The sequence below is a fragment of the Pongo abelii genome, chromosome 7 (genome assembly GCF_028885655.2).
Source record: "Pongo abelii isolate AG06213 chromosome 7, NHGRI_mPonAbe1-v2.0_pri, whole genome shotgun sequence".
In the NCBI taxonomy this organism is placed as follows: Eukaryota; Metazoa; Chordata; class Mammalia; order Primates; family Hominidae; genus Pongo; species Pongo abelii.
In genome coordinates, this window is record NC_071992.2 from 36,666,849 (window position 1) to 36,811,027 (window position 144,179).

Consider the following 144,179-nt stretch of genomic DNA (forward strand, 5'->3'; position numbering starts at 1 on the left):
CTTTAGGCAGTGATGTAGGTACACAGCTTTTTTTGTTGTTGTTGTTGTTTGTTTGTTTCTAATTCCTTAGGCCCCAATGCAGAGTATCTGAGGAATTACTAGCAGTGAATACATTTCTCACAAGGCAGAGAAGGGAAAGAGATAAGCAGCTCCTAAAACCCTGCTGCTTACCCAAACCTGTGATTTCGAGATCTGGTTCATCTATTTATCCACTCGATGGGTGGCATTTTATGATAACGCAACGATGAGAAAAATATTTTGCCTTTCTATTATCAGATGCTGCAGATTGATGCCAATCTCAGAAACACAGAAATCAATTGCAATGGGAAGCAGGATCATGTTAAGCAAAGATTTGTCCCTTAGGAAAAGAAGCCCCATTGATTTCAGGAGATGTTAAAAACCTTTTAAGACTTGAACAAATAGTAAATAATCTATATTAATTTAGATAAAAGGAAATATTTGATTTTAAATTTGATTTCAAGGAATGACACCTAATTTAGGAGTTTTATTCCATCATAATGTCATTCCTTAAACTTGGCCTTGAAAAGAAGAAAGCTGGCAATTTTAATCTCCTGCTTGTATTCCACTTTTTGAAGTTTTAGCATTTTATTTTCTAAGTTCAATTACTTAACATGTTAAAAAGAGAAGAGAAGGTGAATATCATTATTTTAATTTTTTATATTTGGATACTATATTTCTTTTAAAAATGGGAGTTGGTGGGGAAGGTTGGAATGGGGTGAGGGATAAGAAACTACATACTGGGTACAGTGCACACTCCTCAGGTGACAGGTACAACAAAATCTCAGAAATCACCACTAAAAAACTTACCCATGTAACCAAACACCACTTGTACCCCAAAATCTATTGAAATAAAAATTAGAAATTAAAAAAATCAACCAAAGGACTTAAGTGCAGACCCTGAATCTAAGAAATTGTAAAAACAAAGAAAAAAGAACCAGAAGAGAAGAGTTCATTCACATCACTGAATAGATATCGCCAGGATGTGATTTGGTCGCAGTTATAATAATTCTGGAAGAGTGGACATTTTGTGAGCTTAAAGGGCTTGAAGAATGCCCAATGAGGAAATCATTTTACTCAATTACATTTAAAAAAAATAACCATAGTCAGTAAATGTGTCTATAGACATAAGAGAGCACGAGACCAGCCTGGCCAACATGGTGAAACCCTGTGTCTACTAAAAATACAGAATTAGCCGGGCATGGTGGCACATGCCTGTAATCCCAGCTAGTTGGGAGGCTGAGGCAGGAGAATTGCTTGAACCCAGGAGGCGGAGGTTGCAGTGAGCCGAGATCACACCACTGCACTCCAGCCTGGGTGACAGAGCGAGATTCCATCTCAAAAAAAAAAAAAAAAAAAATTATTCTCCTTCACCTCAAAATATTCTCACATGTGCACTTCCATATACACATATAGATGCTTTATTTATTTATTTATTTATTTTTTGGGATAGAGTTTTGATATTTAGCTCAGGCTAGAGTGCAGTGTCACGATCTCTGCTCACTGCAGCCTCCGTCTCCTCGGTTCAAGCGATTCTCCTGCCTCAGCCTCCCAAGTAGCTGGGATTACAGGTGCCCACCACCACGCCTGGCTAATTTTTTGTATTTTTAATAGAGATGGGATTTTGGCATGTTAGCCAGGCTGGTCTCGAACTTCTGATCTCAGGTGATCCACCCACTCAGGCCTCCCAAAGTGCTGGATTACAGGTGTGAGCCACCATGCCCGGCCCATATATGCATTTTGTGCTCCACAAAAGTCTGCTTTCTCTCCTTCAACAGGGAACTGGCCCTGGGGATGAGTCAGGTAGGATGAGAATCAGAGACAGTGAGGATACAGCACTGCTAATCAACATGACTTTTGCTTGGTTTCCATCTTTAGTATGGCAGCAGACACCAAGTAGGAACCCAGACTAAATATGAGGGGTGTGGGCTATTGGTAATTAGTTCCATTATTTTCATGTAAAGAAAATAGGCCTGACACATATAGGCCTAAGTCCCAAATAAACCTTCTCAAAATTTTGATAACGATTTTGACTGCCTAGAAATTATATGTATTTTTTAGGAAAATAACTTTGAACTCTTAGAATAAATGTATTGAATGCTTTTTCATCATAACCTGAGCTAGCTGTAGAGTGAGCATATAGTTAAGATTGGTTTCTAGGAAATAGACTAGCAGTTTAACTGCAGCCTAGGCTGCCTGGAGTAGCCAACAAAAAACTACCTGTGTGAATGTTTTCCACTCTACGGCTGTCACAGCGGACTCAGGATACTGCTAATACTGAGCAGCAGCAAGCTTTTAGCTTCCCCTTTCCAGTTTATGTTCAGGGTCAACACGTAAGTGTTGTAACCTCTACCTGTAGCTGTAGGTTAACATATATTACAGCAATATGCACATGGTCCTAACTGAGGCTGCTAGCATTTTGGGCCCTTGTTTCTAAGCCACAAGGACCCCAGTAAAAAAATATGAATTTTTGTAGTTTATATTTTCAGTACATTGCTAATAGAAAAAAACTCCACCTTATAATATGTTCTAAAATTAAATATATATATACATATATATATATGCCTTGAAGCATTTCTATGATTAAATAGAAAAGTGTAGATTGGGTATGCATGGTAAAATGGTAAAGTTTGAAGGTTAGAACAAAGGCCACTTATCAAATATCAACAAAGCACATTAAATTATTCTGTGGGAAATGAGCTGAGTTTCCAGAATAAGAGAGAGAAAACAGTCCATTAAGTTCTTAATACAAGTCCTTAAATTGGTGTAATTGAATTCTCACTGACTACAAGAATGATATTTCTATCAGCCTGTGCAATAAGAATAGTAAACGAGAAAGCAGGGATGTTTTTCCTTTGGTGTAAATAACAGTAGATGACATGAGAATTTATAAGCCATTCTTAATCAGCTAAATGAACCTACTTTATGGTCAAATACGGCTGTACAAATACAATTCTGGGCTTTGAGTGGTAAAATTATTGTTCCAATTCAATTGATAATGGGAAAAGCTATTACTGTGGAACATTAGCCAACTAGTTGAAAACTGCATTGCTTATCTTATGAGATTTTTGCAGTAGAAATCACAATAGTTAAAAGGAAGTAGAATTTTCCAGGGAAGATAGAGCTTTGAAAGAAAACAAAAAGAAGGAAGCAAAGAAAAAGTCAACAAATTATAATTAGATAAATACTAGCTCAAGAGTGAAGACACCTATATTTTCCCCAGATTTTGTTAACTCTAGTTGGGATTCCCTTCTCATCTTTAAAAAATTTGAAATTACGCCACGTGATCTCTAAAATTTCTCCCAGCAGGTGAAAACACTTACACCTTATTAATAGATATGAAATAAATTTCACATAAACGTTACCATCTCAAATTCCTTCTGGAAAACCTCCACGATATTTTATTAATTCTTCTGTTTGTTTTTTCTTTAGGTTTTTGTTTATCTTATGATTTGTTATTATTTTGTGTGTAAAGAAAGTCATGCATTCCTAATGGTATATTTAAAGACAAGTTTGAAAAGGAAATCCAAATTGTGAATAGAACAAGGGGAACTGGAGGAACATAAGACACTGAATAAACACTTATGCTAAAGGCTGTTGCTACTATTATATTATTGTTGAAAGCCATATTGCATCGACAGCATTGTTAAATATCATACATATTGCTTCAGGTTATATAATTAGAATAGGCTCAAAGTAAAAAAAAAATAGTTTAGGGTATAGGAAGAAATTTAAAAAAAGAAAAAAAGGAGGAGGAGGAGAAAGATAAGAAAAGAAAAGGAAAGAAGAGGCAAAGAAGTGAGCTACTTGTTACAAATTCCGGTGAGCACCCTGTGTACCAACAACAATATGAACTGTGTCTCCAGCATTTTGCAATGAGGAGGCCCTAGACCAAAATCTCTCTTTTCAGAGCCACTATTAACTCCTAATAGAACTCAGAGAATCACTTCCTTTGTGGTCTCCTCACCGTTCCACCTAACTCTCTCCTTCCTTCATCCATTCTCCAAGAGGAATTTAGAATTTTCCTAAAATAAAAGTATGATCTAGTTGTTCTTTTGCTTAAAGCCCTTAGCAGACTTTCCATTGTACTTGGAATAAAATCCCAAGATCTCACTCTGTTGCCCAAGGCCCTGTATGATCTAAATCATGCCTGTTTCTTTAGTCTCATCTTGTTCCATTTTCCCTGGCTCAACAGATTCTAGACATATTGGCCTTAAAGTTTTCAAACACAACCAGACTTTGCCCTAGTCAGGGACACAGTGTTCTGTTGGTCTGCAATGCTCCCACTTACTTCCCCATTTTCTACCAGCATCCAGCCTTTGATCTCTATTTCTACATTACTTTCTCACAAACGTTTCTCCCCACCTCCCCTCTCTGCCCTATATCCTGTATGGCATACTAAATTAATTATCCTACTATGCATGTTGATTTTTTCCACATCGGTTTTCTCAATTTATACTTATTTGTGGCATTGGTTGTTTCATTCTTTTTTCACTCACTAGCAAATAAACTTTATATCTATTTCAGCCAGCTATTAATCCTATTAATTCAGAGGAGTGTCTAACACATAGGCACTCAGCTTATTTGTTGAATAAATTAATGAGAACTATCCTCAAGTTACAGGGAAAGTGAAATTTGGAATTGTTCAGATTTTCTTATTAGGTCTGAAACATCTATTAGAACTCTGCAGAAGAGAAGACTGGGGAATGGATGGTGTGACATAAAACTTTTGTGTAATAACAGGGTTGCAGGAGGATTGCCCCATAAGGGATTAACCTATTGAATTCACAGAATACAGAAAGGGTTTCTCTGATTTTGTGCTTATAAAGTAGTAAACACTATACAATGAATGTGCTTCTGGGTTAGAAAAGAAAGCAGGTCTCCTTGACCCAAAATCAAACAAAATAAAAAACTAAGAAGATGGAGGAAAACGTCAAGAAAAAAAATGATGCTAAACGAAGAGAGCTTAACTAAGTTAAAGCAAGATATTGCAGGAGACAGTACTGAGTGAAGAATGACGAAATAGAAAATGGAATTAGCACATCGGGAACTAAATGTGAGTTGAATTCATATGAATTCATTGAATCGTACATGCCATAATAGTTGGAGTCTTCAAAGAAAGGAAACTCTTCAGAGGAATTCCTTGAAAGGACAGCAGAGTGTAGCAAAAACAAAAAAGCACTAGATTCAGAGGCAGGGCAGCTGCCTCTGTTTTTAGATCTGCCTTTGATTTGACATGTAACTTTGGTAGAGTGTGACATCACATGCTTATAGATAAAATGAGAAAATATAAATGAATCTGAGTTTGAGATTCCATTTCTGGCATTTCTAGCTCGAATACCCAGAACAAAATAAGTAAGTCAAAACAGATTTCAAGACAAAAGCCAGTCTATTCTGGATAAATATGAAGATCTCAGCCAGTAAACTTCAGGGTGAAAAGCAAAGCCCAGACTCGCTTGCTCACCTGTGATGCTCTCTACTTATTGACGTATCACATCACTACTCTGACGAATCAAATGTGTGAAGCCTGATGAAACGTTTGTGGTGCTAATAAAAATCTGTGTGTTCAAATACATTTCTAGCTTTCCAGAGGGCTATATTATTTTTATTATTGCTGTTAAGAATTTCTATGGAGTCTGACTTAGCGGCTGGCTGAGGATGGCTTTTATTACCCATCACAGCGATTCCAGGATGCAGCCTGAGGTGGTTATCTATATTTTACATTTTACTAGGGTGCCTTGCTTTGCCAAAATTAATACTGCTATTTTCAAATGAATGGAGGTTGTGCCAGAGGGATGGGATTATTGGACCTCTGCAGTGACTTTGAGTTGGTAAGAAGATCACGTCTTGAATTTTCACCTTTCTTTCAATTCATACTGCTTAGCTCACAACCATAACATCCTCTGCCCAGATTATTTTAACAGTCTTCTAACTGTTCTTCTAGCCTTTAGTTTGTTCTCCCACCAAATCCAGCCAGCCATTTTCTACCCCCAGTATATGTTGTTAATGATGTACTTGTATCCCTCTCTTGCTTAAGAATCCTTGAGGATGAAATCCAAATTCTTTTGCATGACATGGACAGACCTTCACAATCAGGCCAGTCTCCTTTTCAGCCACTTCCCAACAAACCAGATTATTCTTTTCTCTCCCATGTGCCATTTTATATCTCTTCACCTTTGCTCATGTGTTTTGTTTATCCTGATTCATGTTTCTGTCTTGTAAACTCTGACTTATCTTTCAAGCTCCAACTCAGCCATACCTTCCTCTCTATAACCTTCCCTGATATTATATATCTCATTGCCCCCATACCAGAATGAGTTGTTTTGTTTTCTGTGCTCCCAAAACACTCTATATATGCTTCTCTGACAGTTTTTTAGCATTTTATGTGGTTTACTGTAATTGAAAGTGTGTTTCTAGAAGGCATATATGTTTGAACCCCTGGAATAGTATATAGTGTCATACAAGCAAGCATGTAACTGATGGTGATTGAGTTACTCTGAACCTAACTGAATTAAATTGAACTTAAAAGTAAGACATAGTCACTACTTCCGAGTATAAAAGATTGGGAGACCTTTTAAAGTCTGAAGTATGATGGCAATGTGCCCTTTTGAGTTTGTGGAGGAATGGAGTTTATGCCTTTTCTCCAGAGCAGATATTCTCTCTTCAGAAGCCAACTTGGTGGCCAACAGCAGAAGAGCTGCTTCCTCTTCAAAGTGGACATAATCTGGATCCACCAGAAGAAGCTGGTTGATAAGATGACAAGAAGATCTATGACTAGAGCAAGATGTTTTCTGACACTGTTTTTTTTCCAACATACCACTCAGTAAAAGTCCATGGCTTAGAAAATCCTACAGGTAAAATTATCTGTGTTGGAATTTTTACAACCTGGAAAAAATAAAGGAAATTAACAAAAATAAAGAGCATACAAACACACAAGTATAGACAAGTGAGTATGAGAACCAGTGTCTAATTGCCAACTGTGCTTTACTAAGGACTATCCTTCATTGTGAGAATAAATCCTTTCTGATTTCTTCCTGTTGATTTTTCCTAGTTTAGAAGAAACGATGACAACAATAGTTGTATGTTTATTCTTTGATTGATATGTCTTTGTTCGTTGATTTCTTTTTTTGTTGTTGTTAGTTTGGGTTTCTATTTTTAAGGTTCTTACTTGAACAAATTAAAGTTAAGCAGCACTCTAGTAGAACTTAAAAGGATGTTTGAAATTCAACTGATCCAAAAAAAAAAAAGCCAGTCTGGGAACAAGAAAGTGCCCAAGAACACAAAGTAAAACTGTTGATAGGTACTGGGAGAATCATAGATTGAGAGGCCAGAGGCCAGAGGCCAGAGTTTAAGTCCTGATTCTGTCACTGCTTGAATATGTGAATGCCTGAAAACTACTTTGTGTAACTATGGGAACCCAAGCTTCAGCATTTATAAATGAGGTTAGTGTAGCAGGCCTTTGGTTTTGGAGATCTGTTATGAAGTTTCTGGGTGGCACATAGTTACTGCTAGAGCCACAGAAGGAGAGAGGTGACCATGAGTGGAGAGAGTGTTTCTCCACTGACCTCTCTTCAGAGTGTCTCATTCATATCTTTTACTTACGGAGTTTCCATAAGATTTCTTTGGGGAAAAAAAAAAAACTGTGTTGTTGACATCTCCACATAGATGTCTAATAGATCATCAAAGCCCAAATCAGAGCTTTCAACTTTATCCCCAATCTGCTGCATCCGTAGCCTACTGTGTCTCTGCTGATGCTAACACCATCCATCTAATTGCTCAAACATGAAATCTGACCAGTCATTCTGATTCTTCTCTTTTTCCCACAACCCACATCAAATTTTTCTTTATATCATGTTGGCTATATCTTCAAAATCCATTTGGAATCATACCATGTCTCACCTCCTCCTTGGAGGCTGCCTCCATAGTCCCTAACATAGATTCTATGAATACCCTCCTCTCTCTAATTTTATCTTTAAGCCCAACAGTCTATTATCCACATAGCAGCCAAATACCGACCTGTAAAACTTAAGTCAAATTATGTCATTTCTTTGCTCACAGCTCTCCGGTGGTTACCTCATCTAACTCAGAATAAAAGATAAAGTCAACACTATGAGATAAAAAAATCCTAGAGATGTGTGCTGCAGGTGGGCTGGGGCACTGCCCTGTTGGCCTCTTCTCCCACTTATCTGTCTTCATCATCCAGCTCCTGCTACACTCGCCTCCTGGCTGTTCTTTCAGCAAGCTCCTGCCTTGGGGACTTTCCATGGCCTTGGATGCTGTCCTATGCTCACGATTAAAATAACTAACTTCCCAACCTCTTTAAAGTCTTTGCTAACATTTTTTTGTTAACATTTCATTTTTTCAATGCATCCTGCCTTGGCCACTTTATTTAAAATTCAATCCATCACCTCCTCCAGCTGGTCCTATTCCTCTTATCCTATATCACTTTTTTTCTCTTTACCCATCACTCATTTTAATTTCCTAAATTTTACTTATTGGCTCTTACTTTATTACCGACATATATTTGCTAGAATATAAGCTTCATGATGGAGGGCTTCTCTGCCTACTTTTCCTCATTTTTACATCTTAAATATCTAAAACAATGCTTCCAACTAACCAGATGCTCAATTCATATTTATGAAATGTTAAAAAAATCAAGAAGGAATTTGATAACTTAAAAAAAAAGAAAGACTGCGAGACCATATGATCACCAGGAGTTCTCCTAGCTCCTCTAAAATACTCTTCTTCTAGCAGTCAATAAATGAAATTGATTCTGTGGTCTCCCAGGCATACTATCTTGACTGTGAAGGCTATCTGCTTCTAGGAACATTAATAAGAAAGCAAGTTTTTTCACGTTTTGGTTGGCCAAACTCATACATTGCTCAAACCATCTTGCACACCGCTGGTACTTGATACACTCTCTCAGCTCCCCATGTCCTTGTCAGCATCACTCACAGAGTGATTTTTAAACTCTCCTGGATTTCTCTCTTTCTTATGACTTCTGTGAGGTTCAGACACTGGGAGATATTATTTAGAATTTACACTGCTACCATACTCAGACCAGCTAGCCATCTAGTGACCAAAGAAGAGAGCTGATTCAGCAAACACGATTCTTCATCTAGAAGTTTGTCTCCAGCCTGGGTCTTCTGAAAATGAGTGCAGCTGAGGCTTGAACAAGCTATAATGACTCCAAAGGAAGCTTTGGAGATGGGAAGCTCTCTCACTGACCTGATCCAGAAGGGACCTTTCTTCAAGGGAAATACGTTTTCTGCTTACTTTGCACAGGATATTTCTGTTTTACCTCCTTACATTATTAAATCTGTACGTAGGAAACACCTCTAAGTGCTTTCAGTAAAGACAAATGGTTTGCCAAGGATGCTAAGGAAGCAAGATGTTCAGATATGTGCTCTTCTGTTCCCCCCTCTCATAAATGTGTTCTGCACTCATTTCAACAGTTGACTTTCTTATGTGTGTTCTCCTTTTTGTTTTGCTTAAATGAGCTGTTAGAGATAATTTTCACAATTCCCTTTCTGGGTAAGAAAATGGGTGATATAATTAGAAAAAAAAAAGATGGGTAAAACAATGTAGCTTTTGTGGAAAAAAAATGAAATTATTTTTGTCATTGTTTGCCATTATCTATCTTTTTTGTCTTTTTCTTCCTTTTAATTTTCTAAAAGACTTTAAATTTTTGTTGCATTCTGTTTTTCTCAGAATTTTTGTCACACTATAGAGGAAAAGATTTGGAATAAGAAAAGTGAACTTAAAGTATCTCAAGCTATTTCTTTAATTTATTGAGTGATTATGTCAGTCAACTTAAATCAGTAGTATGTTTCTTATCTTCAAAATATGAGTTTTAAGAATGCTGATTAAACAGTTTTGTGTGAAGATGAAACAAGATAGTATAATGTGCTACATTGCAGATATATGCATATATATGTATGTTAAGTATATATAAAATCAATTGCTTGGCAATGTGATTAATATCTAGGATAAGAAATTCTTCTATTTGTTTTTATTGTTATTGTTCCTCAAATCCTCCCCAACTAGTATGAAGTTTCAAGACTTTAGAATTTTTTTTCTTGTTCAGCAGCCTATTGCCAATGCCCAGGACAGGGCCAGCCCAGTGTAGGGACCTGATACAGGTGAAGAATAAATCAATGAATAAATGGTCTCTTAGGAATTTCTCCTCTTTTTATATTGTCTTGTGAATTTGGTTAGAGGCGGCAGTTTTGGGAAAATCTCAAGAAACTTTCAAGAAATATATGACAATTACTTTATTACCCCTCCAGGAATTTTCTTCCTCTATCATTTCCCTTTTCTTTATTTCTTGATAGATTTCTAAATGTAATTATTCCGCTATCTCCCTAAAAGAGAAATAAAACAGGCTTAGAACTATGTAGAATTGTTTTTCAACACACTAAGTTATGCCATATTAAGTGGCATCTATGCCAGTTTTGTTTTCTTGTATATTTTATTTTTCAGGGCCCAAGATGTGAATGACAGAGAGGCAAAGGTCAAAGGCAGGCAGTAAAGGCTGTAATTATATCAAATGAAAGGCATTTCTTTATGTGGATAGAATGAAAAGCTCTGACATTTTTCTTTTTTAACCTTGGGGAAGTGAGGGGATATTCATCAAATACTGAAAAATGCTCCTGTTCTTTAGACAGTAGTAGAGAGAATTCAGTTGGCTCTTTGAAAAAGTAGTGAAATGACAAAAGCTTGAGATAAATTTCTTGTTAAGACTCAACAGCTGTAGAATATGCATTCTTTTCATCAGCATATGGGACATTCTCCAGGATAGACCATAAATTAGGTCATAAAACAAGTCTTAACAAATTTTAAAACATTGAAATCATATCAAATATCTTTTCTGACCATGATAAATAAAACTAGAAATCAATAACAGAAGGAAAATTAGAAATAGTACAAACACGTGAAAATTAAACAACATGCTCCTGAGCAACAAATGGGTTAATGAAGACTTTTTAAAAGTTTAACAATACCTTGAGACAAATGAAAATGGAAACACAGCATACCAAATCCTATGGGATACAGAAAAAGCAGTCATAAGAGGGAATTTTATAGCAATACCTGCCTACATCAAAAAAACAGAAAGATCTCAAATAAACAACCTAATGTTATAACTCAAGGAATTAATAAACAAGAATGAACTAAACTTAAAATTAACAGGAAAAAAAACACAAATATGAGAACAAAAATAAACAAAATAGATATTTAGAAAAATACAAAAACAACAAAACAAACAGTTGGTTTATTGAGAAGATAAACAAAATTGACACATCTTTAGCTAGACTGAGAAAAAAAAAGAGAACATTCAAATAAATAAAATGTGAGATGAAAAAAGAGACAATACAACCCATACTACAGAAATTCAAAGGATCATCAGAGACTATTATGAGACTATTAGGAACAACTATATGCTTACAAACTGGAAAATCTAGAGAAAATGGATAAATTCCTGGATACATACAACCTACCTAGATTGTACTATGAAGAATGGACACCCTGAACAGACTAATAATAAGTAATGAGATTGAAGTAATAAAAACTCTCCCAATCAAAAAAGCCCAGCACCTGATGGCTTCACTGTTGAATTCTCCAAACAGTTAAAGAACTAACACCAATTGCTCTCAAACTCTGAAAAAATTTAATAAGAAGGAATACTTCCAAACTATTCCTTGAGTCTAGAATTAACCTGATTCCAAAACCTGACAAGAACACAAAACAAAAACTCCAGGCCAATATCTCTGATGGTCATAGATGCAAAAATTCTCAACAAAATACTAGCAAACTGAATTTAGCAATAAACTTAAAAATTATTCATCATGATCAATTATAATTCATCTCAGAGATAAAAGGATGACTCAACGTACACAAATCAATAAACAAGATACATCACATTAACAGAATCAAAAACAATAACCATATAGTCATTTCAACAGAAAAAAAATCATTTGACAAAATATACCATCTCTTCACGATAAAAACTCTCAAAAAAATTAAGTGTAGAAAAAATATACCTTAAAATAATAATGGCATACTAAATGAAGAAAGTTTTTCTTTAAGATCTGGACCAAGACACGGGCATTCACTTTCACCACCCCATTCAATATAGTATTGGAAGTTCTAGCCAGAGCAATAAGCAGTTAGGCAAAAGAAAGAGATAAAGGGCATCCAAATTGGAAATGAGGAAATCAAACTGTCCCTTTCTGTAGATTACATCCTAATATATATGCTACACATATATAATTATATATTTATATCTTAATATATAGTATATATGTGAATATATAATTATATATATCCATATATATAATATAATATATACTCATATATATGTGTCCCGAAGAGTTTACCAAAAAGCTGCTAGAATTAATAAATTCAATAAAGTTATAGGATGCAAAATCAATAAACAAAAACCGGTAGTTTTTAAATACACTAATAGTGAACTACCTGAAAAAGAAACAAGAATGCAATCCTATTTAAAATAGCTACAAAATAAATATATAAGAATAAATATAACCATGGAGATGAGTGATTTTTACATGAAGGTTATAAAACACTGATGAAATAAAGACACAAATATATGGAAAGATATCCTATGTTCATGGATTGAAAGAATAAATATCATTAAAATGTTCATACTACGCAAAGTGATCTACAGATTCAACACAGTTCCTATCAAAATACAAATTACATTCTTCACAGAAACAGAAAACAGTCTTATAATGTGTATGATCATAAAAGATCCTAAATAGCCAAAGCAATCTGAAGCCAAAAGACAAAAGATGGAGGCATCACACTACCTGATATGAAAACATACAACAAATCCATAATAACAAAAACAGCATGGCATTGGCAGAAAAACCGACACAGACTAATGGAGCAGGATAGAAAGCACAGAAATAAATCCACACATCTACAGCCAACTGATTTTCAACAAAGTTGCCAGGAATATGCATTGAAGAAAGGACAGTCTCTTGAATAAATGGCTCTGGGGAAAACAGAAATCCATATGCAGAACAATAAAACTAGACTCTTATATTTCACCATATATAACAATCAACTCAAAATAGATTAAAGACTTAAATGTAAGACCTTAAACTATGAAACTCCCAAAAAAATAGGGAAAATGCTTAATGACATTGGTCTGGGCAAAGATTTTTTGAATAGGACCTCAAAAGCACATGCAACAAAAGCAAAAATAGGCAAATGTAATCACATCAAGCTAAAAAGTTTCTGCACAGCAAAGAAAACAAAACAACAGAGTAAAGAAACAGAATGAGAGAAAATATTTACAAGTAATGCAACTGACAAGGGGTTAATATCTAGAATATAATAGAACTCAAACAACTCAACAGGGGATAAACCAAATAATCCCATTAAAATGTGTACAGTGGACATGAATAAGTGTTTCTCAAAATAAGACATACAAATGGCCAAAAGATACACAAAAATATGCTCAACACCACTAGTCATCAGGGAAGAGCAAATCAAAACACAATAAGATATAACCTTACCCCAATTAGAATGGCTGTAATCAAAAAGACAAAAATGAATGTTGGCAGGAATGTGGAGAAAGGGGAACTCTTATACACTGTTGGTGGGAATGTAAAGTAGTACAGTCATAGAAAACAGTATTAAATTTCTTCAAAAAATTAAAAATGGAACTACCATATGATCCAGCAATTCCACTACTGGGTATATATCCAAAGGGGGGGACAAATCTGTTTGTCAAAGAGATATCTGCACTCCTGTGTTTACTGCAGCACTATTAATAACCAAGAGATGTAATCAACTTAAGTATTCATCAAACAATGGATGGATAAAGAAAATGTTATATATATAATATATGTTATATATATGTTATATATATGTTTTATATATATATATCTCACAATTGAATACTACTCAGCTACAAAATAAAGAAGAAATTCTGTCATTTGTGGCAACATGGATGAACCTGTAAAATGTAACATTAAGCAAAATAAGCTAGGCACAGAAAGACAAACACCACGTGACCTCACTTATATGTAAAATCTAAAACAACATAAAATGTTCTCATAGAAGTGGAGAGTAGAATAGTAGTTTACCAGAGGCAGGAAATGGGGATCCCTAGATAGCTTTGAGGTTGGGGATGGTTGCCAGAGAGATCAAGCATTTATGAGTAGGTTGGAAGTTTTAGATCCACCTTGGATCTAAAACCCCATCTCTATAAAAACTACAAAAATTAGCTAGGAGTGGTGGCACATGTCTGTAGTCCCAGATACTAGGGAGGCTAAGATGGGAGGATCGCTTGACCCCAGGCCGTTGAGGCTATAATCACACACCTACACTCCAGCCCAGGCAGCAGAGTGATCCCTTGTCTCAAAAAGAAAAAAAAAAAAAAAATGTGTAATGGCGTCCAGAGAGCTGCATTTGTGAACACACTGTGGTGTTAAAACTGTAGCACATCCAGATAGGGCATGGAAGCTCTGTGTGCCTCCATAATAAACCAGTAACAGTAAGTAAAGCACTTTGCTATGTTCTGTGATTTGTTGTGGGAATTAACAAACCTGAGAGGGGTCATGGGAACTCAATTTGTAGTCGGCTGGGGAGAAATGTAGGTGTCCTGCGCAACTCATTTGCAGCTAACGCTGCAATGAGGTAGGAAAGTCTTCTGGGATTCGGCGCCTAAGTCGTGGGGTTTGGGCTTACTCCAAATAGTTTCAGAATTGAATTGAATTGTTAGATACCTAGTTGGTGTCAGATTATTGGAAAACTGGTTGTTGAAGTTCGAAAAGACATCACATATTTGGTATGAGGGAGCAAAAACAACAACAACTCTCAACTACCTACTTCATGGACCTGGGCAAACCAAAAAGCTGTCTGAACTTCAGTTTCCTTGACTTTGAAATCTGCATAATACTTGCAAAGTTGCTATAAACACAGAATATATGTATATATAGTTGAGAGGCTGAGGTAGGAGGATCACTTGAGCCTGGAAGGAGGAGGCTGCAGTGACCCACTGCACTCCAGTCTGGGTAACAGAGCAAGACCTTGTCTTAAGAAAAAAAAAGGATGAAAACTTACAGGCTTAGCATCTAAGAAAAAAAGGAAAGGAATGAGGTAATTCTTTTCACTTCAGGACTGCTTTGAACAACAGTAGGTAGATGCATTTGATATGAAATGATTGTTAGTTCCATTGCCAAGTTTGAACACCAAAGAAGTCCTTCCTTCAAAATTAAAATGAAATGACCCTACCTTTTGGTCTCAGGTGGGAGGAAGCAGAAACATTCTTTAGGATATGTTAGTCTATCAGGATGTGAGAGTCTAGACCATTTATCCTTTTCTTGGGATTCTCTAAAAGGGATAGCTTTAATTTGAGAGTGAAAACCTTCACCCCAGTTCATGCTCCACCAGGAAAGAGAGGAAGAATAGTCCCAGAAATATCTCAAACCACCATTCTCAAGGGGAATTTTCAGCCCTTCTCCCAGGTCTCACTTTAGTCTTCAGCTATTCTGAAGTATACTGTGCGTTCTAATGAAGCCCTGGATTTCAGAACCAAACGTGAGCTTGGGTGTACCCTCCATATTCAGGAAATAAACTATGTTAAAAAGCTCCATGCTCCTTACAGATTCAAGGCAGCCACAGTGAGCCTGCTTGAGAATCAGTGACTTGAGAGATCATAACTCCTTATACATGTGGGTGGGTGAAGAGGCTGGTGAGACCATTAGGCTGTTTATCACCAATAACCAAGCTACCCATGGTCCTCCCTTTTCTATATCTAGATGGACACACTAGAGCCATACTCAGAGGATTCTACATGATCTGCCTTCCATCTGACCTGCCATTTTGCCTTTCACATCTTGAGTCATGTTCCCATTGTGAAGGCACAATTACTGAAATTCTGGACAAATTTGGAATCTAAGAAAGGATATGACTCATGCCCTTGTCCCCAGACTGCCCCTTGAGTTGTAGCAATCCCCATAAAGTTCCTTAGCCCCAGCAGAGTGTGGTATGTCATGTAAAAACAAAGTGGCATTTATTTACTTGGTAAATGAGGTTTTATACCCATTTTAGAGGTATTTTGTTCTATAAAAATATTGCCTTTCATAAACTGTGTCTATTAGGCTTTATCCTGAGGCAGCAACAAAATATTGAGGAAAGCAGGGACATGGGCTTTGGCGTCTGCCACATCTGGATTTAAATTATAGCCCTCTAACTTACTGTCTATGTGAGCTTAGTAAATGGACTGAATATCCCTGGTCCTGTTTTCCATGCAGAAAAGTGGGGAAATAACCCCCATATATCATGGAATTTGTTAGAGGCTACCCTGAGAAGAGGTAAATGGAAACCCATAGCTCTATATGTCATATGTGATATACTGTGCTTTTGAAACCATTAGCACAGATGAGGACAGGCTCAGCCCAGGAATGAGTGGATCCTGATAATAACTGGGTCCCGGCATCAGATGATCTCCCATTCTGAATGAGACTGTATTAAGCCGCTCTTGCTTTGCTATAAAGAACTATTTGAGATTGGGTAATTTATAAAGAGGTTTAACAGGCTCACATTTCTGCAGGCTTTATGGGAAGCATGGTATTGGCATCTGCTTGGCTTCTGATGAAGCCCTAGGGAGCTTTTACTCATGGCTGTAGGTGAAGCAGGGCAAGCACATCACATAGCAGAAACAAGAGAGAGTGAGGGGGTGGGGGTGCCATACACTTTTAACAACCAGATCTGGAGAGAACTCACTCACTACCACAAGGACATTGCCAAGGCATGAGGGATCCACCCCTGTGACCCAAACAGCTCCCACCAGGCCCCACCTCCAACACTGGGGATTACATTTCGACATGAGATTTGGGCTAGTATGAATGTCCAAACTATATCAGGACTCTCCAAGTTCCTTTTATGTCCAGAATCAGGAGGAGCAGGGTCTCCTGAGAGAATGACAGAATGACTGGTCATAAGAGCTGTGTGGTGCTCTTCAGAGTGCTCCAGTTCTCCCTCGAGACCGTCTAGTTCAGCTTCCATGGGGACAGCTTTCTAATCAACCTTATATTCCCATCAATTCTTTTACTAAATCACAGTGGCTTAAGTATCCTATTATCTTAATTCCTTTGCCTCTGAAAAAATGACTAATTAACTGCATGAGTAACTCATTTAACAAAATTTAGGCATTAAATAATTTCCTTGGTTCACCATTTTTAAATTACTTACTATGTGACAGTCACTGCACTGGCCTACGAGGATACAAACATGCATAGAACAAAGCCCTCAACCTCAAGAAGCTCAAAATATAATGTAAAGACAAATACATAAAGAACCAATTACAAGAACATGTGAAGGGTACAGTAAGAGAAGTGTTTTCAGGATACAACGGGCTTGGCATAAACATTAGGAAGCAGAGAAAAGATAAAACTGCTAATTATTGACCACCTGTGTAATTTTCATACCACCTTTAACAACAGTGATTATTGAATCCATTTCAGAGATAAGGACACCGAGAGTTAAGGGGCTGGTGACATTTTTAAATTCAGTTGTCTAGCCAACAGCAAGGCTAAGAAAAGCCCCTGTGTCAGTCAAAATTCACTGCTTCAAGATCACTTAGTGCCTGCTTGGCAGAAAGAAGCTCAGAACCATCTGAACTCAGCTAAACCTCATGTGTTTCCTCTGCAGTGACTTCTACATCTGCCACCAGATAATTCCTGAAAAGTCCATTAACATCCATAGGAAGGGGCATTGCATTTTTTTCAAGCACTCCATTATGAGTATTGGTATTATATCATATTTATGCCTTCTCTTGCCAAGTATATTAAATTTGACACATTTACTGTACATTTTTATTCCTTCTCTAGATCTGATTGAAACAGAGGGGTTTTCTCTAATTAGTTTACGTATTAGAATTTATGTACCATTCTGGAACTACCCACAGACCTATTAGTGTTACAGGTAGAGTATAAATGCTAGCCGTTATCATGATAAAACACCAAGAAACACTTAGGCAATGTAAAGTTATAATTTGAAGAGTTTATAGAAGAATCGAAAATAAATCATGAAAAATTCCACTATTAGCAGCCTCTGGGATGGTCTCAGTAACACATAATGCTTTGTATATTTCTACCGTAGCTGTCCTTCTACATAACTATTTCAACAGGCAAAAGCAATTAAAGTTAGTATTTTGGAACTTAGTTCATCTTCTTTGCCATTCGTCCCTCTCATCTTCACACTACATCCAATATGTCATTAGCACACACCACTCAATGCCCTGGCCTTGAGCAAGCCTCAGCAGAGCTGAAGAGAGAGAAAGAATTTCTAGGAGGGAGGGCCACCTACCAACAGAGTGTGAAGGACTTCGCACCAAGACGCAAGGATCCCAGAGACTGCCTGTGCTTTCTGGCATTTGAAGGTGTGTATAGTAGCAACTTGGCCGCAAACACAAGTGTGCATGCTCTAATAAGAGCCATGATCATCAAAGAAGTAGAAAGCTGGCCTCTGGTTAAAGGAGGGGGCTTTATGAGATGCTAAAACAGACTGCTTTCAGCTCTTTATAAATGCTGAAAGCCTCGGCAGGGCCAGATGGAAAGAAATTACTCTTGTGGCTATATCAGGGCTTTTTCTCATGTTTATGGAGTAATATGTTGCACATGCAAACAGAAATAGGCTTCTACAGCAGGAACCTTGTAACGCTGACATGGGTGTTGGAGGAGAGAACTTTTTTTTTTTTTTTTTTTTTTTGTAGGCGGAGTCTCGCTCTGTAGCCCAGGCTGGTGCGCAGTGGCGCGATCTCGGCGCACTGCAAGCTCCGCCTCCCGGGTTCACGCCGTTTTCCTGCCTCAGCCTCCGGAGTAGCTGGGACTACAGGAGCCCGCCACCACGCCGGCTAATTTTTTGTATTTTTAGTAGAGACGGGGTTTTACCGTGTTAGCCAGGATGGTCTCGATATCCAGACCTCGTGATCCGCCCGCCTCGGCTTCCTAAAGTGTTGGGATTACAGGCGTGAGCCACCGCACCGGGCCGGAGGAGAGAGCTATTTTACTTGATTTAACTTAACTGAGCGCCAGAATCTTGACTGTAATAGGTATGTTCTAACAAGCCAAACTAGCTACATATTTAATTCTTAGAGAGAGTGATCTTGTTTTCAATTATTCTCAAGTGATGTCAAGTATACAAATCTTAAATGCGCAGCTTGGTTCGTTTTTCCATATGTATACTGCCACCTTCTTAAAAATATATATTTTCTTAAGCCCCAATATGTCTCTAGCTCCTCTTTCTGGAGGGATTCTTTACTGTATGATTGCATAAAGTTGATCTTTTTTTGATTAATAATCTCACATTCAAAAATGGTATCTAGAAAGAATAATAAAAAATAAATATCCTGATCTTTTAAAAATTTTGTTTGTTTTAAGTCACTCTACAGAGCCTTGTTACCAGGAAACCCATAGCCACTCAATTAGGGTTACAAAGGGAAGCATAGTCTGAATTCGCGTCTGTCGGCCTGTCTTTTTTTTTATTTTTTTTATTATACTTTAAGTTCTAGGGTACATGTGCACAACGTGCAGATTTGTTACATATGTATACATGCGCCATGTTGGTGTGCTGCACCCATTAACTTGTCATTTACATTAGGTATATCTCCTAATTCTTTCCCTCCCCGTCCCGCCACCCCATGACAGGCCCCAGTGTGTGATGTTCCCCTTCATGTGTCCAAGTATTCTCATTGATCAATTCCCACCTATGAGTGAGAACATGTGGTGTTTGGTTTTTTGTCCTGGCGATAATTTGCTAACCTCTGTACCAGTGAGTCAGTTTCTTGAATCAAGGTCTCTCCCAGTGAGTTTGTATGCATTGGCTCGAGATGAATTTCTTAAATTCCAAGCCTTTTTTCAGTTGATTTGAATGAAAGGAGTTAGTTTCTTTAATATAACCCCCAAAATACTGGAAATGGCCATGGAGTGTTGTATCTCTCTCCCCCATAACGTGAATAAGCAGTGTCTTTTCTGTGTTCCCTATGACAGTAACATTCTGTCTGTAGGATCAACATAATCAATGCCTCCTGAGGTGATGAGTGGTATTTTATCCTCTTTTGGCAGGTAGCAGTCTTCTGCATGGACCCTCCATCTTCAGAGTGCTATAAGATTCCATGTGTGATCACATTAAATCCACTCCACCCATCCCACAGCAATAACTTCTAATAATAAGCTGGTTATTTGATGTCAAATACCTTGTGAACTCATGAGGCAAAGACGACTATAACTCATTTAACCGGAGTTTTGTATTTCACCAGGTAACTCACCATACGTTAATTCACACAATTTTCCTGTGAATAAAGTATTCTCGGTAGCTTCATTTAATACATGAGCTGTAGGAGACTTCAGAAAGTTAAGGAATTCTGCCAACACAAGACAGAGCTAGGGTCTGAAGTATTCTAATTCCAAACCCTATTCACATTTCATACATAAATATGCTACTCTATCTCCATCCAGGATAAATTTTGGAGATGTTGAATCTAGCTGGATGAAATCAGTCTGCTATCTTTATTTCTGTTGGTTGTTGGTAGATATGTTGTGCTGTTGTTTGTTTTCATTTACCTGAGGTTAAAAAGCATGGAACAAAGTTTTCAGCGAAACGAGTAAGTTTCAGAGGTTTAAGGAGAAGCAACAATAAATGCAAAAACTCCATGTGACACTGGTCTTTCTGCCCTTGTATTGAAAGTGTCTTACTGAATCACAAAGCTGACATATTAGTCTCTTACTTAGTGCTCCTGTTATCCTCTCGTCTTTCACAGACAAAATTAAAAACTCATAACTAAGCTGAAAGGAGCTTCATGCTCTAACACCTCTCCAGATTCATCTGTCCTCTTAATGCACCCACATACATTCTCTCAAAAACTATACTTTAGTCCACCTGATCTTCTTCATTTTTTTTTTTTTCTGCAGCCCAGAGACAGAGTCTTTCTCTGTCGCCCAGGCAGGAGTGCAGTGGCATGATCTCAGCTCACTGCAACCTCCACCTCCTGAGTTCAAGCAATTCTTCTGCCTCAGCCTCCCGAGTAGCTGGGATTACAGGTGTGTGCCACCACACCCGGCTAATTTTTATATATTTAATAGACATGGGGTTTCACCATGTTGGCCAGGCTGGTCTCGAACTCCTGACCTCGCGATCTGCCCGTCTTGGCCTCCCAAAGTGCTGGGGGGTTACAGGCATGAGCCACTGCACCGGGCCAACCTGATCTTCTTTTACTTCCTCAGACAGTATGTTCTTTCTCGTTTCCAGGCCACTATGCACACACTTTTCTCTACCCTGTTCATTTCCCTCTACTCTTTGCTTAGTAGGCTTTATCACATCTTAGCTTACAAGGCCTTCCTTTGAGAAATTCTCCCTTCTGATTGGTTGTTTTTGGCTTGTCTAATCATTCCTAGCACATACTAGGATCTAAGTAAATTTTTGATAAATAAAAGAAAATTGGCAGGTATAGAATAACATGGGAAAGAGAAGGGCAGATAATAAGTCTGGATTTTTTTTAAAATTATTTTTAGAAAGAAGGAATGCTAAGATTGAAAACTTAGCTGACGTAAAAAAGCTTTTTATAGTTTTCATTCTGCTTTTTCAGCTATTTTCTCCCTCTGAGGACCACCCTCTGAACTCCAATAAATCAATACAGTGTCTCATTTCCTCACTATTCAACAAAGATATGCTATGCATTCCTGGACTTGGCACTGATCTAGAGGTTGGGGATACAGCAGTGAACAAGACAGTGAAATGCACCCCATCATGGAGCTTAGACATGGGGAAAAGGAGAGACAATGACCAAGTGCACAGTTTCAGATAGGGGTAAATGTTATGAAATAAAGCAGTAAGGGTAAGAAAATATGATTGATACGGAGTCACGTGGGTCACTTTTAACAAGGAGATTAAAGAAGGCCCTTCTGAGGAGGGGCCAACTGATCAAAGACTTGAATCATGTAAGAGCATGAGCCATGCAAATATTTGGAAGAAAGCATTCCAGGAATAGGGAACAGCAAAAGCAAAAGCTGTGAGAGAAGAATGAGGTGTATGGGTGCATCAGAGTGCTATGAGAAACAGAGCAATATTATAAATAGATTTTATGTATAATAATATATATAAAACCCATGTATAATAGTGTTCTATTTACATATTGCATGTTCTCTCTCTCTCTCTCTCTCTCTATATATATATATATACAATGGTGCAAGCCAATTCCTTGAAAGAAATCAATTGCTCTATCATTCATATTTAATACACACACACACACGTGTATATATATGTATGTGTGTGTGTGTATATATATATTTTATATATATATATGAAGAGATCATAACCACTATGGGAAAGACTAGTGAAGAGTGAGTATGCAGGGACACGCACACGCATATATGTGTGTGTGTGTATGAAATGTGAATAGATAGAGATTGATTTCTTGTAAGGAATTGGCTTGCACTATTGTACATATATATGGGGGGGAGCGCAATATGTAAATAGAATATTTTACATAGGTTATATATATACATAATTATACATAAAACCTATGTATAATATTGCTCTGTTTCTCATAGCACTCTGATTATTAGTTTATATTTATGTGTGTATATATATATAGAGAGAGAGAGAGAGACTGATTTCTTGCAAAGAATTGGCTTGCACCATTGTACATATATATATATATAGAGAGAGAGAGAGTGCAATATGTAAATAGAATAATATTTTACATAGGTTTTATGTATATATAATTACACATAAAACTTATGTATAATATTGCTCTGTTTCTCATAGCACTCTGATTATTAGTTTATATATATGTGTACATATATGTGTGTATATATATGTGTATATATATGTGTGTATATATGTGTGTATATATGTGTATATATGTGTATATATACATATGTGTATATATGTGTATATATACATGTGTATATATGTGTATATATACATGTGTATATATGTGTATATATACGTGTGTATATATGTGTATATATACGTGTGTATATATGTGTATATATACGTGTGTATATATGTGTATATATACATATGTGTGTATATATGTGTATATATACATATGTGTGTATATATGTGTATATATACATATGTGTGTATATATATGTGTATATGTACATATGTGTGTATATATATATATAGAGAGAGAGAGATTGATTTATTCCAAGGAATTGGCTTGCATTAGGGCCTGGGTAGGTAAGTCTGGAATCTGTAAGGAAGACCATCAGGAAACTCTCTGGTGGGAGCTGACTGCAGTTTACAAGTAGAATTTCCTCTTCTTACAGAAACCTCAGCTCTGCCCTTAAAGCCTTTCATCTGATTGAATGAGGCCCACACAGATTATCAAGGCTAATACCCCTTACTTAAACCCAGATGATTGTAGATGTTAATCACATCTACAAAATACCTTCACAACAACACCTGAAATGTTGTTTGAGTAAATGTGTGAAAACTATAGCCTGGCCAAGTTGTCATACAAAATCACAATAGGATGATGTATACCAGGAAGAACAGTAAAAGGACCTGTAATGTCGGTGAAGCAAGCCAGGAAGAATCATGAGATGAGATAGAAAAGGTATATAGGGGCAAGATTATGCACTGCCTTGAAGGCTATGGTACGGAGTTCATATATTGGGAAAATGTTGGATTTCAAGTAAGAGGTTTCACAGTCTATTAAATGTTAAATTTTTAGGCCAAGAGCAGTGGCTCATGCCTGTAATCCCAGCACTTTGAGAGGCTGAGGCAAAAAGATCACTTGAGGACAGGAGTTCGAGACCAGCCTGGCCAACATGGAGAAATCCCATCTATACTAAAAATGCAAAAATTAGTCAGGTGTGGTGGTGTGTGCCTGTAATCCCAGCTACTCAGAAGGCTGAGGCAGGAGAATCGCATGAACCTGGAAGGTGGAGGTTGCAGTGAGCCAAGATCGCACCACTGCACTCCAGCCTGGGTGACAGAATGAGACTCTGTCTCAAAAAAAAAAAAAAAAAAAAAGATTTTAAAAAGATTGCTGTGGCTGTAATGGGAAAAATAGAAAAATAGCTTCTGACAGACAAAGTACTTAGAAGACTATTGCTTTGGTCTATGGTACAAATGTGGATGGTTTGGATTAGGGTGGTAGAGATGGAGGTAGCAGTATATTATTTCCAGGATATAATTTGAAGGTAGAGACAACAAGATTTACTGACAGATTTGGTGTGCTAACTAAAGAGGAAAAATAAAGAAGCAAGGATGAAGTCCAGATTTTTGGGCCCAAGTAATTAGAATGACGAGATCATAACCAATACAGGAAAGACTAGTGAAGGATGAGTATGCAGGGACATCAGAGGCTGAGTTTTTGATATATTAATTTGAGATGCCTTTTAAGCACCCAGCTAGTGATGTTAAGTCGGTAGTTTGGTATATGAATATGAAGTTTAAGAAGGGTGGTGGTGGGAAGTGAATTTAGGATTATCAGCAAATTCTAAGCCATGAGACCCTCTAAGAATAGAAGCAGAACCTAGCAAAGGAGGCTGCTAAGGAACAAAGAAGGAGAGAGAAGAGTCAGGAGAGTATGTGTCCAGGAAGCTAAGTGGAGAAATGGTCCATGAAGGAATAACAAACTGTACAAACACCAAGACATTAATAGATTTCTAAACTAGCTGACAACTGTTATAACTCAGACTAAAACAGCTCAAAAGTGTGATAGGCCATGAAAAAACTGGGGTAGGCTGAAGACCTTTAGTGGGTATATCCTTCACACCGAAACATCCCTTTCATCACTATGTCCATTGCCTATTACTTTTCCCTAGCTTGTCTCCTCCCAGCCTAAAACCTCTATTATCTCTATTCTTCTTTAAACACTATAAAAATAATAAATAAAATTCAGTTGGGTGCCATGGCACATGCCTGTAATCCCAGCACTTTGAGAGGCCACTGGAGGATTGCTTAAGCCCAGGAGTTTGAGATTAGTTTGGGTAACACAGAAAGATCCCCATCTCTACAAAAAATTTTAAAAATTAGCCAGGTGTGGTGGTGTGTACCTGTAGTCCTAGCTATGGTTGAGGTGGGAGGATCACTTGAGCCCAGGAAATCAAGGCTGCAGTGAGCTATGATTGCATCATTACACTTCAGCCTGATATATAGAGAGATGATAGATAGATAGATAGATAGATAGATACAGAGATAGAGATATCTACAAGCAGAAAATCCCTTTAAGCCCTATCAGGAAATCAGGCATCTACTCAATTTGTTATTAACTCTACCTCTATCTATGATTTTTATGTATGGAAGAGAAAGCTGGGGAAGCCTGAAATCTGGGCAGATTGAGAATGGACCCATTGATGGTGGTAAGGAAGAAGAGTAGAAATGCATGTTGTTACGGGGTGGATAGTGTGAGACACAAGGGAAACTACATAGAAAAGGTGTGTTAAATATACGTAAGCAGCCCACAAACATAAATCAATGTTGTAATTCTACTACAGTGAGCTCTGCAGCAGGTTCTCACCTTCTTGACACAGGGCTACCTAATGATCATATTTACAATGCCTTATGTAGTACTTGGCACACTATGTTCTCAATGGTTTTCAAATAAATTAGTGAAGGCTTTGGCATGGTAAGAAGCACACCATTTGGGAGCTTCAAGGCCTCTTACAGACGATCTGGTACAACTCCTTTCTTTTATAGTTAAGAAAATTGGTCTTAGAGAAATGACATAATTTGTGCAATATCATCTAGTAATATTGAAAGAAGACAAACTTTATAAAATTTGACTACAGAAATGGCTTAGCTATTCAACAACAAGTATTTGTGGAAATTAATTATGACATCTGACACCTGAAAAAATGCCTCTTAAAATTTTGAATTGATTAAAAACAATAAACCAGATTGTATAACCTGACTTTCAGATCCAAGACTGAGGCAGTTTGAATTGAAAGAGGCCCACAGGAAATAGTTTTCTGATAAAAAATAAAGATGGGAAAGGGGATCGATTTCTTAAAACTTTAGATTATTAGAAATGAGAATATGATAGAAAAGCCAAAGAGATAGAGGGAAAGAAAAGGTTTGTTTTTTTTTTTTTTCAGCAGTAGTGATTCAAGACAGTGTGAGCTAAGGCCTTTGTCAAAAGTTCCAAAACATTTTTTCCATGTATATGTATATACCTATTATATCTGTCCCTGAGATATGAGCTATGTGTTGTTATTCAGACTACTAAACTCTTAAACTTCAGGGTCTTCCTCCGGAAAGCTGGAAAAAAATAATGATATCCACTGGTGAAGACTGAATGTGATAATCTAGGCGAAGTACTTTATTTCTGCAGAACTCACTCTAGGTAACATTGTAAACAACAATAAGCAAGAAGTAGCTGGCTTCAGAGGGAAGAATATGGGCATAGACCCTGGCATCCTACAACCTGGGTTCCCATGCTATCTCTGCTTCTCCAAGTAACTGTACATGTGTCATGTTTGGTCTTTGAAGTTGTTTTCCATATGAAATATGGGTATGGTAATGACTAAATCTCAGGTTTTCTGCAGGAATTGATAAAATATATGTAAAAGAAACTAGCATTTAGTTATTCTTTATGTCTGTTGTCTTCTCTGTCACCCCATTTGTGTCCCTCCCTGATCCTCCTAGTCCCCTTTGTCCTGGTGGATCACCTATGCCTTATTCCCAAATGGCCTGCCGCTTAAGAGATCAGTCAAAACCTCTTCAAATATATGGGCTAAAAACATTCTAATATGTTATTTCTCCCCTCAGGTTCTCATTTTAATGGCAATCCTTGAAAACCTAAAAGCCTTAGAAACCAGAAGAAATCAATGTTTAATGTTGGAACTTGAAACATTATGACAAAGGAGAAGGAGCTGAAAGGAATTTTTAGACTTCACTGAGTGCAACCAATTCATATTCTGCATGAGCAAACTTAGAAGGAGAGAGAGAAATGACAGGTGTCACACTACAGCCCCAGGTCGGTAACTCAGGCAGGGATTCAGGTTATCAGACTCATAACAGGATGCTTTGCCTAACGTGCCATTTGTTTTGAGGGAAGACTCAGCAGTAGCTGTCTTACTATCAGCAGCCAAGATTTGCTGTCCTTTCTCCCCAATGCTCATATCCAATAGCAGCTGGATCAGTTCCTGAGCCCAGCACTCTGCTGAGCCTCTCACCCTAGGGAGCAGTATACTAAATTGATATTTAGTACCTAAAAATAGCAAGGACACTGGCAATGCCTTACTAGGAGAATACTCACTAATCAATTACTATCAAACAATTATGCCTTCTTCTGGGACCATCCTGTTGCAAGACGGGATTAATTGGTTTTATTTATTTATTTTTGAGATGGAGTGTTGCTCTGTCACCCAGGCTGAAGTGCAGTGGTGCAATCTCAGCTCACTTCAACATCCCCTTCCTGGGTTCAAGCGATTCTCCTGCCTCAGCCTCCCGAGTAGCTGGGATTACAGGCATATGCCACCACGCCTGGCTAATTTTGTATTTTTAGTAAAGACAGGGTTTCACCATGTTGGCCAGGCTGGTGGCCAACTTCTGACCTCAGATGATCCTCCCGCCTCGGCCTCCCAAAGTGCTGGGATTTACAGGCATGAGCCACCACGCCCGGCCCAGCTTTATTTTTATTTTACCCCATTCTGAAGAAGCAGCCGAGCTTTAAAAGTAAATATTTTAAAAAAGGAAAAAAGAAACGTAACAAGTTGTCTACTATATTTTTTCCCCATCCCAAGTTAGCTCAGAGGTTGGAAAAGACTGTCTTCACTCTAATTATAGGCCTTATGTTAACTTAGAAATTTGGACTTTAGTTTCTAATGGTGAGAGAGAAAATAAAAGATGCCAGGAACCTGCTGGGTTCTGTGGCATGTGTTTGTAATCTCAGATATTTGGGAGGTTCAGGTGGGAGGGTGGAAGGCTGAGGTGGTAGGATGGCTTGAGCTCAAGAGTTACCAGTCTGGGCAACATAGTGACCTCATCTGTACAAAGTAGAAAACATTAGCTGGGCTGTAATCCAGCTGCTCAGAAGGTTGAGCCCAGGAGTTTGAGGCTGCAGTGAAGTATCATTGCTCCACTGCACTTTAGCCAGAGTGACAGAGCAAGATAAAAATTTAAAAAATGCCAAGAACCTAGAAATTACCTGTATTTTGGAGGGCTTATTTAGAAAACTATGGAAATGTATATGGCACATATAACCTACAAAATGATATAATTTTGCCTGAGTTAAACCTCTTCTTTCAAGTCATATAGCTTCCCTTCAACTCTGACCCTCAATTTGTCATCTCTCAGACCTCAATTTTTGTAAAGCTTTAGGTATTTGGCAATATCAGTTTGGTCCTCCTTTAAACAACTAAGAAAGCCATTCTTGGTAACCAATTCTTTTGTAAAGGACCAATTCCAAACAAAGGAAGGGGGAGAGGCAAAAAGATGAGGTAAGATAATGAATTATTTTAAATTATAAAGCCAAGAATGGGAGAGGGGACATAGGAGTGGTATCATAGAAACAGTAAAAGGAAAGTGGGAAGATCATATTTCAAAGACATAAAAAAAGTGTAAAGATGATGAGAGAAACTGTAATAAAATTGTCAAAGGAAGATCAGAGACAAGGCAAGCTAAGCGAGTTAAATAAAAAATAGAATTTGTATAAGAAGGGATTTAAAAGACTTGAAAAAATACAAAGTAAAAGATCTAATAAAGATTATTGGAAAACAAATGAACATGGCAACGACAAGGTTTTGCAAAGAACAATAAATGCATTACAGATTATAAAAGTACTGCGAGAAAAACATCAGAGAGAAACTGCATGGTGAATTAAAAAAAAATCAGAGGAACCAAGAAGAAGAAGACAAAAAGGATAAAAGTGTTGAGGAAGTGACAGATATTAAGACAATACACAGAAGGCATGAGAGCACTACTCACACACTACTTTCTAAAGAAAAAAATCAGAGGAACCAAAAGATGAAGACAAAAAGTATAAAAGTGTTGAGGAAGTGACAGATATTAAGACAATACACAGACGGCATGAGAGCGCTACTCACAGCATAGAAGAGCAAAAAGTGGGTGATGGGTCTAAGGAAAATGTAAACTGCAAATAGGCTGAGATTTGATTTTGTTTTTAAATCTACTGCAAAAGCATTTGATATTGCTTGAATGAGCATCAACAGGATGATAAAAGTATTCTTAAACTGTAATTAAGAGTTATTTATACATAAAAGCAGCTATTGCAATATTAGAAAAGTTATGTCAGGGACCCTTATATCACCATAAATATCCAACGAGATGATTCTGCCTGCATTCACAATTTAGCTATGTTATCAACCTCCCTGAAGAGGAGCAAAAGAAAATGGTTGTGAACTTTTTCTTTACACATATGACATGAGTTTTAGGACATTTGAAAGAACAGGACTGAGTTCTAAGTATATTGCTATCAAAAATATGGTAGTATATTCTCTTCTACACCATCCTTCCTTCAACTCCAAGACCCAAGAAAAATTATGAAGTCTGAAGAATTGTCTGCTCCACAATGCTCAGACATCCCTGTCTCATGTACCATGAGCATTGACACCTGTTTATCCAGGGTCTTTCTCTGGTACCCTTTACTTTGGACAATGCCCACATCAGTGCAGCATATCAGACGTCAAAATGGTAGGCCATTGCTTCCAGACAGAACACGAATTCTCTCTTCAATTAACAGTGGGTGGAGAACTCTCTCGATTCCACCATCTGATGGCCTTCTCATTATATTTTAAGAATCTTCTAAGTTTATAGTATTATGGAATTCTAGATTGGAAAGAGACTGGGAATATCAAATAATCCACACTATTATTTCACAGATGTGGAGAGATCAAGGCCAACAGTGGTGAAGTGACTTTCTTAATCCAAAAGGTGACACTCATATATCAGAACCTCTCCTGGGTGCCCTATGAGAAAAATATATTTTATTTAGATAGATTATACAAAAAAAAAAAATCTCTTAAGACTGTCATAGGAGAGTAAAGGAACTGACATAAAAATTAAGCAGATATAGAATATTTGGCTTATGGAAAAATCAAACATATTTCATTGCACTAAGCGAGTAGCTCCCAAACTTTTTTGATCTTCAGTGCTCACAATGTCTCAATAATTTTTTATAGCATACTTGGGCAAAAATAAAGACCTAACAGTTCAGTTTATTAAAGTAGATCCAAACACCTTAGCAAGTATTTATGTCTTAACAACTTATTAGCACTCCGAAAATATAATACACATAAAATAAAAATATATTCTTATTTCATTCTTATCCCCAAAACTGTAGTCACCTCTTATCCACAGTTACACTTTCTGCAGTTTCAGTTAACACCATCAGCTGTGATCTGAAAACATTACAGTATTTTGAGAGAAAGAGGAGAAAACATTCACATAATTTGCATTACAGTATGTTGTTATAATTGTTCTAACATCATTAGTTACTGTTTCTAATCTCTTACTGTGCCTAACTTATAAATCAAACTTTATTAGAGATACGTATGTATAGGAAAAAACACAGTATGTATATGGTTTTGTACTGTCCATGGTTTCAGGCATCCATCGGGGGTCTTGAAATGTATTTCCTATGGATAAGGGGGCACTAGTCTATTTGGGGTTGGCATGTGAGCACTGTTAGGCACTGCACAACTTCTCAAACCTTAGAGTCAAATTGCATACAGCCATCTTCATTTCCTGTTCCACCCCAATTTTCATCCTATATTTGCTTTTTATCAAACCTGCTACAAACTAACCTTCACAAAGATATGTCATTGAAATGAAGGTGCCATGACATGGTATGGAGTACCTCTGCACAGTGTTTGGGAAATACAGGTCAAAATCTTCGCTTTGATCTTAGAGGAGTATTTCTCTTCCTTAATGGTGACAAAGAGGAAGGGATTAAACCCTAACAACACATCAAAAGTATTTTTCTATTCTATTCTATTATATTATGCCAAAAAACCCTTTGGGGTCTCTATTTCGTAAGTTGCATAAGAATTTCCTAACTAGCCTGCTCAGTTGTCTTTAGAATTGGAGTCAGTCAAGGTCTGGAGCAAAACTTTAAAAATCTCTAACTAGAGTCAAACAATTCAGTGTATATTCAGGATTTGTTTGTTTTCTTTGTTTTGATGAAATTCCAAAGCAGGAGGCAAAAAAGCACATCCTATAAAATAAAGAACAATTTCAGCTGAATTTCTGTTAATGACCTAATAGGTCTTCATAACATAACATTAGTGGAGTAATTTCCCCTCTCATACCTGATTTGATCCTCACAACAATCATATAAAAGGCAAAGGCATCATTAGTATTTCTATTTTACCTACCATGGTTTTATAAAAATGATAGTAAGTAGTCAGTACATTAATTGATAAATCAAAAGGTTTTATTAAGTACTTTGCCTGTATTTGGCAATATGCCAAAAACTGCAGCATTCAAGAGGAGTATAAAACATGCTTTCACCCTTAAAGAAGACCTTGTACTAACTGTTGAAAGATGGTCTATATACATTCAACAATTAATAAGTTTATAGAAAGCAATAGTGACAATAACTTTATAGAACAATTAACGAATGAAACAACCTGGCAGTTGTGCCGTGCTGACAATAGATACAAAGTGAGTTAAACCACAAAGAGACCAATGTGGCTGCAGTGCTCCTGCAGTACTGAGCTTTATGCTCAATACTAAGGTCACCAGTAAAGAATCTCAAGGACACTCCAAGTTCACTTACCTGATTTATGTCTGGAATAACTGGGAGGACTCAAATGAAGGTGAAGAGCATGGTTTTTAATTTCAGTTTTTATATTGCTGCAGTCAACAACAATATAGTGTAGTAGACAAAGTTGCTTGTCACTTTATCAATCTTCATATTGCAATCAAGAAGTTCTAACCCTAAGCAAATAGAAGCAAGTAGATGAATTCTTCCCAGTAATCAACTAAAAATATCTTCAGACTTTATTTAATGTAACTATAATGGGGGCAGGAAAATGGGCAAATATATTGGAATGATGAATAAAAAAGAATCCCGGAATCGTACCTTATTTCAATAAAACTTATTATATCTTAAAGATCAGGGATGAGTAATATAGAACAGACAATAAACAAGTGCAGGGTCACTTTCAGACACAATCTGGGTCAGCTTCCAGGTTGAAAGGAAACAGCACATAACTCAGGTATACTTGAGAGAACACATTTTGGCTCACCACCAAGAGGCTGGACAGTTTAAGGTACAGGTAAAAGGTCTTCACCCCCACAATTAGGTCAACAATACAGTCATGGCAAAAACAACAAACAACAAAAAACAAACAAAAACCCTTCTCAAATACTCTAAGCTGAGCATGTCTGCTTCTTCTTGCCGCTTAAATGTGATATTTTCCACAGTTAGACACTCTGTGCTCCCTTTCCTCCTCTTATTCTACACTGTCTTCCTTGGCCATATCATATATTCCCACATCTTTAGCTACTACCTAAAATTTAGATTCTAAATGAGAAAGATGCCAACTTTGACCTTTAACCCATACATACTCATCTGAATATTTGACATCTCATTTTATTTTTCTCTTTAAACACCCTTCTTTCTTTTCTTCTTTCCTTCTTTCTTTCCTTCCTTCCTTTCTTCTTTCATTTCTTCCTTTTTCCTTTCTTCCTCCTACCTTCTCTCTCTTCCTCTCCTTCTCTCCTTCCTTGCTTCCTTTCCCTCTTATTACCAAGATCTCTCTCTATTCTAGCCTCTTCTTTGCTTTAGACTCACAATTTTCCCCCCTCACTTCCACCATGGCGGTGCTTATTATTATTATTACTATCTTAATTATAAACTATTAAAATATATGTAATATTCATTCATATATTTAATTATAAATGGTTATTTTTGCTAGCAAACAAATATAAACAATAGTAACATTTAGCCACATTGGCTGCATATCTTTTTTACACAAAAATTAAAGTAGCATAGTTTTTATTATTTGATTTTAAATTTGAAGTCTAAAATTTTAATATGATTTGATTATTCCCCTGACAAAAACTTAAAGATAACATCACAAACTCTTTTTTTTTTTGAGACAGAGTCTTGTTCTGTCCCCAGGCTGGAGTGCAGTGGCACAATCTCAGCTCACTGCAACCTCTGCTTCCAGGGTTCAAGCGATTCTCTTGCCTCAGCCTCCCGAGCAGCTGGGACTACAGGCACGTGCCACCACACCCAACTAACTTTTGTATTTTTAGTAGAGATGGGATTTCACCATGTTGGCCAGGATGGTCTTGATCTCTTGACCTCGTGAACCACCTTCCTCAGCCTCCCAAAGTGCTGGGATTACAGCCGTGAGCCACCGCACCCGGCCAACATCATAAACTCTTTCACATAACTTACCACCCTATCGTGATCTTTCTCCCCTCTACTTCCTCCTCTCCAGCCTCACTTTGGCCCACCCCTCAGGTGCCCTGTCCTCCTACCTACCAAACCACTAGCAATGCCTTTGCATGGGCTGCTCCTTTTACTGGAAATATTCTTCCCCACGGTATTCGGCGTACCTTTCAAAACTTAACTGACACCTACATAACAAAACAAGTGGTATAAAACATATACACACCAAATCTTTCTACCTCTAAACCTCATCTATATTTGTTTTAACATATCCTAGAGTAAGCTTGTGTGAAGAGGATGGAGCAGATGCAAAAGGTCATCTGGGGCAATGGATACTAAGAAAAGAAGGTACTTGATCCCATGCACGTATAAAAAAATCAAGCAGGCAAAAAAAACTCACAAAACTCCTGGGACACCCGGGAACCAAGGACAGAGGTCATGGGGCTGAAGGGAGACAACAGCTATAATAATGATCAAGATAGCAATCTCTAAGGTCAGACTTTCAGAATTCATTTCTAACTCCACCACTCTTCTGCCAGATAAGATTAAGCGAGTTATGCATCCTCTGTGCTTTGGTTTCCTCATCTAAAGAGGATACTTCCTGCATATGGTTGTTGTAATGGTTAAATATGATAATCCATATCGAACTGATGGAAAGAAGCTGACACATAGTAAACTTTAAATAAGTATCAGCTAGTATTTTCATTACTCAATACATAGTCAAAGATGAGTAAAACAATGACTTGTTGTGAAACAAGCTAGTCTGATAAAATTCAGATATTAGACCACAAAAAAAGGAGGAAATCACACAGAAACTTTTTGGAGAAATACTGTTTTCAAAATAATATGCTGGAAATAATTTATTATTATAAAATGGTATATGATAGAAAGGGCACCCCATGAATTAATATTTAAAAAAAAAAAAAAAAAAAAAAAGCTAATGCTGGGCGCAGTGCCTCATGCCTGCAATTCCAGCACTTTGGAAGACCAAGGCAGGGGGATTGCTTGAGCAAAGGAGTTCAAGACCAGCCCGGGTGACAAAGTAAGACCTTGTCTCTACAAAAAAGAATATAATTAGCCAGTAATTGAATTGTTTGTAACACAAAGGATGAATTCTTGGAGAGATGGATACCCTGTTCTCCATGATCTGATTATTTCACATCACATGCCTTTATCAAAACATCTCATGTACCCGGTAAGTATTTACACCTACTGTGTACCCACCAAAATTAGAAATTTAAAAATTTTGAAAAAGTTTGCCAGTCCTAGAGGCACAAACCTATAGTCCCAGCTACTCAAGAGGCTGAAACAGGAGGATAGCTTGAGCTCAGGAGTTTGAGGCTGCTGTGAGCTATGATCAAGCCACTGCATTCCAGCCTGACAACAGAGCAAGACCGTGTCTCAAAAAATAAAATAAAATAGAATAAAGTAAAATAAAAGTTAAATTCAACTTTAAAAAAAGAGGTTTTGAAAGACATTTTCTAAAGAAAAAGATAACAGACCTTTAGCTTGGTATTGAAGACATAGTGATAATGAATGAAAGCTATCTGGACAAATTTGTCAACCCCTCTTTAGCTTTAAAACAGGATAAGCTTCAAGATAGACAGACAGACAGATAGATAGATAGATAGATAGATAGATAGATAGATAGATAAGAAACATCGTTAAGGGGAAATTGGAGTCTAAGAGAAGTAAGGAGCTGAGCTCAAAGTACTGAGATCCCTAAAATATGAGCAGGAAACTTTGAAAATGCAACTTTATGATTGGGAGATAATGAAATTGAGATAATGCAATTTCAAGGAGTAGAAAAAGGTAAATTGTTGAAATTATTAAAAGTGAGTTTGATACCCATTCCACTCACTAATGAAAGACTGTTCTGTGAGCATTCAGAGAGGAAACCAGGATTTACTGAGCTATTTGACTGTATCTGTAGAAGAAGACTGTCTAGGACAAGGAAAGAGAGAGAAACACTCCATCCTGGGCCATAAATTCACTTTGGGACACCATCTCTTCAGTGTGATAACCTGGAGGTCATTCAAAATAGACTATCAAAATAGTGGACATGTTCAAAGCAACATTGTAAGAGAAGGACTAGCATAATCAAATTGTTGCTGTTTTGCTATTTTTTGCAGTTTATTATTTTTTAAATGTAAATTTCTGTATAATTTTAAATATTAGAACTAAACATTTATGGGAATCAGTGTTAACTCTTCTTCCCCCTTCTTTGTTAAGTTTTCATTTTATTTTTAATAGCTTCATTCAGATATAATTAACATGCCATACAACTTACCCATGTAAAGTGGATAATTCAATTTTTTTAGTGTACTCACAGTTATATCACCATTAATTCAATAAAATTTAGAACATTTTTATATATCTCTTGTTTTGACAGAGATCTTATTGAATAAGTAGATCAGTATGAGAAGTATTGCCATTTTGACAATATGAAATCTTCTATTTTGACAATATGGAGTCTTTCCATCATGAACATGGAATATTTTCTTTATTTATTTAGATCTTCTTTAATTTCTTTAAAAAATGTTCCGTAGTTTTCAGAGTAAGTTTGCACTTTTTTCATTAAATTTATCCCTAAGCATTTCATTGTATTGTTTTCTCAATTCCATTTCCAGATTGCTCATTGCATATGTATAAATATACAATTGATTTTCACATACTGATTTTGTACACCGCAATCTTGATGAACTTGTTTATTAGTTCTAATATATTTGTGGTGCATTCCTTAAGATTTTTCTGCATACAAGATTATATCATCTGATTTTGGGGAGAAAGCATTCAGTCTTTCACCATTAAGTATAATGTTGTCTATGAGTTTTTCTTAGATGACTTTTATCAGGTTGAGGAAGTTCCCTTTAATTTATAATATGTTGAGTGTTTTGATCATAAAATTGTATTACATATTATTAAATTTATTATTATGTCTATTAAGATGATCATGTCATGTCTCTTCTTTATTCTGTTGTTATAGTGTATTACATTAATTGATTTTTGAATGTTAAATCTACTTTGCATTCCAGGGATAAATCCCACTTTGTCAGGGTGAATAATTGTTTTATATGTTTCTGGAATTAGTTTGACTATATTTCCTTGAGTATTTTTTGTGTTCATATTTATAAACAATGGTGGTCTGTAGCTTTTTTTTTCTTTAGATGTTTGTTTTTCTCTGGTTTTGGTATCAGAGTAATACTGACTTCGTAGAATGAGTTGAGAAGTGTTTGTCCTCTTACATTCTTGGAAAAGTTTGTGAAGAATTGATTTTAATTCTTTAAATGTTCACGAGTGAAGCCGTCTAAGTCCAGAGCTTTTCTTTGTTGGCAGCTTTTGATTACTTGTTCTTAGTCTATCCTACATTCTGTATCATCTATATTCTATATTGTCTACTTCTTCAAAAGTCATTTTGAATAGTTTGTTTATTTTGTGGTACTTGTGTATTTCACCCAAGTCATCTAATTTATTGGCATGCAGTTGTTCAAAATATTGCTTTATTATTCCTTTTATTTGTGTATAGTTTGCGTTAATGTCCCATCTTACATTTATGAATTTATGATTCCATTACTTTTACATTTTTTTATCTCCCCACCTCCCCCTTCTCAAGGTTTGTCCATTTTGTTTGTGTCTTCAAAGAACAAGAGTGTGAATTCACTGATTTTATCTATTTTATTTTTAATATTCTTCACTTCATTTCCACGTTAGTTCTTATTATTTCCTTCTTTTTGCTTGCTGTAGGGTTTGTTTGCTCCTCTTTTTCCAGTGTCTTGAAGTTGAAGGTTGGGTTATTAATTTGAAATCTTTCCTCTTTCTTAGGAAAGGCATGTAGAACTGTAAATTTACCTCTAAGCACCTATTTAGTTGCACTCTACACATTTTGATGTGTTGTGTCTTTATTTTCATTCAGAGTATTTTGATTTCATTTTTGACTTTTTTCTTTGACCCATTGGTTATTTAGGAGTCTGTTGTTTAATTTGCACATATTTGTGAGTTCCCCAAATCTTTTTCTGTTATTGATTTCTAATTTCATTATGTTGTGATTGGAGAACATACTTTGTATTATCACTATTATTTTAAATTTATTGAGCTTTTTCTTTGTTTTCTTCCTTTTCCTTTTCTGAATTTTATTGGGTAGAGTGTTCTAAAGACATCATTAAGTGTAACAAATTTATGTTGTTGTTTTAATCTTCAATTTCCTTGTTGATATTTAGGCCAGTTCTTCGATCCATTAATGAAAGTAATGTATTAAAATCTCTAAATATTATGGTAAATTTCCCCTTTTTCCCTTCACTTTGGTAAGGCATTTTCTTTATGTGTTTTGATTATTTGTTCTTCAATACATGCATGTTTTCAATTGTTATACCTTCCTGATCAATTTATCCTTTTATCCTTATAAAAGTCCCCTTTTTATCTCTAGTGACTTTTTGTTTTAAAGTCTATTTTGATTTATACTACTATAGTCACTATAGCTATCTGTAATTACTTTTTGCATGACAAAATTTTTTCTAAACTTTTACTTTTATCTTTGAATCTAAAGTGTGTCTCTTGTAAATAGTATATAGTTTTTTTAAATCAAATCTGATGAACTGTGCCTTTTAATTGGATTGTTTAATCCATTCACACTTGTTATTTTTTACATAATTTGATTTATACCTGCCATTTTAATTATTGCTTTACATGTCTTTCGTATCTATTTTGTTCCTCTTCCCCCTATTGCTTTCCTTTTCCTTAAGCAAATATTTTCTAATAAGGCACTAAATTTCTTTAGTAATTTGCTCTCTTTTTTTTTTAAGTAGTTTCTTTGTGCCTATTCTACAGCTTCCCACATACATCATAACTTATCAGAACCAGCTTCAGGTTTACACTACCTTATTTCCATTAAGACATATAAATATTATTCCTATATATTTATATTTATTTTTCTTATTTCTGTGGTATTACTGTTACACACATTATATCTAATAATGGTAAAGATCCAACAATATATTGTTATGATTATTACTGTGTATAATTTTATGTCTCAAAGAAGCTGAGAGGAGGAAAGAAAGTAAGAAAAAAAATAAGAATGTTCACATTCTTATTTAAGATTTCTAATTATCTTCATTACTTCTTGTGGATTTTAAAGTTGCCATCTGGAGTCATTTCCTCAGCCTAATACAACTTTACTCCCACCTATTATATCTTCTTTTACTTCTTCAATAATGGTTTCCTTTAGTTATTTAAACGTATTTATAATGGCTACTTTTGTTGTCTTTTTTCTCTTAAATCCAATTTCTGGTCACTCTCATAGGCAGTTTCTGTTGCATGCTGTTTTTTTGTTCTAGTATATGGGTCATGTTTTTATATTTGTGTAGCTCATAATTTTTTGTTTTTGGAAACTGGACTATACATGTATTTTTTGGGGTGTGTGTTTTTTTTTTTTTTTTTTTTTTTGAGGGAGCCTTGCTCTGTTACCCAGGCTGGAGTGCAGTGGTGGATCTCGGCTCACTGCAACCTTCGCCTCCTGGGTTGAAGCAATTCTCCCACCTCAGCCTCCCGAGTAGCTGAGATTACAGGTGCCCACCACCATGGCTGGCTAATTTTTGTATTTTTAATAGAAATGGGGTTTTACCATGTTGGTGAGGCTGTTCTCAAACTCCTGACCTCAAATGATCCACCTGTGATCCACCTGCCTCGGCCTCCCAAAGTGCTAAGACTATAGGAGTGAGCCACCACATCCTGCCTAAAATATATTATTTTGACAACTCTGGGTATTGCCTCTCCCCTGGGGCTTATTATTGTTGTTTGCTTATCTATTTTTTCGTGACTCATTATTTTAGTGACATAGCTTTTCCTTCTCAGTGTTAAGCTTCTGATGATGCTCCTCAGTGAGGTGCAGCTTAGGATAGGTCTCAGAGTTTCCAGATAAAAGTATGTCCCAGTCAAACCTTGCTGTCAACTTTGTGGGACCTTAAACAATGAATCCAGCTGATACGGTTTTGTCAGTGTCCCCACCCAAATCTTATCTTGAATTCTCATGTGTTGTGGGAGGTAATTGAATCATGGGGGCAGATCTTTCCTGTGCTGTTCTCATGATAGTCTCACGAGATCTGATGGTTTTATAAGGTGGAGTTTCCCTGCACAAGTTCTTTTTTAGCCTGCTGCCATCCGTGCAAGATGTGACTTGCTCCTCTTTGCCTTCCGCCATGATTGTGAAGCCTCCCCAGCTATGTGGAGCTGTGAGTCCAGTTAAACCTCTTTCTTTTGTAAATTGCTCAGTTTTGGGTATATCTTTATTGGCAGCATGAAAACAGACTAATACACCAGCCAAACCCACTGCAGTTTCTTACTTGCAGAACCATGAGCTAATACACGGGTTTTGTTTAAGTCCCTTGTGCATTAGTAGTTATTTCTCATCCATTAACAGAAAATGAATGCAATGATTAACCAGTCTTCAGTACTATCCTCCTCTAATCTATTCTCCAAGCTGCTTTTAGAGAATTCTTTCTACAAAATCTGATTGTAATCCTTCCCTGCTTCCCATTAGCTTTAAAAGAAAATTTAAACAGTGTAATGTCCAAGGCCTTACCACAAGTCACCTATGCTAAAATCACATGGTAAAGTTAAGCTCTAATTTACCTCCATGTGATTGCACATAAAATATCTTTATCTTGCCTGCTTCAACTGGCTAACTCTCACTTTTTTCTAAAGACTCAGTTCACTCATGACCTCTTCTAAACTTCATGATACCCATAGCATCCTTTACATATCTATATCATAACACAAAATATTGTGTTCAGATTTTCTATTGTTACTACAATCAGACTAAGAACAGATATTTCTGCTTCTGTGTTTTAATTACTAGTATAGTGGCTGACCTCAATAGATGTTCAATAAGTTTCCATTGAATTTTTAACATATATTAATCAAATATTGTAAAAAATTTAATTGTAGCCTCAATCACCCCTTGAGCCCCAAATATGTTTATCAAACAGCTTACTCAGCAACTCACTTGAGTATGTATCTAAAAACAGCATATTAAGCTTAGTATATCTAGAAAATAACTCTTTATTCTACCCATTCAACACAACAAACCTGCTTCTACAGTGGACTTTTCCATGTCAGTAAATGACAAAAAAGTTTTTTTAGGTGCTTAAGATGAAAACACAGGATTCTGGGCGCAGTGGTTCACGCCTGTAATTCCAGCACTTTGGGAGGCTGAGGCGGGTGGATCATCTGAGGTCAGGAGTTTCAGACTGGCCAACATGGAGAAATCCCGCCTCTACTAAAAATACAAAAATTAGCCGGGCGTGGTGTCACTTGCCTGTAATCCCAGCTACTTGGGAGGTTGAGGCAGGAGAATTGCTTGAACCCAGGAGGTGGAGGTTGTGGTGAGCCGTGATTGTGCCATTGCACTCCAGCCTGGGTGACAGAGCGAGACTCTGTCTCAAAAAAAAAAAAGAAAGGAAGAAAAAGATAAAAAGATAAAAACACAGGGGTGGTTTTAATGCCTTACTTTCTTACATATAAAATATCTATCCTATTTGTAGGATATTAGCGTATTCTATTGTCTGTACCTTCAAAATATATCCTGACCACAGCCATGAAGAGCATCCTCAACCACACCATCCTTATTTCTCACTTGGAAAACAGAAGCAACTACTAACTGGTGTCCCTGCTGGGTATCCTCTATTTGACACTCTATAACCAGAGTATCTTTTAAAAAACATCTGTCAGATCATGTCATTCCACTGCTCAAAACACTCCTATCCCTTTATATGGAGTTTAAAATAAAATCTTAATGCTTTACTCTGGTTAGTTAGTTACTACACAACCTGCTCTTTATCTCTTTACTTCTATGACTTTATCTAGTATCACTTTTCCTTTGTTTACTAAACTCCAGCCACACATGTTCTCTTCATACAGCCTTGGGACTTTCTGTTTCTTCTACCTAAAATACTCCTTTCCAGAACATTGCTTGGTTGTATACTTCTTATTGTTCAGATCTTAGCTTAAATGTCACATTTTCAGGAATACAGTTCCTGACCGCTTAGTCTAAAAGAGCCCTTGAATCACTTACACATCATTCCATTTTATTTTATTTATATCACATAAATAACTGATATATTTTCTTGTTTGTTTATTTATATCCCTCTGACACACATGCACATTACACACACATATGCTGAAATATTTGTTCTATGAAAGCAGACACCTAGGCCATCTGGTTTAATGATGTTCCTATCTTTTAGAAAAAGGGACAAAATAAGCACTTAATGTTTGAATGAAATAATTATTGCCATCAGTGTGGATGCAAGGTCGTTACATATGGGAGCACAGTGCAGAACCTACTCAATCATTCTCAGGAGGCAGCCCCCCAGAAGTAAAGCACACTAAATAAAACCCTTTCTTATAATCATGATTTAACATTCTTAAGAATGCTATAGAGCCATATATAAGGGGTGAGTGGAAAATTTTCATTTCAATTCCTTTTCCGCATATACTCAAGATTACATTATTTATTACCTTGGCAGAAGTCTTGATCACTCTCATATTAGAACCATGGCAAGTTATTATATTTGCAGGAAGGCAGGGTGGGAGATGAGTAGTTGATTTATTCAGGAGTATAATATAATTACACTAATTATTGTCTTATAATAAATTAGTAGCAATCAAGTTTTGTAATGAAGATGTTCAGTCCTTTTAGTCTGGGAACCAGAGGAATGAAATTCATTGAGCAATCTATAAAACAGACATACTCAGTATTTTTTTCTAAAAGCATACCTAGCTGATGTTGGCATAAGAAAAAGCTGATCATGAACACCAGTATGAATCACTCAAATTATACAACGTGAATTTTAACTCTAAAAACAGCCTCTAAACTCTAAAACAAATGAAGTGACTACAGTCATAGATATATAGGTTGCCAAGAAAATGTGTATTCACAGAGAAGGGCTATTTAGTGGATTAGGAGTTCCAGAATCATTGGCATAGGAGTGGAAGATTTCATTAGGGAATATTTTCGTGACAAATGTAAAAAAAATGGAACTTCAGTCATCATTTAGTAATATTGTCTAGAGGAAGACATTAGTGGATCTGGTGTTAGATAATCAGTTCGTGCCTTCGTAGTTTTGTACGAGTCTATTAAATTCGGAAAGCCTTAATATCTCCTATAACACAAAAACAAAACAACTACAAAAATGTTCCTTCCTATCACATATGAAAGGTGGGGGTGCAAATGAAAAAGCATATGATATAATATTGTAAGTTGCAATGCCTTATTAAAGGTGAGCTATGAATTTTAGGTAATAATGATACACAGATTTGCTAGACATTGAGCACCCAAATGCACAGAAATAGTCCAACCCATTTATGACACAGCAGAGATTGCTATGAAAATTCAATAAAAATTACATGGAATAACAGCTATTCTAATATTACATTTGGGCCTGCTAACTTTTACACCCCAGAGACACTGAGGCCCCAAGATCAAAGGCTAGCATGAGTGTCAATAGTTACGTTGAAACAACAGATCACAAGGTTGTAAACCTTCAGACCCCATCTTCAGATCTTGAGAGTACTGTATACCTGAAGAGTTCCTCCCTGCTCCTGAATGGGTCTTTAGCCATAAGGTTATACCTGTACTGTAGCCTTTTCTTTTTTCTCTCTCCATTTTCCCTCCATGTGGCATTTCTGTTACTGCATATAAGTCCCTAGAGGCCTAAGCATCAGTAGTCACAGCTGTCATGAGTGATTTCTATAAAGCATTTCAGGGTGAAAGGTGTTTCATCCACCTACAATGCTATCATTATCAGTCATCTCAGAAAAATCAGAGCTGAGCCTCCTTCCTGTGTGATAGCAGCTGAAAACTGCTGATATCTTCTTGATATGGATTTCTTGATTGTTAACCTAGAATACAATGTATATTGCTTTGATATAAAATGCATGCAGAAAAGCTTCTTATTTGAAGGATTAAAAGTAAAATCTGGTTTTGTTCTCATTTCCTTCTGTTCTATTTGAACAGCAGAAGTACAGACTTATTTTTACTATCCTTCTGCTTAGAGCAATGGGATTTTGATATTAAACAAAAGAAGGGATTTATTTTAAATATCTAGGCCTAAACCAAGCAAGGAACAAGGGCTACTAGTCAGTGACATGAAAATTGGACTTCGTTACATTAGAAGCAACTCTAGATATTTTTTCCCTAATTGATTCAGCAACTGCAGAAAAGTTCATTTACTATAATCAATATTACTTTACATTGTGCCTCAATCAAAAACTACTTTTCCATGGTCAATAGCAATTAGACAAATGGATAGAAATGACAGCATTGATGGTGATGGACTTCAAGATTTATACCTGCCATTCTTTTAAAAAATAACACCAGGGAAACAGCTAATTGCATTATATTGAATTTGGAAACCTTTTAAAAACAACCTAGAAAGGGCTTTGAAAATAAGTCAGAAATATCCTAGGTCAGGAAGCTGAGAAAAAAAATATGTCTAAACCTTTCTCACTGATGTTTTATTAAGTTAATCAAGATCTAACAAATGACAGGAGAAACAAGGAAACAAAACCAAGAAGGACACAAGTGGGATATAAATTGGTACCTTATAGGAATGTTCTAAGAAATGAAACAATTCCACCTGAAAGGCCTTAATAAATAGTAGTCTTTGATTTTCATGAAGAACCATGGTTTGTGTCCAATGGAAGGATAGTAAAGAAAAAAGGCAAACTATAGCAGGAGGCATACTAAGCATAAGTGATAAGAAATGAGTGAGCACCTGTAAAGAACCAAATGACTTGTCTGAATGAACAGAGAAAATGATTTACCTTCTGGTGCAGTGCGTGTTAATCCAGCTACGTGCATGCATCCCACATCTCATATGCTGGCTGCTTTGTGATGGGCATTCTCATTTTTCTCTTTGATTCATTTCAAAACCTATAGTGGATGCTTTAGACCAATATTTCCAGGAGAACAAAATTGCAGTAGTAAAGAGGGAAAGCTCATTAAGCATTGTTAGAATCAAGATGGGGTGAGTTAAACTAAGGACAGTACATGCAGTGGAAGGCAGAGAAGCACTTGCAATGGAGCATGAGGAGTTTCAGCAGAAAGAGATGGAGGCTGGTGTGGAGACTTCACTGCCACAAAAAGAGATCATCAGTGTGGATGCAAGGTCATTACGTATGGGTGTACAATGCACAACCTGCTCAACCATCCACAGGAAACAGCTACCCAGCAGTAAAGCACACTCAATACAACTCTTTCTTACAATCATGATTTAATATTATATCACAGTTTAATTTGATCAAAACAGTATGACAGCAAGACTATGTGACCAAATCTAAATTACATAAACTCAGCAGTTAGTAAAGTGGCAAGGTCCTGGAACAGAGTATGCAGATGAAGTCTGGTGGATAGTATATCCCAAATTACTATAAGACACTAAGTCTTGGGGAATATTAATATTAAAAGAGCATAACTGTATCACAACCAATGTAACTTTCTTATTTTTCTGGGGATTTCTCTCTTCAAACTAGTAGTCCTTCCAAAAAAAAAAAAACCTGGTGGTTAGTACAAAATATAACATATTGTATATATAATATATAATAATATGATAAAGTATATATTAAAATAAAAAATAGTCTGGTAGGTAGTATATCCCTACACCCCGAATTACTACAGGACACTAAGCCTTGGGGAATACTAATATTAAAAGGGCATAATTGTATCACAACCAATTTAACTTTCTTATTTTTCCAGGGATTTCTCTCTTCAAAATAGCAGTCCTTAAAAAAAAAAATAACTGGAAACACCAATCTCATACTTTTGCTTTCTGATTTGTAGAAGTTTTTGGACTGTGTTACAAATGCCTACAAAATACTCACACTTTCTTCTCTCATCTTGCTGAAGCAACCCTTAACTTTCTTTGGCCATACACCTTCTAACATCTATTCTTACCATACCTCTCCATCCATTATCCTCATAGTGCTCAGAAAAATCCTTCGAACATATAATGAATTGGATAATACTATTGTCCTATCTGAACCATTTCAATAACTTTCAGTTATACTTCAATTTGATTCCAGGATCGTACTAATGGGTCTGAAATGGGCTGCAAGATACCTTCCCCCATAGCCTTAGCTCATACTATTCCCCCTAGTTTATGGTTCTCAATGCACTAAGCACTTCTTTACCTGAGGAACTTATCCTCTCAATTTCCCTTTCCTGCCTTTCTGTTAAGAGCTGTCCCTAGTATCTGGGAAGCTATGAGACCATCTTTCTTAGCATATGATTTATGGGTATTTGTCCTGGAAAAGAGCAGAATTAGCCAGAAGCCCTGATAATCTCCCATATTTCTTTTATTTGATGTAAATAGTTATCTATGAGCACTCCACTTTGATTCCTAATAGTGTGGTTCATTGATGAGCTTCTGATGAGATTTTAAGAAGCCCCAAGAGGCAAGAAAGAAGGGAGACAGATGGAAAACAAGCAATTATAAGTGTAGTGATGAGTAGGAAAAATGAGAAAAGATCCGTTTAGAAATAATAAGTTTTAGAAAGCTAAGAAAAGAGATTGTTATCTATAGCAGGAGAAACCTAGGGAAGTAATGAATATAAAATTCCAAAATTAAAGTACCAATGGACCTAAAAAGTCAAAGAGGAATTACTAAACATGATATAAATACACATAGAGAGACAGAGAATGCAAGCAAATGAATGAGAAAGTCCAGTGTGAAATACTCTTAATAATATTTGGCTTATATAAGAATAAGAGAATAAAAAAGCTAATTTTGAATCTTTGTAAAAAGTTGATTCCTAAAATTTTGACCTGTTATAAAATTAGCATTGATTCCAAGTTCTCGTTGGTCCAACACTCAGTCACATGAACATTCTTGTTGTGTCTCAAAGGGACAAAATAGATGTTAGTACTTCAAGCAGGTTTGTTTTCCTTCAATTATGCTATTTACTTTCTGCAATGCAATGACTTTCATCAATGATCTTTTGTTAAAAATAAAATGCTGTATGTACAATACACACACAACTTGTTGAAAACAGGACAGAGCTTTAACTATTTTAACTTCACTCAGGCATCCAGTACAAGTCTGATCTTATGTTAAGCTATATTGTGTTCCTACCTTCTCATCTAAGAGTGACATGGAGATCCAATTTATAAGCATCCAGTTGAATGCAGAGGCATTCATGTCTTGTGAGGACATACACAAGTGTAGTAGGCATGAATGGGTTTGCTGTGCTTGTCACAGTTCACTGGAAGCTAAAGATGAGTCAACAACAAAGAGGACATTTTAAATTATCATTTTGATTTCAATTTACTGCTACACCCACAAGTCTCTCTAAGTAATAGAGCAAATAAATAATCACTCTATAACAGGAAAACCACTCATCCTTTACACAAACCAAGAGGACTGTAGAAATTACCGGGGACTTGAATAAGGCTAAATTGTCAACTAAAAATGATAACAAGCAGTATGAGTATTACGATTCCAAAATTGAGCTTGTAGAATTTTTAATTTTGCTTTATTTTGTTCTTTTCTTCTACTGAGAATTATGAAACAGTGTGATCAGAACAGAGTTCTGATATAGTTTCTGAAACAATTCACTTGGAAAAAAAAAACTAGAATATGAAAAAATTCTCTGAACCAGAATAACCTTTTTTATTCCAGTACTTTCAATTATATTTTATATAATCAGAATATATTGCTAAACATACACATATGGATTTCTGTGGGTGAATGATTATGTGTGTATGTGTTCACCAAAGTTTTGGGATACCTGCTATATAACAGATCTCAAATATTTCATTTACTCTTTACAAAAAAAAAAACAGTTAAATGGGTATTACAATTCCTAATTTAGGGAAGAAGGAAGGGAGATTTAGTTAAAATAACTAGATTCAATGAACACATCTAAAGGGTGATGAAGGTGATATGCAATTTGTACCCAGGAATTTTGGCCCCTGTTATGGGTTAAATTGTGTTTCCCAAAAATAGATGTTGATGTCGTAATCCCCAGTGCCTGAGAATGTGAACTTATACAGAAATAGGTTTGTTGACAGGGCACAGTGGCTCATGCCTATAATCCCAGCTGCTTGGGAGGCTGAGGCAGGAGAATCATTTGAACCTGGGAGGCAGAGGTTGCGGTGAGCTGAGATCGCACCATTGCACTCCAGCCTGGGCAACAAGAGGAAGACTATCTCAAAAAAAAAAAAACAAGAGAAGAAAAGAAATAGATTCATTGCAAATGAGTTAGATTAATTAATTAAGATGAGGTCATACTGGAGTAGGGTGGACCATGAATCCAATATGACTGGTGTCTTTATAAGAAGACAACAAGGGACGCAGAGACAAAGGACAAAACAAGTAGGGAGATTTAAAAAATGTCCATTGTTTTAATCCACTCAGTCTATGATACTTTGTTATTGCAGCTCTAGAAAATGAATATAACCCCCTGAACCAGTGTTCCTTCTCCTGTGGCACACTGCCTCCACTTCTTAGGAATAAAGTGGGACCAAAGAAGTTTGAAGCCATGGAAATGATTTTACTCTAAAGTTTTCTATGACTTCCAAATGCTTGTCTCCTCTCTTCATTCTCCCTTTTTATCTTCCACTTTATTTGTCAGACATGGAGATAAGCACTATGCACACATTATTTTATTTTATTCTAGCAATAGCCAAAGGATAATTACTACAATTATTATCTTTATATTATAAATGAAGAAACTGAGACTTAGAAAGTCAAACTTGCCAAAGGTTGTAAATAAAGTAAGTTATGGAACTGGGATTCAAAGCTGAATCTATCTGATTTCAGAGCCCAAATTCAAGCCATCTTCTCATACTGCATTATTTCAGTCTACTTCAGGCCATGACAGTATACAATTCACTGTTTATACTTTTGAATAAAGGTAAACAAAAGTAAATGGAAGAAACCTCTAAAAAGAATGGCTAAGAAAATTATTTCCTATGGAATCTTCTGGAATAGGATGCAGAAAGAACAAGTATTTGGTGCCAGCTTACACTGTATTAAGTAAAAGGTTAAATTGAATTTGCATATTTTCTTATTTAAGTCTCAAAATATAATTTAGGTCTATTGTGCAGGCAAAGCATTGAGGCTCAAAGAGACAAGCAAAATGACTCAGGATTATATAGAGTCTATGTGAAGGAGGCAAGATTCAAATCTAGTACTTTATGCCTCATACTTTCCAGTTCCCCCTGAAATAGATGAGAAGTTTGTCACTAAAAGCAACTTAGTGCATTGTTTCTTTCTTATCTGCCTCTCATTTCCCATATATATCTCTGTAGTATTTATAATTTTAGGTCTTGCAATGAACTCCTTCACTTTCTGTTTTTTTTTTTTTTCCAGAGATTTCTAAAATACCACTGGTTGCTTTTCACAGATGCCACATTCTGAAGAATTGGGAGGAATGTCCATACGTGTAGGGAAAGATGCCCAGCATACAAGGCAATGGCTATGCATGTTCCGCCAGGCCATAGGTATCAGTATTCCTTTCCAAAAAGCAAATGGAGAGGATCAACAGAACACTATTTATATAAGGAAACAGGATACCCTGGTTCCTACATTTCTATTTTCCCATCTATCAAAGACTATAGAAATGGTTGCTTGGTTAAGTTAGGAATGGAGGAAAGGCTGAGAAGTAGGAGTAAAATGATTCCGTACCCTAACATATCACTGACTGCTGTGAACTGAATTGTGTTCACATAACATTCATATATTAAAGCTCTAACCTCCAATGTGAAGGTACTTGGAGATTAGTCTTTTGACATGTAATTAGCTTTAGATGAGGTTATAAAAGTGGAGCTCTCATGATGAGATTAGTATCTTTATAAGAAGACATACCAGAGAGCTTATTTTCTCTCTGTTTCTCCTCCATGGGAAGACACAAGAAGGCAGCAGTCTTCAAGCCAATAAGAGGAATCTTGCCTCTGGAACTGTGAGAAATAAATTTCTGCTGTTTAAGTCACCAGTCTATGGTATTTTGTTATGATAGCCCAAGAAGACTAAGTCACCACCCAGTAAAAATTTTTGTGGTGATGTTGAAAATATTATATATCTGTGATGTTCAATATTATTATCACTAGCCACATTTGGGTAATGTGGATGAAAAACTGAATTGTTAATTTTATTCAATTGTATTTAATTAAAATTTGTCTAGCTGTATTTGGCTAGTGCTTACCTTATTGGACAGTGCAGCTGTACAACAAAACACAGTCTTCTTGCAATTTGTCCCCCAAAGAAGACTGCAGTATAGCTGCCTGGTCACATCTTTCCCATACATACTCACATCTGCCCCAACAGCCGGTCCTGCAGTGGCTGTGTCCCACTGACAGACCACTGCAGAGCCACCCAGCATGAAAGGTGACCCAACAGCAGCTTCACCTCTCCAGAGAGACAGATTCCTGCCTAGCTGTGCCCATACATGCCAAGCTCGTCCTCAGCATAAGATAACCATAGCACTGTCATCACAAATTCTCACAGTCTAGGCCACTGAGGCAATTGCAGACACTGCTGACACAAAAGATGCTGACAGGGATTACAGCTAAAGAGACTGCACCATGATACTGAGTCTACTCAGAACCAAATTGAATGCACCATAACCAAATAAAACCCCAGAACCCATCTACAGGAAAGCGCCTTCTCATAAAAGCTACTCCATAAAGATCACACCACTGCACTACAGCAGAGCAAAATCCCATTTCTAAATTAAATAAATAAGTAAATTTTTAAAAGGTACTGCATAAAATTCTAAAAAGTTTTTATTCCAACAGATATGCAGATATCAATGTAAGGACACAAGAAATATGAATAATCAAGGAAACATGACACTCTACAAAGAATACAATAAGTCTCCAGTAAAGAACCAAAGAAAAGAACACTAACAAAATGCCTGAAAATAAATTGAAAATAATGATCTTAAGGAAACTCATTGAGATACAAGGAAATACACTCAAATAATTCAGTGAAATTAATAAAACAATTCATGGTCTGAATGAAAATCAACAGTCATAATTATAAAAAAGAATTAAACAGAAACATTGGGGCTAAATAATGCAGTAAATAAAATGAAAAACACAACTGAGTGCTTCAACAATAGACTAGATCAAGCAGAAGAAAAAAGTGTTTAAATTTGAAGACAGGTATTTTTGAAATAACCCACTCAGAATATTAAAAATAAATAAAAGTAATAAAAACTAAAGGATGCCTACAGGACTCATGGGACACCATAAAACAAACAGCTATTTGCATTATAGGAGTTACAGTGGGAGAAGTGAGGGAGAAAGGCACAGAAAACCTATAATAAAATAATAGTTGAAATCCTCCCAAATGTGGGGAGAGATATAATCATCCAGATTCAGAAAGCTCAAATGTCCCCAATTACAATTAACCCAAAAACGTCTGCTCAAAGGCATATTATGCCCAAACTATCAAATTCAAAACAGAGAGAATTCTAAAAGATGAAAGAGAATAGCACCAAGTTACATATAAGGGAATCTCTATTAGACTACCTGCAGACTTCTCAGCAGAAACCTTGCAGGCCAGGAGAGAATAAAATAATATATTCAAATTCCAAAAGAATAAAAACTGTCAACTAAGAATACTACCTTCAACAAAGCTATACTTCAGAAATAGAGAAGAAAAGACTTCCCCAGACAAACAAAATCTGAGGAAATTTATGACCATTAAATCAGCCTTACAAGAACTGCTTAAGGGAGTGCTACGTCTGGAAACAAAAGGACGATAATCACTATCATGAAAATACAATAAAATAGAAAACTTGCCAATTCATAAATCGAACTCAAAATACCCCAGTGATGTAACAGTGTAATGTAAATCTCTCAATCCTTTAGTATGGAAGTTTACAGTCAAAATAGTAAAAAACAGTAAGCTATCATTAGCAGCTAAGGAACACATAATAGATTTTTAAAAAGTAAATTAAGACAACAAAAATATAAATTGTGGAGAGGAGAGAAAATGTCTAGAGTATTTTTATACCACAAAAGTTAAATTGCTCTCAGCTTAAAATAGGTTATTACAACCACAAGACTTTTTATATTACCCTTATGGTAACCACAAGGAAAGAAATTGTAGCAGATATAAGAATAATACAAAGAAAGAAAACAAGGCTCAGCACCACAGAAAACCACCAAACCACAGAATAAGCAACAAACAGAGGAAGAAATAAACAAAGGATCTACAAAATATTCAGAAAAAAAATTAACAAAAAGGAACGAGTAAATCCTTAAGTTCTTTTTTTTAATTAATTAATTAATTTATTTATTATTATTATACTTTAGGTTTTAGGGTACATGTGCGCAATGTGCAGGTTAGTTACATATGTATACATGTGCCATGCTGGTGCGCTGCACCCACTAACTCGTCATCTAACATTAGGTATATCTCCCAATGCTATGCCTCCCCCCTCCCCCCACCCCACAACAGTCCCCAGAGTGTCATGTTCCCCTTCCTGTGTCCAAGTGTTCTCATTGTTCAATTCCCACCTATGAGTGAGAATATGCGGTGTTTGGTTTTTTGTTCTTATGATAGTTTACTGAGAATGATGATTTCCAATTTCATCCATGTCCCTACAAAGGACATGAACTCATCATTTTTTATGGCTGCATAGTATTCCATGATGTATATGTGCCACATTTTCTTAATCCAGTCTATCATTGTTGGACATTTGGGTTGGTTCCAAGTCTTTGCTATTGTGAATAATGCCGCAATAAACATACGTGTGCATGTGTCTTTATAGCAGCATGATTTATAGTCCTTTGGGTATATACCCAGTAATGGGATGGCTGGGTCAAATGGAATTTCTAGTTCTAGATCCCTGAGAAATCGCCACACTGACTTCCACAATGGTTGAACTAGTTTACAGTCCCACCAACAGTGTAAAAGTGATCCTATTTCTCCACATCCTCTCCAGCACCTGTTGTTTCCTGACTTTTGAATGATTGCCATTCTAACTGGTGTGAGATGGTATCTCATTGTGGTTTTGATTTGCATTTCTCTGATGGCCAGTGATGGTGAGCATTTTTTCATGTGTTTCTTGGCTGCATAAATGTCTTCTTTTGAGAAGTGTCTGTTCATGTCCTTCGCCCACTTTTTGATGGAGTTGTTTGCTTTTTTCTTGTAAATTTGTTTGAGTTCATTGTGGATTCTGGATATTAGCCCTTTGTCAGATGAGTAGGTTGCAAAAATTTTCTCCCATTTCGTAGGTTGCCTGTTCACTCTGATGGTAGTTTCTTTCACTGTGCAGAAGCTCTTGAGTTTAATTAGATCCCATTTGTCAATTTTGGCTTTTGTTGCCATTGCTTTTGGTGTTTTAGACATGAAGTCCTTGCCCATGCCTATGTCCTGAATGGTAATGCCTAGGTTTTCTTCTAGGGTTTTTATGGTTTTAAGTCTAATGTTTAAGTCTTTAATCCATCTTGAATTGATTTTCGTATAAGGTGTAAGGAAGGGATCCAGTTTCAGCTTTCTACATATGGCTATCCAGTTTTCCCAGCACCATTTATTAAATAAGGAATCTTTTCCCCATTGCTTGTTTTTCTCAGGTTTGTCAAAGATCAGATAGTTGTAGATACGCGGCATTATTTCTGAGGGCTCTGTTCCGTTCCATTGATCTATATCTCTGTTTTGGTACCAGTACCATGCTGTTTTGGTTACTGTAACCTTGTAGTATAGTTTGAAGTCAGGTAGTGTGATGCCTCCAGCTTTGTTCTTTTGGCTTAGGATTGACTTGGTGATGCGGGCTCTTTTTTGGTTCCATATGAACTTTAAAGTAGTTTTTTCCAATTCTGTTAGTAAAGTCATTGGCAGCTTTATGGGGATGGCACTGAATCTGTAAATTACCTTGGGCAGTATGGCCATTTTCACAATATTGATTCTTCCTACCCATGAGCATGGAATGTTCTTCCATTTGTTTGTATCCTCTCTCACCACTCCTATTCAACATAGTGTTGGAAGTTCTGGCCAGGGCAATTAGGCAGGAGAAGGAAATAAAGGGTATTCAATTAGGAAAAGAGGAAGTCAAATTGTCCCTCTTTGCAGACGACATGATTGTATATCTATAAAACCCCATGGTCTCAGCAAAGTCTCAGGATACAAAATCAATGTACAAAAATCACAAGCATTCTTATACACCAATAAGAGACAAACAGAGAGCCAAATCATGAGTGAACTCCCATTCACAATTGCTTCAAAGAGAATAAAATACCTAGGAATCCAACTTGCAAGGGACGTGAAGGAACTCTTCAAGGAGAACTACAAACCACTGCTCAAGGAAATCCTTAAGTTCTTATCTATCAATAATAACCTTTGATGTAAGTGGATCAAATTCTCAAATAAAAATATATAGTGTAGCTGAATGGATAGAAACAGCAACAAAAAAAAAAAAACAAACAAAAAACAGAAGACCCAACTATATGATGCCTGTAAGAGATTCATCTCACCATTAAAGACAAACAAACTGAATGTGAAGAAATGAAAAAAGACATTTCATACAAATGGAAACCAAAAGAGAAAAAGAGTGGCCACATTTATATCAGGTAAATTAGACTTTAAGTCAAATATTGTATAAAGAGACATAGAAGTCATTATATAATGGTAAAGACATCAATTCAAGAAGAGACTGTAACAATTATAAATAAATGTCCACCCAACACTGAGGCACTCAGCTACTAAAGGAAATATTAATAGACCTAAGGAGAGAGAAGGACAGCAATATCACAAAAGTATGAGACTATACCGCCTAACTTTCAACAATGAACAGGTCATCTAGACAAAAAAAAATAGACAAAGAAATATTAGATATAAATCATGTAATAGACAAAATGAACCTAACAGACGTTTACAGAACATTCAGGACATTTCATCCAACGGTGTCAGAATACTTGTTTTTCTCAACTGCATATGTAACATTCTCCAGGACAGATTGCATGTTATGCCACAAAACAAGTCCTAAATTTAATAAGACAGAGATAATATCAGGTATCTTTTCCAACCACAATGATATTAAACTATATAAATTAACAATAAATAAAACTTTCTAAACTTTATGAATACATAAAAATTAAACAACATGCTTCTGAAAGATCAAGGAGTTAATAATTTTTTAAAAAAATTAAAACTGTTGAGACAAACAAGAATGGAAATACATCATACCAAATCTAAGGGACACAGCAAAAACAATTCTAAATAGAAAATATATAACAATAAATGCCTACATCAAAAAAGAAGATTTCTAATAAATAAGCTAATGATTCAACTCAAGGAACCAGAAAAAGAAGCTCAAACTAAACACAAAATTGGTAGAAGAAAGAAATGCTAAAACTCAGAGTAGAAATAAACAAAATATAGACTAAACAAAATGAAGAGTTGGTTTATTGAAAAGATAAACAATATTAACAAACCTTTACCTAGATTAATTAAGAAAAAATGAAAGAATACTCAAATAAAAACAGTTTAAAAGGAGACATTACAATTGATATCACAGAAATACAATGAATCATAAGAGACAATTATAGACACCTAAATGTCAAATAATTTAATAACATAGAAGAAATAGATAAACTCCTGGATATATACAACCTACCAAGGTTAAATTATAGTGAAACAGAAATCTGAACAGACCAATAATGAGTAAAGAAATTGAATCTAATAAAAAGTCTTTTATCAAAGAAAAGCTCAGGATCTGATGACTTCACTGCTGAACTCTATTAAATATTCAAATAATAATAATATCAATGATCCATAAACTATTCCAAAAAATTGAGGAAGAAGGAATACTTCCAAACTTCTTCATGAGGCTGGCATTACCCTGATTGCAAAACCAGAAAAGGACACACACACACACACACACACACAAAACTAAACAAAACAAAAATTTACAAGCCAGTAGCTCCGATGACCATAGATTCAAAAATTCCCAACAAGACACTAGCAATCCAAAGCCATCAGTACATTAAAAAGATCATTCACTATGATCAACTGGGAGTCATTCCCAGGGATGCAAGGACGATTTATAGAAATTGATAAATGTGATGCACTATATTAGGAAAAAGAAAGATAAAAATTATATGTTCATTTCAATAGATGCAAAAAAGTCCTTTGACAAAATCCAATATCCCTTCATGATAAAAATTATAACAAATTAGGCATAGAAGGTATGTACCTCAACACAGTAAAGGCTATATATGCCAAACTCACAGCCAACATCTTATGAATGGAGAAAAGGTGAACACATTTTCTCTGAGATCAAGAACAGATGAGAATGCCCACTTTTACCACTGCTATTCCACATAGTACTGGAAGTTCTGGCCAGAGAAATTAGCTGAGAGAGAGAGAAAAAAAAAAAAACTCATCCAAATTGGGAAGGGGAAGTCAAATTGTCCCTTTTGCAAATGACATGATTTTATATACAGAAAACACTAAGGATTTCAACAACAATGACAAAACTGTTAGAACTAATAAACAAATTCAGATAAGTTGCAGGATGCAAAATCAACACACATAATTCATTGTATGCCACCAGTGAGCTATCTGAAAAACAAATAAATAATAATAATAATTTCATTTACAATAGCCACAATAAATAAGCTACCTAGAAATAAAGAGGTTAAAGATCTCTACACTGAAAACTATTAAACATTAATGCAAGAAATTTAAAAAGACAGAGAAACATGGCAAGATGTCCCATAGGAATGGATTGAAACAATTAGTATTGTTAAAATAGCCAAAATAATAGTAGTTAAAACTACCCAAAAAGATCTACAGATATAATGCAAGCCCTATCAAAATTCTAAGAACTCTTCACAGAAATAGAAAAAAAAATTCTAAAATTTATATAAAACCACAAAAGACTCTGAGTAGCCAAAGTTATCCTGGGCAAAAAGGAACAAAGCTGGAGACATCAAACTACCTGACTTCAAAATATACTACCAACATATAGTAACCTTGGCATATAAACAGACATGGATCAGTGGAACAGAATAGAGAACCCAGAAGTAAATTCATAGATCTTCAGCAAACTAATTTTCAACAAAGTTTCTAAGAACACAGATTGTAGAAAAGACAGTATTTTCAATAAATGATGCTGGAAAAATTGGGTATCTACATGCAGAAGAATGAGAGTAGACCCCTATCTGTCACCATATAGAAAAACCAACTCCAAATGGAATAAAGACTTAAATGTAGGATGGAAAATTATGACACTACTAGAGGAAAACACAGAGGAAACGTTGCATGACATTGGCTAAGCAAGGATATTTTAAACAAGACCTCAAAAGCACAAAAATAGACAAATGAGATTACATCAAACTAGAAAGTACAACAAATGAAGCTATTAACAGAGAGAAGATAAAAACTACAGAATAAAAGAAAATATTTGCAAATTACATATCTAACAAGATGTTAATATCCAGACTATGTAAGAAACTCAATTAGACAGCAAAAAGACAAGTAACTTGATTTAAAAATGAGCAAAAGACCTTAGTAGACATTTCTCAAAAAAAAGAAAAGAAACATACAAATCACCAACAGGGATGTTTTTAAAATGCTTAACATCACTAATCATCAGGGAAATGCAAATCACATTCACAACGAAGCACCACTTCACTTTAGGTAGAATGGCGATTATCAAAAACACAAAAGAAAATAAATGTTAGTAAGGATGTGGAGAAAAGGGGAGATAGATAGATAGATAGATAGATAGATAGATAGAGATAGAGATATAGACACAAATAGATATAGATATATGAATACTATTCAGCCATAAAAAAAGAATGGAGTCTTGTCATTTGTGACTACATGGATGAACCTGGAGCACATCATGTTAAGTGAAATAAGCTAGGCACAGAAAGACAAACAGTGCTTGATCTCACGCATATGTGGAATTAAAAAAAAAAAAGAAAGAAATAGAATAGAAACAGGCAGTACAAGAGTGTTTACCAGAGACTTGCAAGGGGACATGTTAGGGAGAGGATGGAAAAAGGTTGGTCAATGGGTACCAAGTTACAAGTAGATAGCACAAATAAATTCTGGTGTTCCATTGCACAGTAGGGTGACTATGGTTGACAGTAAACTATTGTATATTACAAAATAGCTAAGAGAGGCTTTTGGATGTTCTCATCACAAAGAAATTATAAACATATGAGGTGATGGATACACTAATGACCCTGAAAGATCATTGTACAACATAGATATGCATTAAAACATCAGATTTTACCCCCTCAATATGTACAATTACAATGTCTCAATTTAAACAATTAAAAACTAAATTTAAAAAGACTAAAGCTAAACAGAATATATGCTAAATTATCTTCTGGAACAGGCTTGGTATCTTAGGTGTAGGCCCAAGGGAAAGAGACTCTAGGACAGAGACGTGTACCCCAAATTATTGAAGGGTGCCCTCAGGACTGATGCCTGACTGGAAATAGGATTAAGCCAAGGGAGAATTTTAACTGAAATGTTGATCCCATTAGATCTCTGGTGCCAAGGTGGCCCTTCAGAAGTGTCCTATCCTGGAGGAATGGGGGCTGGGCCTTTAGACCCCTACCATTCCCCACAATTGACCTGCCATTGATTGAGCTTTGGATCCATTGAAGATCATGATTTAAGCAAGAAAGTTCTCTTCCACAGAGGGCATTGAAAGTGACTCATCTGTGCACGGTCATCTGCACAGCTACTCCCAGCTGTGGGCGGAATGTTTGTCTCAGCCCTGAAGGAGTAATCTGGGCTGTACAGCATAGTATAAACTACACTTGATTTAAAATATTATTTTACTTTATTGCCATAAAAATGTTCTTACCTATCTGTTCATAGTCCCAGTTTTTTGACTCATAAAATAGATGTATCTCCGTAAGGGCATTAATGTATACTGCTAATCCTATATGTAGGTTTACCTCCAAAGCAAGCATTGGCTAGAATAACTTTTTTTAAAAAAAGACTTATTTTCAGGGCTAGGTATTTTAAATTATCAAAGAATATAAGGGACAATCTTTTCAGAAAGATTTGCTGGAAGGTTGAGAGGCCCAAATTTTAGTGTTCTTCCTGTTTGTTCTACTAATGGAATGCTAAAAGTAGCCAAAAAGCAAAGTAAGACTTTCATTTTAAATATCAGGAAATTAAAGCCTAGAAATATAGAGAGAAATGCTTAATATTTTTATTCGTGTGTCTATTCAATGTGTTATTCATTGAATTTCAACTATGTCTCAGATACTGCTAAATACCACGATATAAAAAAAGTAAGGTCTGAGTCTTGCAGTTGAGGGACTGTAGTCTCAAAGAAAAGCCAAGTGAATTATAAAATAATGTAATAACTTCTCTGTATTAGGTTGAATTGTGGTCCCCCAAAGATACGATCACCTATATCTTCAGGATGTGACTTGATTTCGAATAAGAATGTTTGCAGATGTACTTAAGTTCCGGATCTTCATATGAGATCATCTTGGTTTTGGCAGTCCCTAAGTCCAGTGATGAATGTACTTTAAAAAGACAGCATAGGGGACACACAAAGACACAGGGAAGAAGGCCACGTGAAGACAGAGGCAGAGACTGGGGCTATGCTTCCCAATCTAAGGAATGCCAGGAATCCCTGGAAGCAAAAAGGAACAATAAAGTATTCCTGCCTAGAGCCTTCAGAGGGAGCGTGGTCCTACCAACATTGATTTTGGACTTCAGGCCTAAAAAGTGTGAGAACAGAAATGTCCTCTCTCTCCAATTACTAAGTGGTGGTTTGTTGTGGCAGCCCAAGGAACTCCCTACCTGCTGTAACAGAGATAGAAGCAAAATACATGGTGAAACGGAGTAGAACCAAGCTCTCTCTGGGGCAATGTGGTTTTCCAATGGACATGATATTAGACCCAGAACTTTAAAAAAGAGTAAGTATTTTCCAGGTGAAGTTAGTTTAGGGCCAATCTACCATTTCATTCCTGTTGGCAGAGCTTAAGCTGGTCGTGCTGGTGATGTTTGGGAATGATAAGCTCACTATGCAGTTGACCTTTGAACAAAACAGATTTTAACTACAAGTGTCCACTTACACAGATTTTCTTCTACCTCTGCCACTTCTGAAACAGCAAGACCATCCCCTCCCCTTCCTCCTCCTCTTCAGCCGACTCAACCTTCATCACAAAGATGAAGACCTTTATCATGATCCAATTCCAGTTAATAAATAGTAAATATATTTTCTCTAGTTTATGATTTTCTTAATAACATTTTTCTTTCCTCTAGCTTACTTTACTGTAAGAATTTAGTATATAATACATATATAAAATATGTGTCAATTGACTGTTTATGTAATCAGTAAGGTTTCTGGTCAACAGTAGACTATTAGCAGTCAAGTGTTTAGGGAGTCAAAAGTTATACGCAGATTTTTGACAGCACAGGATTGGGGGTTCAGAAACGCTGACCCCCATGTTGTTCAAGGATTAACTATGACTACCTTAAACTATGTAGAGTTTATTTTAAAGATAGATATGTAAATAAGTAAACAAGGATTTCAGCCATATGCATAGATTTCAAGGGAAGCCAGGCAAAGCAAAGCATCCAAGCTAAGAAGGAGCAGAAACAGTAGCAAAACTAAAGTCTCTGAGCTTGGACAAGTCAATCATTTGAATCCTAAACAGCTCTAGAAATCTCTGCAGCAAAGCTTCACAATTTTTATTCTAACTCTTTACTATTAACTCAAATCTACCTCTTTATCTGTCCACTTACTTTTCTGTTAACAATTTGATGATTTCCCTCCAGATTTCCTAACACAAACTCCAGGAAAAGAATCATATTGACTCACCGAGTAATCTGCCAAGCCCTGTCAAAGGCTACGGACCCTCCTATTCCACTTTTCGAAGCCTGTCAAAGATGACAAAGATGACAAACAAGTGGTAAGATTCTAGAAGAGTCTACAGTTGTGAAGGGCCTTACATGTCTATCTGAACAATTTTAATTTTATTCTTTGTATTCAGGTAATTAAAATATTCTTTCGTATGGGGAAACGTCATGATTAACTTTGCTTTTTAGGAAGACACCTGTACAACTAAAAACTAAAATGCAATGAGACTTGTGGTAAAGGTGTTAGTGAGAAGCTTTTCTAGTATTCAAATCAGATAAGGGCTGAGATAGGACTGGAACCCAGTGTTTTTCTGCCATCTACTCCTAAGTAATTTTATGTAGAAAGCTGTCTAAAATATGAAGTGCACGGATCTCTTGAGATTTTCTGCTTTGATCTTTGCTTTTTTATGCAGCTTCATTTAGCACCAATTTATCAGTGGAAAAAGGGATTTGATGACTTCAGGTTCGTGGATGGCGATGTACTATGCTTCCACACCGGAGGGAGGCAAAACCTCAAAACCTTGGCATTTCTATGCATGATTTTAACAGCTTGAGTTACATAAATGCTTTTTGCTGTAGAAAAAGAAAGCCAGGCATCAACCAAAACATCTTCCACAAAATGACTAGGTAATAAAGATTAAGTATAGAGTAAATCCATTTGACTTTAGGTAAAAGACAACCCCAGATATTTATTATTGCTGTCTTTTTTAATGTTTTCCTTTTCTTTCTCTTTCAATTAAGATACAACTTTGAGTTCTAAGCGTTCCAATCATGTCATTATCAAGACACTTTAGAGAGGGGAGGAGGGAGTGTTGGCAAGATTTATACATATACAGTGCATGCAGATAAAATAGGCACAGAGTAGAAAACAAAGGCTCATGTCAACCAGCCATTTTTCATCTTACATTTCAAACTGTCATTTTAAACAAATATAAACATTCCTGAGCAATGAGAAAAAGCAAAGCAGCGCGTTTTTTTTTTTCAGGGGGGGTTCGTTTTTTTGGTTCCACTTTTTATCTTTCAGTGAGTTTCCTAATAACGCCTTTGACAAGTAACGTGCTTTTTCCATTTGCAATAAAACTCACTAAAGAATAGGCGGCTCTCCCTTCCTTTATCAGCTTCCTTTGTTGCTGCTGCACCATGAGACTTTTTTTTTTTTCCCCAAATAAGGCCTCAACCAAGAGGGAGATGTTTTATAATGAGTAATTACACCAAGATCATTTCATTAACCCTTTATTGTCAAATCTGATTTAACCTGCTGAAGAAAAAAGAACATAATTGAAAATATAGGAAATCCATAACAATAAACGACAGAGCTGGAAGAGATATGCTTGCATGGTGTGTGATGGAAAAATGCACCTTCAGGGGCACAGCCTGACCTTTTCAGGAAACCAGCAGTCATAAATGTGTCCTAGAAGCACACTGAGTTTTCAAAGATACCAAAGGAAGAAGAGAACAACATATTACAGTTAAATGCACTTATCCTCCATTTACACTGAGTGTTATGGGCAGTTGGGAAGAGCGTGGGCTCTGTAGTCAGATGGAAAGTCAGGATCTAAATTTCCCATCAGACAAGATACCTAGCCCATGACATATCTTTCTGAGATAATGGAGATTATGTCGGTTCCTAACTCATGGAAGACTGCAAAGAAGAAATGCAACACTGTATTATATAAAGCTCTTAGTATGAGGTCTGCTATATAGTAGATCCCTGAAAAATGTTAGCTGTTCAAGATAAGGTAGACAACAGCATCTTTATACTCTGCATTAAGTGACTGCCCTTGCACTAAAAGAATTTGTCATCTAATATAGAGCATAAAGATTCCAGAGATATTACTGTTTTCTCTGATTAATTTGGTAAGCTGGTTTTAATTCTAGGTCTGTTTGGAAGTGTTCATGTCCTCAATCACTCTTCAATTTGTTGTAATATCACACAATTATTCTTGGCCTCTGTTGTCTATCTAAAGCAGGAATATTTTATTACTATTGTCTGTACCATAAGTAAGAGATGACACCGAGCCCATCTAATTTTAGAATTAAATAACCAAGGAAAGATTAAGCAGTGTAGTATATTGAAAATACCTGTTGATAGTAGTAGTCAGATAAACTCGGATACAGCATCTCATTTGTTTAGCAACCTTAATGTTGGTGCTTTCTCTTTGGGTTACAGTTTCTTCATTTATGAAGTGGGGGTAGTAATATCTACACAATAGTGTTAATGAGAGGATGAAGTATAGAATTTTTTAGAATTTTATTTTGAAATAATATTAGACTTACTAGAGAGTTGTAAAAGTAACACAAAGTTTCTTCATCCAGCTTCTCCTGATGTTAACACCTTCCATAGCCATACTACAATTATCAAAACCAGGAAACTAGCATTGATATCATTCAAATTTAGAGATTGTTAACTAATGTATGTGTATTATACAAATTTCATCAATTTTCTCATTAATATCCTTTTTTCTGGTCCAAGATCCAATTCAGAATTTGGTAGTGCATTTAGTTTTCAAGTCTGTTTAGTGATTTCCAGTCTGTGGTAGTTTCTCAGTCTTTCTTTGTCATTCATGACCTTAACAATTTTGACTTGTATAGTACTAAAAATTTATGTTTTAGACTCTTCTTCCATTTGGACTTGGCTGATTTATTCTCATAATTAGATTGAGATCACACATTTTTGTCAAGAATGCAGCCTAGTGTGTAGCATTGTGATGATTGTGTGATGAGCCCTCCTCAGTACAACAAAACAGCGAGAACATGATGTTATGGCTTGTTATTTGTGATATTAATTTTGATCACTTGATGAAGATGGGCCTGCCAGATTTTATCACTGTTAAGGTGACCATTTTTTCTTTGTAATGAATGTCTTATGGTGAGATATTTTGTGACCATACAAGTGTCCCTTTTCTCATACTTCTGTCCACTAATTTTATTATCCATCCATGATTCCTGCCTGCAATGCTTATGTGCTGACTACCTAATGGTGACTTATTTTTCACTATTCCTGCATGTTAATTGGAATTTTATTAGTAAGGAAGAACTATCTCTTCTTCCCTATCTATTTATTTAATTATTTACTTACATCAGTATGGACTCATGTACATCTATTTTATTATATGGGCTATAATCTCTTTCCATCAGTGTATATTCTTTGCTTGAATCTTCCTAGATTTGACCATTGAGAGTTATGTCAAATTAGACACTGAGTTGTTTGAACATGGTCCCATCATTTTTTGAGTACTTGTTTACTTTCTGTAACCACAAAAATTCCAGGCTCAACTTGTACTTTTTCTGCTCAACTTTGGAATCAGCTGTTTCTCCAAGGAGTCCTAGTGTCTTTATTGGGAAATTGCATTTAGAAATCAAGATCCATATGCTAGGTGAGCTGATGCCTACTAAGATATTATTGCTTCTAGGTGTTTGCAATAAATACTTTTAGGAAATATGTGTATAATACAAACACATACATATGCACATGCACATATACACATGGCTATATATATACATATATACACACACACATATAGACACACACATATGGTTATATGATTTATCTAGCAATGAATTAATTTCATTCATTCATTTTTGAATATGTTCTACAGATCAGAGCTATAACAAAAGTTGTACTCAGCAAAGTATGACTCCTGCCAATCCTTTTATCCCATTTTCATTTACTCATTCTTTTTACCTTAATGTCATCTTCCCCACCTAGGTAACTTATCTCATTAGTCTCTGGTTTATTCTTATATTTATTTTTGCATATGTTATTAGGTATATATATATTTTCTTATATTCCTCTCTCTTAAATGAAAGTAGCATGCCATAGATATTTATACGTTTTGATTTTTTTTCACTTAACAATACATCCAAGAAATTCATCCATCTTACTTAATAAGATATCTTCTTATTCTTTTTTATTGCTGCATAGTTCTCTATTGTATGGCTACACCTTAGTTTATTCAAATGCTCTCCTATTTATGGCATTTGGGTTGTTCTAATATATTGCATTTACAAAGAATGCTGCAGTGAATAACCTTGTCCTTATGTACTTTTGTATTGGTATAAGCATCATAACATTTTTAAAGTGTTGGGTATATAGCAAAAGTAGTCGCTAACCCTTCCAAATTTGTAGAGGGCCTAGGCTCATATCCAGAAGTGTTTGAGGTATCAATGTTAGGAGGAGGTTATTATTGGCTGTACGTGTTTGGTATATAAAGAGGAAGAAAAAGAATTGTCTCTGACTGATAAAGCTTGAAAATCAGGAGATGGTTGAAAGCACCAAGTGTATTGGGAAGAAAGATGTAGACTAAACTTGACCTGACATAAGGGATCTGCAAAGTCAGGCAATCAAGAGGTTTTGGGAGAGGAAAATCAGAGTCAAAAGACAGGGTTTGAGGCCACCAGGAGCAGGATTGTTTTCAGTGCATGGAGAACAAACTGGTATTAAAGATGTAACCAGGGAAGCAAATGACTCTCCTTGCAGAAGGCTTGGCAAGTGTGGCTACTTTTTAAAAATACATAAATTTCTTCAAACTGTTATTAATGAAAATGTAGTAGACAGAGGCTATAGCAAGTAAATGTCAGTTTGTTCTCAGTCTGACATTTCTTGTAAATGCATGTAGGGTTTCCTGACCCACATCCCTCTGTTTGCGAATTCTTTCCTAAGACTATTTTCTAACTTTCATAACTTCAAATCAACATATATTAAAAAGAACAATTTCTAATTGTGTGACTGTTCCTTTTAATTTTATCCTGGTTTGCCTGAAGTCAAAAAGTTATTAAGAGTCTATTAATGTAGCAAAAGAAAACAGAAAATCATTGAAATTATCTTTATGGTATTGTCTTGGTTCATTTTGTGTTTCTGTAAAATAATACCATAGACATTGTTCTTTCATAATCAGCATTAATCTCTGCATGAGGGTGGATCCCTCAGGACCTAAACAACCATTAGGTCCCACCTCCCAACGCTGTTGCACTGGGGATTAAGTTTCCAGTACCTGAACTCTGGAGGACACATTTAAACCACAGCAGGTATCTAAACATTCCATTCACAAAGTGAAAGAGATGTTGTGGTACCAATAAATACATCCATCCTCCTTTTCCAAATTCCAAAATGATTGAGAGAAAGATGGAGACACCAGAGAGATGGAGAACAAAATAGTAGCTTCATTACTACAAAACAGTGCAAATCTGGAGAACGTGATGTGATACCTGTGATATACTGATCTTGTTAATGCTTCATCCCCATGACAGGAAAAACAGGAAACTTGAAGTTCCCTTGCAAGGAACTGTCTATCAGAAAATAGAAGTTTCTTATTGACAAGATCAGGCCAAAAGTGGAGAGCAGGAAGAGCAGAACTAAGCACACTCAAGTACTTCTTCCAAATTCATCAATTGAGAAAGTTCCATCTCTTTCCATTGGGTAGGGGTGATTATAGATAGGAGGAGAGGATAGAGCTCCTCTGCACACATAAATTGACAGAGGGGAAATAATTGTTTTCTTTTCCTTTCTTTTTTTTTTCTTTTTGGTAGAGATGGGGTCTTGCTTTCTTGCTTTCTCATGCAGGCTGGAGTGTAGGGGCACAATCATAGCTCACTGCAGCAAACTCCTGGCCTCAAGTGATGCTCCCACTGCAGCCTCCCAAAGCACTGGGATTACAGGCATGAGCCACTGTACCCAGCCAGGATATAGTTGACTTTTTTTTTTTTTTTGAGATGGAGTTTCGCTTCTGTTGCCCATGCTGGAGTGCAGTGGCGCAATCTCGGCTCACCACAGCCTCCGCCTCGCGGGTTCAAGCGATTCTCCTGGCTCAGCCTCCTGAGTAGCTGTGATTACAGTTATGTGCCACCAAGCTCAGCTAATTTTGTATTTTTAGTAGAGATGGGGTTTCTCCATGTTGGTCAGGCTGGTCTTGAACTCCTGACCTCAGGTGATCTTCCGGCCTCGGCCTCCTAAAGTGCTGGGATTACAGGCGTGAGCCAACACCCATCCTCACCATAAATAAAATAACTCCCAACCTACACATTTCCAAAGATGAGATTGGAGAGCTACTTTAATACTCTGGGTGCACTCATTTCCAAAGGCGTACTTTCACCTTCTGATGTGGCCCTCTGTTAGGGCCCTTGGGTTTATTGTATATATTTTGGTGGATCAGGACATGCTAAGTCCTGACCTCAGAGGCATGCTTGGTGGCAAAATTCTTAGCAAGGGTGCTGTTTAATGAAAATTAAGCACTCCAGACTCCTACCGCTTCCGTCTCTCTTTTTTTTTTTTAATCTGATGCTGCTTTTACATCTTGAATTAATTATTCTTCCAAAGCTCCTTGACTTGTTTGTCTCATGCAGGGAGAGACAGGTAGGAGGGTTAATTAAATATCTTCTTGTCAGACAGCTGATGAAATCTTCAGTGCCACTGGTCTTGGAGTGTGTTATGTATATGTGTGTTTGCATGTGGGTGTTCTTAACTTATTTTTCTGTGAAGAGATTGAAAGTGAGTAATGGTCTCCTTATTTATTTTAATGGCTGGGTGGACTTTGCTTTGAAAAATATCAGACTACAGCAGCACAGTAGCAAAGTGGCAGTAGGGGTCTAACTGGGTGATTTATTGGACAGTGCTCATAAGCAACTAGGGCCATGTCATAGTCAAAACCTCTTTCCTGGGCTTTGCACTACTCGGTATATACCTCAAGACCTATTTCACTGCATCCTTCGTGCTGATAGGGATGGACACAGCCTATTGCCTATAAGGATATAGGAGGTTGTTGGAGAGAATTGTGTTGCTGCAAGAAGAACAAGACTATTATAAGAGCAAATATCTGGGTGAGGAATGGGAGTGAGCGATTGGGATGCTGGCCGGGCTTAAATATCATCTGGGAGAAGAGAGTACCGTTTTTGGTAACAAAGAATAATTTCCAGGCCTTTTGAATATACAGTCACAGCTATCTTTTTTTAATTTTAGACAGTCAGTTTGTTTATATATTCAAAAATAGTGTGTATCTTGTCGTTGAGGAGACAGTAATTGAGAAGAAGAAACATCGGATTTAAGATTCTTTGAGATTATCCGTACTGTTATTTAAGCAACAATCTCCTGTCCAAGGGAAGTAAAGCATGGTTTATTATAGGTAGCCAAGTATTTGATTATATGATATATATAAGCTATGTGCATATGGTCCTTTTACAGAAGAATGTAATTTCTTTTTCTTTTTCTTTTTTTTTTTGAAGGAGAGTCTCACTCTGTCCCCCAGGCTAGAGTACAGTGGCCGGATCTTTGCTCATGTCAACCTCTGCCTCTCAGGTTCAAGCAATTCTCCTTCCTCAACCTCCCAGACAGATGGGATTACAGGTGCCCGCCACCATGCCCAGATAATTTTTTTTTTTTTTGTATTTTAGTAGAGACAGGGTTTCACCATGTTGCCCAAATTATTTTGAACTCCTGAACTCAGGCAATCTGCCTGCCTCGGCCTCCCAAAGTGCTACAATTACAGGTGTGAGCCACCGCGCCCTGCCAACGGGTCGTTTTGTTGTTGTTACTGTGTTTGTTGTTGTTTTGAGACAGAGTCTTACTCTGTCCCTCAGGCTGGCGTGATCTCCACCCACTGCAACCTCTGCCTCTGGGTTCAAGTAATTCTCCCGCCTCAGCCTCCTTAGTAGCTGGGATTACAGGTGCACACCATCACGCCTGGCTAATTTTTGTATTTTTAGTAGAGATGGGGTTTCACCATGTTGGCCAGGCTGGTCTTGAACTCCTGACCTCAGGTGATCCACCCACCTTGGCCTCCCAAAGTGCTGGAATTTCAGGCGTGAGCCACTGTGCCAGGCAATATAATTCCTTAAAATAAGTTATTTATTTACTGCTTCCAAATCTTTAAGAAAAACTGCCTTGAATTTCTTAGTTTGAATGATGGGAAACATTTTTGCCACATGATGAAAGAAATAATAAAATCCTCTGGAGAGCCTTGGCTGCCTCACCTGGTCTCTGTTCCATCATTCTTGGATGGTAACTTGGGATTCATTTTCTATATGTCTTGAAAAATGTTTGCCTATGCTTTAGCCTGAGTGGAATAGTCCCCCCAAATTACATCAAACCCAGATCCTTTGTCAATTAAAGGACCACCTCGATCACAATGCTTTCCTTATTCCTTGTAGGTAGAAGTCGTCTTTCCTTGACCTCTTCTAATCTGTGGCTCAGCTTCACTTATAATACTTCTTGCACATTGTCTTTCATACCTATTTTGGTGCGTTCCCTATTTTCTTTACTACATATCTTTCTTAATATTGGGGTCTATATCTTAAGTGCACTGTCACATAAATGTGAACATTCAACATAGTCTTGTTTTCCTGGAATGCATTTCTAATTGAAGGTAGGGGTAGAGAAAATAAAAAATAAAGAAGCAAATAAAATAATAAGATAAACATATTAACGCTGTAATCATTCTTAAAAGATATAAAACAGTCATGTTGTAGAGAGTGAGCCGGCAGTGGAGGTGGGGTGGATTGTTATGCATGAGGAGGTAGATAGCAGAGGAGTTGAATAATCAGAAGAGGCTTCTGGGATGTTCAAGCTGAGGCCCGAAGGAAAAGAAAGAACTGAAGATGCAAATATCTCTTATTAGAGTGTTTTATGGACAAGCAACAGAGAGCAAGCCTCTTTCTTAGATCGTTATGAACCTGGAAGGCACAGCAAAGAAAAAATGGCTAGTATGTGGGTATGTGCTCTCGGAAACATTAAGGGATGGATAGAAGTTGGGGAAACCATTAGCTAGCGCTAGTGGGCTGTGAAAAAGAGCATCTTAAGCAGACGGGTAATACGGACTAAGTTTCATTGATAAAGACCCTTCTGAACGTTGTGTAGAACAGGATTATAAGCGTGCCAGAATGACAAGAGGAAGACCAGTTATAAGGAGGATGTGTTAGTCCAGGTGAGAGTGAATGAGTCTTGAACCAAGGTGGATTATATCATTTCACCCTGGGGTTGTTGAGAACTAAATATATAGGCAATTAAATGAAACAAAGAGGAAGTCTTCCTGGAATGAACATATGTCTTTATTTTGGCAACCTTTATTTATAAATCAGGAAAATATGGGGCAACATGAATTCTAATCCTTACCTAACCCAAACTCTAACCCTACCACAAGCTAAAGGGATTAGCAGGGGAAATTATACAGAGAAAGGGCTTTATTCTCCTTTGGAAATTTCGATAGAGGTTTGATAAAGTTGTACTTTCAAAAGATGAACCAAAGACTCTAGACTTCCTTCAGAGCAATAAATATAAACCCTGCATCTCAGCTAGTGTTCCTGCAAATAAGAGGCTCATATTCTTCATTTAGATGAAGCAGAACTGAACTGACACATGGGATTCTAAGTGGGCACAGTGTTAAGTAAATTAGGCCAAAATGTATAGGAATCAAGAAAATCTTTGTTTTATTATCCTATAATGTCCTTAATTATATCAGTTGTAGACTCTTAAAACACTCATCTCATCTCAGTACTTCTGTAAAATTGATTCTACTCTGATACCTTGAAATTTTGTGCCACCTTGAAAAATTATTTTCCTGTTTACCTATGAATTTTACCTTCAAAAATGGGGTGATATCATCACAAAAGCACAGACTGGCTCTTATGATATCATTATACACTCAGTGCCAACAAAGTCATTCATACAGCTAGAGTTCAATAAATATTTGGGGTGCTACTAACAAAATTGTTCACCATACCTAAAATGACTATTCTGTGCCTTGACATAGGGACAGATTACCTGATGAATACATGGTTACTAGGTAACCTCTAGTCACACCCCAAGTGGGTAGTTCTTTTTATAGGATTGTAGAAAATGCTTCCTGCTCCTGATTCCGGATCCTTGCTGTTGATCTTATTTACACTGAGGTTTCTTGACAACCCCTGCTCTGTCAAAGGGCAGTGACAGGTTGATATGCTAATAGCTGGTTTCTTCTTGTGCCTGCACTGCTCTTCATTGTAAAGAAGAAAGATGCCATGTCAGTAAAATACATTTTTATATCTTTTGCATTAACCAGTGAGAAAAAGATGAGCCAAGCCACTTAACTGCCTCAAAGCTGTGCTGTTCAGTGACCCTGACTGCTCCTTTAGCCTGGGCTGAATGTGAACAGTGACCTCAAGGTGAAAACTTTCATTCGCTCCTCCTAAATGCCTAACACTTCAATTCCCCTAGGATCTTGAATGTTTTGCTTTGCAAATAGAAATGTCAAAAGGTCCATCTATGAATTTATATTTAGTGACCCAGTGAAAAATTCTGGCTAAGGATTTATTTACTTAGGGAATGGTTCTAAGCTGTGAATCAGCTAGAGGGGTGTGGATATCTGTGTGAAAGATGGCACTGGTTTCCTAAAAGGCCCTGCCCTCTGTCTTCTGTCTCACCTTGCTACACATGCTGGGCAGTACCAAGAGCTGCAGGATAAGCAGCCCGGTGTACTCTGCTTTGGGACAGCGTGATGAGAATCAGCCCAGAGATGGAGATTTTAAAAGATGTTTTATTAATGTGTCCCTTGACAGTTCATTTGCTAAGGGTTTACAAATGCTTTATCAATTATTAATGGTCTTTATACCTAGCTTTAAAAAAATCCTTAAAGTTGGGAAGGATATGGGCATTGAATAATTCACACTCACTGCTACTTCTACTAAACAAATGCCTTTTAACATATAAAGCCAGGATAATCTGGATTAAATTTGTTTATCTCTGGGTTTGTTTCCTTTTCATTCCTCAATGAATGAAGATTGCACCTGGAAAAACAGGACACATCATCTAGTTGTTAAAATTGGAACCTAGGAGCCAGACATTCATGGTTTCAAGCTAATGTTTCTCCTGACCTTGGATAACAGTTGGAAAGTCATTTAATAGGTCTCTCTTCTTGACATTTTCAGATTTCTCAGGCTCTATTCTGCTACTCATATTTAAATGAATTATTGAAGATTAATTTAACCAGCCACCCATTAGTTTGCACTTTTCCCACTCTCCATATATCACTTTTGGCCTGGGTTTTTTCTTGTAAAGATGAAAACTATGACTATCTCTGCATCCTGACTCTCAGTAGATGCGTTTTCTGATTCCTCAATACTTCACACTTAGATTTTGTTGCTTTTAACCAAATGCAGTTTGAAATCAAAGAGCATTTTGCATTCCCTGTATGTGCATGTGCACATGTGTATAAATGTGTGGATGTTTCAAGGTCAAGAAGCACAGTGAATTTGCAGACAGGCCAACTTCAAAATAGAAAGCGGTTAGAGTAGCAAAGCGTTTAGAATGGGCAGCACACAGTGAATCAAGGTGAATCCTGTTGGTCAGAGTCCTTTTCTCTGACTTTCATGATATGGCTCTCAGATAATTAACCTGGCTATAGAGATTGGTCTACACAAGTACAGCTAGAAGGTCCAGTACAATTAGTTTGTTCCTGGAGATTCAATTCTGATGAGAAAACATATCAATCTAAGACAGAAGGCAAGAATTTACAAAATAAAGCATAATGGTAAATTTTATGTGATAACTTTACTGGAGCCAACGTGTTCTCAGATTAAATATTTCTGTGTGTGTCTGCGAGGGTGTTTCTGGATTAGATTAATATTTGAATCAGTGATCTCCATAAGTAGATTGCCTTCCCCAGTGTGAATGGCCATTATTTAATTCATTGAGGCCCCAAATAGAACAAAAGGCAAAAGAAGAAGGAATTACCCTCTTTTGTTTCTTGACTGCCTGTTTTAGATTAGACATTGGTCTTCTTCTGCCCTTGAATTAAGATTTACACCGTCAGCACCCTAGGTTTCTAGGCCTTTGGACTCAAAGTGGAATTACACCACTGGCTTTTCTGGATCTCTAGCTTCCAGATGACATCATGGGATCTTCAGTCTCCAAAATCACACGAGTGTTTTCCTAAAAGAAAACTCTTTCTCTTTATATATATATACATATACCCATATGTGTATAAACACATATACACATACCCATATGTGTATAAATACATATACACATACCCATATGTGTATAAATACATATACACATACCCATATGTGTATAAATACATATACACATACCCATATGTGTATAAATACATATACACATACCCATATGTGTATAAATACATATACACATACCCATATGTGTATAAATACATATACATATACCCATATGTGTATAAATATATATACATATATATTAGATATATATGTCCTATTGATTCTATTTCTCAGAAGAACTCTGACTACATAGGAGTTGTTGCATTTTAGCTATTGGATATTGTGATATAATAGGATGCCAACCTGTAGTTAGGAATACAAAGAATGATGACTCAACACAGTGGGGTAGGGAAATAGAAGGGATTGGTTTAGTATCTGGTAGATACGATGGACTTGGATGGAATTTCTTCCAATGTCCTGAAGGAATCTCTCAAGAAGACAGTTTCAGATATGTATACTTCAGTACCACACCCAAGGCAAGACAGAAGCAGACCTATAGGTTAACTCATAGATCCAGCACAACAGACCTGTGACTTTGGATATGAAATTCTTACACTCAGTACCCACTTCTTTCTATCTCAGCAGCAAAATTGTACTCTTCTCTGATTCACCAGATCAAATTCCTCCTCATATGGTGCCTGGCCTAAAACTGAAATTGATCTATTTGTGTTGAGTCTTGGATTGTCAGTTGTGTCTCCGAGAGGTTTCATCTCTGCCTTCATTTCTCTGCTACCGTGCTAACTTTCTGATAACTCCCTCTCTTCAGAACTTCTTGAGAAACATTTCCCAACGTGCTGTGTGGCTCAAAGACCTGTACAGTCAACATTGACTACTCTTTATTGTAAACTCCAACCTCACATTGCAGGAATAATCAGTAATAAAACAAATGCTAAGGCTCATAAGACATTGATGTTGAGCCTGCTGATGCCAGTTCTGTTCCTGTAGGGTTTATGCTGCGAGACCAAGTCTTTGTTAGCCTAGGTCTCAACAGGAAACTGATCGAACACTCAAATTAGGACATGTTAATAGTGATTCATTCTCAAAGCATTACCTCCATAGATGTGGGGTTAGGGAATCACAAGAGTTTGGTCATCCAGAGTTTGTTCCTCATAAGCTCAAAAGTATGAGGTCAAAAAGGAGTGCATAAAACCAAAGAGGAAAAGAGTGCTGTAGTGTGTTGCTCACCTTGAGAAGAATAGTACTTCTGTGTAAGAACACAGCCACCCTGGGATAGTCACAGGAAGGGAGTTAGAGGACATAGAGAAAGAAGTACCCTGACCTCAATTCTCTTTTTCCTTTGATCTCTAACTGGGATCCCTATTGGATGAATGTAACTGAAAGCTAGAGGATGTGGAAACCCAGTCATGTAGTCCCCATGGGTAGCATCCAACCTTACCACTCTCATCACACCAACTGATGTAACTTCGGTCTGTCTTCCTGCCCAAATCTCATGTTGAATTATAGTCTTCAATGTTGGAGGAAGGGCCTGGTGGGAGGTGACTGGATCATGAGGGTGGAGTTCCCCTTTGCTGTTCTCATGATAGTGAATGAGTTTTCATGAGATCTGATTGTTTAAAAGTGTGTAGCAGCTCCCGCTTTGCTGTCTTTCTTCTGCACCTACCGTGTAAGACGTGGCTGCTTCTCCTTCGCCTTCCACCATAATTGTAAGTTTCCTGAGACCCCCCGAGCCATGCTTCCTATACATCCTGTGGAACTGTGAGCCAATTAAATCTCTCTTCTTCATAAGTTACTCAGTCTCAGGTATTTATTTGTAGCAATGTGAGAATAAACTGATACCAAAAATTGATACTAGAAGTGGAGTGTTGCTATAAAGGTACCTGAAAATTTGGAAGCAACTTTGGAACTGTGTAACAGACTTGCACAGGGTCTGTATCCCATTTCTTTTGGCCAATTTCTCCCATTTGGAATGGGTGTATTTACCCAATGCCTGTACCTCCATTGTATCTTGAAAGTAACTAACTTGTTTTTGATTTTGGTTCATAGGTGGAAGGGACTTGCCTTGTCTCAGATGAGACTTTAGACTGTGGACTTTTGAGTAAATGCTGGAAAGAGTTAAGAATTTGGGGCTGGGCCTGGTTGCTCACACCTGTAATCCCAGCACTTTGGAAGGCCGAGGCAGGTGGATCACCTGAGGTCAGGGGTTTAAGACTAGCCTGACCAGCATGGAGAAACCCCATCTCTACTAAAACAAAATACAAAATTAGCTGGGCCTGGTGGTTCATGCCTGTAATCCCAGCTACTAGGGAGGCTGAGGCAGGAGAATTGCTTGAACCTGGGAGGCGGAGGTTGCAGTGAGCAGAGATCGTGCCATTTCTCACCAGCCTGGGCAACAAGCGTGAAACTCCATCTCAAAAAAAAAACAAAACAAAACAAAAAAAAGAACTGGGGAGACTGTTGAGAAGGGATGATTGTATTTTGTAATGTGAGAAGGACATGAAATTTGGGATGTGCCAGGGGCAGAATGATATGGTTTGGATTTGTGTCCCTACCCAAATCTCATGTTGAATTGTAATTCCCAATGTTGAAGGAGGGGTCTTATGGGAGGTGATGAGATCATGGAGTGAACTACCCTTTTGCTGTCCTCATGATTGTGAGTGAGTTCTCATGAGATCTTGTTGTTTAAAAGTGTGTAGCACCTCCTTCTTTGCTCTCTTCCTTCTGCTCTGGCCATGTAAGACATACCTACTTCCCCTTTGCCTTCCATCATGATTGTAAATTTCCAAGGCCTCCTCACCATGCTTCCTGTACATCCTGTGAAACTGTGAGCCAATTAAACCTCTCCTCTTTATAGATTACTCAGTCTCAGGTGTTTCTTTATATCATTCTGAGTTCAGACTAATACACCAACCCAACAAGATTGTTGAAGTGTGGAGAGTTGATCTGGAGGGCAGAAGAAAGGAAGTCAACAAGGGTCCAAATCTATAGTTGGGACTGATAACTTAATCCTTCATGGATAGAGCTAGAAAACTTAGAGGCAGGGAAGAAAGCAGAAGCTGATATTAGTGACCCTTTACTCTGCACCAAATCATAAGGTGTAGTCAACAGAGTTGCTCAAAACTAAAATCAGTATATTTGATGCTCTGAATCAGGGGTCAGCAAACTATAACCCATGGGCAAAATCCAGCCCAGGCTTATTTTTCTAAATAAAGCCTTACTGCAAAACAGTCGCATCTATTTGTTTACCTTTTGGCTTGTGGCTGTTTTCATAATGCACTACCAGATGACTACAGAGACTGTATGACCAACAAAGCTGAACGTACATGATCTCTTGACGTTACAGAAAAGTTTGCTGACCCGTGCTCTTCAATGATGCACAAAAGTGAATCATGTAAAGTTTCTCAAATTGTATCCAGGGATAGTGGTGCTATGAAAGGGGTGGGTGGTACTTCTGTGATTCATAGACAGTATTTGTTTTATTTTCAAATAAATCCATTACAATGCCAGTCTATACATGTTTGATTCCACACTAGTCCTTCACTTTGCCTTTCTGGGAATTGTTTAAGTAGTGAGTAGGTTTGAAGATGTTATGGTTAAAATAGTATGGTATCCTGGCAGAAGCCTGTAACAATAACAACAAAAGTAATAATTGCAATAATAAGCACATACAACGTTTCCTGTGTGCTAGACTGTAGTCTAAATGCTTTAACACTTTGGGAGGCCAAGATGGGCAGGTTGCTTGAGCCCAGGAGTTCGAGACCAGCCTGGGCAACATGGCAAAACCTCATCTCTACAAAAAAAAAAAATCTGGATGTGATTGTGTACTCCTATGGTTCCAGCTACTCAGGAGGCTGAGGTGAGAGTATCACTTCAACCTGGAAGGTTAAGGCTTCAGTGAGCTGAGATGGCACTATTACACAGAGTGAGACCATGTCTAAAAAAAAATAAGTAAATGATTTAATATAGAGAGTAAACTTCTCAAATCTTAAAATAACTTTATGAGTAGGTACTTTCATTGTCATCATGACTATTTTACAAATGATGGAACAGAGGCACAGAAGACTTATGCCATGGGCCCAAGATCATGAAGTGAATGAGTGACAGCTGAAATTCAAAGCCGGGTAGTCTGGCTCTAGAGTCTCTGTTTGTAACCCCTATACAATACTACTTTAATTTTTGAAGTCTATGGAATGGCTATGAAACACTATGTTCTGATGATAAACATGCTTCAACAAATGCAAGTAGAATAAAGCAAATGAGAATTACTATTTAAAAAGATCTTCATAATAAAATTAGAACCCAAACTATACCAATTACCTAAATTAATGATTGTAAAGATATATCTAGAGTTCACAGTTTTTAATTATAAAAATGAACTACTGATTTTTGGCAACATGGCAAGTCCTGCCTAATAAAGGCTTCTAAGAAGGAAAATTGGGGCTTTAACTTAGAGAAGATGTGTAATATTTTTTGTCATATTCCCTGTATTAATAAAAACATACAGTGGGGTAGAGATGTGTATATATGAACAAATGACTAAACTGGTGATTAACTATATGAAGAGGGATATAGAAACCTCTTCTGGAAATTCACAAGTGTATCCTAAACCAATGCACTGGGCTAGTTCATAACTCAATTTATGCAATATTCCCGACAGTTCTCTTTTGCTCCTAGTCTTATTTAGGTTGAAATAAATGATAGACAAGCATCATTGTCCCAGCAGCATTCTCAAAAATGTCTGTTACAATGTAGTTGCCAAACTTTTCTTTTCAGTATCAGATTTTAATTTGTTCACCTCTTGTCATTGAGAAATCACTTTTGTTTGGAATTTTAAAGCACCTTTTATTCTTTCTCACACAATACAATTAATATGTTTTGTTCTAATGCAAAAGCACAAAATATAACTGTTTTGCTATTCTGAAGTTACTAGCTTAGTAGTGAGAATAAATTATGTAACTTTAAAATGCTTTCAATGGAAAAGAAAATGTTTTCTGGATAAATTGAATCTTCATTTGTTTTTACTTTTGGGTCTTTAACATCCCCATTCCTGTTTCATCAGTGACTTATAAAACAATGCTGGAAACAATTCCCTAAGTAATGTTCCAGGCCCTGTCCTGGCATTCAGAAAGCACTTTATCTAAACCATCTTGGAAAGATCCATTCATTCTTTTATTCTTTCAATAAATATTTATTTAATGCTTAACCATAAACTGACTGCCCTGTTCAGCCCAAGTGACACAAAGATGAAAAGACATTGCCTTTTCTCTTGATGAGCTCACTGTATAGAAGGGAAGACAGATTTTTTTTTTTTAAATAAAATACATTATAGTGAGTATTTGTTGAGATAGCTGGGGAAACTCAAAGAACACAGCAATTTATTTGGTCACAGGGAGTCAGGAGCCCCTTCACCAAGGAATCAACATTTAAAGGGGTCCAAATAAGGCCATTATACAACTTATAATTTTTTGAAAATTATATATTTAAAATAAAGAAATGATTAAAAATTAAATTTTGAATTTTAAAAATCAAAAATATATATCTTAAAAAACATTGACCAAATGAATGATATCCACATCTGTGACATTCACTGGAGAATAGAACTGAAGATTAAAGAGATCCATTTTAGCTAGCCAAGTACTTACAACTTTTTTAAAATTCTAACAACATTTTTGTAAAAGTTGCTAGTTGAAATTAGAGTTTCGCTCCAAATTAGCTTTATATTCTTTCTCTAACATGGACACAGAAAGATGTGGATCGGATCTCAGCTCTATTGTCTATCCCTCTGCCTAATTTATTTATTCCTAGGCTCACGAACTTAGGGTATTACAATCATGTTATTAAAAGTCCTAAAAGCAAGAACCTTTTTCTACTTCTTTTTGAAAAAAATAGCAAGTTTTTGGCTATCGTTGGCACTTTGCTCTTCCAGATAAATTTAACAATCGTAGAATCCAGTTCATAAAAGTCTTTTGGGAATATTTTAGAATTGGTTTGAATATATAGATAAACTTGGGTAGAGTTTATATTATCACAATATTCTTCTCCATAAAATAATATATATTTTGCATTTATTTTGATCTTTTAAAATATCATTAGTACAGTTTTGTTTGTTTGTTTGTTTTTTGAGACGGAGTCTCACTCCTGTTGCCCAAGCTGGAGTGCAATGGCACAATCTCAGCTCACTGCAACCTCTGCCTCCCAGGTTCAAGTGATTCTCCTGCTTCAGCCTCCCAAGTAGCTGGGATTACGGGCACTTGCCAACACGCCTGGCTAATTTTTTTATTTTTAGTAGAGATTAGGTTTCACCATTTTGGTCAGGCTGGGCTTGAACTCCGGACCTCAGGTGATCCACCCGCCTCAGCCTCCCAAATCCCTCTCCTGGGATTACAGGTGTGAGCCACCACTCCCGGCCCTTAGTACAGTTTCATAATTCTCTTCTCTTCCCTACTCTCTGTTCAGAATTTTTAAAGTAATCTCAAGACAGCAGAGATTCTGCAACCACATGTACACACCTGATCTTCCAGAGCCCAGCTTTCTGCAAATGCCTGAATTCAGTTTGATTTTAACGTCTTTGGTTTTCTTCTGAAGCCTTTCCTGATAAATTCTATCTCACTATGATCACTTCCTTGCTCTTTTTCCCTTCATTTTTTTTGCTTGACTCTAGTGTGCATTTGTTATGAGGCCTTTTCACCACTCTTGAGTCATTTCCTGTAACATGTTTTGTCTCTCCCTAAGAGCCTATGCCGGTTTTCCACTTTGTTACTCCTCCACTATACTTAGTAAAGGCCTTGACATTAAATTAGGCTTGTATTCAAAATTATTTATTAAAGGAATAAAAGGCTTCAACAAATGATTCTTTTATACAAAGAATGTCTCATTTTCAGAGTCAGTCCCTCTTCCTGATGGATCATGAGGACAGAAATTTCTCCTCTCCTACTGTTAGTCCCTCCTCCGGGCTTGTCAACATGGCTTTCTTCACACTGAAGAAAAATAATCTATCACTTGGTATCAAACTATTTGCTTTTCAAACTGAATACCTCAGAATAATAAATTATAAAGGAAAGGCCAGGAATAAAAAATGCCACCTGAACACATCCTGTATTTTTTCTCAGTAGAGCCCAAAATGACGGTTGCATTAGAATGAATCATCAGATAATCAACACAAAAGGCCTCATTTAAGTTCATTATTCATAGTGAGAGCCTGGCTTTGAGCCCTGATACACTTCAGAACTTTGGTTTACAAAGATAATAAAAACATTCAAACATATGTCAAACTAACCTGAATGTTCCCGTCTCTGTTTAAATGAAATGATCCCTCCGGAAACCAGCTTCCGCCTCACCAGGGAGTCGCCCCCTCAGGACAAATCCCCTACCGTAAACAACCTATTTTTCTTGGCTGGGCCACCATTTAAGGGGGCTCACTCTGTGCCTCTGATGGAGCAACACTGCTTCTCACTCATATGTTCTTTATTTACCCCTCTATCAAACAAAATATTACACATTATTAAAAATTCCTATCCCACCCTACCTAAGGAGAAAAAGTAGGATTATTTGGCCATGTGTTCATCCAGCAAACACTATTGAAGGTCCAATCTGTCTGCAATAGTGTGCTTAGTGCTGAGGGAGTACGGAGTGAACCAGATCATATCTCTGCCCATAGGCAACTTACACTGAAGATGACATGTAAGAGGAAGGGCAACTTTATACACAGGGATGCTTAAATGGAGGCACAAAAGATGTCACCAATCAGCACAGGGGATGGCTGCCTCCCCTGTTCTTGAACAGACACTCAGAGCAGTTTGTACTTAGAGGGTAAAAGAAAATACCATGGAAGCGAAGCATTGGGAGAGCACGGTCTCTGTAGATAGGAGAACTGTTCTAGTTTCATCCCTGCTACTAACTAGCTCAGTGACTGATGACAAGACCCTGCTGTGCTCAAGAACTCATGTTCTCAAGTTTCCTCATGTAAAATGAGAGGATTTTAGACGATGATTTCTAACTTTATCTCCAGCTTCGATTTTTTATGATTCTGGGAAACTGCATTTTACCATCGACCACTTTAATGATAATGGAACCATTGGATATTGCACTCCTTGCCATTCATTCTATATTACATAAATCAAGGCTAGAAAGAATAGCCTAGCAAATGCAAACTCTAAACCTTGGTAATCATTTAAATTATAATCAGAGTCCAATAACTGAAATGTGAAGGTACAGCATTCATGGACTAGGCAAAAGAACCAAAAATAATATAAAAGGTACAGAACTTGAATACATTTAATTACTTTTTAACAGAAGCATTAATTTCTACATGCATTATATACTTAATATACAATATTTTCCCTGTTCTTTAAAAGATATTTGCTTGGAAAGATGAAAATACCAATGATTACAAATTTCTTCTTGATGCACATCTATATTTTATAAAATATATATTAATTTAGACATAAGACTAAACATTTAAAATTTTTTTTAAATAAGTATTTTAGCGGGGAATGATTTGAGTGGGTCTAATATCAGCCCACTGATAGTGAGTGATGCCTCCAAGTTCCTGGAATCACCATGATCCAAAACAACTAACCAGCAAGCCTCCAGCTATGATTCTCTCTTTATCTAGTCTCTGATGCATGTGGAGTCTCTGCCTTCTGGGTCTGCCATCACCTCACAAGAGTGAGAAGTTCCCAGGCCATTACGCCCAGGGTCCATCCAAGTCAAGGTGGCTGTAGAAACAAAATGTCTCTTCCCTTGCTCCCTGTTTTCCTACAATTCCCATTCCTCCTCTTCCCCATGGTCAACTCCATATTTCTCTGAAACCCTCCCTCATCCTGGCCTCTCTGACTTCCTAAACTTTCTCTCTATGAAATTGCAGCTCATGGACCAACAAATATTTCTCAGTCTTTAATTTCTTTTCTCATTACCTTAACTGACACCTGCTGATCTTCAGAGGGTATTGATTCCTCTAGACTCTCTGAGATGGCGGCAGTTTATTTTCCCAAATCTTATATCTTCAAACTAGAAATTGGTCTAGATTTATCTTTGCTACTTGTTGCTGCTTTCAGATCATCACCCCACCAATATAATCTTAAAAGCCTATCTCTCCAAAGCTCATGATAGTCAGCCATATCCTTCTCTCCTGTCCTCTACAATTATAATTTGCCATGCCTCTGATAACTTCTAATTCATGAACAACTTCAGTACCTGGGATGTGCTTTCTCCCTGCTCCAAACTCTGCTGTCATTTGGAACAGCATTAACATGAATTTCTGAGACTCAATCACAGGGGTCTCGGCTTCTCACCTCATGTCCACAGACATCCTCTGGCATGCCTTGGCTACTTCATTATTTATCATTGCCTCACCTATCAAATTCCAATCTAAGCATCTCACTTCAGCCACAGCCTTTGTGTTATCCAGGTGCTTCATTTGCAACTACTACCACCACCCACCTTGACAAACTTTTTTTTCCTGGATTATCCAAACTCTAAGAGAGACTTCAAGATTCCATCTATAGCTAATCTTCCCTTCATACTCAGTAATAGAACATTTGGATGTTGTTTTGGCACATGGAAGTCTGGAATAAACACCAAAGACGTCAACATCTCTTTCAGCTAGTGGTGACCATGTGACTACGTTGTGCAATTTCAGGAAGTATCATTGGAGAAAGAGTACATGCTCTGCTCACTCCTTCCCCTTTCAAGCTTGTTAAAATTTAGACATAACAACTGGAATTCAGAAACTGTTTTGCTTCATGATGTAAATGTGGAAAAAAGCCACACACAGCAAATGAACTAGATGGAACACTGGAGCACGACCAACATTCAAAGATAGAACATCCCCAAAGTTAGGGAATGTTCAGGGAGATAAAATTTCTCTTTTTCTTAAGCTACTGTTATTGTTATCATCAATTGTTGTGGTTTGGTTTGGCTTTTTTCTTTTTTTTGGTTACTCATAGTTGAACCTTATGACAGCCAATATACCAATTATCCACTCCTCCATGCCTATCTCTTAGTAGCTCATTGATCTTGCTAGTAAGAGACAGACAACACAGAAGATGGCATCCATTGTACATTTATGATTCAATCTCAAATGATCCTTCAATACTACTCAAAAGTCCTACCACATTTCTGTTTACTCACTCTACCACCCACTACCTCTTAGACTATTTCTCCTCAAACTCTCCATTTAGTTTTCTCATCTTCCTATTTTACCAATAAAATATAATCCATTAAACAGCAACTTCTTCATTTTCAAGATACCAAAAAAATAAATCCACGTTCTCTGTCACTCTTCTGTACAAGCCTAACTTCTTCAGTTGATTTCTCAAGAACAATTGCACAATTACTGCTTCTCTATTTTGTAGTTAGCCTCTCAATCTCTAATAGATTTTTTTCCAATGTTTGTGTTGTTGTTGTTTTGGATATGGTAACTGTTGCTGTTGTTTTACTCATTCAAATTTTTCTCCTTTTAAAAAAGAAAACATGCTCACTCAACTTCTCATCTGTGTATCTATTCCTTTTTCGCCCTTCTCCTCTACATATTTCCTTCAGTTTGGTGTAAAGTTTCTCAAAGGAGCTGTCTCTTTATTCTTATGTTCTTTCATTTCTCACCTTTCTTTCACATATCTACACAATAAAAAAAGAATCTAATCTACCATGCCTCTGAATGAGCTCTTACTACTGATACCACAGGCTGTGTCTCACTACAATCAACAGATAGTCTTGAGTCCTCATTTTACTTGACTTCCTGGTAGCACTAGGTGTTAATAACCACTTTGCCCTTTTTGAAGCATTCTTGTCCCTTAGTTTTTCTAAAGTAACAGTATCCTGTTTTTCTTTCTACATTTTTGGCAACTCCTCTTCACTGTCCTTGTTTTTTAAATTCATCTATAAGGCATTAAAAATTGGAGTTGCTCAAGACTCAATCCTAATCTTTCTCTTTTCATTCCATATTTTCTTTCTAGGTGATATTATACAAAATCTTAGATAAATTTACCATCTAAATGCAGGTAGTTCATACAGTTGTACATCTAGCTAAGCTCTCCTTGGATTTCCAGAACACATTTGAGTTGATATATTCAATCACTTGAACCTGGAACATGTTAAATGCTTTATAAGTTTAGCAATTATTTTTATTGTATGTACAGCTGCATGGTTGATGCCTTCTTTTGGATGTATCAGAGGTATCTCAAACTGTATGTTCAAAACAAATCACCTGTATGTTGTCTGCCACCAATATGGTTTTTCTCCAATGTTTCTGTTTCAGTGAGAGCTACCACCTACCATCTAGCTATAAAAGCCAAAAACCTGGTAGTCTTCTTTGATAATTGCTGTTTATTAATTTACCCATAAAAAATATCATGAATCCCTCTATCTCTATATCAATTTTTAATTCCCCCATCTTCTCTTGCCTAAATTATGGCAACAGTGTCCTAACCTTTTACCCCAAAAGCTCTTCTTCTTTTTGCAACTTTGCAGCTGGAGTGACCTTTTGAAAATTAAAATTAATTTGTGTCACTCTTCCTCATATCTTACACAATTAAAAATAGCTCCACGATCTTGGGATACGAGCAAGTGCCTCCTCATGGCCAGGAAGGCTTGTCATTGGCATTGACTTCTCCAGGTTCCTCTTGCCCTTTGCTCTTCTTCACAATCATTCTTACCCATGCCACTGACTTTCTTTTGGTTCATTGTAATTTTCACATTTCATCATAGCATAGACCTTTGCACATGTGATTTTCTCTACCTAGAAAATCTCCACTTCCTTACCTAGGTAATTACTATTTTGTTTAAGAAAGCTTTCTATGTGCTTCCTTTCTAGGACAAAGTCCTTCTATTAGGGCTACCACAGTGCTGGGCACCTTTTACAGCTCTTGACATTATCACAATTTCATGTTTTTGTTTTTGTTTTGAGATGGAGTCTTACTCTGTCACCCAGGCTGGAGTGCAGTGGCACAATCTCGGCTCACTGCAACTTCTGTCTCCTGGGTTCAAGTGATTCTCCTGCCTCAGCCTCCTGAGTAGCTGGGATTACAAGTGTCCACCACCACACCTAGCTCATTTTTGTATTTTTAGTAGAGACGGGATTTCACCATGTTGGCCAGGCTGTCTCAAACTCCTGACCTCAGGTGATTCACCCACCTCAGCCTCCCAAAGTGCTGGGATTACAGGTGTGAGCCACCACGCCTGGCCAATTTCATGTTTTTTAATAAGATAAGTTGATTAACATGTATCTTTCCTAATAGCCAGGAAGCAAGTGGGTTATTCATCTTTGTGCCTAGGTTGGAGCAAAGTTGCTTTGCATCTAGTTCATGTTCAGTAAATATATATTGAAGGGATAAATGCCTAAGTTAATTTATCTCCTATAAAGATCATCAACAAAAATTTCAGCTATCCTCTTTTCTTTCATTTTTATGTTTTCCTCCAGGAAATCTTCTATAACATGCTGAGGCTTTTAGATTTATTTTATTTGCTTTAAAACTAAACTTAAAATTGGATAATATTATTTTACAAAAGGCATAGAAGTATGAAAATATTTGATGGTTCATTACTTGAATTATGTGTATATGGACAGATGCTTTCTCTCTTTTCCTTTACTCTACTTTTTTCTTTTCATTCCCAACATCAAAACCACCTTTTCTTGAAAGAAAAAGTAATTCCCAAGGGAGAGTCAAAGAATATTTGTGTAAGGAGAATGAGAAGGGCCGTGAGGATCCTTGAAATATTGGCACGTAGCCAGATATTTATGAGATTCCGTGGAAAGGATCTTCAGGTACTTAAATGAATGAAGTACACTAACTAGTATTGCTCCTGTCCAGTGCCTTATCCAAGTCTGGTTCCAGAAAGTAGTATAGTACTAAGTAAAGTCTAGCAAAGGAGAGCATAATTCCTAGTTATCTAGCAGTGAATGAACGAAGAATTAGCACTGTTGGGGAGCATTGCAGATGGGAATTCTTATATAAGATTAATTGCCAAATGAGGGGTAAAAAAAATAAGTGCTGATTTTGGATGAGAAACGTTCATTAAGGGCTCAGGGATACCATAAGGCTTTGTGGATGAAAGACACTACTAGATCTGGGCCTTGATGGATAGAGCTTTGTTAGGTCGAGAGAATTAGGAAGAACATTCTAAACAGAAGCAGCAGAGAGAAACACTAGTCTGAAGAAGCACATTTTTAAGCAGCAATTAAGTGGTCAAGTCTGACTTGAAATTTGATAATTTACATAAGAGATAGTTGGAGATCTAAATCTAGAGATTAAGTTGTTGATAAAGAAAATCTATTAAACATTTGACTAAGGATATTTTAGGGATATGAACTTACCCAAAGTTATTGTCAAAAGAATAAAGCAGACAAAGAATGCAAACAGAACAGGGTGATTTCACCACATATTTTTCTAATCTATGTTGATTAAATTGTGAAAGGAAAAAGAAACTCATATTTATTGAGTACCTACTATATACTCGATCACACTAGATATTTTACATACATGCCATTTTACTTTTAAAAAAACTCTTACAAATTATCAGGTATTAACACTATTTTACAAAAAGCAAATAAGTACTTAGATTTAAGTTGTAAAATATTACATATGTAGTAAGTAGTAGACTGAAGATTTAAAACTAGGTGTGTAGGATTATAAAACCTGTATTCTTCTGATTTATGACATTTTGCAATAGAAATGTAAAAAGTGAGGCAGGAAATGTATTATAAAATGTAATATAGAAAAATACGTTAAATGCTGAGTAATCTGAAATGAAAGTAGAGTTGATAGACAATTTTTAAGTGATGTTTTGAGTCTTCAGAGAAAGAGATATTCAAAGAGTTATATCTAATAGTATTGATAGCTTTGGTTATATATCCCTCCAATGTCCAGCTCTTTGATAAGAACTGAATTACCAGCTATTGACTTAGCCCTGTCTTGGGGTAGAGGTCTCTTAAGCTGTCTCTTGACTGGAATCACAATTGGTAGTCCTAAAATTTAACATTGAGCTGGAACTTTTGCTGCTATTGCTCTGATCTTTTGCCTCTAAACTTGTGCTTTGTTTCTAAAACAAGTTTTTGCTTCATGTCCAAGTTCCAGTAACTTGAGTCTTTTCTTATGATGTGAGCCCAACCCCTTGCTCTAATTTCTTATAGGAGTCTCATATTTTCCTAAATCAGTAATTTTACTTCCTTCTCCTTTTGCCCTTTCAGGATCAGATATCCTGCACTAAACCCAGACAAGTAGGCTCTCATCTTGCCATGTGCTGCCAGTCCTTGCTGCCCACCTTACTGTTAGCAGTTTTGTTTTCTTAAGGAAGCTCATCTACTGGATTATTTCCATTAGGGTCTTGTATATTTAACTAGCTCCATCTTAAACAACGTTAAACAAACAAAAACCCTCTCAACTCCACCTCATATATCACTCTTTTTTTTTAACTTTTCTTTGCAGCAAAAAGTTTTTAGACATAATGAAAATTTACAACTCAAATTTTGATATAAAGCAATTGGCACTTTGATCCAGTTCTCTGACCATCCCACAGTCTCAAGAGAGGGTAGGCTAAAGTTCTTTACCTTGGAATGAAGAATAAGAAGGGTGTCTAGGCTGAGGAATGGCATGATTGAATTATGATGGCATGGAGTAGACATTAAATCCCTAGTATTTTTCCAGCACAATTTCAATCACTCTAATATTAGGAGACATCACAATCACTGCAGATGTCATGGGAGCCCAGATGGTCACAGGATCCAGAATCATCCATGTCTATATTTGAACAAGAGTGGACAACTGTTATGTGGTTGCAAACTATAGCCAGAACTTGAATGAATGTGGATCACACAGCTGGGCCCTTAGAACTACCAGCATGATTGCTGCATAGGTCATTTTATTAACCTTGAAATAAAGGCCCTCCACATTTTATATAATTGAAATTTTTGGATGCAGTTCATTGGATTATGGTAGGGTTTCTTGAAACTATGCTCTGTTTCCATTACTCTTTCACCCTCTGTGATCTGGTTTTACTCTCTCTCACTTCACTGAAACTGCTTCTGTTAAGGTCACTGATGATAACCATAGTGCTAAATTGAATGTAAAAATTATTTGTCTTTATTTTACTTGATCTGCATTCAATATACTTGACCACATTCTCTTATTTCTAACACACTCTTCTCTTGGCTTCCATGACAACATGCTCTGTTTTCTTCTTTCCTCTAGGGCCATTCTTTCTTAAGTTTCTTTGATTTCTCAGCCTCTTTCACCTGACCTCTAAATGGTAGAGCCTCCCAGGGTTCCATTCTAAATACTTTTCTATGACTACATGATCTCATTTACTTCTATGAATTTAAATAGCATATCTATGCTAATTATTCTTACATTTATCTTTCTATTACAGAATTCTCTTTTGAGTCTTAAGGTTGTATAACCAGTAGCCAGTTACACTTAATTTTTCTCATGGACACCTCAAGTTTTATTAAAACAAAATTTTATTATAATCAATCTTGTTTTCCCAGTCTTTCCCCTACCTAATCCCAGAAATATCCCCTATTTCTAAATTTTTCATCTCAGCATTCTCAAGGGTGTTAGATCTAGAAACTAAGGGTCAACTTTGATTTTTTTTCTCTCCCTTTGCCCTCTATTTAACACATGTGCATATCCTGTTAATTACATGTGTGTGTAATATTTCAGAATCATCCACGTCCTTTATTTCCAAAATCATCCCCTTAGACCGCCATCATCTCTTATTCGAAATATGTAATATATAACAGACTGGTCTTCCAGTGACTCATTCCCCTCCAATCTTTTCTTCACATGTTAGCAAAAGAGAGCCTCTTAAGAAATAAATAACAATGTCACTCCCCTGCATGAAACCCCTCAGTGGCTTTCCTTTCAACTCAGAAGATAACCCAGTTTCCTGAGCCCTCCCTGCAGGATACCGACTGAGAACTGGGCCACTAGCTTCATTTCTCACTGAATGCTAGCTCCACGGGCCTTCTCTAAAGTCCTCTGACATGCAAGATCTTTGTCATCTCAGAAACTTTGAATTTGTCATTCTTTCTCTATAGGACCATTTTCCTCTCTTCACTTTGCCGTAGGTTTCAGCATAAATGTCAGCTCTTCCAAAAAAAAAGGTTTTGATAATCTTAATTAAAATTGATTTGTTTTTCAGCTGGTCCTGGTGAAGTTAAAAAATAAATAAACAATAAAATTAATTTCTCCAGAGATTTTATATCTCATGCCTTTATGTTTCCTTCTTAACATTAAGCATTATATCTAAGTATTTATATGGCTTATTTATTTTGAAGGCATAGACTAAAACTGCTGTCCATAACTGTGTCCTTAACATTACTACTGTGACTGATACACAGTAGATATTCAATAAATACCTCTTATATCAATGAATTGCAAAAAAGAGCTATTATAGAGGGAAAAAATGTAGGAAGGTATATACTATTAGCAAGAAAGAAGGAGGAGATCCTTTAAACGAGGAAATTTTGATGTATGGTGTTTTCTTTAGAGCATATAAGAAGAATCAGACCTACAGTTAAGAGACAATCTAGAAAACTTAGAAAGTTACAATCACGTTTAAGAGGCTGTGTCTAACATTTTTTCTCCATATAACTAAACAAGAGCAAGGATTATGTAATCTCACTGGTCTGTAGAGTACTTGATCATTACATACCACATCTTTTCTTATTTTTTTCTGGGAGATTCTATGGTGACAATGGTTAGATAAAATGGTTTTAAGTGTTAGGTGTCAGTAGTCGTGTGACTTTACCAAAGTTGTGTAACGTCTTCAACCCTGAAAAAGGTCTCATTTATTGTTTAGGGGCGATAATAGCATCTGTTTCATGGTCATATTGTAAAAAATTAATGAAGTAGTATGTATAAGTATATTTAACACAGTGTCTGGCATGTGTTAAGCACTCAATAAGTGTTACATGTTAGCCACTATTATTCTATTTATAATATAAACCACACTTATGAATTAATCTAGCTTTTCCCTAGGTGACAGTCACAACCTCAGCTAAGGCCTACTCCATCTCAACTCTCTCTTTGTCAAACCACGGGAACATTAAACTGTAGTGTGTGTCAGAGTCATCACATGGGGAGATCGTTTAAAATGAGCATTCTTGGCTGGGCCTGGTGGCTCATTCCTGTAATCCCAGCACTTTGGGAGGTTGAAGTGGGTGGATCACCTGAGGTCAGGAGTTCCAGACCATTCTGACCAATATGGCGAAACCCCATCTCTACTAAAAATAAAAAAAATTAGCCAGGTGTGGTGGTGAGTGCCTGTAATCCCAGCTATTCGGGAGGCTGAGGCAGAAGGATTGCTTGAAACTGGGAGACGGAGGTTGCAGTGAGCCAGGATCGCACCACCTGCACTCCAGCCTGAGAGACAGAGCAAGACTCCATCTCAAAAAAAAAAAAAGTGCATTCATGAGATGCAGCCCAGAGATTCTTTCATAAATTTGGGGTAAGATCCAGAAATAAGTGCTTATACTAAATATTCCAGGCTATTCTTTATGAAGAAGCAGTTCTGGGACCTCATTTGGGGATAAGCTGACATGGAATAGATAGTTCTATTTTCTCCTTTTAGAGGGCTAGTATTGTGGAGTTGAAAAGGTACATTGTTTGCCAGTTGAAGTTGAAAGCCAACAAATAGGGAGGAGATTTGTTAAAGAAAAACTTTAAATGTATGAAAAGAGGACTTGAGAGGGCCATGAGATAGGGAAGTCCACTAGGGAAACTCACTGAACATCTGAGCATTAGAGCTTTCTCAAAACAAACCTTAATACTTTTTTTTCCATTTCAGTTTGTGGTTACGCATTGGTTTTTTTTACTGATATTTGTTTAGTGGGAAATAAGTATTTAATACACCAGTAGCATCACCTTGAACACAAAGAACAATCTCTCAATGTTGAAAGGCAGCCCAAGGGATCCTTAGTTCATTTGTTGAGGCTGAGCATGTTTGTAGGGTTCTTCATCCTAGTGGGAACAGCAGTTACATGAATCATGAATATGCTGTGCTGCAAATGAATTTTGAAAACATGAGAACTGTCTATGTAATTGCACTAGCATTACTATCTATATTTTGCCCTTTCTTTTTCTGTACTATTGGGTAGCTACAGCCAAGTAAATGACAATGGTAAACATAACAATTACATATTAAACATAACATTAACAATGTTAAAAATATCTCATAGTGATATACCAATTTTTAAAAATATAAAACGTAACATTCATTACACAAAAGCATTTAAATCATGCCTTTTGAGGTATGAATCAGTGTATTCTCTCCTCAAATTCATTTACTTCTAATTTATTCACAGACAGACTTTCTTGTATCTTATGTGTTGAATGACTTTTTTTTTCTGAATCGACTTTATTTAACAACAACAACAACAACAACAAAGATCAGATTTGGTAAGCATTTCTCCATGTGTTTAGATGTCAAATACCACACCCTTAATTTGAAAGCAAAGTAAGATAGGAAGCTCTTTGTTCTCCAGCTTTCTTAAGAAAGGAGATATGCCTGTTGATACTTCTTTAGTTGTCTGTGATCACAAAGATGTTTGAAGGTGACACAAACAACCCATCAAATTTTAACCTTCCAATTTTAATATGAATTTCTGCCACCTCTTTTGTGTATGAGAGTAATGAATACTTTCTTTTTAAGTGCAATGGAATATGCGTCTTCAATAAAGATCAAAGTTTCTTTGTTCTATTTACATCAAATCTTCCCTCAATTTTTGCCATTTAGCTGCCAGCGTAATTGCAGATGATATGCTGTGTCTGGATGCCACAGAATCAAAAATGATTAGAAGTAATTGCTGGCTATCCTAACTTTCCTTGCTATATAAAGTTGCCAATAAACTGACCAGAGGGCACTCAGGTGAAGTTACCTCAGGAAAGTAGGTATCCCCTTATTGCCTACATCAACTACAGTAGGATTCAAGTCTCTCAAATACATATCCTCAAATTATCTTCCTTGCTTCCTCACTACTGATGTTTCCTATGGACCTGATGACTCAAAATGAATCAGCCTAACCTGTCCTAGAAGGTACTGAGTCACTGAGTCTACGGAGGTACATCTAACCAAGGCTATAATAAAGTAATTGCTTATTTGATGAATAGTTTTTTGTTCCATCATATTCCAAGTATTATGCTAAGCACCGGAGATAGAGGGATGAATAAGACGTCTGTGATAACTACTGCATGAACTTTCAGTCTAGTAGAAATGAGACACAATTAAACAATCAGTGATAATAAATTCTGATAACTACTACTTAGCAAGTATATAAGGAACAATTAGAAAAGTTAAAAGGGCAACTACTCTTATCTAGTGATTAGAAATGGCATTCTGAGGGCCGTGAGGCTTAGGTTGAAGCTGGCTTGAGGAACTGAGAAAAGAAAAAAGTAATGTAACTTCGGGGTTAGAAAAAAAAACACATGTTCAGCTGCCATGAAATAAGGAAGTATAGAACATTTGAATGTCCAAAACAAATACAACATGATAAATTATAAAATGTAAGAGTTCATGGAGCCTGATAAGAGACTATAGAGTTAGGTATAACATAGATTATGGGAGAAATACTCCCAAAAAGTTTCAGTTGCATTCCAAGAGCAATGGAAAGCTGTAGGAGGGTTTTAAACAGGAATAATCAAATCATATTCTAACTGTTAAAAGGTTCACCCTGAAAACAACATACTGAGTGAACTGCAAGAGAACAAGACTAAATCTGAGAGGCTTGCTAGGGATTGATGCCATTAACCAAACAAGAGCCAAGGGATCTCTGAAAAGGATGATAGCAAGTGAGTACTAGAGAAAATGAATGCATTTGAATGAGAGTTTGTCATTGAAAGCAACAAAATGACAATTTCATATAGAACAATAAAGGTTCTGTGTCTAATAGATGAATGGTTCTGTGTCTAATAGATGAATGGCTCAGTCCATTGAAGTTAGAATGGCCACAGAATCTTCAGCCAACCAGGCATTGTGTCAGGGAGGTAAGTGCCATCCCTGCTTGCACTTCTACTTCCACTCCTCTATCCTCACTTCTTTCTCCTCTTCTCTCTGCCATTGCCTCAAAGTGGCCTAGACTGGTGCATGCCCCATCTGCATTAGAGGCAATGAGACAACAAATTTATTAGGACAAAATGAAAGGGTCATGAGAATTTAGGGTACTTTTAAAAGATTTGTTGAATTAGTTGACTCAAAATTGAATAAGGAAAAGAGAAATACAGGAGGAGTCTGAGAGACAAGGGGTAGAAGCATTTAGTGAGTTTAAAATCCTGCTATGACTAAAGAACAGGTAGACTGACAGCAGTAACTAAGCAAGACAGAAAATGGCTAACTCCATAAGTTCAAAGACAGCTCTTCATAAGAAGACATGAAGAGCAACATTCAATTTTGAGTCAACTAATTCAACAAGTCTTTTAAAAGTACCCTAAATTCTCATGACCCTTTCATTTTGTCCTAATAAATTTGTTGTCTCATTGCCTCTAATGCAGATGTACAAGACATGGCCAGGAAAAGAAAGGCAAAAAGGACTAAAGAGAAACACCAGCCAGGCAGGCTGGTTCACGCTTTAAGACAGTTAAAAAGAGAAAAGCATAACAAATTATTTTAATCAAAGTTTTATGTGACATGGGAGCCCCAAAAAATGAAAATCCAAAACCCAGAGAAAACTTTCTATTTTTAGGCTCAAGTTTGATGAAGAATGCACAGCCATGTAGGAAGGTGATTGGACAAAAGGGTATGATCTAAGGGTAGTAGACTGAAGGGAGGGGAACCCAGCAAGTTCTCTCTGTTCAGATTCTTCTTGGACTCTCTGTGTACCATTCCTCCTCCCAGATACTAGGCAGGACTCTGAAATGAGGGTCTTTCTCAAGGGAGGAGGGAGAAGGGAGAAAGTGACCTTTCTAAGTTGTATGGCTTGCTTTGGGGGAGGCAGTTCTAGTTTCTGCGACCTACCTTAAGGAAGAGGAATTGTGGTTTCCATGACTGCTTTCAGTGGGAGAAAGAAGAGTGGAATACAGGAAGGCAGGAGAAGGTCAGAGAGACCTTGTTTCTGAGACCCTTCCAATGTCCTTCTCTTCAAAATGCTCAATATGACCAAACACCATTCTTTAGGATGTCATGTTCTGAGCCCCAACATTCCCCTGTCTGAAACTTACCCAAGAATCTTACAGTCAAGTAATTGGGATGGTGGTGTGTCTCATAAGCCATTGAACCAGTCTCTCAGTCCTGACAGAGCTAAGTCAATTTCAACAGTTAACAGCACTTGTGTCTCATTTTAGGAGGTGGTGTGGCAGATGGGCTTCTACCAAAGTCAGGCTTGTATATAATTTGAAAAATCAGGTATTTCATAAGAAGCATTTCTATGAAAAAAAAAGAAAAAAAAGGTTAATGGTTAGAACAAACTATGAACTCAGTTTTGGGGTCTAGAGGGCAACCAGATGAGATTTCTAGATGTTGGGCTCAAAGCATTCTTAGTCAGAGTGAGGATAGGCAGTGATATTCTGAGAGAGTTTTCTGATTTGCAGTTTGTTTCTGGTGTCCCAGTAAACATTCTGAGTAGTTCATATAGCAACAAGCACAGAAGTTGTTCAATATAAGTTGTTGTAATGATTTCTTGGAAGTCTATATCAGTCATTTAGCTTCAGTTTGTGGGGCTTCAGGAAGAAGGCAGTCTTAATTTCAATGGCCAAGCTAGAAGGGTGAGAGAAAAATTATAAATATTAGTTTAAAGAATCATAGCCAGATATAAGAGGAAACTGGAAGAATTTAAGATCCAGTCCAGATTTCAGGTGGATAACAAATCCTCAGAAACAGTGAGCTAGAATCTCATAATCGGTGTACTGTAGTTTTTTTAAATGTAATTTTTCTCTCTACAATTACCTCTATTTCTGCCAAAGATAATCAAAGTGACACTAATTTGTTGCAAAATAAGTCTAAACTCATTAAACTTGGTCTGATTATTTATATAAGTACAGGAAGAATAGTGACTGACCACACAGGATCTCTTTAAGTTCGCTTTGATGAAAATGTTCATAAGGAACTTCAGATTAAACTTTTAAGAAGCTTCTCAAGGATAGGAAGTCAAGCCAAAAACTGATCATCAAACTATTTCGTACTGTAGCTGACTGTGAATGGTTTTTAAAAAGAATCAAAACAATAACTGAATTACAAATATTTAGAATGACTATGGTTGAAAATCTGATGAGTTTATCAAGTTAATGGTGCAACTCAGGAGGAAATTTGGTTATTTTCATGGCATATAACATTTTAACGTAATAACCAAAATTATGATTGATAACATATCAGATTCCTAGGAATTTTACATAAACTTTGAAATACTCATATCAATGGCAGGAGTCACTTATTTGGCCATGCTTCTCACATAATTTAACATATAAATAAGCCAAATTCATTTACTATTGCTCTTGTGCAAGGTGAGACACATCCTTTCAGGTTTTCAGTGACAAAACTTGGAAATTCCAAAGTTAATTCAAGGTCAAAAGACTAAATTTAGAATAGGATTAATGGAAGTTTGTCAAAAATGTAAATAGGTTTAAACAATTAAATAGGGTCTTCTTGTTTATCTATTTAATCAAAGCAACAACAAAATATTTTAAAGGCAAAAACAGAAGGTCACATAGTTGCAAAAAGCAACTTACCTCTTTTAACATTAAGAAGACTCACTTTTCTTAAGTAATCAAAGTCCTGATAAAAGACAACAATAATTTAAAAAAAATTAATAAAACACATAATATTTGTTTCCTAAGCAACAGCTTGTAAAAAAAGAAAACTAAATTTTCAGACCAATACTCCATTTTAACACACCAAGTTTGACTTCTGCATCTGTGTAATATTAATACTAAAGGCTAATTTTTAATGAAATCTTTTAAATAAATTCATTCAATCTCAAGTTTTAATCACATAATATGATTTACACAAACCTTTTATAATCTTTTTCCATATAATCAGCTGTTTTTTTGAAGAAAAACTCATTCCTCATACTTTTCCTTATCAAATACACCTTACTTTTCTCACATACATGTTTCCTTTGTAATTTCTAGTAATGTAGTCACATTAATTAATTGTAATACTTAACTCTTAGTCATCTTTACTTCTAGTGAAAGCTAGCAAGGATTGTGAACTGTATTACATCAGCATTCACTATTTTATAATTTTTAGAAACTCACTTTATCTCAATTTTTATTAATAGAACCAAATATATTTAGCTTCCCTATACCATATGAAAACAAGAGATGTCAGCACATGTAAACTTAAATTTATGCTTAGCAATTTATATTTCAGTATTTTAACTTACTTAGAAATGACCCCGATAATGAGTATCTGTTAATTTCACTTTAAGGTTATAAGTTACCAAATATATTTTTGAAACAATTTTTAAATAGATATTTTGTAAAATATTGTCCTCTACCTGGTAGAAATCAGAGTTTGTTCTCACTGGTCACAACGCCAAACTCTCAGGACACAAAATGAGACAAACAAGAAAGAAAAAGCTGTCCCTGAGAGGGAAAGGACCAACAAGAAATGGGTATCCCCAAACGAAAACCAGATTTACAAAAGACTCACAATCCAAACAAATGATTTTCTCCAGCTACCCTGAATTTAGAATGGGAGGGATAAAGAGAAATGTTTACTTTCTATTCCCAATCAGGCACTACAGTCTGAGATCCAGGAGAGCTGACCTTAGTAAAAAGTTCTTTTTTTTTTTATTATTATACTTTAAGTTTTAGGGTACATGTGCACAATGTGCAGGTTAGTTACACATGTATACATGTGCCATGCTGGTGTGCTGGAACCATTAACTCGTCATTTAGCATTAGGTATATCTCCTAATTCTATCCCTCCCCCCTGCCCCCACCCCACAACAGTCCCCAGAGTGTCATGTTCCCCTTCCTGTGTCCATGTGTTCTCATTGTTCAATTCCCACCTATGAGTGAGAACATGTGGTGTTTGGTTTTTTGTCCTTGCGATAGTTTACTGAGAATGATGATTTCCAATTTCATCCATGTCCCTACAAAGGACATGAACTCATCATTTTTTGTGGCTGCATAGTATTCCATGGTGTGTATGTGCCACATTTTCTTAATCCAGTCTATCATTGTTGGACATTTGGGTTGGTTCCAAGTCTTTGCTATTGTGAATAGTGCCGCAATAAACATACGTGTGCATGTGTCTTTATAGCAGCATGATTTATAGTCCTTTGGGTATATACCCAGTAATGGGATGGCTGGGTCAAATGGTATTTCTAGTTCTAGATCCCTAAGGAATCGTCACACTAACTTCCACAATGGTTGAACTAGTCTACAGTCCCACCAACAGTGTAAAAGTGTTCCTATTTCTCCACATCCTCTCCAGCACCTGTTGTTTCCTGACTTTTGAATGATTGCCATTCTAACTGGTGTGAGATGGTATCTCATTGTGGTTTTGATTTGCATTTTTCTGATGGCCAGTGATGGTGAGCATTTTTTCATGTGTTTTTTGGCTGCATAAATGTCTTCTTTTGAGAAGTGTCTGTTCATGTCCTTCGCCCACTTTTTGATGGGGTTGTTTTTTTCTTGTAAATTTGTTTGAGTTCATTGTAGATTCTGGATATTAGCCCTTTGTCAGATGAGTAGGTTGAAAAATTTTCTCCCATTTTGTAGGTTGCCTATTCATTCTGATGGTAGTTTCTTTTGCTGTGCAGAAGCTCTTGAGTTTAATTAGATCCCATTTGTCAATTTTGGCTTTTGTTGCCATTGCTTTTGGTGTTTTAGACATGAAGTCCTTGCCCATGCCTATGTCCTGAATGGTAATGCCTAGGTTTTCTTCTAGGGTTTTTATGGTTTTGGGTCTAACGTTTAAGTCTTTAATCCATCTTGAATTAATTTTTGTATAAGGTGTAAGGAAGGGATCCAGTTTCAGCTTTCTACATATGGCTAGCCAGTTTTCCCAGCACCATTTATTAAATAGGGAATCCTTTCCCCATTGCTTGTTTTTCTCAGGTTTGTCAAAGATCAGATAGTTGTAGATATGCAGCATTATTTCTGAGGGCTGTGTTCTGTTCCATTGATCTACATCTCTGTTTTGGTACCAGTACCATGCTGTTTTGGTTACTGGAGCCTTGTAGTATAGTTTGAAGTCAGGTAGCATGATGCCTCCAGCTTTGTTCTTTTGGCTTAGGATTGACTTGGTGATGCGGGCTCTTTTTTGGTTCCATATGAACTTTAAAGTAGTTTTTTCCAATTCTGTGAAGAAAGTCATTGGTAGCTTGATGGGGATGGCATTGAATCTGTAAATTACCTTGGGCAGTATGGCCATTTTCACGATATTGATTCTTCCTACCCATGAGCATGGAATGTTCTTCCATTTCTTTGTGTCCCCTTTTATTTCATTGAGCAGTGGTTTGTAGTTCTCCTTGAAGCGGTCCTTCATGTCTCTTGTAAGTTGGATTCCTAGGTATTTTATTCTCTTTGAAGCAATTGTGAATGGAAGTTCACTCACGATTTGGCTCTCTGTTTGTCTGTTATTGGTGTATAAGAACGCTTGTGATTTTTGTACATTGATTTTGTATCCTGAGACTTTGCTGAAGTTGCCTACCAGCTTAAGGAGATTTTGGGCTGAGACAATGGGGTTTTATAGATATACAATCATGTCATCTGCAAACAGGGACAATTTGACTTCCTCTTTTCCTAATTGAATACACTTTATTTCCTTCTCCTGCCTAACTGCCCTGGACAGAGCTTCCAACACTATGTTGAATAGGAGTGGTAAGAGAGGGCATCCCTGTCTTGTGGCAGTTTTCAAAGGGAATGTTTCCAGTTTTTGCCCATTCAGTATGATATTGGCCGTGGGTTTGTCATAGATAGCTCTTATTATTTTGAGATACATCCCATCAATACCTAATTTATTGAGAGTTTTTAGCAGGAAGTGTTGTTGAATTTTCTCAAAGGCCTTTTCTGCATCTATTGAGATAATCATGTGGTTTTTGTCTTTGGTTCTGTTTATATGCTGGATTACATTTATTGATTCGTGTATATTGAACTAGCCTTGCATCCCAGGGATGAAGCCCACTTGATCATGGTGGATAAGCTTTTTGATGTGCTGCTGGATTCTGTTTGCCAGTGTTTTATTGAGGATTTTTGCATCAATGTTCATCAAGGATATTGGTCTAAAATTCTCTTTTTTTGGTTGTGTCTCTGCCCGGCTTTGGTATCAGGATGATGCTGGCCTCATAAAATGAGTTAGGGAGGATTCTCTCTTTTTCTATGGATTGGAATAGTTTCAGAAGGAATGGTACCAGTTCCTCCTTGTACCTCTGGTAGAATTCGGCTGTGAATCCATCTGGTCCTGGACTCTTTTTGGTTGGTAAGCTATTGATTATTGCCACAATTTCAGAACCTGTTATTGGTCTATTCAGAGAGTCAACTTCTTCCTGGTTTAGTCTTGGGAAGTTGTATGTGTTGAGGAATTTATCCATTTCTTCTAGATTTTCTAGTTTATTTGTGTAGAGGTGTTTGTAGTATTCTCTGATGGTAGTTTGTATTTCTGTGGGATCGGTGGTGATATCCCGTTTATCATTTTTTATTGCATCTATTCTCTCTTTTTTTCTTTATTAGCCTTGCTAGTGGTCTATCAATTTTGTTGATCCTTTCAAAAAACCAGCTCCTGGATTCATTAATTTTTTGAAGGGTTTTTTGTGTCTCTATCAGTTCTGCTCTGATTTTAGTTATTTCTTGCCTTCTGCTAGCTTTTGAATGTGTTTGCTCTTGCTTTTCTAGTTCTTTTAATTGTGATGTTAGGGTGTCAATTTTGGATCTTTCCTGCTTTCTCTTGTGGGCATTTAGTGCTATAAATTGCCCTCTACACACTGCTTTGAATGTGTCCCAAAGATTCTGGTATGTTGTGTCTTTGTTCTCATTGGTTTCAAAGAACATCTTTATTTCTGCCTTCATTTTGTTATGTACCCAGTAGTCATTCAGGAGCAGGTTGTTCAGTTTCCATGTAGTTGAGCAGCTTTGAGTGAGTTTCTTAATCCTGAGTTCTAGTTTGATTGCCCTGTGGTCTGAGAGACAGTTTGTTATAATTTCTGTTCTTTTACATTTGCTGAGGAGAGCTTTACTTCCAACTATGTGGTCAATTTTGGAATAGGTGTGGTGTGATGCTGAAAAAAATGTATATTCTGTTGATTTGTGGTAGAGAGTTCTGTAGATGTCTATTAGGTCCGCTTGGTGCAGAGCTGAGTTCAATTCCTGGGTATCGTTGTTAACTTTCTGTCTCGTTGATCTGTCTAATATTGACAGTGGGGTGTTAAAATCTCCCATTATTATTGTGTGGGAGTCTAATTCTCTTTGTAGGTCACTCAGGACTTGCTTTATGAATCTGGGTGCTCCTGTATTGGGTGCATATATATTTAGGATAGTTAGCTCTTCTTGTTGAATTGATCCCTTTACCATTATGTAATGGCCTTCTTTGTCTCTTTTGATCTTTGTTGGTTTAAAGTCTGTTTTATCAGAGACTAGGATTGCAACCCCTGCCTTTTTTTGTTTTCCATTTGCTTGGGAGATCTTCCTCCATCCTTTTATTTTGAGCCTATGTGTGTCTCTGCACGTGAGATGGGTTTCCTGAATACAGCACACAGATGGGTCTGGAGTCTTTATCCAATTTGCCAGTTTGTGTCTTTTAATTGGAGCATTTAGTCCATTTACATTTAAAGTTAATATTGTTATGTGTGAATTTGATCCTGTCATTATGATGTTAGCTGGTTATTTTGCTCGTTAGTTGATGCAGTTTCTTCCTAGTCTCAATGGTCTTTACATTTTGGCATGATTTTGCAGTGGCTGGTACAGATTGTTCCTTTCCATGTTTAGTGCTTCCTTCAGGAGCTCTTTTAGGGCAGGCGTGGTGGTGACAGAATCTCTCAGCATTTGCTTGTCTGTAAAGTATTTTATTTCTCCTTCACTTATGAAGCTTAGTTTGGCTGGGCTCGAGAACTACGTGAAAAATGCAAAAGCCTCAGGAGCCGATGCGATCAACTGGAAGAAAGGGTATCAGTGATGGAAGATGAAATGAATGAAATGAAGTGAGAAGGGAAGTTTAGAGAAAAAAGAATAAAAAGAAATGAGCAAAGCCTCCAAGAAATATGGGACTGTGTGAAAAGACCAAATCTACGTCTGATTGGTGTACCTGAAAGTGACGGGGAGAATGGAACCAAGTTGGAAAACACTGTGCAGGATATTATCCAGGAGAACTTCCCCAATCTAGCATGGCAGGCCAACATTCAGATTCAGGAAGTTCAGAGAACGCCACAAAGTTACTCCTCGAGAAGAGCAACTCCAAGACACATAATTGTCAGATTCACCAAAGTTGAAATGAAGGAAAAAATGTTAAGGGCAGCCAAAGAGAAAGGTCGGTTTACCCACAAAGGGAAGCCCATCAGACTACCAGCAGATCTCTCGGCAGAAACTCTACAAGCCAGAAGAGAGTGGGGGCCAATATTCAACATTCTTAAAGAAAAGAATTTTTGACCTTAGTAAAAAGTTCTTATCTTTTCTTGCCTGGCTTTTCGTCAGTTGTTCCAGATTCTCATCTGCAGGCTCTGGAGCAAGTCAGGTGTCTCAGCCACCCTGGGTTGTTTGCCAAAACTGCAGGGTTAGAAAGATGTGACCCCTTTCCTCACTCATCATAAGTGTCACAGCCAACACGTATATTACAAAAGACAGGCTCTCAAGAGAAAAGCATAACAAATTCATTTAAGCAAAATTTTATGTGACACAAGAGCCTTCAGAAATGAATACCCATAGGCCCAAGCAAAACTGCCTAGCAGTGGTGTAAAAATGTGATTGGAAAAATCAATTTGACCTAATGGTAATAGATGGAGGTAGTGGGGAACCCCACCAAGGCCTGTCTGTTCAGATTCTTCTTGGCTGCTGTGTGTAGCGTTCTTTCCTCCTGGGTATATAGCAGGACCTCTCTAGAATGAGAGATTCAAGGGAGAATGGAGAAGGAAGAGAATGACCTTTCTAGGTTTATAATTTCCTTTGGAGGAAAGGGTTCTAGTCTCTATGACCCACCTTGGGGAAGAGGGATTCTGGTTTCTATAATTGGCTTCAGGAGAGAATGAAGAGTCAGAGATAGGAGGGCAAGAGAAAGTCAGAGAGGTCTCAGGCCCTTCTAATCTCTTTTCATTTTAACTATTTAGCAGGCCACAGCACCATACTTTGAGTATTGTGTCATGAGCCCCAACATATTAATATCTCTTGATAGATTTTCTGCCAAGATCAAGGGAGACACAGATTTTGGCTCACATGCCAGCTTTTATCAATTGATCGTCACTCCCTAGAGTACTGCTTTAATAAGGATTGTTGAGATTTCTTCCAGGCACTGCAGAAAAGAGCATCTTAATGGCCTTAGGAGCCATGTCATTGGTTCAGGATTTTGGCATGATGGTAATTGTCAAACATACTTGCCCTTTAGAGCTTTTAAACCTATGTTAAAGTGACAATCCTTGTGTCCTCAGTAGAGACATTAGGCTACTTTACAATTTTGAATGTTGTATCTACATTCCAATTCTCACTAATCTTTCATCTGTGGAAATTCTAAGAGATCCTATTGTCTAAAATGTACAATTTAGATTATCAATTACTGTCTATTGCTCTGGATTTATCTTCCTTTACTGACTAGATTGTTAAGCAATGTGAAAGCAAGAATCTTCTTTCCCCAGTTATTAACTATGTGACTTCGCCCAACATAATTGTATCTGTCAGCTATTGCTACATAAAAAACACACCCAAACTCAGTGGTATGCACCAATAAAAGCTGGTTATTATGCTCAAAAGTCTTTTGGTAAATTAGGGTGAATCTGTTTCAAATTGCAGGTCTGCAGATTGGTTAGATTGTCTCAGTTACCAAGGATTCCAGGAACAGTCACCTAAGGTAGCTCTGCTCAAAATGTCTACAATTATTTGTGGACAAATGAGCTGCCAGGGCCACATTGTTTTTGTAGCAATGGCAAAAACCCAGAGAGATGGCTCTAATGGAGAAGCACATTTCAAGTCTCAGATTGAATCATGTTTTGCAACACCTTTTGGCCAAGTCAAGTCCATGGCCCAGCCCACTCTCATCAATGAAGTAGGAAAATGTACTCCACCCACAGTAGGACAGAGAAAGGGTGACTATTTGCTGAATCCAAACCCCAATGTGATTCTTTTTCTGCAAACTAAACGTAGTGATAACATGCAGAACTCTGAGGTTGCTTTGTGACAAGTGGAAAGAAAATGCTTGACATACATTGGCGTTCAATAAACATTTGTTGACTGATTGAAATTCTCTTTCTACCCTCACGCTATATACAACGTGTGATTGTGGATTTTAGTGATTTACTAGACTTTGATCCAGAAATGATTTCCAGATTTTAGCTCTGTTTCAGGTTGTAACCTTAGGCAAATTCAGAAATGCTTCACTTGATTTCATCTGGCAGTTAAGTTCTCTATCTCTGACATACTGTTATCAGAGAATACTTTGGGTTTCTGGAAAATATATGTTTTACCAAGTATTCAAATATCATAGCTTCTAATCAGACCTTAGCAATAATTGGGTGGAAAATGTCACCTATTAAATTACTAATTTTTGTAATTTTAAGTACAAACTACTTTCCACTAGTGAAATTAACCTTTCCATCATTCAGACACCAATTCTTGTACTACATAAAAGTCTGAAACTCAAAACTTTTGGCTTTGAAGTTTTATTTTCTTTGAAGCTTTATAAATATAAATAAGTTCTCATGAAGTATTAATACATCCTCTCCAGGCCACAAGGAAATAAGTCATAATAAATAAAAATATAATATCTTTAAATCCATAAAAGAATACATTTTAAAAGGAATAATCAGAAAACTAAGTTACCAGTAATTTATCACTTAATAGTTTCCAAAAACAAAATGCTTTGCCTGACATCTTAGTCACCTATGATAAAGGAGAGCACAATGTGATAGATATCAGTTTCTCTAAGAAAAAAGCACCTTCCAGGAGACTTTATTTAGAGAAGTACCAAGAAGGCAAGAATTTTCACTCTGTGGAATGCCTGCTGTTTACAACAGAATCTGTCAATATTTTTTAATGTTGCATTTCCTAAAACCTGGGACAGGTTTGTTGACTGTATTAGAATATTAATAAATATTTGTTCTCTCATCCCACTGTATTTTCACATTTTTCTCAGTATATATCTATACATTTTGTGTGAGGGAAAATAATAATAAATAGTAATATTTATAATGTATACATCAGACACACTTCTAAATGTGTTACTTTTAATTTCTAACTACTGTAAGGGGGATATACTATTATTATCTTCATTTTACAGATGAGAGCATTCAGATACACAGAGGGTAAGTAGCCCACTGAAGTCACAAAACTAGTAAGTGTCAATAACCAGGATTAAAACTCAGGCTTTCTGGATTCCAATCTATGCTCCTAACGATTATGTTATCAAGCTAACTTGGAAAATGCATGTATTTTTAGAATGGCACCACGGCATATTGAGTAAGAACATAAGTTTTAGAATGAAAAGGTCTCCATTAAAATCCTATTTCTTCTCTTTATTAGCCCTGCAACCTTGGGCAATATTCTTAACATCTCTAAAATTCTGTTTTTTTTTTTCTGTGTCAATGAAGGTACATTTACTTCAAAGGGTTATTAATGGTAAAAGAACGTATTTAGCAGAGTATTGGCATATAGTAAACTGGAATTATTAATACTATTTAGTCTAAGTATCCTGGGAAATTAAATGGCTTGCCCAAGGTCATACGTCTAGTTATGGAAGAGTGAAGTCTAAACTATGGATTTCTTCATTCCAAGTTCAGTGCTTTACACTTGCATTGGCCACCCCACAAGGATTTCTTACATTCCTTGACAAGGCGAGATGATACAGAAAGGAAACACACTGCCTTAAAATGTGGTAATAAATCATAAAGTGTGGTTAAGTTTACAAATGCATTGCAACACTTGGATCACTGCATTTATCATGGTCTATTCCTCAATAGACCAGAAAGGGTAATTAACAGAATATTTACAACAAAGCCAGATTTCTTCATGGGGGGGTTTCCATTCAAATTTGAGGCCTCAGTTAAATTTACATCATCAATACCTACATCTTTTAGTAAATGCTTATTCATTTCCAGCTCTAAATCCTAACCTTTATCATTAATCACTTAAGAATTCCAGGCATCTGGCCTGCGCGGTGGCTCACGCCTGTAACCCCAGCACTTTGGGAGGCAGGCGGGTGGATCACTAGGTCAGAAGATCGAGACCATCCTGGCTAACACGGTGAAACCCTGTCTCTACTAAAAATACAAAAAATTAGCCGGGCGTGGTGGCGGGCGTCTGTAGTCCCAGCTACTCGGGAGGCTGAGGCAGGAGAATGGCGTGAACCCGGGAGGCGGAGCTTGCAGTGAGCAGAGATCACGCCACTGCACTCCAGCCTGGGCGACAGAGTGAGACTCCGTCTCCAAAAAAAAGAATTCCATGCATCTTTAGATTTTTGTATCTCAGCATTTATCTGCCAGTTTCTTGCTTAGCATAGTTTATCAAGCATTTTTAAAAATCTACTCGTTACCAAACCATGACGTTATTTTTTTATTCTCCCTAGTTTAATAGGAGTCAATATATGTATAAGGGGCATATTTTATTTGCCTGGCATTTGGGATTTTATTTAAAGCTATTTACAGGCATTAGAGCACATAAGCTATTTTGTGTCCTTGTTACATTTTGCATTACTAAAATTATCTATTTTGCATTTAATTCTTAGGAAGTCAATTCAGCACACTCAAAGTGGCTTTAGACATCTCTGTGGTGTTCCCAGCATTATTCCAGAAACTCCCTAAACACTGCTTTTTAAAGTCATATTTTTGACGACCCCCTCCGCCCCCACCGATGCTTTCTGCAAATATTTTCTGTACATTCTCCAAGTCGGATTTGATTTACCCCCACAGCTTTATAAATGTCCCTGAAACACGTGGGGTAAACTGTAATTGACGACTCAGCACGTTTCCATCACATAAGAATCCAATTTCCAGTGACACTACTTACTGTTTATTGTGCTGAGATCAGTAGTTGAAAGAACCCTTAACCCAGCCGCGTGCACCACTACCCAACACGTATTCATAACACCAGTCTATAAGTTCAATAGAAATATTAGGTTGCGGGGGCATCCATGCTCGGAATAGCAAGATTTCTTGAGTTTTTGGAGTATGCTTCAAACAAGATTGCTCTTCCGACTCACCAAAGTCTTTCAGAATGAAAGTGCACCACAAAGCGGGACTCTCTGAACCACTAGAATTGTGTGTAGCTGAGTACATGGGCAAGGTGAGTTCTGAGGTATTTTTAGAACATAAAAAAGCTCCTGCTTTCCCATCTATTAGGGTGGTGCAAAAGTAAGTGTGGTTTTTTGCCATTTGAAAGTGATAGCAAAAACCACAATTACTTTTTTTTTTTTTTTTTTTGAGACGGAATCTCGCTGTCACCCAGGTTGGAGTTCAGTGGCGCCATCTCGGCTCACTGCAAGCTCCGCCTCCCGGGTTCACGCCATTCTCCTGCCTCAGCCTCTCGAGTAGCTGGAACTACAGGCGCCCGCCACCACGCCAGGCTAATTTTTTTTTGTATTTTTAGTAGAGACGGGGTTTCACCGTATTCGCCAGGATGGTCTCCATCTCCTGACCTCGTGATCCGCCCGTCTCGGCCCCACAAAGTGCTGGGATTACAGGCATGATCCACCGCGCCCGGTCTACTTTTGCACCAACCTAATACTTAGTTGACTGTAAGAACTGACATTCTTGTATGTGTAAATGTTTTCTATTTGCCCAACCTTTTCAAATCACTTGAGATTCCCTCTTCTTCTGGGTCATAATGGGATTTTGCAGCACAGCTGTGCAGGAGATTGCCCCGAATTGAATGTAGATTCAGAGCTACTGATCTGCTTGAAACCGCTTTTCTTTCCTTCTTCTTCTTCTTGTGTGTGTGTGTGTGTGTGCACGCGTGTGTGTATGGTGTATGTGTTTGTTTTTAAAGAGACAGAGTAGTCTTGCTCTGTCACCCACACTGGACTACAGTGGCACAATCTTGGCCCACTGCAGCCTCAAATTCCTGAGCTCCAGCAATCCTCCTGCCTCAGCCTCTCAAAGTGCTGGGATTACAAGCTTGAACCACCACGCCCTGCCATTGTTCTTGTATTCCTTATATATTCATGATAAAAGTACCTGAAAATATTTTTTAGGCCCCATGTCCCATCTAAACCCTAGAAAAATGTTAAATTGGACAAGATGTATTTCATGGAAACTTTCAAAACACACAAAGCTTGGAAGCAAGCACTTTATTTTTTTCTTTTTTCTTTTTTTGAAATGAAGTCTCACTCTGTTGCCCAGGCTGGAGTGCAGTGGCACAATCTCGGCTCACTGCAAGCTCTGCCTCCTAGGTTCAAGCATTTCTTCTGCCTCAGCCTCCCGAGTAGCTGGGACTAAAGGCGTGTGCCAGCAAGCCCGGCTAATTTTTGTATTTTTTTTTTTTTGCTTTTTTTTTTATTTTATTTATTATTATTATTATTATACTTTAGGTTTTATGGTACATGTGCGCAATGTGCAGGTAAGTTACATATGTATACATGTGCCATGCTGGTGCGCTGCACCCACCAACTCGTCATCTAGCATTAGGTATATCTCCCAATGCTATCCCTCCCCACTCCCTCCACCCCGCAACAGTCCCCGAAGTGTGATGTTCCCCTTCCTGTGTCCATGTGTTCTCATTGTTCAATTCCCACCTATGAGTGAGAATATGCGGTGTTTGGTTTTTTGTTCTTGCGATAGTTTACTGAGAATGATGGGGTTTCACCATGTTGGCCAGGTTGGTCTCAAACTCCTGACGTCATGATCCACCTGCTTCGGCCTCTCAAAGTGCTAGGATTACAGGCATGAGCCACTGTGCCTGGCCTGGAAGTACTTTTGAACCTTTGGTTCTTACAATAAGCAAAGCAACTTTACATAAATTTCCCCGGTAGATTTTAATGTTTTCTGACTTAAATTGTTTTAAAAAAGTAAAATAAAGCAGGCTATATTTTCTTTGTATGCTTTGCTTAAGCTAGTTCACTGGTTATTGAGCTAAATCCAATGTGTTACCCCTCAACCCCACAGGCTGTGAAGAGATTTTTACTGAATTTTATCCCAACTAAGATTTTACCCGAAGACTTTATTGTTTTAAGGCAGGAAAATTAGTTTGAGGAGAGAGCAATCTTTTGTTTACCAAAAAGATTCAATGAGCCATTTTGATTTTAGATTTCAGTAACTAGACAAGGGAAATAAGACCAAGGGAAAGCTAAAGAGCATTCCATAATAAAATAAAGGAAAAAATGAGTTTCTAGGCATTGCTGGAAAGAGAGGATGAAAAGACCCATAAATGGGGAGAAGACACAAAAACCAGCGAGAGGAGGCCAGCGGTAGCCCTGCGCAAAGACCAGGAATCTGAAGAGCTAAGACAGCCAGGAGATGGAGGTGAGGATGCCTGAGGATTTCATGACAAAAGACATGGTAATGCTCGATTTCAAGTTGTTGACTCTATGATGACTGTGTGCAGTCCCATTCATTACTCTTGATCTTCATCAAAAAGTCTGCTAGACACAGCTGGTTGTGTGAGTGACATTTTTAAAAGTTAAGAGACTTTAAGCACCTGGCGGGGTGCAGTGGCTCACATCTATAATCCCAACACTTTGGGAGGCCGAGGCAGGTGGATCCAGAGGTCAGGAGTTCGAGACCAGCCTGGCCAAGATGGTGAAACCCCATCTCTACTAAAAATACAAAAAAATTAGCCTGGCGTAGTGGTACATGCCTGTAATACCAGCTACTCAGGAGGCTGAGGCAGGAGAATCTCACTTGTACCCAGGTGGCAGAGGTTGCAGTGAGCCAAGATTGCGCCACTGCACTCTACTCTAGCCTGGGCGACAGAGCAAGACTCCATCTCAAAAAAAAAAAAAAAAAGAAAGAAAGAAAAAAGAAACTTTAAGCACCCAAAATGTAGCTTTGAGAAGAGCTAAGGGGTGTGGAACAGAGAAAAGTAGTCAAAATTAAACAAAGATGAATAAGAAACGAGAGATGAGAGAAAAAAATGGTAAAGAAACTGTAAACCCTCCCAAAATACCTGGCATCCCAAAGGAAAAAGAGATGAGATCGTAGATTTTCTTGCATAGATGATAGCATGAGAGTCCAAACCAACTTATTTGCTTTATATCAAAGCAAAGATTGCATAGGCTAATGAGCCTGGGGACAGGTGGGCCATCACATGATCATACAAGGATGTTTACAGATGAGAGACAGAATTTAAGGATAAAAGTACAACAAACAGAATGACTTTTGGCCAGGTGTGGTGGCTCACTTTGGGAGATTGAGGCAGCAGGGACACTTGAGGCCAGGAGTTTGAGGCCAGCCTGGGCAACAAAGCAAGACATTGTCTCATGAAAAATTAAAATATTAGACGGTCGTGGTGGTGCATGCCTGTATTCCCAGCTATTTAGAAGGCCAAGGCAGGAGGATCACTTGAGCTCAAGAATTAGAGATTGTAGTGAGCTATAATAGCACCACTGCACTCCAGCCTGGGTGACAGAGGGAGGCCCTGCTGCAAAAAAAAAAAAAAAAGACTTTCCTTTCTCTTTCCTTACTGCTTCTTATGTTCTGCCTGTGCCACCAAATTTTTGGCTTCTCTTAACCCTGATATTTCCGAGCTTCAGGTCCTGGAAGTGAAGGGAAGAGGAAGAGTCTTAATGGGGGCTGGCAGATTAGATTAAGCTTGCAGCTGCAAATGCCCTTCCCTCAGCCTTGTGTCCTCTGCCCATATCACTACATATGCCTCCACATCACACATCTACAGACTTCTACATCTTCTAACTCAATTTTTTTAACTTAAAGAATTTTATGTATCAGACTTGAAATGGGTCTTGCCATGGTATTGAGACAATTGAAGCAAATTTAATGATCAATGCCCTGAGACAGAATAGAAACAATTCCAGAATGGCAAGGCAGGATGCTGATCAGTGTCTTGAGAGCCTAAAGGTGGTTCCTGCTCCTCTGGAGAATGGGGTAGGGTTATAAGACTGAAGAAGGTGACAACCTTCTGCTTTACTTGTATGAGTCCATGGCTTGCCTTTGTTTCCTCAGATTTGAGAAGTGATCAATTTTACTAATAATGTTCCAGGGAAATGTACACATGAACTGAAAGATGCTTCTGTAAAGCCATCTCTAAAGCACAGTCAGAGTTACTCATTTAAATCAATGTTATGACCAGGAAGGTGAAGTGATGCATTTTGGTTTACTTCCATTTGGAAAACATATGGTTCAAGTTATACTTCTGCCCACAACAACCACCTTACTTGGCATGTAGAAAGATGTTTTAGAATGTATACAGAGAATGTGGAGACAAAACAGATTCCACTATTGACTTATTGTGAAATTTTGGGCAAATTTACCTAACATGTCTGAAACTCCTTTTCCTCATTTGAAAAACAACAGATTAATCATAATCAAGAATGATTTGTGATAGTTCAAATATATTATTTTTAAAGTGCCTTTTAACAAACAAATACATAAATGGTTTAGCATGCCAGTTAGATTTCTTTCTAGATAGCATTCTGGCTAGATTCCTCATGCTGCTGCCTCTCTCGTCCTAGCAAACCATGGCTTCCGCCATTTGAAATCAGTGGCTATGCCAAACAGCTTCATAGGCTAAATGCATTTTGAATGCTTAGAGTCAGGAGTCTTGCTTCTGACTGCGTTGAGAGAGATTTTTGGCTCTGCTTGATTGTGGAAATTATACTTGGAAGAATGGAAAGACTCAAAGCCAGTGTATCCACCAAGAAAATGACCATCTATTTTAAAAACAGTTAAAAGCTGTATTTTCTAAGGAAATACACACATGCATACACACATAGCACCACCATCATCGATCACCACCACAAAGCATTAGCCATTTGCTTCCCAAAGCCAAATTAAACTATTTACATTTTACTCTTATTGTTGCTTTCTTATCATGTTTTTCTACAGGAGCCAAATACATCTAATTTCCTTCCTAACCCACACAGACTCTCACCTCTTCTTTAATGACTCTGAAAGGATAGCAGCTAACCTCACTGAGTACTTGCTATGTGGTGGGGGCTTTGCTAAGTATTGGACTCTCTGGGTCCTCAAAACCACATTGTGATACTTTACAATGATTGGTAATTTATAAGTACAGAGAAGTTAAGTAACACTTGCAAGGTTCTATGGGTGGTAAGTGGTAAATACTTCCCCAGTCTGTCTGACAGCAGAGTCCATGCCATTAATCATCATTCCATCTTGCCTTCCAAGTTCTTTACCACCAAAATATATTGACAGTAGTTAACATTATTTAGTATACTTCTGATACTGGTGAGCTGGGAAGGTCCCCACACACCAGTAGGACCTTCACACCAGCCAGTGTCCAGACTCTTGACACCGTAGTGAGAAGGCATTCAAGGACAAATTGGAAAATAGCGAAAGTACAGAGATTTATTGCAAAACAAAAAGTACATACTCAAGAAAGGGGAGTGTAGGTGTGCTCAAGAGAGGGTTCGGCAATGGGGCCTGGGGCTTCTAGATTTATGGGTTTCTTTAACCAAGGGGTGAAATACTCATGGAGATTCCTGGAAAAAGGTGGAGATTTCTCAGAACTGTTTTGCCACCCATTTTTACACCAAATATGGGTGTTCCCAGAACTGTCATGGCACGGGTGGGTGTGTGATCTAGGATGTTAATGAGTGGATAATGAGGTCCTGGGAGAAAATCTAGGTTAAGTCCAGGGCCATGTTACATCCAGTGTTTTTAGCCAGATTGGTCCACACCCTGGTTTTCATGGTTTTATCAGCCTCTAGCTTGTGCAGTTATTTGAACGGTTTTTTTTCTTCTTTTTTTCTAATCATGTAAAACGGTTGACTGGATTTGTCTGTTATTTTACGAACACCATATATTATTTCTGTCTCACTTCTAGGTGACAGGCCCTGTTCTAAGTTCTTCATTTCACTATCTCTTTAAAACCATACCATGAGTTTGAAATTGTTTTTATCATTCTCAGTTTTCAGATGAGGACACTAAGGCACAGTTAAGGAATAACTTGTCAAAGATCACAGTGTTAGTAGTGAGAAAGAATGCAGATACAAATCCTCCAACTCTGCATCCCCTGTGTGCCCCGCACCCTGCCCCCGAGGCCACACTAAAGACAGAGAACCACGGCAACCTGGTTGCAGGCTACCTTTTCAGCCCTCACTGTCACCACACTAGATGCTGGGCCGCTACTTCTGGAATGCTCTACTCACTCCGTGCTTTCTCCATTCCTGGGGTTTTCCTCTGCCTCCCTCTCTTCTCTGTGCTCACCTGGAGAAACTCCTTCATCCTTCAAGGTCTCCAATGTCACTCACTCCCTGTGGACTTCCCTTCCCACCTCCCTTCCCTTCCCTAGACAGCGTTTAATTATTTCCACAGCACTAGGATCAGGCTTCTATCGTGCAGTTCTCATGTTATGTCACAGCTAATTGTTTACTGTTCTGTCTCTTCTTCCAGATTAGGAGCTCCTCAAAGAAGAAATATCATTTTATTCATCTGTGTTCTCTAATGTCAAACAAAGTGATGGGCATATAATAGATAGGCATTTAATTATACATTGAATTGAATTGGATACAACTGCTTTAGCTGTCCATTTGATTTTGACCCAATAAGGGTTACAACAAAATAAAATCAGAAAGTCTTTTGCCTAGTGTAGGACTAATATAAGATTTTAGTCAATGAATTCACAGCTTTGGTCTTGATTCAGAATAGCTTATTTTATGATTTTTGTTTCTGTGAGGGCATTCTAATTTAGTAAAAATACCTGTTTGGTCTGTCAGGTTACTATGGGCGAATGTAGAGGGCTTGAGCCTGTGATTTGGTTGGGTTCTGTTCTCTGACATTCCCCTATCTCTCATTTCCTTTCTTTTAATGGTTGATTTCTAAGCCTTTTATAAATTACTTTTGGCTATTAGTAAAATTTACCAATTTTCCTTGAAAGAATCATGTGTTCTGATTAAGGTACCAATTTTAGAACCATCTACTATGAAATCTTATTTTATGCTTTTCTGTACGATGTTAGTGTTATTTTCTTCATCTGTTCCAAATTTTCACTCTTAATATTGTTTAGTTGTATTGTAAGATGTAAACAGAGATCAAACGTGATGTTTGATGTGTGAAAATCTAACTCAATATACAGATCCTGCAGCAATCTCTCAAATTGAGATCAGAAGCTGTACCAGTCCCTTTAAAGAACAGGGGGTGGGGATAGGGAAGGGGTCCTGCCCTAGCAACAAGCACTTACGCAGGTCAGATGGAGCAACAGTGCCCGTTTTATGGAATTTTGCTGTAAGGGTATTGCTTGCATATATTGATCTAAACACCTTGATATTCCCTGTAGCATTTTGTGCCTCACAGTTACCTTGACTTCTACTTCTCTGTCTACTCTCCCTGGATGTTAACTTACTCTTCACCATCTAATCCATGTTCCCATTAAGGCTGTGATTATATATGCTACTTGCACCACATTAGATTGTACCAATTAAATCCTTTGACTCCCCAACACTGTCCAAATCTGTGCATGGGTCTTTATCTTTGACTTAATATTTCATCCTGAGGGTATGACAACACAGGAGTGATGATACAGTCACAATTTTTCCTTCAGTAACAATAGAAATATTACTGGAATATAATATACCTGGCTTCCATTCTATAAGTTGTTCATAGTAAGTGCTATAAACTTAGGCAAATAATCAATATGATCAATGAAGTATGTGAATCAGTATAACTTGTGCAACTCCTTTAATATGCAAATTTTTGTGCTCAATCTTTGACTTACTGAATGGGAATCTCTGGAAACAGAATCCCAGGAATGTGTATTTTTCATATAGTAGGTGATACTAACGACCACTGTTGGGTTAGAAAAACAATTCAGTTTTGATATCTCAAATGTTCCTTCCAGGGGTAGAACGTTTCCCTATCCAAGGTGTTTATCTTCTAAGAATTTTGGAGAATCAGACAGAAATATTAAAAACCAGAATTCATATTAATCTAAAACAAATTAATTTTTTTCTAGAATGTACATGCTCCTTAACCCTGTTTCAGCATATTGTTTCTGGAAATTAAAATGACCAAGTTTGCATTTTTATTAAAAAAAAAAAGAAATGCAGAATTTGAGTAATCTGGAAGAGTAACAACAAAAAAATATATTCCTTATCCTGACTAATTGTTGCATAGCTTTCTCAAAATCCTCAGAACCCAATGTCAATTGTCATTAATGGTAATTAATGGCACATTTTATGACTTCTGAGTAACTTATTTTACCTAAAAGACCAATGAGATTGCACCTCACATCATGCCTTACACATGAAATCACTGTTGTCCCAAGGCAAGATAATCCACAATTTGAGGCATAAAAATTCTGAACAGAAAAACCACTGGTGCCAACAGAGCTGCTTACTGGAAGGTGGAGAGGAAATGTGTAAAAGGGAAGGAGAAGAATTCATTTGCAATTTAGCAATTTAGGAGGGAAAGTTGCATCAAGTCATTGACTTCTGCTTAATGGTGTTTTTTTTTTTTCAGTTAATACTCAAGTTGAAAATTATTTTCCTCCTGTAAAAAGACAAGGAAGTTTGTATAATGTCTTCAACCATCACATCACAGAGCAAAGCAGAGAGAGAGTTGTCATTTAATGATAACGAGCATCTGCAACAGTCATTTTGTAGTGAGGGCATTGAAAGAAACAAAGCTTCTGGCACAGAATAAGAAATCAGAAGAGGTATAAGTAGGGCTATGAGTTTACAATTGATGAAGCATAGCTATCCTGAAATTCTGATTTTTTTCAATTGCAGATTGAGAATACTCTGCATTTATTTTAAAAGCCACAACCATGGAAATGGTGCATTTTAGCAAAAATAAAGACAGCACAGATAATTGACAAATGAAACCGAACCAGAATAAGGTCTGGAATGGACTAAAACAAAGATAATTCATTACAAATGCCCCGACTATAAATTTCATCAGTCATTAATAAGCAAGATTTCAGGCCAGGCGTGGTGGTTCACTCCTGTAATCCCAACACTTTGGGAGGCCGAGGGGGGGCAGATCACTTGAGGTCAAGAGTTTGAGACAAGCCTAGCCAACATGATGAAACCCCATCTCTACCAAAAATACAAAAATTAGCTGGGTACGGTCGTGCATGCCTGTAATCTCAGCTATTCAGGAGGCCAAGGCAGAAGAATCACTTGAACCCCAGAGGCAGAGGTTGCAGTGAGCTGAGATCATGCCACTGCATTCCAGCCTAGGTGACAGAGCAAGACTCTGTCTCAAAAAATAATAATAAAATAAAATAAAAAGCAAGATTTCACATTAATGCTGCTCATTATATATAGTTTGTATTTATGTTCTTTTTATGTGTTTAATTTTAAGTAAACTGAATATAACTAATTTCATGATGTGATTTCAATCATATTTTCTTATCAATTTTGTCATCTATGTACATTGTGAGTAAGGAAACACTTTCCAGAATCATGCGAAGCACTGCCTTGTGTTGCTTTGTTTTTTGTGTTGAGTTTTCTTTCTGGGAGGTTAAGTTCTCAAGAAGGTAAAATCTTAAATGAAGAATAAAGTCAGGTTTCTTGCTGTAAATTTGTTCTGGTTTTCCCTCCTTTCCCTTTCCTCTTTCCCTCTTTAATTCTCTTCTCTCTTTTCTTCCTTCCTTCATGGTTTCCTTCTTCTCTTCCCTCCTTTACCACTTTCTATGTCCTTCCATTTCTAACATAAACATCTCTTGAGTAGCAAACACAGTGTGTATTTTACTGCTTTAGTTTCCTCTGTGCCTAATGAAAAATGTCCAAAAGGTCAGTGGGTTCCTGCTACTGAGCCCTGTCTCCCAAGCCTGAATGATGTTCTATGGTGCATAACTTTGCTGAGTTGGACACACATGGCAGCTCTAAGATAACAGGATATGGAGACGATGCTGTCTGGTGAACTGAAGTGAATCAGCTGCAAGTAAGAAGGGTGAAAAAACACTTTAAGGACGTACCGAAGCATGGAGATAAGCAATCCACCCAGCAGGAGCTCCTAGGTAAGAGCAGAAGCAGAGAGAATGGCCTGATGTTCACAAGTTACAAACTAACTAAATGTGGGCTGAATATGAGTCTATATTTATGAGTTTTATAAGTCTGATACTGAAACTCCATAGGATCGACTTTTTTGTTCCTAAGATGGAATGCTCTCCTAATTGTCACCCTCTCCAGCAATAACTGCATCCTGATAAGTCCTGTAAATATTTAAAAGAAAGGTCAGTTTGAAAGATAGCTACACAGCTAACTATATATTACCAAAGGTCTTAAGAAGATGCATGAACTTAATGTTTCAGAAACATCAAGACACAGCAGATTAATCCTATTAAAAGTGACCTATTTCTTATTTGTCATGTAGGATACATCAGGCTATACCTGACCATGAAACTATTGTATATATGCATCACATGCACACGCACACACACACACACACACACACACACACACCCCTATGTTCTTTCTTTTTGGTGCCAAAACCCAGAAATGAAGTATGGGAGGAACTTACATAGAAGATTGGGAATCATGGCCAAGTACTCTGAAATGCAGACAGAATAGTGGACTCTCCATTGCCATATACCTGGAGAATACCATTGTAAGAGATGAGAAAGACTCTGGCAAAGGCTAGCCATAAGGGATAGAAACACAGGCTTTAGCCATTAGTTTTCAGCTTCAAACTCACAATGCCACATTTTCAAGTACACTGAAAACCCAGCAGTTAAAGTAGCTACTTTAAAGGAAAAAAAGTGATGCATTGGAAGTTAAGATCATTATCACTGCACATTATTTTTTTTTTATAAATCTCTTTCTTCAAGACATTGAGAACTCAGTTTTCATAATGATTCAATAAATATAAACTGAAGAAAAAATTCCACCAGAATCCCAGAAGCGGAAATAACATTACAATGCTAATACAGTCAGTAGGAGGCCACAGTAATCCAGATTATCATACATAACTGTCTCATGGAAACTAATTTGACTTTTATTGTGCTGCTAAATGAAATTATGACATGATCTATAGATTATTGAGCCCTGTGGCAATGTCAGGGAGTGAGGCACTGAGCTGCATCTTTTACTTTGATGGTTGCAAGATTTTTAAAGCACTTTACACATTAAGAGTGAGTAAAGAAGACTATAATACTCAGAAACGACAAGCTACTAAATAAATTACTTTCCAGAAATGGTAATGATGGCAGGAAGAATGCAGCAAGCAAAGCATTTCCTCATTAACTATGTGCATCCAATGAAGACAAGGTATTGAAAAGAACTTTCATGTGAGGGTTAGATAATGATGAAGACACAGTTTTCCCTCTGACAGGCATGCCTAGAACAATGCCCCCAGCTGTTTCCTAAGCAATCCCCCTAATAGACACTGAATATTCTGGGACCTTTGTTTTTTGTTTGTTTGCTTGCTTGTTTTTATTTGTTTTTTGTTTATTTGTTTTTTGAGACAGAGGGAGTCTCGCTCTATCGCCAGGCTGGAGTGCAGTAGCGTGATCTCAGCTCACAGCAACCTCTGCCTCCTGGGTTCAAGCGATTCTCATCCCTCAGCCTCCCACCTGAGTAGCTGGGATTACAGGTGCCTGCCACCACATCTGGCTAATTTTTTGTATTTTTAGTACAGACATGGTTTCACCATGTTGGCCAAGCTGGTCTCAAACTCATGACCTCAAGTGATCCACCCGCCTCACCCTCCCAAAATGCTGGGATTAACGGTGTGAGCCACCATGCCCAGCCCTTCTGGGAGCTTTGCTATCTTACTTCATGGTGTTGGAAATAATGCACTGAACATCCAAATCCTAAGGCTTTGAAACTATTGGAAGTGGTGCAATATGGTTAAGGATGTGGTTCATTTAAGACACAGTCCAGGCTGGGTGCAGTGGCTCATGCCTGTAATCTCAGCATTTTGAGAGGCCACGGCAGAAGGCTCACTTGAGCCCAGAAGTTTGAGACCATCCTGAGCAACATAGTGAAATCCTATTTCTACAAAAAATAAACATTAAAAAACTGGATGTGGTAGTGCACGCCTATAGTCCTAGCTACATGAGAGGATGAGGTGAATCACTTGAGCCTGGGAGGTCAAGGCTACAGTGAAATGTGTTCACACCACTGCACTCCAGGCTGGGTGACAGTGTGATGAGACCTTGTCTCAGAAAAAGAAAGAAAAAGAAAAATTCCAGGGCCAAAAGGAGGACACATGTTTGGAGATAATTAAGTGTTTTCATTACAGGAATTAGATTTAAACATAATAAGAAACACACTTCTTGTTATAGAAATTGGCATTTGAATCATAATTAATATGTTAACAGCAATGATTCATATTAGTAGTAACAGCTAAAATTTCATGTCATTTTGGAGGTCCTCTTTAGAGTTCTCACCTCCCAAGTAGAGTTAGCTCCCTCCATTCCACTGTAATACCCACTGTGCTTTCAGTCATTATTGGAATATTTGTCACCCTTACTACAGATCAGTATGCATGTCTTTCTCCCATGTTGAAAGCTCTGGTAGTTTGGGGTCTGTGCTATTGGATTATTCTGCTCTATCTTCCAGCTGGGTACACCAACCTACCAGTCACTCAAGCCTATTTATTGAAGATTTTATTACTTGATCACAATCCTCCTCACTACTCCAAGCTGTGAAGTCATCCAGAGTGGCTTCAGTATCATTGCATATCCTGGCTTTATCAGTCTTTGGTGATCTCATCTTCAATGACATTTTCTTTCACTCCAGTTTTGCTATCTGCTCCCATAGATACAGCCAGGACCTGGTGATTTCCTGAAATTGTTCCTTGTCAAAAATTTCAAATTCAAAAGTATTAAACTATAACTACATCTTTCCCTCCTTCTAGCTATTTTTTCAGTTCTTCCTAGTGTTTTTCAGATCATCAAGTTTTCTTGTACATTAAACCCTTTATCTTCTCCTAGACCTCCAGTTTCTACTTTTTCACTTTCCCCATCATCCAGCTGAGGTCCTAGGGTCCGTTTGGCAAGATCCTTTGCTCACTGCTGTTCATCACTTTTTTCAGCCAAACACCAACCCTGAAAGACCCCTGTTGTCTTCTTTCTCCACAACTACTCCCTATAGCCAAGTACTACTTGGTACAGAAAGGCAAACTGCTTCCATGAAGACATAATAATCAACTTCAAATGTTCTCCCCATATGTCTCAACTTAACCCATTCTCCCACTTTCACAACAACTATTTCACACTTTCTTCACTGTCCTCAGAATTCCAAGCCACCCCTCTTCTCTCATGCTGTTAGTTGATAATTGTTTTCTATTTTATCAGAGCAATAGAAACAACCAGACAAAAGTCTTTATCCTTCACAATAACAAATATTGCACTGTCTGTTTCTGCACTATTCCATCTTTTTTTTCTGATAAGAGATCTTATTTATTTACTTGCCTAAGGCTAGACATTTCATTTACCTGTTCATTGGATCCCACCTGCTCACCACTTCTTAAAACCCCTGAAACTCTGAATATTAATATTTTTTTATCTTCTGGATATTTCATTGCTTCCTTAAGTCAAATCTTCCCTCTGATATTTAAACATGTTGACGTATCCCTTATATTCATAAAAACTCTCCCTGAATCCCAATAACACTCAAGCCTCATCCTCCATTTCCTCTCCGTCAAAGCCAAACTTTTAATCTCAATGTCTCCATCCTTAATCTTTTACTCAGGGAAAAATCTAGTGTCTTTCCTGATCACTGCAAGGAAAAGGCTATTATTAGAGTATTCAATGAAATCATGTTGATTGACCTCTAAGCAGCATTTGACAGAGTTAACTCCTTTCTTCTTCTTGATATGTTCTTCTATTGGCCTCTGGAACTCTTTCATCCTAGTTTTCTTCCTGCCTCCCTGGTCAATCTCTCTATGCTTCTTGGAAAATTCCTTCTCTAAACAGGCATTAAATATTTGCTTTTCTTAAAGTTCAGATTCTCACCCTCCTTTCCTTCCACAATATTGGTTAGGGATTTTATTCCAATCCATACTTTTAGCATTATTGACATGCCAATGATTCAGCACAGGCCTCTCTTCTTCAGTTCCAGATCTATGTGTATAACTGTCCACCAATACTTCTATCTACTTCCTCAAATATCTTCAAATACAACAAAACCAAAACCAATTGTATGATTCTCTATCCATGTACAGGAGATAACAACCCAGTTCTCTTCCAGTGCCTTTTATCTAGTAGAATAGCATCATTATTCACCCAGTTATATAAACCAGAAACTCTCTTCCTCAGCCTACATTTCTCATTCATTCCTGAGGCCCATCAAATCCTTTTTACTGTGAGTATCTGTCAAATTTCATCCCTTCTTTCCATCTTCATGGTTGCTAACCTAGCCCAAGCTGCCAACCTGTCCTACTTGAAGACCTGTAGTAGTTCATTATGAGGTCTCCCCCAATCTACTATAATTCATTCTCCAAAATGATGGTACATTGATTATTTCAAAATACAAATATGATTGTGTCCTCCCTACCTTACCCCTATCTAAAACTCTTTAGTGTTCTCTATTCCTTTAAAGATAAGAAAACAGAAACTACTTGTATTAGTTCATTTTCATGCTGCTGATAAAGACATACCTGAGACTGGGCAATTTACAAAAGAAAGAGGTTTAATTGGACTTATAGTTCCACGTGGCTGGGGAAGCCTCACAATCATGGCTGAAGGCAAGGAGGAGCAAGTCACATCTTACATGGATGGCCGCAGGCAAAAAGAGAGCTTGTGCAGAAAAACTCTTGTTTTTAAAACCATCGGATGTCTTGAGAGTTATTTACTATCACAAGAACAACATGAGAAAGATCTGCCCCCATGATTCAATTACCTCCCACCGGGTCCCTCCCACAACATGTGGGAATTCAAGATGAGATTTGGGTGGGGACACAGCAAAACCATATCAGTACTCAAGGGATTGTTTGGTCAAAGCTGCTGCCTGCCTTGGAAGCCCCACTTGACATCTTCTTTGCCTCACTCTCTGGAATCCTGTCATTCACTCTACTGCAGTTCCCCAAATGTGCCATGTTTCCTTCTGTAACAGGATCTTGACAGATGCAGTTCCCTGTGTCTATATATTCGTCCTCTCTTTGATGTTGAATAAACTCATAATCAACCTGATCTCTACTCATGTCACTTCCTGAGATGAACTTTTCTTCCCCCAGCATATTCCTTTCTTCCTCCAGCATATTCCTTTTCTTCCAAGCCCCAATCTCATTTCCACATATACCCAGTATCATTACTTAATTTGATCCATTCCTATCTCATAGGACTGAATGTTCCATGAGACCTGGGGAGAGTATATTTAGTACTTGCCCTTTATAAGAACTCAATAAATGTTTCTGGTTGAATAGACATATGGAAGTATGGATGGACAGGAAAATTTAAAGTGCATGACATGTTCAAAATGTAAGCAATAAACTAAGATACAGTATCTATCTATTTTCTTTATTTTTCATGTTTATTGTATTTTAATCAGACAAAATCTATTACTGAACTTTTAATCTCTTAATTTTTTCTAATTAAGAAAAAAATTGAATTCTTTAACTTTTTTTTATGAGAGTCCTAGGCTTTTTATGTTAAATCCATTATTTTAGAATAACCTCCCATCTCCCAAACCACCTACTTTACAATTCAAAATTCTCATAATACTCTACAGCGGGCAAGAAATATTATTTGGTCTAATGAAAATAACTTCCTTTTACTCAAATATTTGGTATTCAATAATAACCATACTATTAAAAAGGGAATTGAGATAATCTATTTGAACTCACTTTAATACATATTTATCACACATCTACAATTTGTCACAGTGTTTGTGAGAATATGAAAATGAACAGGGCAAGGCCGGGTGCGGTGGCTCATGCTTGTAATCCCAGCACTTTGGGAGGTCAAGGGGGGCAGACCACTTGAGCCCAGGAGTTCAAGACTAGCCTGGCCAACATGATGAAACCCTGTCTCTACTAAAAAAAGAAAATGAACAGGACAGATATTTACCCTGCTGGTATGAAGTTGCTAACAGAAAAGCTCGTAGTCTAATCATTTTATTGTAACATTTAATTATTTATTGTTTGAGTTTCCAGGGCTTTTGAAACACTTTACTGAATAACTGAATAATATTGACCAAGAGTGGTTCTGTAATAGGACAATCTACACTCACAATAATGATTTTAATAAATTAGGGAGCACTCTACCAAAGGAGACATATGATAATATATGACCAGAGGAAGATAAACATGATTTTAATGAATATTTTTAATCATCATTCACTCTTCATAATAATCTTTAGCTTAAAGACTGTATCAGAGTCACAAAATGAAATAAAATAATAGTTAATATCATAATGAACCCCAGGGGAAAACACAGAAAATATAGATGATATCCATAATACCCTAGGCATGGGTATTGTTTAAAATGTAATATGTTTAAGTATATTAAATTCTGGCAAGAGTAATTAATTAAGAAATGAATACTTTTAAAAATATCAATATCAGAAAATTCAAAATAAATACAATACCTATCAAATGAGACTGTCTCTCGTGGCACCTGCTTCTTGAACACTACATTCCTTGAAGGAGTGATTACCCATCCCCCAGTTGGCTTCCATTATTACTTTAAATATTAATTGATAATTTGCTGTAAGCTAGAAAGGCATTGGGCTAAGAACTTTCTACAGATAATTTCATGTAACTCTATAGGAAAATTATGAGCTAGGCACAGTTGCTATTCCATTTCACTGATGAAGGAAACTGTGGTGCAGATAAATTAAATAACTTTTTCAGGATCACACGGTTAGTAAGTGGTAGAGCAAGGATTTAAAACCGTATTGTGTGACCCCAGTGCTCTTACCTGACTATATATTGGTATACTGTTGTCCCTCAGCATTTGTAAAGGATTGGTTCTAGGGCTCCCCTTGGATACCAAAATCCATGAATGTTCAAGTCCCTGATATAAAATAATGTAATATTTACATATAACTTATGCACTTCCTCTCATATACTTTAAATCATCTCTAGATTACTTATAATACCTAATACAATGTAAATGCTAGCTAAACAGATGTTGCACTGTATTGTTTAGGGGTAATGATAAGAAACAATGTCTGTACATATTAAGTCCAAATGCAACTACTTTTTTTTCTTTTTCAATCCACTGTTGATTGAATCCATGGATGCAGACCCATGAATAGGAAGGAATGACTGTGCTCTTCTCCAATAAAATCTCCTAATAAGTGAGTTTAAATTCACATAAGTGAAACAGGCACCAATTTTAGAAGAGTGGTGTGTAATTTAGAAATCAAACACTGATCAATATACAACTCCAAAATATTGGAGGAATCATCACCTTTCTGCCTTGCAGTGAAAAGAGAAAAGTCATTTAGATAAGATCAAAATTGACCATCTGTGCTTTGTTTTGTTTATTTTATTTTACTTTATTTTATTTTGAGAAAAAGTCTCTCTCTGTCACCCAGGCTGGAGTGCAGTGGTGCAATCATGGTTCACTGAAGCCTCTAACTCCTAGGCTTAAGCAATCCTCCCACTTCATCTTCCTGAATAGCTGGGACCACAGGCACACACCATCATGCCCATCTAATTTTAAAACTTTTGTAGAAATAGGGACCCTCTATGTTGTCCAGGTTGGTTTTGAACTCCTGGGCTCAAGTGATCCTCCCACCTTGGCCTCCCAAAGTGCTGGGATTGCAGGCATGAGATAGGGCCAGGGACAGTGTCTCCTGCCTATGATCTGTGGATCACATGCCTCCAATTGGGTTTTAGTAATTTTTTTCTGCTTTTTCCTTTCCAAAAGTTGTAACTAAATTTGTGGGGAGACTTGATGAAACTTTCTAGGCCTTCACTGTTTTGTTTTGTTTTTTATAAAAAGTATTGTTGCCTTTTACAGTAAATCTGAAATTGATCTCTCAAGCTAGGGGCAGGGAAATAATGTTGAGTAGGGGGAGCCACACAGGAATGAGAACTATAAAACAGAGCAAATTACAGCCAAGAGAGCGTGATCTGTAACTGCTTGGTCATAGCTGCATTAAAGGGCAAATTCACATGTTCACAGAAAGTGCTTTCATCACTCAAAGGGGCACTTCTGAAAATGACGACTCACTGGAAATGAGAATGAGGGAGGTGAAGCCGAGGTCATCTGCTACAGTTACCTGCTTACTCATTTTAGCTACAGTGGGAAATGCTGAAGTTTTCATAACAAACAATCTTGTCTTTCCCTTTATATTTCTCTTTGGTCAACAATGAACTTGGTTTGTATGTGTCAGGCATGAAGGAGAATGTTAACTCAAGATTAATCTACCTAAAATACTGAGACATCTGAGTGTGCTCTTGTTAACTACTTGCTCATTTTTGACAAAACAAAACACACAAACATATACACAGATACATACACATATACAAATACACAGAGTGTTCACAGATGTGCATTTTACTTCAGTCATCTGGGTGTGGTAGTTGGAAACTTTAGCATGAGGGAGAAGGGGAGAGGGGAACATGTATGGGATTTACAATGCAGCATGTGTACAGCTTCATTGTAGACATTCAACCTCCTCTTTCTCAACATTTACTATCAAATGTCCTGCATTTACCTCCCTTCAGGGTATTTTGATAGCACGCAAGTCCCAGACTCACCCCATCGCAACATTCTTCTCTTCTCATTCTCTTCACTTCACTCTCTTCTTTTGCCTTTTCCTTCCTTTCTCAGAGGCAAAACGCTAAAACAAACAAAAACAGGAAGGAAGAAAGGAAAGAAGGAAGGAAGGAAGGAAGGAAAGAAGGGAGGGAGAAAAGAAGGGAGGGAGGAAGGAAGAGAGACAGGGAGAGTGGGAGCAAAGAAAGAGGATGGAGGGAAGAAAAGAAGAAAAAAGGCTGAGAGAGAGAGAGAAAGAAAAGAGAAAGAAAGAAAGAAAAATAAAAAGAAAGAAAGAAGAAAGAAAGAGAAAGAAAGGAGGGAGGGAGGAAAGAAAGGGAGAGAGAAAGAAAGAAAGAGAGAAAGAAAAAAGGAATGAAGGAAAGAAAAAGCTAGTAAGCATGCAGGAGAAAGAAAGGAAGTGAGAGGCCAAATAGATAGACAATGGCCAGACAATATATGAAAATAGAATTTTCACCCACAACCTACAGAAGTCAGAAATCTGCTAAGAAACTCACTCCCATACCTACAACAACCAGCCCAAGAAGCCAGCCTGCTACAGGTCAGACTTGTAGGAATCCAAACTGCTATCTCTAATAACGATCCAGGAAGCTAAACAATAACTTTCAGAACAACAGACCCAAAATGGCCTGGGCTTGATTAAAAGCTGACCCCTCCTTCAATTTTTATCCATACATCAAATTTAGGATCAACCAGGAAAAGCCAAATATGCCCCCCTAACTAATCCCATAGGATGCCTTTTATCTAGCCAGCCCACTCACAGGCTTCCCATGCCAACAGCCTCCAATTTGGGCACACCTGAAGCCTTCCCTCCTTTCCACTATGAAGCTTCCCCATTCCTCTGCCTGCCTTTGAGTATCTGCCAAAATGCAAGTGATAGTGACTGACTTCCTTAGCTACAGCAAGCTCAGAATACATAGCCTTTGTTTGCTCTCATTTGGTTGATCTTCATTTATTTCCACAGAAGAAAGGAAGAAAGAAAACAAGAAAGAGAAAGAAAAGAAAAAAAAATCTCATTACTAATTGGTATCTTTGTACTCTGTTTTCATTTTCTACATATCCAATAAATAGTATTAATAATTTCTTCAGGGCATGGATTCTTATATATGTGTATACATATATTTGCATTCCCAGATATTCCTAGCTAAAGGTCATTAATATAGTAGATAATGAATAATACTTTATTAATTATTAATTACACTATGGTGTTTTGTTTCATTTAATAATTCTTTTGACTTACATATCAAAAGAACCTTATATATGAATTTAATGCAACATCCATCTCAAATTGGGGAGCTAAATTGCATGAATATAAAATTGCATCTTATAAATGCACAACTATGGGAGACCATAATATGCCACCCCAAAATGTTCTTGAGCTGAAAACAATTAAGAAGATGGAGATGCTAGAAGCTCTCTGCCTGCCATCTACTTAAAATCAGGATATAAATTTATTTTCAAAAAAAAAAAAAATTCCTGCCTCCCCTCTACCAGGGAGAATAAAGGTTAACAACTTTAGACCCCTGTCATGTGGAGATTGTACCAGAGGAAGCTACATTAACCAGATTTACTAACCAGCTTTTATCCACCAGTTACTTGCCTTCCCCCAAGTTCCACCCTTAAAGACTCAAAGTCCCTTTTCTTTTTTCTTGTCATTTCTCTAAACATTTACTGCTCTTTGTTGAAGATGTTCTATAAATAAGTTGAAATTCAAAGTCACCTCTTTGAGAACTTCTCGTTCCCTAGGTCTCCCCCATGTACATATGAAATATATGTGTTAATTGACTTCTTTTGGGATTTTTTTTTCTTGTTAATCTGTCTTTTGTAACAGGGGTCCATTCCAACCAAGAGTCTATGGTATTATTCTTTCTTTAGCTAATCAGCAACCTTACAAGACATCTGACTGCTGCTTGTTTTCCTACCACATTATGCTGTTTTTCATACTTAAAACAAGTTCTGAATGTACATATAAATTATATTAATGCATGTATCTATCTCATATATATGTATCAATAAATTATTTTATAAATTTGGAAAAATTATACTCTAGTGTATACATTTGACATGGAAAGTAATATAGTGGATAGTATTGTTACGAGATCTTTGGGGTGTTGCTTTTCTGGCCAGAAACCTCTGTGGCCAATAGTGCCTTTGTCTGAGTTCTTATCCTTCGTTCAGGAAGAATGAGGTATGCAGACACGTGGAGAGTGAGCAAGACAAAAAGGAGCTTTATTGAGAGTTATGACAGCTCAGAGGAGGCCCGCAGTGGGTAGTGGGTAGCTCCTCTCCATAGGCAGGTTGTCCCGTTGAGTGTTCAGCTCTCAGCAGAGAGGAGACCCTGGAGTGGGGGCCTCCCCTCCAGGCAGGTCAACCTGAGGAGTGTTTAGCTCTCAGAAGAGAGGGTAGCTCCTCTCTGCAGCTGGTCAACCCAACCGTCTGCAGCTTTCAGCAGAAAGGAAGCCCTGGAGAAGTCTGCTTCTCCCTGGCTGAGTCCAGAGATTTTCTTCCCTTCAGAGAGAAGTACATGCTGATTAGTCCATGAGCAACCATGAGTGGGCCAAGGAAAAAGCACCGTGAGTTCCTCCTCTGGTAGGCAGGACTGGAAGCCCAGCCCCCAGGCTTCAGGCCCTCCCTGGCCTGAAGGCGGGGCTTCACCACAGCAGCCCCCTCCCACCCAGGAGCCAGTTTGCCTCCCACAGCTTCATGGAACCCAGGCTGCTTGTGACAAGGGGAGCCTGCAGGCTACACCCCCTCGGCTTCTCTCCCATGCTCCTAGGGGTCAAAGTCCAGAGGTGGCAGGAAGCTGGTGTGTCACCACTGCCCTGAGCATGCCCACTACGACAGTACCCAGGCACAGCCCCAAACTTGCTCCATAATCAGAGCAGGTCCTGGGGGCAGGAAAAGGCCAGGCAGTGGGAGCAGGCACTTCTGAGCCTGTGGAGAGCAAGGGAAACTTCCTGGGCCCCGAGAGCACAGAGATGTCTGGGTCCCCACCCAGGATGGGTGCCTGCAGCTGCAACCAGGGAGCTCCTGCCCAACCAATTCCGAAGGGGCAGGGCTCCCCCTTGCCTACTCTTGCCAGTTCCTGGAGCATGCAGCCCCAACCATGCCTCTGAGATTGGAGAGGGCACCAACAGCAAGTAGAAACCAGACACTGGAAGCAAGAAAAAGTCTGCAAAATATCCAAATCTATTTAATCTTCTTGAGTCTGTTGCTATTGCAGAAAAGTGACAAGAGGTAAAGGGTGGTTTTAAGACCACTGTCTTTCTCCTATGATACTGAGATGCTAAGAAGCACTTCCTAAAGTTGGTAGAACAAGAAACAGGAGTTCAGGAATATCATTTATATTTGTACACATAACTATAAGTAAAATTAAACACTAAAACTAAACCTTTTTTTTTTTTTTTTTCTGAGACAGGGTCTTGGTCTCACTGTTGCCTAGGCTAGTCTTGAACTCCTGGGCTTAAGGAATCCTCCTGCCTCAGCATCCTGAGAAGCTGAGACTACAGGCATGTACCACCTTACCTAGCTGTTGGACATATTTTTTAAAATAGGGCAAAGCAAAAAGAAAAAATAGGTAAGAATTCCTATCTGTTACAATAGAGCTGTGTGGTCTAAAGTTGGTGCATCCAGGAATGAAGTTATTATTGTTATTTAAGTTATTTTGAGTTAAGGTGACCATCAACTATAGAAGTGAAAACAGAAACAGCCGAAATCAGTAGGGCTAGTAATGGTAGCAGGAGCAAGAAACTTTAGTTATTAATTTAATTCTATTATATAATGCTTGCTTTAAAATAAAAAGTTCAAGCTTTTCCAATATGATGTATGGTGTCATAGTTTGGTTTTATGAAATGGTGTGGTCTAATTTGAAACTATATATTATTATAAAAATATTGAATTATAATATTTAATGTTATAAAATTAAGTGATTGTAATATTTAAATATTTAATTCATATGAATAACATTTTATATAAATTATAATATTAAATATATTGGAGGTAATAAATGGGTAATTATAAAAGTCTGAAATTGAGACACCTTTTGTGGATCTTACATGCTGGATTCTTTATAAAGCTTTCTTGCAAACAAAATTGTAAGTTAACAAAACAAGCAAACTGATAACGTGTGCTGAAGTGGTTTGTGGTAAAAAGTCGTTGATTCTGAGAGGTGAAACCAGCTGGACTTCCTGTGTCCAGTGGGGACTTGGAGAATTTTTCTGTTTTACAAGAAGATTGTAAAATGCACCAATCAGTGCTCCGTAGCTAGCTAGAGGTTTGTAAAATGGACCAATCAGCACTCTGTAAAATGGACCAATCAGCAGGACATAGGTGGGGACAAGTAAAGGAATAAAAGCTGGCCACCGCAGCCAGCAGGGGCAACCTACTTGGGTCCCCTTCTACACTGTGGAAGCTTTGTGCTTTTGCTCTTCACAATAAATCTTGCTGCTGCTCACTCTTTGGGTCCATGCCATCTTTGAGAGCTGTAACACTCACGCAAAAGTCTGTGGCTTCATTCCTTTTTTTTTTTTTTTTTTGAGACGGAGTCTCCCTCTGTCACCTAGGCTGGAGTGCAGTGGCGTGATCTCGGCTCACTGCAAGCTCCGCCTCCCAGGTTCACGCCATTCTCCTGCCTCAGCCTCCTGTGTAGCTGGGACTACAGGCTCCTGCCACCATACCCGGCTACTTTTTTGTATTTTTTAGTAGAGACGGGGTTTCACCATGTTAGACAGGATGGTCTCGATCTCCTGACCTCGTGATCCACCCGCCTCAACCTCCCAAAGTCTTGGGATTACAGGCATGAGCCACTGCACCTGGCCGGTGGCTTCATTCTTGAAGTCAGCAAGACCAGGAACCCACCAGAAGGAAGAAACTCTGGACACATCTGAAAGAACAAACTCCGGACAAACCACCTCTAAGAGCTGTAACACTCACTACGAAGGTCCGCAGCTTCATTCTTGAAGTCAGCGAGACCACGAACCCACTGGAAGGAACAAACTCCAGCCACAATTCTATAATTTGATTCTATAGTATGAAATGCATCAAAGAAATTAGATGGATTGATGGATAATTAGAAGAATGGACTGGTGGGTAGTATTAAATAAAACAATTAGAACAAAAAATTAATTTTAAAACCTAAGTAGAAAGTATGTGTGTATTCGCCCTACTGTCTTTTTAATTTCTCTTCTACTTAAAAATTTTCATAATAAAATGGGATTTTTTTTTGAAAAATTGCAAACAAAACAAAGTCAAGTAAAAAACACATAAAAAACCTCTATGCTTTCCTGTCCTTGCTTTTGATACATGCTGAGTTTATGTCAGCCATGAGGTCTGTTTTGAACAGAAGTCTCAAAATCTTCCTTGTTAGTATGACAAAGAAGCAATTCTAATTCTGAGCAGAGATGTGAGAGGAAGAAAAATTGTGCTTACAGACTCGCCTTTCCTGTGGCCAGTTCGATACAGACACTTATGGAAGAGTTCCATTTTAGCAATTTGCCTTAGCAGTTCTTACAATCTGTCTCCAAAATTGATTTTAGGACTAAATACTATAAAATTATTGGCCTCGGGAATAAATACTTAATTTTTCTATAAAATGCGAACATACCTATTTGACCTTTATTGTTACTATTGTTGTTTTTGTGAGAAACTTTAAAATTTAAGACTTGCCTATGAGAGGATTACCAAGAGACATCTCAGGGTCTCAGGATTGGAGGTGGGAGTGGGGATTAACATAAATGAAAAAGTTGGTTTCATCAATAAAAAAGTAGATTATTCAGAAATGCTGAAGAGCATCACACAGATTCACCTTGTGAATCCCCTCTGGTTTCAATTCCTCTTCTTCACCATCAATGCAGAGAGACCTTGCAAAGACCATTTCATCAAGAATAAGTACAACTCCCCTATCTGCTGTCTCTAATATTTCAGAAATGCTAAATGAGAAGAAAGGAAATGAAGGTATCATAATAATTTCCAAGTACGATCTTCCATATTTTAGGTTCTAATATTCAGCAGTTCTTGCTTAGAAGCATACTATACCTGCCTAAGAACTTTCTATATCTTTTCTTTTATCCTACTTAATCTGGCCATCTATTATTACAAAACAAGAAGAGAAATGCAGGTTCCATGTGTACCACAGTTGTATTAGGTTCAGCATTCTTTTCAACCACTGAGCAAGACCACAGTAGAAACTCTAGCAAAACATCTCCATTTTTTCAGGCAATTGGGTTCAGGGAGACTTGTTGTTGCTTTTTTTTTTCTTTTTTTTTTAATAAAAAGTTTCTTACTCATTATGAACTATGTTGTTACTTTTGTTTTGTAACAGATATAAAGTTAGAAAACATCTTAGTAGCTCTTCACCTTTGCCCTTAGTATTCTCTACTTAGAAATGGAGACATGGAAGATTTATCTCCTCAGTTAGAAATAACAACTTAGGAAATGCAAGGGTGAATTCAGCAGCAAGAACCTGCTAATTGGCAAGTTTGAGTTTGCTTAGGCAGTGTTAAGGGAGAAGATACATATTTTGAGTAACACAAGAGAGACTCTTTGCAAACACTTCACTTCACTTCAGATTTTGTGGTGTTAAAGCAGAGTGACTCAGTGTCAGGACTAAAGGATCTTAGAAGCTAATAGCTTGCCAGTACCCAAAGCACCCCACAAGCCTGTGTAAATCTCCTCAATTAACCTCCATTTAAAAAAAATAGATAAGTAAACAAAAGTAATCCACTGAGCAGAATCTCCAGAGCATTAAGGAAACAAATGCAATACGTCATTTTTCTTTCATAAGAACAGAGGAGGGAGAGCAAGGGGGAGATGGAGAGGGTTTACACATGAGTGTGGACAGGGAGGTGTCTGAGGATGTTGAGTCAATAAGTCACATTAACTCACATTGATAACCTTATTTATGATTCAATCATAGACCTAACCAATCACACAACTTCATAATCTAAGTCCATCACATCCCTGTTGAAGGTATAATGCCTGGTGTTTACTTTTAATCCTGTTATGGGTTAGGTTGGATTGAATATCCAGGGAGCAAAATTTTCTTGTAGATTTTGTCTTACATTCTAACTAATGAAGCCATCCTCACAAGGTTAATAAGAATTCTGGACAGGAATATAATTATAATTAAGCAGTCCTTTGACCCACTTCCTTGTAACCAAAAGTCACCTAACACTGCTTACTGATCATTTGCATCTCCATTATTTCTACAGATAGGATTTCTCATGTTAGGATCATAAGGCTTTGGTTTAAGAGTTGCTTAAGCAGATCCTGACTTCCAGCAGAATAGCTGACACCAACCAATTTGAAGACCCCTATAGAGAAACCAAATCAGCATGAGAATTCTGTTTCTCTATCTCCCTGTTTCATGACTTCAGTATAGCCTCTTGAGAAATCAACAATCTCCACACTTTAGTCCATTCCAAAACCTTAAGAACCCTAACTCCAAGCTCCCCAAGGAGACTGATTTGAGGTTTCCTCCTGTCTCCTCATTCAACAGCCCTATTATTAAATTTCTTTCTCTTCTGCAACTTGTTACCATGTATTGACTTGCCATGAGCACGAATCTATTACATTTACACTAAAATCATTTTATTTCACATAGTTTCTCAGATTTTGGTAGCTAGCAGATGGAAGAAACCAGATTCTCTGAGATTTAATGCATAACTCCAGCACATTTTGAAAGTCCTAACTTTCTGAACAGGAACTCAGGACACCAGGGTTGTATTCTTACCTGTGACTCTTACTATCCCATTTGTCTTGAGTAGGGTTTTTAACCTTCCTAGAGTCTTAGTTCCAACTTTGGTAAGATATGAAACTCACTAATGGAATACAAAGTTCTATCTTGTACCTTCAGGAAGGGTGTTATAAGGACCTGGAGGGACGATGATGGTGATAATGGTGATTGCTAACATTGATCAGTCATTTGCTACATTTGAGGAACGTGCTAAATACTTTCAAATAACATTTTACTTTATTCTCACAGATCCCCTATAATGAGTGATCTAAGATTTATCTTACATTGTGGGGGGAGAGAGTATATTTCAGCATGTTCACTAATTCTTACAAAGCAAATAGTTTTACCCACCTTCCTCCCTCAAGATCTGTTGAGATGTCAAAAGAGGTTGGTGTATGTAAAAATTCTTTAGAAATTGTAAAGCAAATGCAAATGTGAATTACTATTTGGATCACCGGTCAGCACAGTCTGCAAAATTTCAGGCAAGTTACCTTCCTTTTTCCCTGGTACATTTTAATCTTAATTTCAATCACTCTATAGTCATTTCTATTGTTTAACTGTCTTTCTAAGTTTCATTTTTAATTTCATTTTATTGTAATAGAAACTTAGCCATTGTTTAGCCTACTATTCAAACTTTAGTGTCTTTATTTTCAAAGTATAAGTAAATTGTCACAGATTATTTTTCATTATAATAGTGTTGGTTTTTCAACAATAAAAATAATTATCCTTTCGAGTGGTCATGTTGTGTTCCCATGCACGAGGTGCCCTTAGGGTTAATAGCCATGGAACGAATGAATGAAGAATAGAATTGTTTGGGAAAGTTGAACTGCCATGTAGTTTTTGTGGGAGTCCTAGTCAATACTACAGATAATCTGAAGCTGGAATGAAAATTCAGAGATATTCCAAGTCACTGTAAGACAGCCAGGTCTTTCTATTTCCACACAGTTCAGTCATTAATGTGGGCAATTCCCCTGGAAGGGATATGACCTCAGCTCTCTTCAGCAGATGTAAGCCCAAAGGGAGATAACTCCTGATAGCTGGTCTCCTGCAACTTCCCAACAACTGCCGTCTAGTTTTTCATTCCTGAAGAGGAATCTAGATGTGTCACATATCACAAGGTATACCACCTAGGCTTAGAGAAATACAAAAATTTACCTTGAACAAATCTTTGTTTGAAGAGCAGCCTTTGAGCAACCCCCTTTGGTTATGTAAATATTAGTTTAGTAGTCATCCAAGCTTAACCTTGGAGGATAAGCAGGAAGACATTTTGTGACCTAAAGACATCTTTTCCAAATATATCCTGGTATGCAAAACTGGTCACTGGATAAATTTGCCGAAAGACCATCCTGGAAGAAAAAGATGGAGAATCTGACCTCTTCTCTTTTGAGATTTAATTCTGCACCAAATCTCATCTATCTATAGAAAGCCTCCTAATTGAGATCTGCTGGTAGGAAAGGACCAAGACTGTCCAAGGGGAACTGTAAAGAACAGAAATGGAAAAGCATCCTGATAACACAGGCTTTTCATGAGAACTGAAAGGTTTTACTGAAGATACTTGGTGCTGATTCCTGTATCTGCTTGAGATTGGAAAGTCTCCTGGATCCAGCAACCCTGACATGATAACCTTGCTTTAAGAGCAAAAGCTGAGAATGTGATTAGGAAATACAAATGGTTGCTGCTTAGCAAACTTCAGTGAGAGGTACCATTGCAGATGGTATCAAGAACTGGAGTAATAAAGGTAACACAGCAGTGAGCAAGAATGCTTAGAACTGGATAAGACTTATTTTCAGTAGTGACATCTTACAGCCCTGTTCAAGACAATTCAAACATTCATTCACTAAATATTTGAGTGACTACAATGTAAGGAGATTTCATCTAGGGATCTGGGAAGACAGCAGCAAACAAAACCAACATAATCTCTCCTCTTAAAGAGTGTAGGACAGGGGCAGTGGCTCAAGCCTATAATCTCAGCACTTTGGGAGGCTGAGTCAGGAGAATCACTTGAGCCCGGGAATTTGAGACCAGCCTGGGCAATATGATGAAACCCCATATCTGCAAAAATCAGCCAGGGGTGGTGGTGTGCACTTGCAGTCCCTGGTACTCAGAAGGCTGAGATGGGAGAATCACTTGAACTCTGGGAGGTTGAGGCTGCGGTGAGCTGTGATGGCACCACTGCACTCCAGCCTGGGTTACAGAGTGAGACCCCATCTTACACAAACACAAAATAAAGAGATTAAATTCTGGCAGCTGAGACACAAAATTTAAAAGTAACTTAGTAACTAAAGATAAGATAATTTAAGATAGGTTATCCACAATAAAGGAAAGTATCAGGGGAATCCACACCCAATATTTCAACATAGGTTCTTTCTATTTTCCATAAGTGTTGGCTGGGTGAGAAATAAAAAGAAAGAGTACAAAGAGAGGAATTTTACAGCTGGGCTGCCAGGGGTGACATCACATATCGGTAGGACCATGAGGCCCACCTGAGGATTAAAGCCAGTAAGTTTTATTAAGGATTTCAAAAGGGCAGGGGGTGCAAGAACAGGGAGTAGGTCACAAAGCTCACATGCTTCACAGGGCAAAAAGGAGAACAAAGATCACATGCTTCAAAGGGCAAAAAGGACAACAAAGATCACATGCTTCTGAGGAAACAGGACAAGGGCAAAATAAAAAACTCCTGAGAAGGGCCCAACAAGGTCACAAGGCAAAGGGCAAAGATCACAAGGCAAAGGGCAAAGATCACAAGGCAAAGAGCAAAAGCAAAATTACTGATAAGGGTCTACATTCAGCGGTGCATGTATTTTCTTGATAAACATCTTAAACAACAGAAAACAGTGTTCAAGAGCAGAGAACCGATCTGACCTCAAATTTACCAGGGCGAGGTTTTTCCCCACCCTAGTTAGCCTGAGAGTACTGCAGGAGACCAGGGCATATTTCAGTCTTTATCTCAACCGCATAAGACAAACACTCCCAGAGTGGCCATTTATAGACCTCCCCCCAGGAATGCATTCCTTCTCCAGGGTATTAATTATTAATATTCCTTGCTTGGAAAAGAATTTAGTCCATTTATAGGCTCTCTGCAAGAAGAAAAATATGGCTCTATTTTGCCCAACTCCACAGGCATTCAGACCTTATGGTTGTCTTCCCTTGTTCCCTGAAAATCGCTGTTATTCTGTTCTTTTTCAAGGTGCATCGACTTCATATTGTTCAAACACACATGTTTTACAATCAGTTTGTACAGTTGACACCATTATCACAGTAGTCCTGAGGTGACATACATCTGAGCTTATGAAGATAACAGGATTAAGAGATTAAAGTAAGGCAGGCAGAAGAAATTATTAAAGTATTATTTGGGAACTGGTAAATGTCCATGAAATCTTCACAATTTATGTTCCTCTGCTGTGGCTCCAGCTGGTCCCTCCGTTCGGGGTCCCTGACTTCCCGCAACACAAAATAAAGCAGAATAGTTCTGTAGAGAGTAGCTAGAGAATGCTACCTCATGACAAAGACAGTTTCTGTGACCAAACTTTAGTTAGGTCCCGCTGAGCCCTCTTCCCAACAAGGCCTTCATGTTGATCCCCATCCTGGCAGGGTCTGCATTCTTCAGTCTTAGCAAGAATCCTGTTAAGTCAGTCTAGCAAGGATCCCCCACCCTTGATATCTGATCACTCTTGATGATGTCTGATGGAATTCTTCATCCTTTACCCTTGTACTTGGTGACCCTGGCCTGCCTTTATCAAGAATCTCATTGAGTAGGTTTAGCAAGAATCTCCTCTACCCTTGATGTCTCCTCTTAGTAATTTTACACCCACTGATCCTTTCACTGTTCTCATTGGCTGCAAGTCCCCAGCTGTTTTTGCTGTATTTGAAGTTGATTCTGATCTCTCCTCACTATTCTAATGGCTTTGACACCTATTACAATGGTCTTGAATAGTCTTCCTCACTCTTTTAACAAGTGTCAGAGTTATCTTTTCTTTAAAACTTTCCCAAATGTCATCTGAAAAGCATGTTGCTAAGACAAAGGAAAGTTTATTGTTTATTGCATTAAGAGAGACTACTGCTTCAATGGAATCTGACAGTCTTCCTGTCAGAGGAGGAAGAATAAAGTCTATCTATTGAGATACTAAAGTTTGAGTTAGGGCAGTGGGGATTGGGGAAAAGATTTGTATTGGGCAGGAATCATGATAAAATAGTTTAGGATTTGAAGACAGAGCCAAAGGAAGATTTCGAAGAGAGAAGTTCAAGAGTATCAGGATGCAAACTGCCTGTGTTGATTCTTTATTAAAGGGCTGATTAGTCATTCTGGAAGTTGGAAGTTGTTATAATGAATAATAAAGTTATCTACAATTTATTTTCCAAGAGTCTCCTGGAATTGTGAAGTTATACTAGTAATGACAATGAAATGATAAAATCATGTTAATGAATATTAGTGGTTGTGATACAGGAGTTAAGAAGAAATTACTTAGGCAGATAGTAAGGGTATAGGAGTCATTGGTAAGGCTTTTCTTTTTAATGAAAAGCAACCTCAAATCATTTCAAATCATTTTCTGACAAAGAGCAACCTGTAAAGTCAAGCTACAGACATATATAAGCAAGCTGGGAGCTTGCATGGGTGAATGCAGGCAGGAACTAGGGACTAGGCATATTCAAGACGGCAGTGCCATCTTCCCTTCTGTGCCAGCCAAAATGTCCAGTAAGAAGCAGACAAGATGGCACAGATCAACTTGAAAGCCCATTTGCATAAGAGTAGGGTGGGGCCACCAGCCTTCCCCGTGCACTATATAAACATCATACCTGTTTGAACCAATCTGTAAGCCTTGGACACTAAATCAGACACTGCCTCCTCAAACCTGACTATAAAATCTGGCACATTCACCACCAACCAGTCCTTTCCTCTCAGAGACCCCTGTCTCTATAGAGAGAGCTGTTTGTCTTCTCTTCTATTCTGCCTATGAAACCTCTGCTCCTAAACTCCCATGTGTGTCCATGTCCTAAATTTTCCTCTTGCATGACAACAAATCCCAGACAATGTAGCCACTTCATAATGGGGGTTCGTCCGAGATAACAAGATACAACACATATCAAAATAGTGAGTAGAGGAGCAGACTCCAACTAGATCCTTTCATTTTAAGGATCTGAGTCTCCATTTTAGCACCAAATCAAGCCAAATACTGTGCCCCCTTCAGCCATTTAAAAACAATTAGAGTAGTTGTCAACCTTACAAGACTTGGGGGACTGGCTTACTGGAGAGAACACAGAAGGTCCCCCAGCACCCACAGGTTGCTGGGCACGTTGGCCATGTTTGAACCAGCTTCCTTTCACAGAGGACTTAGCCATCACGTGGGGATGAAAGAAGTCCTGGGGCAACAGGATTTCTGGCTGGGGCTACCCCCTGATGTTATCCAAAGGCTTCTGGATTTTCTATTGCAATTTCCTCCTTTTCTGTCCGTGAGAGTCATACCTCTTATCCTCTCTGTGTATGCAATGTTTGGGAAGTTTTACAGTTCAGGGAAGTAATCTTGTTTGGGAAAATCAGGGAATGTTGTAGTAACCAGGGGTATAGCTCAAGGGAAGGTGTCTTTTTTATTTTCTAGGAACAGAGGGTCCCCCCACACAGTGAGCATCACTCTCTGCCCTTGGTCTGGAGAGCACATGGCACTTTCAGGTCACTCTCTGACCTTCGTCTGGAGAGCACATGGCATGTCAAGGTCACCCTGCGCTTGTTCTGGAGAGCACATGGCATTTCAAGGTCAACAGCGACACCTAGTGGAATAGGGATCCTGTCCATAAGACACATTGTTGGTCTTTTAGTGAAACACTCTAACTTCCCAGTTCTCCCTTTTTGAACCCCTCTACTAGAGATAAGGCTTTATGCTGCTTCTGTAAATTGGAAAATTCTGCCTTCAACAATTAGGAGTAAAATATCCTCGAAAGCCAAAGTTTAGTCTCAATATGGTCCCATCAGCAGGAAAATGGCCATTCGGTCCCTACATTCTTTTAAGGCACCTATTCTGCTTCCAATTAGAATGGTACTTAATTAATGGGGGATTTTAATTTAGGAAGTTAACTGAAACCATTTTCTTAGGGTAAACACTTTCACACAGGCCATAATACAAGGATATAGAGCTCAAATCAGCACACTTTCTCCATTAAGGAGGGAAGTACAACAGTTGCCCAGATGCAACAGGCACATAGTCTCCCCCGAGATCCACTTTTTGGGGAGACAGGCAGGTCACACAAGTCTAGGAAGTCAAAGGGAAGTCACGGGCAGAGGACTAGAGCCACATGGGTGAGGATGACTAACCCCAATCTCTTAATTCCTCTGGTTCCATTGCTGGGAATCATGCCTTCAACCATGGGCAGCACATTCAACAAGGTCCTGGGACCCAGGAACCATGGAGGGAAAAACAGCAGAGGGGACACCTCCACTGTCTTCCTCTCCACCCTGGGTCACACCAAAAGGAAGGAGAGTAAAGGGATGCCTTTTTCTCACTTCTGTTTATCATATATTGCCTGTACTCCTCTGGAGTGCATTCTGAAGCACAGAGACTCCACTGACCCTGAGACTTTGAAGAAAATGTTGCTCATTTTCTTTTGCACAGGGCCATGGCCTTCTTACTAGACCTTTGCAGGTGTTACAAAATCAACCCTTTTAGCAATCATATAAGGCAGGCCCAAACAGAATGATTCCCCAAGACTAGAAAAGCAACTTCCAGGGGAACCATCTGAGGCAGCTATTGGGTGTCATAGCCCTTCTAGTCCCCCTTATCTGGGGCCGTCTCCAACCACACCACGAGTTCTTCCACCTCCACCATATCCAAAATTTCCTACTCCTCACCTTCACTCTTACTCCTACAAGAAATGCCCAGTGGAGGTAATGCCACTAGGGTTCATGTTCCCTTATCATTGCAGGACCTTCGGCAAGTAGAGGGAGACTTGGCTGATTTTCTGAGACACTGATATATATATATAGAAGCCTTCCAAAATTTAACTCAGGTATTCAACCTCTCATGGAGGAATGTTATGCTGCTCCTAAGCCAAACCCTAACTACAGCTGAGAAGCAGCCAGCTCTGAAAACAGCAGAGAATTTCAGAGATGAGCAATAGGTCTCCTATACTAGGCCATAATGGAAAAGGGAAAATAGGGAAGGTGAAGAAATAGAGGAAACACTAATTCCAATAATAAGAGGAGCAGTACCTCTTGACAATCCTAATTCGAACCTCCAGACTTTTCTGTGGTGTTTTCTCTTCTTTTACAGTTTAAAATTGCTCCTATCTCTCTTTTTATAATATTCCTCAAAACTCTGAAATGTTAATTTTCCCAAACCTTAAAATGCTTGGCTTAGAGTTGAGCTAGAGGGAAGGGAACCCAGATGCCTGACATGCCAGCAAAAGGGTAAAAGTTTACCAGTTGAGTTTTGGCTTCTCTCTCCCTGTTCAAACTGGCAAAATGGATAATAAGCATCATTGTTTATATTCTCTGTAAAGTTTTAATTTGTGAGGTTGGATTTGTGAGGTTGGTCTTAAGCTGTAGCTAATCTGGTGTGCTTTTTGTGTCTTTCTGTATTTTTATGTCAAAAGAAAGGGTATGTTATGTTAGAATGAAGGCCCTGGACCCCATAAGCCTGCTGTTCAAGCCAGCAAAAAAAATTACCAGTAATAAACTTTGCTGCAGTTCTCCATCTTGTTTTATGTCCTTGGGAACATGACCTGTAACCATGTAGCAATACTTTGTTATAGTCTCCTCCATTTTGCAATGGTGGCTGTCTTCTTGTAATTAGTCAGTTCCTGGGTGGGGAAAAAAATCAGATAAGCTAGTTTATTGATCTGAGTGGGGCCAGCTGATCCATCAAGGGCAGGGCTTACAAAATATCTTAAGCATTGATCTTGAGGGCAGTTTAGGGAAGGTCAAATTCTGTCCCCTCCAGCTGCGTAATTTCTGGGCCATAGTTTCTAATCCTGTGGCTAATTTTTTAGTCTGGTCCCCAGGCAGAAGGGAAGTATATCTTAAGAAGGGGCTGTTGTCATCTTTGTTTTAGACTATACTGTAAAACAGGCTCCTCCCAAAGTTGGTTTGGCCTACACCCAAAGATGGGCAAGGACAGCTTGGGGACTAGAAACAAAATGGGGTTGTTTGGGTCAGATGTCTTTCACTGTCTCAGTCACAGTTTTGCAATGATGGTTTTAAAAGCTGTTCATCATGTCTTTAAAAATATCTTTTATACTCATGGTTAAGTCATAACCTAATTAGGGATTGTTGGTTTCACCTGTGAAATTACTTTTTGTAAAGTTCAAAAGCCAAAAACTTTAACTGCTTGGTGTGTCTAATGTAGGCTAACAAGGGATTTAAATGAATTTTCTTAAAGAGTGCTCAGCTTAATTAAAAGTGGATATTGAAGTTATAGGTATATTTAAATACCTTTATGTTTTTCTGTTCTTGGATTTTGTTTTTCTTGAAAAAGGTTTTTTCTTCTCAGCCGATTGAATTATTTTTCTCCATTTTTTGTCTTGCCACTCTTAATGCAAGCATGAGAGGCCCTGAGATAACTTCTGGTACCCTGGGACTCCTTGGAAAAAACAGGGGACACAGACCTCGTTTTGAGGAAAAAACAAACAAACAAACAAACAAACAAAAACCCTATGTTTTCCTCATGAAACCCCAGGAATTAAAATTGGATAAATTTCTCTCAAAATCAAAGGCTCTGTTCTGTTTTGCTTTGTGTTATCTGACAGTTTTATGTTTTGCAGGTATCAGAAATTACCTTGCATTATAAGAGAGTTTTGGTGTGTAATAACTAGGTAGGAAATATACTTTAAGGGATGGCTAATAGTAGTTATGGAGGGATACTTAACTCTGCACATTTGAATCAGAGAAGCATGCTCATGGCCACCTGAAAGCTATGGAAACATCCCCACCCCCCACTGAGAGATGAGACTCCCATGGGAGATGAGTTGATTACAAAATAAGGTGATTGGTTTTGGGTTGCCTTGCAATGAAATGCATGGTAGAATCTTCACTGACTTCTTCCATAGTATCTCCCTTTTTTTCGGAGATCCAAGATCCAGTACAAAGTATCACCCTTAATTTTGGGGATTTGTCTTTGCCTTTAGTTGTGTCTGCTTATTAGGCCCTAAAAATGCATGCTATCTTGGCCCTTTTCCTCCAAGGGCCCCATGCTGAAGGCAGTAAGCCAATTCAGAAACTGGCAAATGAAAAATCTTGCAAGTGCTGAATCTTCTGTCGGTTTTGTGTTGATATTTATGTGTTGTGTGTAATGTCTATAAAAAGAGCTCTAACTGATCAGCTTAAAGAAAAGTAAGCAATGAAATCAAATATTTTTTAGTTCATGTGCCTTAAATATTTAGAAAATAAAAATAGTCTTAAGGATTATTCGTAAAATGCAAATGTTGTCAAAATGCAAATGTCTAAATTATACAAATTAGATACTAGGTTTGCTAAATGTTCCAAGGTTGTATACTGTCTGCTTTAAGGCTAGGTAAGGCCTGGGACACATGGAGTTAGATGCTATAAAGAATCAGACCTTATCTGCACTTCTGTCTGGGTCCTTAGCTCCACCCCTTGTACATAATTAAAATCGCTTACTAACTAAGTTTTTCACCAAAAGTAAAATTTGCTAACAGTTAACTCTGCAACATGTATTTGAGATCACTAAATGGTTTTACATGCGAGGTGTATAAAAACAGTAATATGTGGTTTTTAGTAAAAGATTATAAGAAAGCATGGAAATGTAAATTTTTCCCAGTGATAAGGGATTATCTTAAATTTGATAAGATAAAGCTAAATGTTCAAGTAAGTTATTGAAAGATTATAAAATTTAGTCTTGCAAAAAATGTGTAAACATTAACTAAATTCAAAAGGGTATTACATGGTCTTTTTACAAACTGAGTTTTGAAATAAAAGCATGGAAGTTTGTCTTAAGATGCTAATCTGCCTTTTAGCAAAAGGGTTTATAAAGGATTTGTAAAGATTTTACCTCATGGTCAAATTGGTTATGATTAGATGAAATTTTCTATGAGGGTTCATCAAAAGGTGGTTTAACTTTAATAAACTTATTCAAGTGTAAAATTTGGCTTTGAACTTTAATAAACTTATTCAAGTGTAAAATTTGGCTTTGAACAGGATTTTCATGTAATAGTAAAGGCTAATAAAGTTTTTTGCCTTTCAAGTCATCATTTTGGCAAAATATATAATTTATAGCAATTGGAATTCTATTTCATAACATTAAGTGTTTTAAACCTTCAACATTTAACAGGTGTCTCAACACTGAAACTTCAAGTTTCAAAATTGTCTTTCCTGATGCCTGGTTTTCTGGATGGTTCAGATGGCCCATGAAACATCCAGAGAAGTGGTAAACAGGATTATTTGACATGTTAAATTGTATGAGATTGCCAAAATGATGTCCAATATTCTTTAGGTTATATTTTGATGAGTAATACTAACATATGTACCCAAATTGTATGGGATTTCTAAAATCTAATGTCTAAGTATATGCTATCAATTGTAATTAAGGTTAAAGTCATCGTAAACCATGGGGATAACTAAACTTCTTTGTCAGTCATGTTTTTAATTTTAACTACCCTGGAAATTTTGTAATTAGCAGATAATTGTTGTTTTGCATTGTTCCTTCTCAAAAGATGGTTTATAATCAAGCTACAGGAATGTAACATGTGTTCTCAAATGCAGGTTTTTAATAGCCTTGAAGATTGTAACATTAGAATAGAGAATAAAAACATACAGGACTTGTGAAGAACTGAAATGTTCACAGATATCAAGCAAAACAAGAGTTGACTAAATGGACTGCACTAAGAAAGCTAAAGCAACCTGTTCAAGTTATGCTTGGAATGTTGTTGATCCTTGTTTGTTTTTCAGAATCAAGGAAACTTATTTTGATCTATTTATGGCCTTTAATAATTTAGTAAGGTATACTCCTGTGAACAAAACTTGGAGCATGTTTGTTTCTCTCTCTCTGGTTCTTCTGGAATTTGGAAACTATCTGTGAGTACTCTTAACTTATGGCAATAGAGTTATTTGCATCAGTGCAATAAGAATCCATTTTTCTTTTGTAATAGGACACAATTGGAAATAACTGGTTATTTTACCAAGGCTTTGACTGGAAGTTTGCGTTTCCCTTTAAGGAGTCAATCTCGACTCACAGAGCTGATAAAAGCCCCTTGGGGAGAACTGGCCTCATACCCTTGCCTACACAGTCCCTGCACAGGGTTTCTGACCTGTGGTCAGTAAAGAATGTCACTTTCTAACAGGTATAGGAGCTCCAAGTTTATCACATGACCTTAAAAGAAAAGGATTACTCAACTCACAGGTATTTAAGGATACAAACCCATGGCAGGGCTCAGCTAAAAAAGGCCTTATGTGAGATTCTTTGTGGAACAGAGTTCCATCAAAGTCAATCAAAAAGGCCTATGTAGAAATAATTATTCTTGCTGCACTTTATGCAAATAATCAGGCCAAGCAAAAGACTACAGTTTATTCTACAAACAACAGGGTCCTATCATAATTTGTTTTTACCAAAAATGAGGACTGAAGAGAGAAATTGTGCTCCAAAGCTTATTATACATTTGCCATTAAATCCTATTCTCGTTAATTGTTTTTAAGCTTTCTGCCTACATTGTAGACTAACCCTGCTTATTCCTGTGAATCAAATGGTGATCTCCCGCAGCTTGGAAGAAATAAAAAGGGATGAAAAATGTAAAAATTTGAATAAATATGCTATTTCTGGGAAATTAATCTGCAAATTCTGATAGGTAATGAAAGTGAGTAGAGTGCCCATAACCTGGAGGTTTCTTTGGGAAAATAAAATCAAGGAAATTCATAGACCTCCAAATGGAAATTTTATATCTTGACAAGTAAAATTTTAGATGGAAATACTCTGTTATGTCACCCTTGCAGGAATTGCTATACTCACTCTGCTATTTGCAGTAGAGCTATACATGGTAGCACCTTCTAACTGAAATATTGGACAGAGAGTGTCCATTGCTGTAGTATTTTGCTTAATTATTATTCTTATAGCAGGGATAATAGTTGCCAGCATAAAGGGAGCCTAAAAGTTTTACTATCACTGAATCTTCTAAAACTTCTTATTGGGTTTGATAATATGTCATATCCTGGCTATGCAAAGAAGGTTATAAAGAAAAGAGATTTTATATAAAAAAGGATCTTGTATGGTAAATACTTTTTCTAAAGAGAATAGTTGGCTGTTTAAAAGAGGGATGTTTAGGACAAGACAGAAGGTTAAGCATGTCTTAGATGGTATGTGGAAGTCATGAAGGGATTAATAATTGCAGGAAAGATTTGGCCAAGTTTAACTAAAGTTATTCTAGCCACCCAAATCCAATGCCACTTATCCTAAAAGGAATGTTACTTTAAAAAAAATTATTTATTTATTTATTTATTTATTTATTTATTTATTTATTAGGAGATGGAGTTTTGC

General features: G+C 37.4%; 1 long non-coding RNA gene across 1 annotated transcript; it reads left to right on the plus strand.

The window, feature by feature from the left end:
* Window positions 1–18,257: 18,257 nt before the first annotated feature.
* On the plus strand, window positions 18,258–111,416 carry LOC112134591 (uncharacterized). The gene is made up of 4 exons (XR_002915977.3): window positions 18,258–18,433; window positions 26,779–26,986; window positions 60,145–60,278; window positions 111,274–111,416. It is a non-coding gene; the product is annotated as an uncharacterized LOC112134591 (long non-coding RNA).
* Window positions 111,417–144,179: the final 32,763 nt, after the last annotated feature.